We start from the raw sequence: 139,368 nt of genomic DNA, 5'->3' as shown, positions 1-139,368 counted from the left end.
GATACTAACTTTTTATAAATGATTCTCAAGATAGGGCTTCTCTGTGTAACAGCCCTGGCTGTCCTGGAACCCACTCTGTAGACCAGGATGGCCTCGAACTCACAGAGATTGACCTGCCTTTGCCTCGTAAGTGCTTGGATTAAAGGTATGCATCACCATTGCCTGGCTGACAGTAACTGTTTGTTCAGTTTACGGTTCTGGGAACTTGGTGACTCAAGGTCAAAGAGTCTTTCTGCTAATGAGAGTCTTCTGCAGTCTCAAGGCAGCACACGGTATAACGTGGTTAAAAAAGCAAACAAGCCACTTTCACAATTATCCACTGACTCAGTTCTTTAATACTCCATTCATCAGAGCGTGAGCCCTCAAAGGCCTTACCACTTCCCAAAGTATGCCTCTGCACTTCCCAAAGTACGCCTCTGACTATCGGCAGAACAATTTAGTTGATAACATTGCTAGTTCCCCAAGTCCTTTGCATCTTTAGATGTCAGTGTCCAGTGGTTCTGTCACAGATGCTTAGTCACCCTTCAGCAGTAACTTTTGAAATATGTGTGTGTGAAGAGTAGGCAACGTGAACACCTCCCTTGGGAATTTACCCCCTTTAGTTGAACCCAAGAACACTTTAAGGGTCCCAACATTTACTTACAGTCAAGAGTAAAGAAATAGGCTCATGGACGATGCTCATAGACTGGGAGGGGCCAATGGTTCCTCATGGACAGGGATCATGTCACACAGAAGAACTTTTTCATATCAGTCCCCTACATGTTCTACAAACCACTGGGGGGGGTGATCAGGATAGAGGTTTGAGTCCCATTTGCACATGTGGGAAACAAAGGCGAGCATAATGGTCTAAGGACACATAGAATTCCATTTTCCACTGCTCACTAGCCAGCCCTGGGCCTTTCCCCTCAGAACTATTTGACCTAATTGATCTGTTCCAGTTCTTCAGGGAATGACATCTGAAGAGCTAAACACTTGGCCAAGAAGTGGGAAAAGATGACATAATAATTTGACTCTGTCCTTTGTTCATCTCTTTATGACTCAGTTAAAGAAGTTCTAGTTAAGTTGAAAACAATCAGATGTTTACAGAGGGCTTATCCTGTCCTGAAAACTTTTCTAGGGGTTTGTATACAGTTGCAAAATCAATGGTGAGTACCATTATTATTCCTACTTTATGGGTGAGGGATCAGAGGTACAAGGGGGACTGACTGGCTTAAGAAGAGAACTTGTTCCTGAAGGTGCTTTGGAGAATCTTAACTAATGGTAACGTAGTTCTAAGCTCCAAGTACATGTAAGAAAATAAGGCATTCCTTTTCCAGAGCTACAAAACCCCAGGGGACAGGCACTGTACCTAGTTATTCCCATGCTTTCTAGAATGCATGAGTCACAAGCCATTTTCTAGATTGATTGATTGATTGGTTGATTGATTGATTGATTTACATAAGGGCTTACTATGTTTTCCTAATCAATCCAGAATTTACAGAGACCCATTTGCCTTTGTCTCCTGAGTATTGAGACTAAAGCTCTGGATAGCATGAAATTTGCTATGTAAACGAAATTGTCCTGGAACTCACAGAGATCCACCTGCTTCTGCCTCTAGAGTGCTGGGATCAAATCCTAGCTAGGATTCAAAACAACAGCATGAATTATTACCATTCTATTCAGCCTAAAATACCAAATTACCATGTTATAAAATATTTGTGTCACAGATTAACCTAAATTTGAATATATACTGATGGGAATTAATAACACAGCAATTGTCGTAACACATAAATGGTAACAAATAAAAAAGTTTCTACTGCAGAATAAGCATTCAATAGGTAATATTTAGAGAGTAATAACTGGTTTTATTAGATGGCTGTAATAAATTTATAAAATATATATAATCTTTTGTTCTTCATTCTTTTTAAAAGATTCCCTCCTTGTGATAAATTGAAGGTTAAAATTTATGTATTTCTGAATATCTGAAGTTCTGTAACATTTTTATAAGGTTCATTTACGTTTTTTAAAATTGTATCTGTATGGATGTTTTGTCTGAGAGCAAGAGATGATTGGGACACAGCAGTGCTACGTGCTCAATGCCACCAAACGCAAAGCAGGCTGCAGTCCTGCTGAATTGTACGATGGGTGTCACTTCTGCCTCCAAATAGCCTTAGATGAGCAGTTTAACTGGAAGAGGTGAAGACCCAACGTGCTCGCCTTCACCCGCAAGCTGGCTGATAGGAAAGAGACAGAGGCAGAGAATGTCCGGGTCTATTGTCTTCACACACCCAGGGCGAGGGAGGGGGTGGGGAACCTCACCCTGTCCCCTTCCTCTGAGTCCAGCTGTGTTCACATTCTAGATTCTTCTCTGTGGGTGAGAACTCAGATGGTATAGAACTCAAATTGTCAGGCTTCGGGCCAGCACTTTTATCCACTGAGACAACTTGCTGGCTCTGTGTCTACTGCATCAATTGGAATGGGATCAAGGAGAATTACACCAGGAAACAAGTCTCGAAGGCATTCTTTCATCCACCCTCCATAGCTAAGCTTTCCTTGAAGACTATCACCTCTTGTCCAAAAAGTGTTCTGAAGATCACAGCCTTCTATCAACAGATCTGAAATTTAACCTCTGCAGGAAACTTTCTTTTTAACACTTCCAAAAATCGGTTTTCTAATTCTCACTAGATTGTTATCCATTCCTGAAAATAAATCTGGCCAGGCATGGCAACATTCGATTTTAATTCCAGCACTCAGAAGGCAGAGACAGGGAGACCTCTCTGAGTTTGGGTTTGCACCTGACTTAGTTAGGGTTTCTACTGCTGTGATCCCTCACAGCATGACCAAAAGGCAAGTTGAAGAGGAAAGGGTTTTCTTGGCTCACACTTCCCCATTGCTGTTCATCAGTGAAGGAAGTCAGGACAGGAACTCAAACAGGGCAGGATCCTGGAGGCAGGGGCTGATGCAGAGGCCATGGAGGGGAGGGGCTTACTGGCTTGCTTCTCCTGGCTTGCTCAGCCTGACTTCTTAAGGATCCCAGAACCATCAGCCTAGGGATGGCACCACCCCACATGGCCCGGGCCCTCCCCCATTGATTACTAATTGAGAAAATGCCTCACAGCTGGATCTCACGGAGGCATTTCCTCACCTGAGGCTCCTTCCTCTCGGATGACTCTAGCTTGTGTCAAGTAGACACATGAAACCAGCCAGTCCACAAAGTAAGATCCAGGCAGTCCAGGGCTACAAAATGAGGCTTTGTCTCAAACAAACAAACAAACAAACAAACAACAAGATAACATAGATAAATAAATCTGAGAAATGAATATATATTACCTCAACAATAAAGAACTGTAATGTAGCCAGTGGAACTAATACTAAATTCAGGATTTTTTTTTTTCTATTTACTGCTGATAATGATTCTGGTTTCAATTACACACATGGACACGTATGCATAAATTTGGAAGTAAGTTCAAATTTACGTCTCATGCATGTGCATACACATAAAATCAATCTCTCTTCTACTAAACCTATCTCAGGACAGTCCCAGTAGAATAAGTTATCTTATCCAGCTCTCTCCTCTAAGGAACACATTTGATTCCCCTGTCCCTTGGAGTCACTATTTATCGCCTACTGCATATCAAATTATCGAGAACTTTGCACTTTAAAAGCATACAGTATTTATTATTGTTGCTCATAGGAGTTGGGAGTTGGCAATTCACAGAGGGCAGGCAGGACTCGACTGATGGCTGCTTGTCTTTGTCACACATCGCCTGCAGCCACCTCTAGGAGAGGCTGAAAGTTAGGACCTGAAAAAGTGTCAGGCTTCACTCATACTGGATTCAGATCATGTGGACACTGTCTTTTTACGTGGACTGGGTTCCTGGTGACACAGAAGCTGGGGTATAAAGGTCGCTGTCACAAAAGGAGGGTATGGATGTCGCTGTCATTGCTCTTTGAGAAGTCTCGGCCTCAAAAATTACATGCCACCATTTTACAGTACCCTGTTGGTTGAGGTCACCTAGCCCCAGACTCGAGGGCAAGGATGTCTGTCTTGGTGAGGGGTGTGTCTCTAATACTGTAGAAAGAACATACAGACATGCAGAATGGAATAAACGTGGGGGCCTTTGGAAGACAGAACTGGACTGGTGACCCACGTGGTGCCGATGTACATTTCCTGCAGCATGATGGATGGTGGGAGAAGAGACTTCATGTTTGCTTAGGGCTTTGGAAGTGGCAGCAAAAGCCATCCCAGCCAGAGAGCTCTGGCTGTCCTTGCAGCTTCTGGAGAAGTGACCAGAACAGAGCGAGTGTGGATGTGGACTGAGAGCAATGGTCTCCAAGCTACAGCACTTCCAAACTCGGTAAAACCTTGTAGAGAGAGAACAGGATATTGGAAGTGCCACAGCCCTGTGCGGCTCCCTTTGGCGCCGTTTGTTCGCAGGTAGCCTTTCCCTCTGGGTTGACATCTCCTGCCTACCCTGTTTCTACGGCAGTCTTGACTTTTTCTCCTTAGCAAGAGTCCTCTCTGTTGCTTGATCAGTTTCATTCTTTACTGCTAAGGTTAACCTTCCTGGAAATAATAGTCCCTCTCAGCCTTTCTGCACAGTCGCTCTTCCTGGTTTTATATCCTTCTTCTTTTTAAAATATCATTATGTTTGTGATGTAGATTTACACTAAAAGGAGCTTGTTTTTCAGTGATTATCTCGCACCGTTAAGGTTGGTTCTGAAGAGTATCTCAGCTGAGAAAACTAGAGGATGGGAACCACCTGTGTAGGAAGCTCTGTGAAATGCGGAAACCTCGTTAAGGAAGATCCTGGTAGCTTCCTCCTGTGGAATCAGGGTACTTGGCTCTGGCACATCTGATAACTATAATATGTCCCTAGCAACCACTGGGATAGTTGGGTGTTTGGGATTAGAGGTAGCCTCAGGGGCACACTGCCTATCAAGCCTGCTCCATTCTTGATGGAAAACTCTGAGAGCAGTTTGAAGGGACTTAGACGACACCTTAGGCTCTTCCCACCCGTGTCTGCAATGAAGAACGGTCCAGCCCGGAGAACATCCTCCCTTCTTCTGCGGTATATGCTGGAACCTCCTGGAGATGGTGTCTTGAGAAGTCTCCTGTCCGCCTGCGGGGACAATCTGGAGTAAATCTGGCCAACAGTCTCCATCCCCTTTCCTGTTCAGAGAAACCCACAGGTTAGATTTCAAACGTGCCAGCTCCATGAGGAGAAGTGAAGAGGCCCGCCTGGAGCCATGTGTGGACGCATATGTGACAGAAACGCCCAGAGAGCCAATTTTCCAGGGCTGGCCCTTTAGGGAAGAGGAAGAGAAGCTTTTGTGGCCAGCTCACGGCCCCAGGGTGAGGCAGAAGGAACATAGAAACCCCTGAACAGGAACGCCAAGAGCGGTACCTTTGAACTTCAGGCCACCTTTCAGTTTTGTGGGACTGAGCAACAGCCGACTGAGAAAGAGTTTCGTATTTCCCTGAGTACAGCAATGCCACAGTGGGTTTAGGGAAGCTCGAAGGGGCAGTGGGCAAAGCTTCAGTCCTGCACCTACAGTTTGCACAGCTGCAAAGGGAGTTTTCTGTGCAGGCTCCAGCTCAAGAGCAGGCAGCGAGGCCTGACGTCTAAGTAAGAAGAGAGGTCCCACGCCCTCTCCCAGGGCTCACAGATCCCTCACCACCCCACCCCACTCTGGCTTTCCAGAGCCTTCTTTCTGCAAAGTGCCAGCATTTTGCCTGTGAAAGAGGAAACCATTGCCCTGAAGGATGGAGTCTAGCGTTTTGGGCCAGGATGATAGATAGCTACCTCGCTGCTGGGCTGATGTGGAGGGGGCTGAACAGACTGCGGTGGCTGGAGTTTTGGCACAAGATTTTTGTTTCCATCTTTGCTTTGAGCTAATGTAGGAAGTTTCTCTTTTTAAAGTAGGGATATACTTCAGATGTGTGAAGTCTGGATATTAAACTCGCTTAGCCTGGTGGCTTCCAACAAACTTGCTCTATCTGTGCCAACTTGTAGACCACCCAAAATGTCCAATTTCCAAAAAAAATCTACACCATGAAAAGATTATGTCCCAAGTATAGTTGTTGTAGGTTTGCACAGCGGGTGGATGGGAGTTTCCTGAGACAACAGGATTCTAGCTCAGCGGTGTGCACGGCCTTGGAGAGGACAGCTCTCACAGACTCTTAACCGTGATGTGAACAAACACTTGTCATGCTGGGCTCTTAGCTCCTGGTTCATAGCTTTCCTGTTATGGCTCTGCCTCTAATATTAGTTACTGTGTCTAATCTTAGACACTGATTTAATCTGCTAGACGCTCCATCTCCTCTCTTGTAAAATGGAAAGAGGTAACTGCCATTCCATCACGCTGCCATGACAGCGTGAAAGTTAATCATGCTAGACAAATGTTTGTAAAAGCTCAGGATGGATGGGTGAAGGTGCCCAGGGAAGTCCCAAGAAATGTGAAGACTTTAAAAACACTAGCTGTGGAGTATGGGCTAGTATGGGTGTTTTTAAACGCAGCCACCCTGTGGAGAAACAAAGCTCTGCCCAGGTATGTTGAAAGGGGCAAGGGAGAGACACTAAGGCGATACCACTTTTTATGACTTGTATCCCCCCTCTCACAGCCCCCCCCCCTGCAAAGACACAGTGTTCTCTGTGTAACAGTCCTGGCTGTCCTAGAACTGGCTTTGTAGACCAGGCTGGCCTTGAACTCATAGAGCCTGCCTCTGTCTCCCGAGTGCCTGGTGATGATTTGTATCTTTTGGGGCTCACAGACTGAGGAACGGAACAGTTCCTTGCCTCTGGTTCACTCTGGTTCCTCCCTGCAGCTCACTCTGTTCCCTGCTTCAGACCAGAAGCAACTCTTGATACTAGAAGTCAGGGATCTGGAAATGGGAAAAACTTGTAGATCGTGGCTAATTTGTGGCTGTGCTGCTATTTGTTGTACTCCAGCCCTGGCAACTATACCACATCATTACAACCTTTCCGAATCTAGACCCAGTTTTCTTACCCATCACTGGTCCGATGCTCTGTCTGCCCAGGATCTGGTCCATCACTTGGAAATTACAGACTTCTCCAGCACCGGGACAGGCTAGAAGGCGGTGATGCAAGCATACCCATGTGAGGTCAGGGTGTGGCTGAAGGCGCTGGATTCATGCTCCCACAATAAAATACGACAACCTCAGTGTCTTAAATACTAAAACAAGTGTTATGAGTAGTGTTCCTGCCAGCCTGGTCCCACAGCCACGTCAGCCCCAAATAACACACAGAGGCGCTGTATTAGATATAAAGATGTTGACCTGTTACTAGTGTTCCTTATTGGCTAGCTCTGCCTTAAATATTAACCCATTTCTATAGATCTAAGTGTTTCCACTTGGTCTTATCTTACCGGAGAGAGGGTCTGGACCTTCTTCTCAAATCCCTACATCTTGACTCCTCCTACATCTCCCAGAATCCTCCTTGTCTCCTAGTCCCGCCTATCTTGCTTTCCTATTGGCCAACAGGGCTTTATTCAAAACCAATAACAGAAACATATTTGCAGAATGACATTTCCCATCATCTCTTCTTTTCTGTCTAAAATAAAAAGAAGGGTTTTAACTATAACATAGTAAAATATATAACAAAACAGTTATCAAATAAGAACTATAGTTCACAATATTTAGTTCATTAACATTTAGCAAGATTTAAAGAAAATATTCCATCATCTTTCCAACTTTTTTTGAGTCTAACGTCGATATCCTAACTAAGGAAAACTATAACCATAACTATCTGTCTTCAACTCCCTCAAAAACCACAGAAGATTAATACATAAACTTTAGAAATGACAGAGACATCTCAATACCTGGACAGTCATCCAAAGTTCTTCTGTAATGTTCCCTCTTCAGCCTATAGGCCATAGTGTGTCTGGCAGACTTCTCAGCAAAGCAGGAATGTAACGAGTACGGTTTTTCCTCCCGCCGCCAGTCTTGTTCCACTGCTGCGTCAGCCCCAATTAACACACAGAGACTCTGTATTTGATATAATTTTGTTGGCCAGTTACTATTTTCTTATTGGCTAGCTCTGCCTTAATTATTAACCCATTTCTGCTGATCTATGTATTTCTCTTACCGGGGAGCCGGCCGGCATACTGCTTTCTCCAGACTCTCCATCTTGGCTCCTCCTTACTACTTCCTATTTCCTCCTTGTCTCCTAGTCCCTCCTATCTTCCTTTCCTATTGGCCAACAGTGCTTTATTCATTAACCAGGATGAGAAACATATATACATAATGACATCTCCCATCACAGGAAACTTTAAACTGTCTTCTTGTATTGGCAGTTTGTCAGTCACTTTCCTCTGTGTCCTGCAGACTGTCTGGCAGACTCTTCCATGAAGCAGGAATCCGATATCAGTGCCATGGACGTCACTGCTGAGGGGACACCAAGCTTGGTGCCGGAAATCCAAGGACATCAGTCAATTAGCAAGAATCCAACACAGGGTCGGTAATCCAGGCTGCAGAGCCAGAAATCACTCAGCCACAGCTCCGCTACCCACAAACTAACACAAAACTCCATCTGAAGACCTCTGTTTCACTTCAGAGCGTTGTCTGGAGTCGCAGGTGTACTCGGCAGCGGAAAGAGGTGTGCGTTTCGGTCAGAGCCTGGATTTGCCTCACAGGTCCACTGCAGGTGGGGTCTCGAGCAAAGGTTTCAGAGAGAAGTTTGTGGGATCGGTTCCTCCTATCGGTTCCTGGTGCGCTTGTGAGACGGGACGCAGGTGCGCTTGGGCTGGGACAGCCATGTGGCCGTGGACTGCCCATCCTCCGGAGCAGAAGGAGAGCCAAGCCAGCATGCTGCCTGACCTAGGCTTTTCGAAGCCCCGGGGACTTCACCTCCTGAGGCAGAGTAGAAGGGACGTTCAACCAATAGAAGCCATTGTGCCTCCCAACACCAATAATTATACCTCTCTTGATATTCAACAGTGGCTAAGAACTCCAGGAACCAAACGGCCGGAGCTAAGGTCACAGCTCCATGTTCCCAGGAAGCGGACCCTGTGTCAAGATTCAGAGACACAGACATGCTAAGGAGTGGCCCAGGCTTCAGCTACTATGGGAACTGGAGAAAAGGCACCGCAGGCTAAGGCGCTGTGAGAAACTAGGTTGCCCGCACGTCGGCTTCAGCAAAGCCAGCCACGCAAGGACCAGTAAGCTTTATTTTGATGGAACAATAATGCTGAGCCTTTGTCTCTGTGTGGATCCATGGATGAGTGTGGGGTGCCTAGGAAATAAGCACGGCCCTCTTCAGCCAAGATAGGTTTCAGAGAAGGGTTGTAATTGTGGTCTGTCTACACACTCACTGCAGCTGGACCCATGTGCGCTTCCTTTCAGAAAGGGGAATCCAAGCTGCTCGTTAAAACATTTCATAACTTACTATTTATATGACCTCAAAAAGCTACTCGGCCTCCTTATCTAAACTTTACAAAGTAGAAGACGGGAGTATTATATAGCAAGGTCTGTATTGAGTGTTTGTGACCATTAAATGGTCACTTGGTCCTAGGATGGTGGAAGGTGTTTGGGGAGGTTTCAGAATCTTTGGGACGTGGGTCACTTGGGAAGGGGTCTCCGTAGGTGATGTCCATTTCTGGTTCCAGCCTAGGCAGAGTCTGCTGCTCTGTAAACCACGAATGAGCCATGTTCTCAGCCCCTGCCACCCTAGAGCAAGAAGCTTCACTATGCCTCCCCACCATGATAGACGGCATCTTCAGGAGCCATCAACCAGAGACATCGTTCCTTACAGTGCATTGTTTACACTGAGTGTCCTGCCACAGCGGTGAGAATATAATGTGAAACAACCTGTAAACCATTTAGTGAGCAGCACCTGGCGCTGCTCAAAGCGGTAGCTTTTCTGTAACTCCCGTGGGCCCCACGAGAAGGCAATGGCACTGTGTGGGGATTGAGTGGGGTTATGGTGGAGAATTTACAGTAGAAATGAGACCTGGTCCGTACTCGGTTCCCCAGAGGCCCGGGTTTCAGGCCAACAGGCCTAACCCAAAAGGCTCTCCTTCAACACGTATTGGTTTTAAATATCACAGCAGGAAAGACGTAACGAGGTACTTTCTTGGTTTGTGTTTGTTTGTTGAGACGAGGTTTCTCTGTGGCTTTGGAGCCCATCCTGGAACTCACTCTGTAGACCAGGCTGGCCACAAACTCACAGAGATCCGCCTGCCTCTGCCTCCTGAGTGCTGGGACTAAAGGTGTGCGCCACCAATGTCTAGCCGAGGTTCTTTCTGTTACAAATTTGTCTAAGAGGTCCTTTTTAATGTAATTATATCATAGGAGGGGAAATATTGGATCTCATATAAGAGTGGTTTTGAACGCCCTGTCCTCTGGGTTCTCCAAGGTTCTGGGGACTTATCTGTACTCAGAAAAGGGCAAGGACCAAGTGTGGCCTCACCAGCAGGGAAGCCTCGGGTATTACACTTGGGATGGGCTATTCACTAGGAAAGAAATTATGGTTCATGAAGAAAACTAGGGTAGAGAATATGTAATTCACAGGAAATAAGGCAAAGATTACACAGATGACTCTGGGTGTGTGTTTATATGTGTGCAGGTATACATGTGTGTATGGGCAGGGTATACACATGTTTACATGCCAGCCTCGGGTATTCTTCTCCAGTGCTAGTCATCCAGGTTTTTGAGACAGTGTCTCTCATTGGCCTAAACACTCACCAATTGAGTTAGGCTGGCTGTCCGAAAGCCCCAGAAACCCACCTGTCTCCAAAGTGCTGGAATTACAAGTAAGCCGCCACCACAGTTTTGTTCTGTGTGGGTCCGGGGGGGTTAAACTCGGGCCCTCAAGCTTGCGCGCAGGCACTTTACCAACTGAGCTATTCCCCAGCCCCAGCAGAGATCGAATATTCCAATCTTCGTAGCTGAAGCTGCTCTGGTGACTAAATGGTTAATAGAATACTCCATCTGAAAGCCCAGGGTTTGTGGCCCCCGTCTTCCTCATAGCGCTGAGCAACTTCCTGTCTGTCTTCTCCTTAAAACAAAGATTGCAATGACGGTTTCCAGCTGTCTTGTCCTTGGAGATGGGGGTCCAGCGCTGCTCCAAACTAGTCTGTCATTCCCTGGACCTCATACTACGCGGTCACTCAAGTCACCCAGCTCCTCTAGCTTATTTCACCCTCAGAGCAGGCTGGGTGGAGATGTATTACACCTGGAAATTTCCTTGTTCCTCATCTACAAACCTTGTTGCACCCCTGTGTCTCTGCCCAACCCTCATCTTCCCTCCCCTTGCCCAATCAATCCTCTCTCACCCCTCCATTTCCACAGTTCCAGCTCCCTGCATGTTGTGGTTGAAACTGAGCTGTGGTTTCCAATTCCATTCCAAGCTCCGAAGGCATTTCTGAGAGCAGCTTCCCCGTTTTCAATTGACCGTGGCAATGGAAACCCCAAAGAATAAATCACTTTCATGAAGAATGAAACTCACCCAGACAGAGAAGTGGGAATTATCCCCCCCATTGCATAGGGTGGGGAGAGCTGCTCATGCCCAGTAGGCTGCTCCCCAAAGCCCACTGCGGAACAGCAGGGCCCCAGGGATCGGATGGAGGGACTGTGCGATGGATTCTGAGCTTCAAGGTCTCCAGGAAAGGGAGGAGAAAGGGCCCCCATATTCCCGGAAACAGCGTGAAACCCAGGCCAAAGGGGCCCCTCTTGGCTTACATACTTGCAAGCTGTTCCTTCTGTCTGTGTACACTGAAGCCGTGTTGGAGCTGCCATACCCTCAGCTCAGCTCTGCTCGCATCTCTACCAAATGTGTACGTGCATTCAGTGTGCTTCAACTACCCAGTCCGGTGCATGTCGCTTCCTGATGCCCGTTTCTCCCCCCCCCCCTTTTATTCTTTTAGCAGATATGTTTTGTGTAGGGCCCTGCATGGACCCCCGAGGCAGCTTGAGCAAGCCTGGAGCTGTTGGCTGGAGCATCTTGCCCCGGAATTGCTATTGGTACTCTTCCTGTTTTGCTAACACACGTGCTGGGGAGGAGGGAAGCCTGCAAACCCTGTTGTTTTCCACTGTGCTGTGAGTCAGTGTGTAAGCCCACTCTTTCCCCTCAATTAAGGGCATTCGGCACTCCGACATTGCCGTTGAACAAATGACCTGCGGCCCTGTCTCTTATGAAATCTCTAGGCCTTCGTTCGTCTGATTAATGGAGCAGATCGTGGTGTGGGCGCTACCATTTTGTTGTTGGGTTTTTTTTTTAAAGATTTGTTTATGTATGTATGTATATGAATGCTCTATCTTCATGTAGGCCTTTAATGACAAAGGAATGCATCGGATCCCACTATAGATGGTTGTGAGCAACCATGTGGTTGCTGGGAATTGAACTCAGGACCTCTGCAAAAGCAACCAATGCTCTTAACCCTTGAGCCACCTCTCCGGCCCCTCATTCATCTTTATAAGGGTCTGAGTCAGGGAATCTGAATTCCCCAGATACCCTGAATGTCATCTTGGAGAGGAAGCTAACGCAGGTACCAAAGCATTGACTTTGGAAAGTGAAGCTTAGAGAAGTAAACTATTTACCTGCTTTAGCCATGTTCTGATGGAGATCCCGGTAGCCGCTTGGGCAACGGGAGACAGGGAAAGGATGACGTAAACCCATGCCATATCGTGGGTGGAACGGCTCTGCTGTACACATTTTAGGATGCGCGTCAAGCCCTGGAAAATGCAGAGGGCGCTGGAACATATTGAGTAGGGAAACCCGGGTGTGGGCTTCGACACCACCGCGCGCGCATGCGCGGTCTCTGCTGCTACAGGAAGAGAATGTTGTCTCAGGGAGAAGGAAGAGAGCCAGGCAGCAGCACCCCATCCTCCCTCTCTTCAGAGTTGACTCCTCCCTAGAGCCCTGACAACAGGGAAGGAGAAAACTCCACCCCACCCGGCCACACTGATGGACAAAAGGGGCCAACTGGTTCAGGAAGGATGAAGCAGGTCTGGGCTGAGAAAACCAGTTTCTTAAGAATTTGGTCCTGGTGACCTTCAGTTGTGTTTGCATGATGTTATGCCCTGAGTTACACAGCCACATGCAGCACAGGATGAAGACACCCAGGCCACCAGAGGCACCAGCCATTTCAGGCTATAGAAACCAAACGGAGAACCTGGGGGCAGAAACCAGTCCTCTGGCCGGCGAGGGGGCCCAGCTCACCACAGTCACTCGCGTTTGTCACACAAGCAAGGGCTCGTGCCTAAGTTTCTAGTACCTCTTCAGGCCCTGCCATGCTGGTTATATTTCCTGCCGGTCTGTGTTCTAAGGAAACCACCTATACCAGTTTTTCTTCTTGGTCAACGAATGTCCTTTTCTTATGCTTTACTGAGGACTGCATAATAAAACGAGGGGGACAGGAAATCTTCTTTTCAGGAAAATTCCCAAGCAATGCGTATCGTCCTACAGGAAGATGGAAACTGACTCCACCCCTCAACCCCCCTTAAACGGGCTGACACAGCACACCCCTGAAACAACCCGGTGAGGGGCGAGAATAGTAACTCCAAAGTGGATAGGCCAGGAAAACAACACTTCAATCAACTAGTTAAGGTTAACGTGGCGTAAGGTCGGTAGGTGGCGTGGATATCATTTACCCTGCATCGTGTCCATGTGGTTCCTCCTCAAATCCGTTATCTCCAGTCCAGCAATGAGACGGTACAGATCAAGATCAGAGAAGTCCGGACCAAGGGACACGGTACAAAATGACTGACCAGTACTTTCTGCTTAAGACATGGAAAGAGACGGGTTGACTAAGGAGAAACATCAGCTGCAAGCAACATGGTATCTTGAGTTAAATTTAGAAATGAAAATGGGTCATTGGTGGGAAAATTGGTGAAATCCAAGTAATAGGCGCAGTTAGGTAATAATGTTGTACCGATGATAGGGATGGGTGCTTTGTTTTTGATAATATTATCATAATTATATGCGTGTTATCTTAGAACAAACTTAATGGTGTCTTTGCAGCTGTGACAATTTTGGAGTTATTTTTTAAGGATTTCTGTGGAGCTCCTTTAATCTCTAGAAGCATCAGAGAGCCAGTGTTGGGGACGCTGGAGGCAGACACCATTGCTCAGTCACAGAACTGACACATCCAAGATGGCTGCAATCGTTACAGGCATCCCTCCCCATTCCCAGGCATCTCTCGGTGCCTTTCAGGCCTCTGGAACTTGGAGTAGCTTCTGCCACCTCCAGTGTTGCTACCCATCACCACAGTGGACTGCAGACATCTCCTGTTTCTACCCGCCGTAGGCTTCTGCATTCAGAACCTCCTTGTACATTGGCTGGAAGGACGCTGGATCCTGGCACCTGATTTTATCAGCTGTGCCAGAAAAGGAGGGTTTCCCCAAACATAGGGAGGTGCTTCCAATGCTGTGCGAGAAAGAAGGGTAAATGCACATAGTGGTGAGTGATGCAGCCTCTAACTGGGGCACTCAGACTGCACATCTCCAAGGAAAGAGACTGAAAATAGATTGGCTTTGTGAAGATAACTGGAATTTAAAAGCTCAGCAACAGCGTCTGGTCCTCGCTGCATGCAAACATGACATTGGAAAAATGCAGACCACGGCATGCAAACAGGCTTCCTTTTGTCTCCCATTGGCTGCAATCAGCTCTACAAGCTGTCAGGGTCAGAGGTCAGAGAGAACTCTTATAAGTTTTCTGGTCACATATGAAATGCACTTTTAGGGTTACTTAAGTAACCATGTGAGGTTAGCTTTAAAATGTCAAGCCTCAATTTCAAGTTTTCTTTCAAGCCCAAGGACCCCGGCCCCCAACCATCTCCGCCATACAGTTTGGACCTGAGGACAAGAAAGGCAAGTCTCCCCTTGTTACTCCCCCTTCCCAGATGGTCATGCTTCAGCTCCTTCAGGTCTGGTGGATGGAACTGGTAGATTGGGGGCAGAAAAGCCCCTGATTGGTGCTGGCACGGGCTTAGAAAACTGTGATGTCATTTTGCGGACACTCAAGGCTGACTATTGACAAGCTCTAACGGTTCTTCTGAAACCGCAGACATCTTCCACCCATAACTTACGTGTGGATGCATGGTCTCTTGGTAGGGCAAGTGCAACTCTTTTCTGACTGGCTGCTTTCTTTTTGCTCACTCTTTAGGAGTCTAGCAACTGCACTGGTTTTTCTGTGCACAGGCCTATGTCTATGCCTCTTTGGGTATCCTCTTACACAGGGTACCGTGATCACATGCTAACTTGTCCTCTAGATACACATCTTGTCCATAGGACACATTCATCAGAAGCCCTGGCTTCCTGTTCACTGTGCACCATCAATCAAGCATTAGATGATCTTGTTATCCTCAGATGAATAGGAAACACACAAGTTCTCTACGTGGTCCTTTCAAACCCCTGCCCCTAAGCTGGGAAACTGAAATAACATCTCCCATTCTGTCTGACCACAATGGAATGAAGCTAGCTGTCAACAGCAAGAGACACTACAGAAAATATACAAACATATGGAAGTTTTAAACTACATAATTGGGTCAAGGAGGAAATCAAGCAGGAAATTAAAAATTTCCTAGAACTGAATGAAAATGAAAACATAACATACCAAAATCAATGGGGCCCAATGAAGGCCCAAGAGGAGCAATTACAGTGCCAAGTGCCCAAGTCAAAAACTTAATTACACACCTGTACACCTTGGAAGAACAAGAACAATACAGTATATGGGAAGAGATGGTCAAAATCAGGGCTGAAGTTAATGAAACAGAAACAGAAAGACGAAGAAGCAATGAAATGAGCAGTTGGCTCTTTGACAAGATTGGCAGACCCTTAGCCAGACTAACCAAAGAAAGAGGCAGAAGACTTGAATCAAGAGATGGAAACTGAGGTTCAACAGATGCCAGTGTAACCCAGGAGACTGTAAAGATACAGTTCCAGCCAAGGCCTCTATTCTACTGAACTGGAAAATCTAAAATAAAGAATATATATATATATACACATATACATATATGTATACATACATATACACACATACACACACATATATACACACACATATGTATACATACATGTACATATATACACACATATAAACACACACACATATATATACACACATACATATACATATACACACACACATATATATACACACACACATATACATATATACACACAGAGACATATATACACTCACACATATATATACACACAGAGACATATATACACACACATACACACACACACACACACACACACACACACATATATATCATATGAAAGGTAAGCCAAGAAGGGATATAAACCCAAGCAGATCCAACACAAGGAACAAGTTGACAACAATAAAAAGTACTCAGTTAAAAAGGCCCAGGCAGGGCCTGAATGGGTTTACCCCAGAATTCTGGCAGAATTTAAACAATCACCGAAGCCAGTTTTCCACACTAGTCTATGAACGGGAACATTTCCAAATGCTGTGAAGCTAACATTACTGCAAGTCAAAGACACAACAAGACAGAAAATGACAGCCCTGCCTCCCTGCTGAATTAGGGTAACAAGTCCTTGAGCAGAGCACACCTTTGAGCTCTTCCTGCATGGTCCCCACATCCTTCCCTCTGCTCCTTGTCTTATCTAGTATCCCTGTCTCCTCTTGTAACCTGGCATGCCTCTGTAATTCTTAAAAATCACCAGCCAGCTGCATGCAGGACAGCATCTAGGACCTAGTCCAGGGGTATCTAGTAGTGTCTCACATACACGAGGTGTCCAATGAATGAGTGTTGCTGGATCTCTGTGGAAGAAAACCTCTTCCAGGTGAGTATGAGCTGCCCATGGAGCGCTCAGAGATCTTACCCAAGGCACATCCTTCAGCATGCCACAGTGGCCTCCATGCAGGGACGCAACTCTTCTGCAGAACAGAATCGCATTTTAATCACAGTAATTCCTAAACACCAGAGAAGAGTGTGACCCCTTCCTGATGGGAGATGTCATTCTGTAAATATGTTTCTCTTATTGGTTAATGAATAAAACACTGTTGGCCTAAAAGAAAGCAAGGTAGACGGGACTAGGAGACAAGGAGGATTCTAGGAAATGGAGTAGAGAGTGGTCAAGATTTAGGATGTGAGAGAAGAGGTCTGCACCCTCTCTCTGGTAAGATAAGACCATGTGGAAACACTTAGATTGAGAGAAATTAGTTAATAGCTAAGACAGAGCTAGCCAATAAGAAGCTCTAGCCTTTGGCTAATAACTTTACAACTAATAAGTCTCTGTGTGTTATTTGGGGGCTGATGAGGCTCTGGACGAGGCTGGCAGGGAAGTGTTTGTAACACATTCCCACTCCCAAATTAAGAGTTCTGACCTGATAAACAACATCACCTTCCACCACCTCCAGATGTGTGTATTTGGGCTCCAGGATCCTGAAGAACCAAAGGGCAAGGGCATCTAATTAATGCCACATGGTGAGGACTTGTATCTGGGTGTTTGAGGAGAGAGGGCCCCCTAATGGTTAGAACCTGTCACAGCCTCTTGTTAGGGAAGATACTGGTAGGGTTTTGAGCTGGGATGGGGGTGGGGTATAGGGGCTGGTAGAAACAAGATAAAAGGAATGAAAAGGTAGAAAAAACAAGAAAAACCTTCTGTTCCCATCTTGTTCCAGAATAGCTTGTCAAACAGACATCAGACATTCTTCTGCCATTTGCCTCCAGTATATGTTTACTAACTTCGTGGACACTTTTTGAGAAGTATTAGATTCATTGTGACAGAGCTGAAATTATTCAGTTATAGCCCTCCTATGGGGGAAGCCAATTCAGCTGATTTTTCATTCCCAGAGCTTCAATTTTCAATGCTGAACAAGACTTTGCCAAAAACATTTTTTATTTTATGCTTTCTTTGAGCCAGCACCAAATGGTAGACATTGTTTCTTCTTAATTGACTCCATCTGCAAGCCATACCATTCCAGAGCCTCTGGAAGGGAAGAGAGAACTTTCCAAACCCTCGATTCATTACTTGATTAATCAACGAGCTGAGTGTTCACATCTGGATCTCACTGGCTTTGCTCTAGCAAGCATACCTGCACACAAGAACGTGAGTGATTGCGTTACTCATCCCATGTCTTGTTCCAATACAGACATGAACTGTCTTTGTTTGGAACTGCAAGATTAGCAGGAAAATGGGTTGAGGAGCAGGCTCTGCATTTGGCCAGGCTGGCAATCCTAGCTGCAAAGAGCTTATGGCCCAAGCAAAGCCACAGCCAACAGTCTGGGTGAGCCAAGGACATCTGGCTCTTCCACAAAGAGCAGGCACTGACCCAGCAAGGGGGAAGAGAAACCCCTCTAACGAATGCAGATGTTCCCGAGCTCCTGCCTTGTGTGCTGCATGTGTTACCATGGTTCTGAGCACTTGGCTTAGACCGGGGTGAAGCACAACTCTGAGTTGCATCTAGGTCAACCCTGGATGAAGATTCTTAGTCTTCCTTCTCCCCAAAATGCTAGGAAGGGTCAGCTTATGAATGAGGGACACGGGAGGGAGGCACTTTTGGAAAGAGAATGGAGAAGTGTTCTTTAGCATTAAGGTAACAGCCCTGGCAGGAATAGCTATTTAAGGAGACATTTGTGCCCCTCCCTTTAGACAACACATCCCAACAACTGGACATTTATCCAGGAAACTCATGCTGGCATTCCCCCAGGAGCATCCCTCCCAGAGATTTCTTATGGTTCTCATCCCGACTATCAGACCAATTGCAGAGTGGTACCATAAACCATGGGAGTGTGTGACAATGCTGGTTGGTAGCTTTTGTCTTCTGTTTAAGCCTATAGCTCATGTCAGGACATAGAAGATGGGCTGGTGGTGTCACTGGGTCTCCTTGTTTCCCTTCCCACATGGCCACATTGAATACCTCTCTGTCCCTCTCCCTCTCCCTCTCTCTCTCTCTCTCTCTCTCTCTCTCTCTCTCTCTCTCTCTCTCACACACACACACACACACACACACACGCACTGTGTCTTTAGTTGGCCTATCGAGGGCAGGTGGCACAGCACCATTTGCTAGGATTGCCAGGACCCAGGCTCTAACGCTAAGAGCTATAGTAACATTACTTTTAATGGTCGGTGATAAAAGGCAGAACTGGAACTAAGACATAAATGGTTGTCTCTCTGCCCAAATGTGCCCTGCTGCAGCTTTGTCTGTAGACTGGGGAAGTGTTTCCAATAGAGCAGTTAAAACTGGGCTGGGAGGGAAGTGACCCTCTGAGGAACAGAGGGAAGATGAGACCAAACGCATTTTCCATAAAGAGTATACCAGAAGCTAGCTAACAAGCGCTGGGCATACTTCAACCTCACTTCACCTTATGATTTTGTCCCCTGGATGTTTTTATGTTAATAGAAGGTGTAATGTTTTCCTTAAACAAATACAGACCAGAAATGACTTGGCTGTTGGGTTTTGTTTTTAAGGTATCCTTTAATGAAGAATGTTCGTGTGTGCCATTCACCAGTTTCAAACACACCTAGGCATTTCCACCCTGCATTCTGTTTTCAGAACATGCTTTTGTTCATAGACCTAGCCATGAGTCTTCTTTGGGTGACTGCTCGCCCAGAGTCCCTCAGTCTCTGCAGTCCTGACCTCCAGGCCTGCACCCTGAGGATTCTTTGTCTGGGCAGGCGTTTGCTGGATGTTGGGCAGTGGCTGCTACCGATGGAATGTAAAAATCACCCTCCTGTGCAAGAATTGTCAAACCTCCCCCTCTTCCTGTAACATCGACTCAGAAACAGCTTTTCTAAAGAGAGCCGGCCCCTCACTTGGGCTCACAGGTAGTAAAACGTGGAGTAGGCGTGGCACCATCTTCCCTTCCTTCATTTTACATCTGCCCTTTATCTTAAAACTGGGTGGGACGGATTCCTGCTTAACTCTGCACGTAGGTATGCTGGCCACTCAAACAGTGTCCAAATGCCAGCCATGCTTTCCCTATCTCTCACCCCTTTAAGGCTGATGGCACTTAAAGAGAGCCCAGGATACACATTTTTAGACAAGGTCTCAATATGTAGTCCTGGCTGACCTTGAACTCATAGAGAGCAAATGCTGGAGGGCCATACAATCAGCATTTTACAATGCCCATTTCCAGACTCACAAGAAGTTGCCTCAAAGTCTCAGCTGCTGCCTTAAAGGTGCAGCCCTGCATTCCAGGAACAGCAGGCCTCTGCTGACAGAACGTTCCGTGACAGCAACAATTGTCTCACAGGAACCAGATAGTCCCTCAAGCAGTAAGGATGTCCTGGAATCTGCTTGCAGAGCCGGTACTGAGATAACGTTCAACCACACCACCTTCAAGATGGGCGTCACCCAGCCCCTTTACCCGTTCTTCCCAGTGTGGCCACGCTGACCAAATCTTCCTCTGCCTCATCTGTTCACTGCTTGGTTTTGTTTCTGCTTGTTTTATTGTTGCTTGACTGGTCGTTGTTCTATGGCAAGCTGACCTCAAAACTGCAGTGACCCTCCTGCCTCTGCCTCTCAAGTGCTGGAACTGTAGAGCTACCACAGCCAGCTCTATTTACCTCTTTAGTCCATGTACGTGGATGAGTGGCTCAGCTTTGCCTGTTGGGACTCCCAGACTAGGGACTTTTGTCCTGTAACTGGTGATACTCTGATCTCTGAAACATGGGCTCCAGCTTTAAGAAAACCATGGAACATGAAAACGTGACAGGCACCCATTTGAAAAACCAGTGTCTTGGTGCCCCAAGGATTGCAATACCTACACAGTATTTTAGCAGGCCCTACACGTCCACCTAATAGCCATTCCTTCATCCTTCTCTACATCTACAGTGGGCAGATCAGTGACCTCAGGAGAGATCACGGGAGCCCCCTCTGCTGGTGGTTGGTGGGAGGCTGGGAAGGGTGTTGCCTGGTTTAGACAGTAAGACATAAAAGCCAGTAAAGTGGGGAGAAACACTCTTTATGATAAGATAAACAGTATGAATATGTTTATTCTGCTACCACTTTGGCAAAGCTGAGGGACACAAGAGCTCTGGCCTTGATAATAATGTGGGTTGCAGAGCCCACTTTGGAAGGCTAACATCCAGAAGGTTCACTAACTGACATAATTCAATACACCTCTATTGCCCAAGCCTAGGACTGGCAACCTACATAGTCTAAGGGGCAAAATTCAAGAGCTGAAAATTTCTTTCTTCCTTTCCCCCCCCCCCTTTCTTTTTTTGATTTTTCCTGACAGGGTTTCTCTGTGGTTTTGGAGCCTGTCCTAGAATTAGCTCTGTAGACCAGGCTGGCCTCGAACTCACAGAGATCCGCCTGCCTCTGCCTCCCGAGTGCTGGGATTAAAGGCGTGCGGCACCAACGCTTCTTTGTTTTAAGAAAGAGGGGCAAAAGGGAAACAAAGGCAGAGACCGTGTGGGGTCCACAAACCTAAAATCTTTACTGTTACTCTTGGAAGAAAACGTTTGCCTGCCTTGATGGAAATCACCCGTGGCTACACTGTATTCTGCAACTCAAGACATTTTTAATATAGCACTGAAAGCTATATTCGTTTTAGTCACAGAAACTAATGTTGGCCATAGTCCAAGTAGACAATTCGAAAATAATATTTGTCATTATTTCAATTTATTATAAAAGGATGCCAAATTGAGACCATCAAAAAATGTTTTTTTCAACTTTTTAACATGACTTTCTATCCCTCGGAGCTTCAAATAATATTTCTTCCCTTTCTAGATCAGAATGACGAAGCTTCTTGATGAATACTATCCCCAAAGGAGGTCAGAGTGCCCTGCCATCTGAGCAAGGCATTTCTTGCATGAGGAGGCCAACCCCAGCAGACCCCACAGAGGACAGGGGTGACACAGACACGTCACATGAACAAACTCACTCACGGACGTAATAAATGACATCTTCTGTGGAGACAGAACTGGCACTTCCTGCTGACTCACCCAGAGTGACACTTCCATGGAAGCCACCAAACCCTCCCCCTTCAACTCCAAGCTCCAAATTAATGCTTCTGGTTCCCATCGGGCCCAAGTGCTCAGCACAGCCTAGGTGAAGGGCTTAATTCTTAACAGAAAGGTATGTATTGAGAACACCAGGTCCAGAAAGAAAAGGTCCAATGGGCGAAAGCCCAGGAGTGCTGTGCAAGTCAGAGCCCTTGCCAGCTGCACCAGACGGTGACTGAGCCCTGTGCAGTTAAGGCGGCCTTCCTTGGTTCAATCAGCCTCCCTTCATCATTGTAGTCCAGATCTTACACTGTACCTAGTAAGTGCTCAATAAAAGCAAGGAAAGGCAGAGGTGCGGAGGGGCAGGGAGAGAGGGAGAGACATGGGAAAGAGAGGGAAAGGAGGGAGAGAAAGAGGCTGAGAGGGAGAGGGAGAGGGGAGGGAGGGAGAGGGGAGGGAGGGAGAGGGGAGGAGGGAGAGGGAAGGGAGGGAGAGGGGAGGGAGGGAGAGGGGAGGGAGGGAGAGGGGAGGAGGGAGAGGGAGGGGAAGAGGGAAAGGGGAGGAGAGGGAAGGAGAGGGAGAGAGAGAGGGAGATCACGTTTATACCCAGTACTGGTTGTGTTTCAGTGCTGGGTTGGTTTGTCGGCAGAGCTTGGCCATGTCTGGATGCAGGTTCACCCACGCCTCCCAGGGAGCACACTTCTCTACAGGCTCAGCCCCGGGAGAGGCCTCCTGATCATACTGTGGGGGCAGGAACAGACTGGTGTCGGGGCTGCTGGAGTTTCTCATCAGGGGAGTCACCTTGACTGTGGGAATGGCTCCAGTCCTTTCTGTCCTGCAGCTGGGAGGTGGGGATTTGAACTTGGTCTTGGGCTGGAGAACAGAGTTGGCCTTTTCCTTCTTTTGTCTCAGCAGCCAGACACACAGGGCCACAGCAGTCACCATCAGGAGGAGGAACACAGCAGCCAAGGGGGTAACCACCGTCAGAGGGTAACTGCTGTCTCTGGGCCCCAAGGCTCCCCCAGAAATGGCTTTGGTGGCAGCATATGGCCAAATGACCCTGGTGGGGGAGACTTTGCCACCCTTGAGCTGTCCCCAGGAATCTGTCCCCTGCCATTTGCTCTGCGTCAGAGTCCCTGGAGTTTCTGTCCGTGTTATAATGGAAGCCCTAGGTTTTTTCTGAGAGGAAGCCGAGGCCATGAGGTGCTCTCCAGTGATGAGTAAAGGCACTTCAGGCATAAATGTCTGTAAAGGTAAGGGGTCTGGGGGCACTATGGTAAAGGCCAGATACCCCGTTGCGGGCTGCACATGGTCCGCACGGAGCATGAAGGTGAAGGAGTCATTCAGTGTCCCGGCGCCCGTTAGGTTAGCACGAGGCTCAAGCACCAGCTGACCTCGGTCGACGTCTCTCTGGGTGAACCGAGTGGCTTCTCCCATCACAGGGCTGTCAGCGGCTCTTCGTACAAGTCGCCCATGGGTGGGGGGTTGTATCACTTCAAATGTGGGGTCACTGTGCGTCCTGTCAGCTAGCTCAGTCGCATCTAGGTCCTCCCTCTGCAGCCGATGAGGCACTCTGTTGGCCACTTTCAGGTTCTGTGTAACCCGCAGTAAAGGCTGCACTCTGATGCCCAGGGTCTGTTCTGTCAAGTTGCTCTCTGCTGTAAACAGTGAGAACTGCACCTGATCGTCCCAGGCTGTGAGGTTGGTCATGTGGTAAGAGAGTCTTCCCGCATCCAAATCCTCCTGTGCAAAGCTGGTGACCACCTGGTTTTCAATCAGCAGGCAGCCACTTCGGAGGGGCTGTGTTACCTTGTAGATGATCTGGAGGCTCTTCCCATTGGTTGCTGCAGACAGGTGAGCGTTGGTGATGGGGACAGTGGTCTGGCCTTGTGGGAGAAGGAGGTCTGTGAGGTTCACCAGGGTGATGGAGATGGGGATGACGTCCAGGTGGAAGAGCTTGCAGAGAGGGCGATGTCCACCATCAGTCACACTAAAATAGAACACTCCAGAGGACGGGCTTCCATCTTGTATGAACCACACCTGAGCGTCATTGATGTCAGCTTGTGTAAAACGGTGAGCAGCAGTGTCTAGGTCGTGAGCCATTGCTAAAAAGCCATTGTTGGGATGACGGATGATCATGTACTGTATTTCATTCGGAGGAGTGTCCAGATCATCTACTCTTAGGATTTCAGGGCCCACAGGCAACCTGCTGCCCTGGAGAACCGTCAAACAAAGCCCCTTGGTCTTTAATTCTGGAGGCTGATCATTCACGGGGGTGATGGTAATGTTGAATATCTCTTCCAGAAAGTCAGCCTCTGGCTTGCTGGCAGAGTTGCTCTTTAGGTTTGGCCAAACAGCGAAAGTGAAATTATCAGCCAATGATTCAGAGTCATCATGAAGATACGTGACTTCAAGTGCATTAACTATATGCTGGGAGAAGTAGGGTTTTCCTATGGTGATGTTTCTTTCTCCAACCATAATGGTTCCGTGTTTGGGAAGAGCTGTAACCTGGAACCAGATTTCATGGGAAGAACGCTGTGGTTGGGGCAGCTGAAGTAAGAGGTTGGAAGCATCTAGCTTAGCTCGGTCAATGAGAACTTTATCTCCCTCCTTGACAGAGGCTCCTATTGAAACAGAGAACCAAGACACATTTAATCAGACATTGCAGATGAAGGTCCTAAAGCTCTCTCCCAAGTACACCTCTCGGTCCATTATTCTAAACACACAGACTGCTCAGGTACCTGAATTAGCACATGAAGAATAAAACTTAAGCATAAGCATAAAAAAAAACTTAAGCATTAACACATCTCTATGGAAGCCAAACAGAGGTCCCTCAAAAAAACTGAAAATAGGACTACAATATGACCCAGCTACACACGCTTGGATGCACACTCCAAGAGCTCTTAGTCAACATTCCACAGAGATATCTGCCCAGCAATACTTCCTGCTGCATTATTCACGGCAGGCAGACTGTAAGATCAGACTAGATGCCCATTAACAGACCAATGGTAAGGAAAATATGGTACATATATACGGCGGAATCCTACACTGCCATAAGGAAAAAGGGAATTATGACATTTTGAGAAAAATGAATGTGATTGGAGATGAGTTTGCTAAGTTAAATAAGTGAAACTAAGAAGGACAAATGTCACATGTTTTCTCTTACTCTAAGAACCCAGGGGTGTGTGTGTGTGTGTGTGTGTGCGCGCGTGTGTGTGTGTGCGTGTGTGTGAGTGTGTGTGTGTGTGTGTGTGTGTGTGCGCGTGTGTGTGTGCGTGTGTGTGAGTGTGTGTGTGTGTGTGTGCGTGTGTGTGTGAGCGCGTGTGTGTGTGCGTGTGTGTGTGCGCGCGTGTGTGTGTGTGTGTGTTTGGAGGTCACAGCAGTACAAGAGGGATCACCTGAAGGGAGATGGGAAGTGGAGATGGGAAGCGGGGAGGATAGCATGCGTGTGGCAGGACACAGAGGGGGAAGGAAGGGAAATGGCGGGCGCAGAGGAAGGGCACGGGGAGGAAGCAGGGAGAAGATTGGGAAGAGAATGCAAACATTTCAGGCAAGCAAGTGTCACAACCCGTACACTCACTTTTAAGATGTTCATCTCCTAACTTACCTTGCCTGAATTTCTCCTGGTATGGAGGTAGGCACTATCTTTTAACAAATCTTCTCCATTCATCATTTTTATTTTCATCAACAGTTTTCAGTCATGGCCGTGCTAAACCTCCCAATTGGAGGTATAGAGACTTTTAACAGCCAAACTCATTCCTCACCTGTAGGCTCGAGACAGGAAATAACTGAGGGCATCCAGAGTGAGTGCCACTGGCTGTGACTTGAAGAGGATGATACTGTGGCACTGGCACAAAGTTTATTTTTCTCTCTTCTACAGTGGCAAAACACTGGCTGCCCATAGCTTTGGTGGTGTGAGAGCCAAAGTTACATTTTAAGTTTTAATTACTGTGCCTTAGAGAACCATGAAACAAAGATGCCTTTACAGACAGTTCCTGAAGTGCTGGAGGCTGCTGTTTATGGGAGATCAAAAAGCCACACGTTTTCACTCCCCTAAGCGAGTTGTTTTACTCATATGCTAGAGATGTGCTTGATCACATGTGGGTGGGAAGTTCTCAGGCAGGAAATACGTCCGAATGTATGCTTGCCCCAATCGGACCTGATGGGAAATGCAATGAATTGTGGGGGTTTCCTTCTTAAACCCTTGCAAAACAGGCCCATTTCCCAAGGACCAGGGTAGGGACCTGGCCAAAGCCTATCCACCTGGCCAGTATTTAATTAAAGCTTGTTTCAGATTTGGCTTTAAATTGTGGTGGTGGTCTTATTCTCCACCGGTGGGATTAACGGTGGCAGTACCTGTATTTGCAAGCAGCTGGCTTTGTCGGCCTGACTCGTTGGTTTCATATGAAATGGTAATCTGGAAATCCTCTGGTCCCAGTGCAGCAGGAGGGGAGGATGCCGTGAACGTGAAGGAGTCTTCTGAAGCCCACCCAGTGCCCTCTAGGTCCACATGCTGGTATAGTATCCGCCCTTCACTGACCTGGACAGACGGAAGGACAGTTAGCTCCCAGCTTCCGGAATACAAGCATCATCATCATCACACATTCTAACTGGAGGAGACATGCTCTTTTTAGTGCTTCCTATATTCATGCCCAGATTATCCCATGTATTTGTGTAAAAGAAAAACAAAATGAAAAACATGGTGACTGTTACGAGTAGGTTTTTCCGGCAGCCGGTCCCACAGCCATACCTGCCCCAAATAACACACCAAGACTCTGTATTAGATATAATGCTGTTGGCCAGGTACTTGTTTCTTACCAGCTAGCTCTGTCTTAATTATTAACCCATTTCTATTAATCTAAGTATTTCCATGTGGTCTCATCTTACTGGGGAGTGGGGCCAGCGTCTGGTCTCCCCAGTCTCTCCATGATGACTCCTCCCTATTACTTCCTCAAATCCTCCTTGTCTCCTAGTCCCGCCTATCTTGCTTTCCTATTGGCCAACAGTGCTTTATTCATTAACCAATAAGAGAAACATATTTACAGAATGACAGCTCCCATCAGGTGACTTGTTTTTTCACAGCTGGGAGATTCTAATTCAAACCTGATATACTTGACCCCCCTTGTTTGACAGACAGTGCCAATCATATCACAACTCTTGTTTTGTGGAAGGCCCTGCCTGATTCCAGCCCAACAGACTATTTGTGATCAAACCCTAGACATTGAACAATCTCATATATAAATACTTCAGTAAGTACTCATACAACGTCACTTTCAAAAGTTTTACTGCCACTATCGGCATTATACCTCAGAATCAAAATTAAATAATCCCCTGGGGGCTGGAGAGATGGCTTGGTGGTTAAGAGCACTGACTGTTCTTCCAGAGGACCTGGGTTCAATTCCCAGCACCCACATGGCAGCTCACAACTGTCTGTAACCCCTGCTGCAGTGGATCAGAAACCCTCACTTAGACATACACGTAGACAAAACACAGAAGTACATAAAATAAGGGGAAAAAACCCAATTCACATTAGCAAATATGCAGCCAGTGTCCAAATTTCTCTAACAATTTTGTAAAAAAAAAAAAATCAAAAATAAAGACAAACAAAACCCCACACATACACATAGTTATATAAGTCAAGATCCTCAGGTGTCCATCCCTCACGAAGGTGTCTTTTTATCTGTAAGTCCGTGTGTGTGTGTGTGTGTGTGTGTGTGTGTGTGTGTGTGTGTGTGTGTGTGTGTGTGCGCGTGCGCGCGCATTGGGAGAAGGCCCAGAAAGAGAGACTGAAGTCAGGATTCCATGGGAATAGTAAGGCAAACCTGTGGGAGCAAGATGCATTCACAGCCTACGATTTTGTCACCAAAACCAAAATAGCCTTAGGAACCACTCTGGGTACCCGTGGATTTCCATGGTGTGGAGTACATACGGATAAACCACGGAGCACCTGTACTCTGGGATTGAGGGGAGGAGGAAGGTGGGTTTTACTCCCTACCCATTTAGATTTGTACAGCTATTTTTTGTTCTACAGAAGGAGTCATCACAGTGTCATCAGAGAGCCAGCGGTGTGGATTCCCAACCAATAACTGAAGCAGGAAAGCAGAAACGGAAAGTGAAGAAGCCCAAAACCCACGGAGAGATGATTGGATGATGAACGTGAACAGCATCCCCAACCTCAGGACAAAGTGGTCATCAGGCAGGAGATCCCTTGGTGTCCCTGCCCAGAGTGCAGTGTCTGAATCCATGCCCAGGATGCACAACCTGAATCCCTATCCAGGATATACAGTCTAAATGTGACCAAAACAAAAACAATTGGGTAAAACATCAGATTATAATTGAAATGAGGAACACTCTGTGGAGAACTGCCCTATACTCTTAAAAGCAAAGTTAGGCTGGCAAAATGGCCGGTGTGGTTAAGGCACTTTGTCCCCAAGCCTGATGAGCTGAGTTCCATCCCCAGAGCCCATGGGTGGAATGAGAGAACCAACTCCCACAAGCTGTCCTCTGACGTCCGCACGAACTTCTTGTCCATTGCGCGTGTGAGCACTGGGGTACACACACCCTTACAAACACACAGAATAAATGTCATAAATGATTTTAATGACAGGGTCTTAGAAGACACTGTGTTGATAAGTAAGGAATGGTTCCAATTAAAGGATATTAAAGACACATGACGACTCAATGCTATGTTTTATAGTGTGCATAATTTCCCCTTTCCAATTTAGGACATTTATTGAAACAATTTGGGAAAGTGTAATATGACATGCAAATTGCGCACTGACATTGTAACAAGTGTCAATTGTATAAATTTGGAAACTGTGCTGTGATTACATAAGAAACTTGCCTGAATTTTAGACGTGAGAAGACGTGTGTGAAAAGAGTAATTCTCGTTAAATGCTAACATTTTGGGAATGTGGAGGAATCGAACATGTGAACTCTTTATACTTTTTGTAATTATTCATAACTTATTTCAAAACACAAAGTTAAATATATTAAGTTATTCTCATTGTTTTTTTCTGCTTTAGGAAGGAAGCAACATTTCCTTTTGTGATGACCAACCCAGGCAGGATGAAGGAACCAACCTATAAAAGCCGTGTTCACTGAAGACAGAGATGCTGATATGCTGGTCCATCCCCACCCTCCCAATTCCCATCTCCTTCTTCCCGTGACTCCCAACTTAGTCCTTTCTGAGACTCATAACTGTAATCCAGTGTCACCTGTGAATGGGTGCATATACTTCCGAATCTTTCAAAAAATGTTTTTATTCATTTTCTGACAATTTCACACATGCATATAATGTATTTTGATCATATCCCCCCCCCCTCCATTATCATCTTTCCTCCATTCCCAGGAAACTAGTTCTCCTTCCCAACAATTCTCCCTCCCTCCTGCTTTGAGGGGTGTATGTGTGTGTGTGAGAGAGAGAGAGCCAGAGAGAGAGAGAGAAAGAGAGAGAGAGAGAGAGGCCTACTGAATTTAAGGCTGTTTGCATGAGCATGGGTTAAGGGTTGCTTACAGGGAACATGGGCAACTTACCACTAGCTACACCACTGAAGAAAACGACTCCTTCCTCTAACATGATTCCAAGTCTTAAAACTCTTCATAGGTAGCTTGGATTTGAAGGAAGGCAGTAAAGCATACTTTGATTTCTGTGATCAAATTTCTGTCTCATATCCTGGATTTCTAAACAACCTCAAAGAGAGTTGGCTCTCAGAAGGCCAGAGGACCTACTGGGATTTCTGTGGTGGGCCACAGCTTACAGCTGAAAAAGTTAGAAAGATGAACATCTGGATGAACATCTGGAGAACTCCATCCTTCCCCAAACTTAGGGTGTGGTAGTTAATCTCAATTGCAATTTGATGGACTTTAGAATCACCATGGAGGTAAGTCTCTGGGAATGTCTGACAGGAATTTTCTACTTTAGGTTAACTGAAGTAGAAGATCCACCGCAATACACCATTTTCTGAGCTGGGTTACAGAAAAAGAAGTGTTCTAGGCACCAGTATTCATTTCTCTCTGCTTCCTGACTCTACACCATGGCTTCCTCTTCAGATGGACTGCCTCCCCAGAATCCCTAAGTCCAAACAAACCTTCCTTTATTGGGATCTGTTTTGGGTGAAAGGCCACACTCATTTCTTATGCTGGATTACAGCATGATATTAAACAATCAGGGAGTTCCAGTCTGTGTTTCACAAGGTAAATATTTTCTAGAACACATTTGGAGGTTCATGTCCAGTTTCTTTATAATTATTTGTTCAAAACATGCGTTGAATGAGCAAATAATCCACTTTGAAATAGCTTTATAACATTTAATTGTCAAGTATATTTGCTTATAACCTTGCATAGATAGAAACAAGGAAACTCGGGATATTTCTTATGAATGTATGCATTTAACAACACAGAAAATATCTAGCTTTTGTTAGAGTTCTACAGACTGCAGGCACTCCACACTGCTCTTTGTGTAATTCATTTAGCTTCAGTTTGTTTCAGGAGGCTTTTTATGTCCATTTGACAGATGGGGAAAAGAAAAATTGAGGCTCAGAAGATGCAAATAGCAGTGAGTGTGGGGGGAGCCTGGCTTTGTACCGACTTCTATGCAACCCCAGCATCCATGGTGTTCCATGGTCTAAGGCTGAACTCACAGTGTGGACCCCTGAGATTATAGGCTACAATGGAATCCCTAAGGTATGTCCTGAAACTCCAGGAGCCCAGGACTGGGGAGAGCCAATTGAAAAGTATGATCCAAACAAACAAATCTCACTGCACAATGTGGCCCAGCCAAGGCCATCAGTGTTAGCCAGAACTTATCTTGACTGGCAGTGATCCTGTGGAATAGCTCATCCTACAGCTTGTGTGTGTCATACATTATGAATTAAAGAAAGGCAGTGCCAGGGCTTGGAGACAGCCCAGTGGGTAAAAGTGCTTGTTCAGCATGTGAGCCTGAGCTCAGACCCCTAGCACCCACATAAAAAGCTGGGAATGGCAACAGGCATTTCTAACCCCAGTGTTGTAAGGGCAGAGGCATGCAGATCCCAGATACTGGCTCGTTAGTTCAGATCACTGCTGAGCCCAGTGAGAAGTCCTGCCTCGAAGGGTAAGATGGTGAGCTAACTTGCACCTCTGTCATCCACACACATCTGCATTGGCATGTGCATATACCGTGAACATGTGTGCACACATTCATACACTGCACACAACAGCAGAGGGGCAGGATCCCAGTTCTATGCTGGCGCCACTTTTTTATCATGTGGAAACTCGTTAGACACTAGGAGATGATGGACGGGACAGGAGGGTGCTGGCTCCCTGTTGTTGTTTTCTCTTTTGGTCAGTTCCTGACTGGAGACCCCAAGGAGACCAGCTAACACATGCTTTCATAAACGTGAAGCCAGAGAGCTGAGGGTCAGGGTTAGTACCTGTGGATGGATCTGGGAATGGAGAAGGATCGTGAATGTGCCAGGCTTGGTGGAGTCAACCATTGCATGGACATTGGTTTATTTTTTCCCCTAAGGATGTAATGTCTTCCTTGTCTCCTCCAGCTTGCCTGGCTACAAGCATTCCTTTGCCTGGGGTCACAATACTCCAACTTCTTCCTCTGTGGTTGCCCATTCCTCACCAGTCTATGTATGTAAATCTCCTTCTGCCCCCCCCCCTTAAAAAGATCCATGTGACTGTATTTAAGGCCATTTCCCCATCCTATGCCTATTAACTGCACCTGTGAAGTCTGCCACGAAAGGGAACATTCATTCACAAGTTCCAGGGACTAGTGGGACCTGTGGTTCTAAGGGTCACCTCTACCTGTATATAACTAACTCAAGATGGCCAGTGCTACCTTCAGCCGGCATACAATCCTGTAGCACCTGCCCAAGGGAGATACCACCACAGTAGCTGAGACAGCCATCCCATCTCAATTATCAGTCAAGGAAAAGCCTGCCGACAGCCAGGTGTTATGGAGGCATGTTCTCCATCAAGCTTCCCTCTTTTTAGACGTTAGTTTCTTCGTTTGTGTGTAGTCCACAGAGACTAACCAGCAAAGCACACTCCGTGAAGACCCGGCAACCGAGTACAAGGAGAGGGAATGAGCCACCCTCATTGGGAGTGAACTCTGTCTGCCTTTCCGTAGAAGGAGCCAGCCACTCTAAGGGAACACTTTCAACTCCTCAAAGCCATTGGGCCAAGCTTACAGTCAACTGTAAGTTTGAACGATGAACCGTTGACTAAGTGACAATCAACACCACATATGCAAAAGCACTCTCCACATAACTCAGAGAAGTATAATGCAAAACAAAGTTGCTGAAAGAAAACTTCTGACGGAAAATGATAATGACAAGTGAGACTAGTTGCCACTGAAGGATTGAGTCCAAGGGTGGGCGAGGCAGGAGCATGGACGATAGGAATACTGCTCCCTCCCTCCTCAGCAGACCCAAAGACAAAAGCCCAATGGAACATTAAGCTGATTTCATTCTCCAATAAGTCATAATAAATTAATTCCCAGCTTTTGGGAGATGTGTCTATAATTCTCTAAAATACATAATAATGAAAGCAGTTAAGTCCGGATTTTGGGAGAAGGAGTAATTGGACAAAATTAATAGCCCAGAACGGCTGTGTAATTTTCTAAATGTGGTCCAGGAAAACTGTTATCTATGCTGCCGAGGCAACACAGCCAGGGACGGATGGCAGCCTGCCCACAACAGCACAATGGCTGAGACACAACCACTGGGTTTGTGGAAAAGGAACGAGGCTGGCTGTCACAAACCTCAAAGCCAGGACGCTTTGCTGCTTTAACGACTCTAAATTATCTCTACAAGCAGTGGAATGAAAATCACTCAATTAGCCGTGAGCTCGACTTGGAAGGCATCATCGTGTTTTGTGGAATTCGAAGCTTACTTTGTTCATGGGTTCTTGGAAAGGGACAGCATCATCTCCAAATCTGTAAGAGAGCTTTTGTGCAGTTTGAGTCTGATGGTTGCCTTCTCTGTGGATGTCTATGTTTAAATACGTGCGGACATGTGATTTTCAGCAAAAGTTTCTGTGGGTGAGTTTTACCCACTTAGGATTTGATGTTGAGAAACAAGGCGGCCACTTGCTTATCTTGGTAGACTGACATGACATTGGATGCAAAAATGAGTGAGCTTATTCCAGGCTAAGAAAACAATGTTGGGTAATGACATCATAAATATTTCCTTGAGATTATTTGCCAAAGTATATTAAGCATAATGCAGTCAAGATTTTTCATAAGTTCCTTCTTCCCATCCATGAGCACTGATTAAAAATGGTTATTTCTGTTTATCCACCACAAGCAAAGAAACTATGTGTTTTAGGTGCAAGCGATGAAGTCCTTTAACCCCCCCATGCCCATAGAAGGTCAAAGAGCCAAGGACCGATCAATTCCTTCAGTTAAAGGGTTAGAGAGCACTCAGCCATCAAGGGCCTACAATGTCCCCGTGGGACGTATGGCATGTCACTGGGTAGAACTTGAGTAGAAAAGCTGGTCTAGGAAGTTTAGTAGTAATTAGCCATTTGGTAAGTTACACGGGGCTGAAGTGCTCTGAACTTTTATATAATTGAAGTTAATTCTCAAGTGCTATCTTTGTGTGTGTATTTTGTTTTTTTGTTTGTTTGTTTGTTTGTTTTTTTGTAACCCACCACACTGAAACCCGGAAGAGGCCTGATGAAGCACATACGTGCTAATCAGGATCTTCGTGGAGGGTTTTGGAGGACAGCTCCCCACTCCATGGAACACAGGGCGTGAGGCGATAGTTGCTGTTTATACTGAGCAGATCCCAGTCCAAGAGAAATGCTCTGGTCCTCTCCTCCACCTCCACAGCCCATCGTTGCCACCTACTTCCCAAATGTTCCAACGCTGCTGGGTGGTGAAACTGTGTGAGGCAGTAGAAGATGTCTGGGAACCGACCGGGTACCATTTGATAGAGGTGGTAAACTTCAGGCTGTGCCAAAGCTCGTCCACCAGTGCTTGTGGAAAGGAAGCTGTGTGTGTGCAAGAGGCAAAGCAGGAAGGTGAATTTCTTTCATTTCTCAAGTCACAAGAAAAAAATGTTCATGTCTTAACGTACAGACTGACCAGGATTGGAATGTTTTTACTTTTGTTTAGTGTGTGTGGTGTATGGTGTGTGCAGTCGCGCGTGTGTGTGTGTGTGTGTGTGTGTGTGTGTTGCATGCACATGCGTGTGCACATGCTCTAAGCCATGCTTGTGCCTGCAGGATCAGAGCAGGATGACCCATTACTGCCTCACACTCTCCACATCATTGCCTCCAGACAGGTCTCTCACTGAACCAAAGCTTGCCATTTGCCTAGGCTTGCTGACAGTGAACTACCAGGGGTCGCTGTCTCTATCCTTGCAATGCCGGGGTTACAGAGGCATGCAGCCTTACCCAGCCTTTAATGTGGGTGCTGAGGATTTGAACTCAGGCCCTGATGCTTGCACAGAAAGTGTTCTGACCCCTGAGCCATCCGCCTAACCCCAAAATGCATTCAGATTAGTGACCATTTACTGTATGAATGGGCGACGCTTCTCCCTGCCGTGATATAAATTTAGCATTTTATTGTTTTCTGGTCTTGCTTTTATAAATGCATGAATGTGTGTGTGTGTGTGTGTGTGTGTGTGTGTGTGTGTGTTTCAGAAAACAAGATGCACATTGAAACATCAAAACAGCCTGTGACCCCAAAAGAATCAGAGTTCAGGTTTTGTTTTTTATCCTTCCACGGTTTTCTCTGTCTTCTCCCTCCTTTAGAAACCACATCACTGACTTCCGTTTTGATGGCTGGGGTGGAAAAGAGCCACAGGGTCTTCAAGTAGCAAGCACAGGTGGCCAGCCCTGCAAACCCAGGCTGCAGTAGCTCTCTGCTGCCCTCTCCTCTCGCCCTGGCTGTCAGGGGAGAGCCCACGGAGACCCCCAACCCCACACCCTCTGTTCCTCCAGCCTGTGCTCTGACCGAGGGTGGGAAATCCAGTCCCTGCATGAAATGCATTTGGGAACCCCAGGGACTTTAAGGAAACAGTAAGTGGGTCACAGGTGAAGCAAATGTCGCTCTCCTCTGATGACCTCATTTTCATTCATTAAATGAATGTAGCGCATTGGGGCAAATACCAGCCAATTCCAGTGTAGCAGAAAATTGCCTCCCCCTGGGAAGCTGTCCTTTCAAATATGAGGAGTATAAAGGGACTTTTCACACATCCAAGAACAGAAAGCCTTAGCCACCACCTAATTATCGTTTGCAGTCCTTAGGAGTCACCACCCCCACCCATCCTGAATGCCAGCTGGACTTTCTCAGGCATCTTGATGCCAGTTTGCAGCCTTCCTCAGTGTGGTCCATCCAGCTAGTCCCCTTCAGTAACTGCTCTATGGTGATCACCTCCCTAGGGGACAACTAATGTAGCCTGTGTGACTGACCCCCCTGACCCTCACATCCCACCCGGGCCATGCAGGTAGGTCACACGACCCCCTCTACGTCATCACATGACCTCCTGGAACAAGCACCTCCTGCTCTAAAGTCACCCACTCACCCCCTCCCATCCCCATCCCCCTTGGAAAAGGTGCTTGAACAACACTGGATGCAATAGAGTTCTCTCTCTCTCTCTGTCTGTCTGTCTGTGCTTCCTGACTTTGCATGTGTATGGTCTTTGGGTGTGCCGGGTACCCCTAGGATGTGTAAGCAATACAATATTTCTAGCTTGTTTGTCTCCTGATCATTGGAAGAATGCTTTCCATCTCAATGAACCTCAATTAAGTGTGGGGAATATGCTATGGATTTTACATCTGTTACTGTCTTATCCACACCTGGGAGAAAGCCATGGCTAATTTGACAGGAGCCTGGCCTATAATCCAGAGTCCTGGCTCAAGTCCTGGCTCTGCTACCAATAGGCTGTGTGTGTACACAAGAGCTGTAGGTCTGAGCCTTCAGGCAGAGAGGAACGATACAACAGAAGGCTAAGAATAGCGCTTCATACATGAAGTACGTGAATATGGTTTCAACAATCATTGCTATGACTCTTCCCATTCTAAACACAATGAAACATAGGTTTAACAGCTACATGGTTTGCATTGAGTCACAAGGGCAACCTAGATCTCCGGGTTTCATGCCCAGGAGCTTCTGCACAGTCACAAGTGGTCACCAGTAGGGATCTGAGACTTAAATTATAAATGATACTCATACCACACAACAAGGACATCAGCTAACTATTGCGTGGAAAGTTTACAAACAATAAACATATCTGAGGTAATGTTTTAAGTAGAAAGAAACTATTACATCAGGAATGTACCTTGTGTGCAAAGTCAGACGCAGACTTTGTATAAAACCTTACAGACAATAAAACCATGTCTTCTTTGTCCTTTGAGTCTAAGTATTCAACCAGACCTCTGGAATGGCAGGTGCACGTTCAGCCAAGGACAGGGCCATGGGAAGGAAGAGCAAACACTGCCAGTGTTCCATTTGGTGCAACCCAACTCTTTCTGTGCCCCTGCCCTGCGGAAGGGCACAGGTTTCTCCAGGCTGTAGCCTGCCCTTACTTCCCAAGGACGCAACATCCTCAGACACCCTTGTCCAGCACTGAGCCCCTGTACCATACTTCTCACGTTCTGGCTCACACTGGATGCCATGGTTTTCTGGCTGTCACCTACCTGTTCACAAAGTCAGGAAGAGTCAGGAAGGGCAGGGAGATCAATGAAATCTGAAAGTAACTGGATTTTAGTCAATCGAGACATTGCTTGCCCAGGACCTTTTATTTGGCCTGATGTGTTAATTTCTTATTTACAATTGTGTTCTATTTTAAAGGTGGTTCATTTTTAGAGAAAAATGTGCTCGGGCTTCCGGTATCATATACAGTTCTTGGTTTGCATGTTAATGAGCCACGGACGTTAGAACATTGTTTCAAATATCCAGGGCCTCCTGTCTGTATTTATCCTGCCCACTGACAGCAGGCTTCCTCACTGCCTGAAATGTGAATACAAATGACACTCCAGGGCACAAGCCTCAGAGTCATTCTGTGTTCAACCATCCTGTTGCCCTTTGCTGGCATCAGCATGGTTGCTAGAACGAGCGGGGCAGCGAGCGGGACCGTTCCGTTAGCTAGAGCCTGAAACACAGAGGTCGTGGAAAGCAGACCACAGCCAACTCCCAGCAGCATGCCCTACGGCGCAAGTGGGCAGCACACCTCCGTTATCATAACCACTGCGGCTTGCGGGGCTCTTGTCGTTGTGGCAAAGGCTACTTAATTCCAGCTACTAGATTCACCGGCTCTCATTTAGGTCACTGATCTTAATGTAAAATCCCACTTATTTGCAGTGAAAAGCTGTTGGAAATAATACTTAAAACGGCCACAGTCATTTTTCACAACACCTGGGGCTGGAGCCCATATATTCTTGCAGTAATGATATCATCTTGTTAGTACTCAGAAGGCAAACTGGCCCTAGGAGTGTTGTGGTGCTTCTGGGCACAACTTAATTTCCCTACACAATGGAGTTTCCATTCTAAGTTTCTGTTCTGTGCCCTGGAGAAGTCTGCAAGCCACAGACACCATGCTCCTTCTTTCAGGGCCACACTGGAAGCTTACACAAGCCTCACGGTCCGCTCCCTCTAGCGCACATAGACACAGCCAAGTCTAATCTCGTCACAACATCCAGAGAGAGCTCAAAGGTTAAGAACTCTTGCTATTTCCTCTAAAGATGATTTGAGATTTTAAAAATTCACTAGTTATACAAAGCCACAGCCAAACAAATCATCAGACACAGTATTTCAGGGCAGAAGGACCATGATGAATGACAAACCAAAGGGACGCCTAAAGGGTTATATCTGGGAATCTCACTTTTAGAAAATGAAATAACACATAAGCAAACATGTCTGGTACACCCAATTCCTGTCTGAGAGCAGAAAAATATTTTAGTGCTTATTCATTTCAGAAAGAAGATATGTAAACCATGGGTCCGGTAACAGAGTCCTGGTTAAGTTTAAAACACCCTGAATACAAATTACATACACAGGCAATAATAATATATTAAATAAAGTATAGTGTCATATTAAATATATATACATATATATATACACACACACACACACACACACACATACATACTTTGGATTTCATCTTAAAGGACTCTCAAAAAAAGATCTATTTATTTATTTTATCCATGTTTTTCATGATAGGGTTTCACTGTGTGCCCATGGCTGTCTTGAAACTCATGAAACTCCCTCTCGACCAGGCTGGCTTTGAACTTAGAGATCCACCTGCCTCTGCCTCCCAAGTGCTGGGATTAAAGGTGTGTGCCACCACTGCCCAGCTATTTGGCTATTTATTTCTCTCTGTATCTGTGTGTGTGGTGTGTGTGGTGTGGTGTGTGTGGTGTGGTGTGTGGTGTGTGTGTGTGTGTGTGGTGTGTGTTGTGTGGGGTGGTGTGGTTTGTGTAGTGTGTGTGTGTGGTGTGGTGTGTGGTGTGTTTGTGTGGTGTGTGTGTATGTGTGGTGTGTGTGTGTGTGTGTGTGTGGTGTGTGTGTGTGTGTGGTGTGTGTGGTGTGTTTGTGTGGTGTGTGTGTGTGGTATGTGTGGTGTGGTGTGTGTGGTGTGGTGTGTAGTGTGTGTGTGTGGTGTGTGTGGTGTGGTGTGTGGTGTGTGTGTGTGGTGTGTGTGTGTGTGTGTGGTGTGTGTGTGTGTGTGGTGTGGTGTGTGTGGTGGTGTGGTGTGTGGTGTGTGTGTGTGTGGTGGTGTGTGTGTGGGGTGGTGTGGTGTGTGTGGTGTGTGTGTGTGGTGTGGTGTGTGTGGTGTGTGTGTGTGTGTGTGTGTGTGGTGTGTGTGTGTGTGGTGTGTGGTGTGTGTGTGTGTGTGTGTGTGTGTGTGTGTGGTGTGTGTGGGTGTGTGTGTGGTGTGTGTGTGTGTGTGGTGTGTGTGTGTGTGTGGTGTGTGTTATGTGGGGTAGTGTGGTTTGTGTAGTGTGTGTGTGGTATGTGTGGTGTGGTGTGTGTGTGTGGTGTGGTGTGTGTGTGTGTGTGTGTGTGTGGTGTGTGTGTTGGTGGTGTGTGTGGGGTGTGTGTGGTGGGTGTGGTTTGTGTAGTGTGTGTGTGTGGTGTGTTTGTGTGGTGTGGTGTGTGGTGTGGTGTGTGTGGTGTGTGTGTGGTGTGTGTGTGTGTGTGTGTGTGTGTGTGTGTGTGTGTGTGTGTGTGTGTGTGTGTGTGTGTGTAGTGTATACGAAGTACAGGTACATGCAGAACCCGAAAGAGGAGGTTGGCTCTCTCGGAGCTGGAGTACAGATGTTGTAAACCAGCTGACCGTGAGAACTGCACTTGGGTCCTCTGCAAGGGCAGTGCTTGCCCTGAACTGCTGAGCTGCCTCCCAGCCCCAAGTCCTTTTTTCCATTCATTACTTTCGGAGTTTAAATTAGCATGGTGTTTTCTGACAACTGTGTTTCGTGTTATGTTCCCTACAAAGAACCCTGTCTAAGAACAGAATGAGGATTGTCTGAGCCCATGGCCTATGTCTGGTTGGTTTAGCAGGATGAAAGCAAACGATAGGTGCTCGCTGCTCAACCCACTCCCTGTTTACCCCGCAGCTCATCCATACGTCACGGTGTGGATGGCCGGACTCACCATATGCTGAGTAAAAACAGAAACCACCTCTGTACTGTTGTCCGAGTTCATCTTCAGCAGCCTCCCAAGTCGAGGGGCACTGACTACTGTAAAGGTTATTGTTCTGTTTCCTGCCCTGTCATCGTTGGTCACAGCTCTCAGGGCATGAGATGACAGTGACTTCGTGGAACCTAAGAGTCAAAGATACAGGTAAGTACAAAGCTCACAGAGGCAGCCAGCTCCTCAAATGACCTCTCCGGACCTCTTCCAGACTCCAGAAAGGGAGTGCCAGCCATTATCCAAAACTAGGCGATGCGGGGCTGGTGATCACTGGGATAGCTTCTCGTGGACCTGGTTTACTCATGAACCTCAGGAAAAACCAGCTCCTCAGAGCTCCTCCAGCCATGGCCTTGCATCTCTTTGATTCCCTAGATAAAAGAGTCCGTGCCAAGGCCTCTGTGGCTAAACCCTCGGTGGTAAAGAAAGATCTGACTGTGTGGTGCTGGGAAGCCAAGGGGCTGTGGTTCCCAGGAGGGTGCGGATTGCCTCCTAAAGGAGCACAAGGGACCTCCCAGGCCTGTATCAAAGGCCACGTGAATGTCAGGGCTTTGGATGCTGAAGGACCATCCTCGTGGGATGGGAAGTCTGAATGTTCAACGCCATCTTCTGGACCAGACTCCTCCCTCATCTCTCCTAACCCTTTCAAAAGGTTAGCACGAGTCCTCCGCAGAGTCAGAGTAGGTACTTTGTAAATCACTTTTGAGTTTTATCCAATAATATTAGTAAATAGTAACCATTTATTATAACACATTACTATAGAATAATAAAATAATTATCCAATAATAACTAAGCCTCATTCTAAATGGCATCTATTTTTGCTTTCCTTCCTTAGCCTTTGTAGTCTTGAATAGGAAAGGCCACCATAGTTGATATTTAAACCACATTAGGCATTTGATAATTCCTAGGAGAAGACAGCTCTGGGTCTGGAAAACTTCCAATTTTGCAAATGTGGAAGTTCCATTCAGAACACCCGAGCCTCTGAAATGAACACTAGGCTCTTGGGGGTGGGGGTGGGGTGGGAGCCCATGGAATCCAGCCTCAGAGAGAGGACCTTTCTCACACAGTTCTGCCTCGAGTTCAGGACCCGTGTGCTGCTCAGAAGTTCCCACACATCCTTCTCATTGGTGGCTGCAGTCACTTTCTGGCTTCTAGAGCGCGGTACGGGTTAGAGGTCACACCAGGCAGGCCGAGAGGCATGTTTCTGTGCCCTCCATCAACGCTATAATGCGTAACCGGGGCACTGGCACCTGCCAACTCTCCTGTTACAGCTGTCGTGTGTCTCCTGACCACCTCCACACCCAGCCTTTCCCGTCCTCGGCTCTTCTTTGGAACACCCTGCCCCATGCCTTTGTTGTTCTTCTTCACGGTGACCCTGCCTTTCAACTCACTTCTTCCTTCACTTCCCAGGTTATTTAGGGGACAGGAGTAAAAAGGGGCCTCTGTGCCCTTTTTTCCATCCAAAGGGTATGGAATCCGTTGTCAGGTGGCTTCGCCTAAGTCAGACAGGGAGTTAAGCCTGAGTGCACACACCCGATGATAAGATACGGAAAGCCTGGGGCCGTGAAGGTGGCTCATTGGAGCAGAGTGCTTGCTGCCAAGCTTGAGGACCGAAATTTAATCCCTAGAACCGCATGGTGTAAGGAGAGGATGACCTCTGATAGCCTACCACATGCACTCTGCACTCTTTTACATACATACACACATGCACACGCGTGCACACACACACAAACACACACGCACATACACATATACACAGGCGCACGGGCGCACGCACACGCACAAACACACACGCACACACACACACACACAGGCGCACGCACACACAAACACACAGGCGCACGGGCGCACGCACACGCACACACACACACACACACACTCACGCGCACACACGTAATTTAAAATGTTTTTTAGAAAGAAACTACAGTATGTCTACACAGTGAGATGGTAAACCCTTCAGCACACACCATGAATCCCTTCTCCTTTCTTGTGGTTCCCACCATGAGGGACAGATGGGTTACTGGTCTCATTTCTTCTCCTTCATGACCAAAGAGGCTGAGGTGCAGACTTAGGAGAACGGTCCTTTGGAGGTGAGCTGCTTGATTCTGCATCTACAGAAGCTGGCCTTCTGTAGGTTAATCCTCCAACACTCCTCGAAAAAATTTAGATAAACAAAAAAATCTACAGCCCAAGGCCACAGTGTATTCCAACATGCCACCACTAAAGCTAAACAAACAAAATCTATGGTAGAATTCAATGTGAAAAACTCTTACAAAACCTCTTCTTGAAGAATAAATCACAGAGAAGGCAGCAGAATACACGTCAGTTAAATACATATGAATACCTCCCAAATGTGTGTGTGTGTGTATATACACACACACGTCAGTTAAATACATATGAATACCTCCCATATATGTGTGTGTGTGTATACATATATAATATATATATATATATACACACACGTCAGTTAAATACATATGAATACTTCCCATATATATATGTGTGTGTGCATATACATACATATGCATATATATATTGTGTGTCTATACATATATACACTCATGTTATACCCACATATCTATATATGTATTCAAAATATATGCAATAAGACAAACTGAAACATTAAAATAAAATATAGTAAAAATACTTTAATTTTACTTAGGTCACAGAAAATATTACATTTAGAGTTAAAAACTAATGTTCAAATTTGACAAAGCATAGAAACTACAGTCAGTCTTAAAACAGTCACATTCTATGTACTCTAATAATTATTTTGGCTTGCCATGCAAATTTTTTTCAGTATCAAGCTAGGGTTGAGCATACACAGGAGCCAACACAGGACTTCTGAGGTCTGATGCAGAGGAGTTCAAATGGTTTGGTACAGATTTGTTGTTGTCACTAACTTATGCCAGGTTACAACACTTCCTGAGCCAAAAAAGATTAAAACGTGCAACCCTGCCACATAATTACGGCTATTAACTTGCTGTGTGTGTCACTATATCAATCATGCTTAGGAAACTAAATAAACATTATTCTGATGTCCCTTCCTCAGAGAACTGGCATTCTACAAGGGACATCCTGGGACGCTGGCCTACGTGTAAAGGAGAAGGGCTGCTTGTTACAAGCTCTAGATTCGGGATCAGAATCGCTACGCTGCCTGGAGGGCTTAAGATGTGTCACTTAGCTATGTGACACAGAAACCTCCCGAGCTTGTGTCATTTACCTTTTAATGGCTCTTCAAAAGTTGTGTTTTATATACTATTTCACTTAAATTTTTCATAGTAACCCAACGTGGTAATTGAAAACAGAAGTAGCAGTAGCTGAATGTCCAGCCTATAATAGGAATAGATTTTTTTACTCCTGCAATAGCTCTAAAATAAATCATGCTTGCACAAAAACAACAGACTTTCCCCTGGGACTTTAGAATATGGATGTCTGAACATGTGGTTCTGCAATAGCTGATGCAGGACATCTTACATCATATCCGGAGATGCAGTGTGCCTCTTCGCCCTCTGAGGGCATGGCACAGCATGATGAGGGGGGACTCTCCAGGAAGATGCAGAGCGTGGCGCCACACGCAGCTGCTGGGACAAAGAGCCCTCAGGGGCCGCTGAAGAAAGGCTAGGTGGGTCCCTGGAGAGGGGACAAGGTGACAAATCGTGTTCGTGCTAGGTCACTCTGATATACAGCGGGGGCCCCTGATACTTGGGAAAGGGGACCCGTGAGGTCCATAGAACTCGAGCACATGTGATACCGCAGTTAGGAGACTCCAACAAACATCACTGCCACTCCAGAGGAAGGGATGTGAAGATTGGCCTTCCTCCCTCCTGGCCAAGAGCTGGGACAGGAAACAGGGCAGGGTGGAGACAGTGGCCACAGAGAACCAACTGAGCTAACAGTGGAGCCAGCATCTGAGTCCCAGCCCTGAGCTCTTGAAACACAGGGGCTGGGTCATATTAGAAGGAAGATTTGCTGGAAAAAGGAACAGTTACCAGGACTGTGGACAACAATGTGCATAAAGCTATAAAGACTCTAAGTTTTACACGAATTTGGCCACTTAATGTATGCTTTCCGGCACACTGTTTCAGTAAAACATCCAGCAGAAACTCGGAAGTGTGGAAGACAGCGTTCCTGACTTTCCACTAATACAACTGTCATCAATTATTAAACCAGACTATGCCAAGCTAGATGAAAGGTATTTAATCTTCTGAAGCAGCCACAATTACCCTAGTTTTGGAATTTTAAAAATAGATCACCATGTCTTTCCGATTACCGAAATGTAGCTGGTTATTGGTTTTGTTGTTGTTTTTAAACACTAAATGACTTCCTAATTGCCTTGGGGAGAAAATGGTAGAAGTTTCATACTTACTCGGAGAGAAAATTTACAGAGCATGGAAAAACATGAAGCTCTAGTAGAAGCTCATAGGTGACCCCAGCCCTTGCTGGGATTGGAAAGGTTTCTTTCCACAGACTTAAAAGCTGAGGACAACTTAGAACTTAAAAATGAACATTTAAGGGCTGGGGATGTAGCTCAGTGGTCGAGGGCTGCTCTATCTTCAATCAACCCTCAGCATTAATTACCATCGTCACAATCAAAATTAGCAAAACATCCCAGCAGTGACTGTAAAGTAATGGCAAGCGAGTATCATTTTCCTTGAAGCCTGTTGGGGAAGCAGGAGGGCTTGCTAAGCCATTGCTGCCAGTTGGCATTTCCTCTTTCAGTCACCCACCAACCTCCCAAGAACAGACTACCTGGCTCATAAGCACTGAAATACTGGTACAGTGTCTAGCCCTGTGGATCCCAAGTGAGTTCCACTTTAAAAGAACTAAGCCTTTAAAAGAGAAGACGAGGCCAGGCGGCAGGCGGTGGTGGCCCACGCCTTTAATGCCAGCACTCTGGAGGCAGAGGTAGGTGGATCTCTGTGAGTTCGAGGCCAGGGCATCTGATGTCTTGGTCTGACCTCTGCAGGCACAGGCTGCGTAGTCATATGTAGAGGCAAAACGCTCAAACACATAAATCAAAATAAATCTAAAAAAATTTAATTTTTTTTTTTAAGGAGCCAGGCCCATTCCAGAGACGCTGATTTAACTTGTATAAAGAGAGAGGCAGGCAGTGCTATTTTTAGGGTTGCTGGTTAGTTGAACCATAATTAATAAATTAATCAGTGCCTTTTCCATCTATGTTTGACTGTTAATGTCTGTCCTTTAAATCGGTTACAAGGTGCACGACTGCTCTGGGCCTTTCCTTTTCCGCAACATGCAGGCCATGCTGAGATGTCATTGTCTCCACTTCAGTGCTTTTTTGGAAATAACAAATTCCCGCTCTTTAAAATTTATTTATTTATTTATTTATTTATTTATTTATTTATTTATTTATTTATTGCTCTTGCCATTGGGTAAACCTTTCCTCATTTCTAAGAGTGTTAGCCAGAGCAGCCCACAGCTCCTTCTGTATCAGTCTGGCTCAGATTGCTGGCAAACAGCCACGCTAAGCCAGCACTAAGGGAAGACCCTGGCAAGCCCCAGGTGCTACAGACGATTTCCTATTCACAACACAAGCAGTTTGAAGAAAGTAGGAGGAGGCAGCTGTGGCTCAGCTGGCAGAGCACAGTAAAGTGGGCAAGGCAGTGCAAGCCTGCCATCCGACAGTCGGGAAGCAGAGGCGGGAAGATAGGAGTTCAAGGCCAGCCTGGGCTACAGGAGCTGTAGCTCCAAATGCATAAACAGCAGAGGTCTGGGGTCCGTAAGGACTCTAGGAGAGACGGGGGCGGGGGAGTACATGGGGGGTGAAGACAGCCCCTCCCAGAGTCCTCCCACTCCTCTTCAGTCCTTTCTTCCCCAGGGAAGAGGCAAGGGGAAACAAAGTTTGCAGAGTGGCACCCTTGCTGCTGTCAAACTTCTGAGAATTCTGTGGGGGTGGGGGCCTAATAAAGTAGCTAGAGTCATTTCACAGCAAAGGACATCACTTTAGGCCACACAGGTGGATTTTCTGAACAGATAGGAAAAGGCTGAGCCCCTCCCCCAAACACTCCCCAAGACTCTTACCTGGGAAGATGCTCAATCCTCTGTTGACTTCTAAGCTAATGATCAGAGCTCGGGCGGTGATGCTAAAGGTTTGCCAAGGCGCAAAATTCAAACCGTCGGTAACCTGAAAATTAAAGCCTCCCGACACTGCTCCTTCAAAAGAAGAACATACACTCTGGTCAATTTGATTATTCTGAAAGAACCATCTTTCCCTCAACTTATCTCCTCACACCGTCACCTGCAAGTAGCCACGGCAATCTCGTAATGTGTTAATTAGCCTCTGAGCTCACCGCATCACATGCACCCACAACAGACAGCCACACACACACACACACACACACACACACGCACGCACACACATTCATGTGCAAGCCCTGAAAACATATACATACACACACGCACACACACAGACATGCATACACACACAGACATACACACGTGCACACACATTCATGAAACAATGAAAAAGAGGCCATGAATTTGGAAAAAGTTGGGAAGAGCATATGGGAGGTTTGGGAGGAGGGAAAGGGAAGGGGGTATTGTATAATAATAATAATATCAAAAGATCAGGGAAATTAACAAACATCCACCTCCAGTTAACCATATTCTGAGTGGAGAGAGAGGGAAGGGAGAGGCCTGGCTTCAGTTTCCTTCAGGGTCTGCATGGAGATCACACTCCCACACTCTGTCAGAGGCTAGTCATACAGCAAAGTAGAAAATTAACTCGTGGAATCATTGAAATGGAGACCCGGCCAGCATCGACCCAGGCAATCCCCCAGGGTGCTTTACCACTCTGACTCACAAAGCAGAAGCAAGACCTCTATTCAGGGAGACCGTGGCCACTGAAAATGTCCATGATGCACTGTCTGAAAAGCCCATGGCCCTTACAGAAGGCACTGGGTAGGCGTGTGTCTCTGTTGCCCAGGGGGAAATAAGGAAATAAGGCAAGGAGTGAAGGGTGTGTGGTCAGACTGCGATGATGTCAGACCGCGATGATGTACGAGGTACGGGTACTCCCTTAGTAACACAGATTGACTAGCACAGGTTGATACTGGACATCTTTTAAGTCTTAGCTAAGCAAAGCTCATCTGGAAGCCCCAAATCCTCACTAGAATGTTTACAGGTGGTGTTTTTTGTTTATTTGTTGTTGCTGCTGTTGTTTTTAAACCAAATTGTTCACAGGTCACCATTAAAGAGACAGGGACTGGGAAAAAAAAAAGGCACTGCGCGTACCTAACTCCCAACAGGGCTCACGATCAACTGTTCCGCATTTGCTTGCTTTCCTAGAATTAGCTTTTCAAAGTTGTATTTAATGAAACACAAAATTAAAGAGCGAATGCCTTCTACCACTAGGAATCCTGGAAGCGCCTTATGATCCGAGGGACAAAATAGGGACAGAACCAGGGGACTATATCAAAACCAATGCAGAGTGTTACACAGAGTAGGGCCTGACAGGAAGCAGGCCAAAGAACGACAGGAAGGAAGCAGACACAGGGCAATCTGAGGCTACTCTGGCAGAGCTCTGAGCATCCCCAAGGGTACTTTCAGGAGAGCAAATGACCGAGAGCCCCTGGCTGAGACATCTTCGCTGTATCAAACCACTTAAGTTGTTGTGTGGACTGGAGAATTAGATTAGAGCAGAGCACTCTGCAAATGTAAGATGCTAAGTGAAATTAATTAAACCATCCCTTTGTTTGGGGCTGGTGATGGACAGATGGACAGATGGACAGATGGTTTCTGCAACAGAGGCATCTGCAGCTGGGCTCCAGTCGCTCTGAGAATTAGCTTGTCTCAATGTCCATTTAGGAAATATAATGAATTAGCCCTCATGTAATCCTGGCCTCTACCTCCCTTTCCTCCTCCTCCTCCTCCTTCTTTTTAAATCTATCTTCTCTCTCTACTAAAAGCAAACATTGACCTGGTAGCTGACAAGTCAATCAACACAGAGAGCTTGCTGTTGCTTCCATCCTTCACTGACAATGGTAACCCCTGTCCTCTAACCCGCATGCCCTTCAGTGGAGAAACACCAGCTTCAGGGACAGGCCAAGCTGAGTGGTTCTGAGCTGTAGGTTTTTTCATCTCAAAAATGGGGTCATGACTCCGCATGGCTCGGAGGACTAGGAGTACTTACGAAACCAGTGTGACTTGTGAGACAGTGTGTTGAGTGTGACTGCACCTCCCCTACTGCCAGACAAGAGGAAGAGATGTAGGACAGTGCTGGAAAGAACCCAAGCCCCAGGCCCAGGCTCCAGGCCCTGACCAGACATGAGAGCATCCTCATGCTAAACCGTGTCCAGATTCTTTGGGCAGCCTGTGTGTTAAGTGCCCAGATCATCAGAGCAGCATTACCTGTGAATTCAGAAGGTGTCTTATCTTCCTCGTTTCTATTGTATTCTTAGATAAACAGTTTAAACTAACTGGGGAAAGGACTTTGAGATTTAAACGTTCATGTTCTGCACTCCTGGGTCATGAGTGCCTCCTTCCAGCTGCTGTCCACCCTGGTCCACTGACAAGGGCACACATATAACAAAGCCAGGCCAGCCTGGCAGAGTTCCAGGGCCACCTTTCCAGCAAATGTTGCCGTTATTGATTCAACGATGACTAACAGGAAGCAGAAAGGGCCTCCAACCAACATCAGGATCTCATAAACACAGTGACATTCATTCATTCATGAATACAATCCTGGTACAAAACTGCTTTGCCCACTAATGTACCCTCAGCATCTGGAATGTGATTACCTGATACATAGTTCGTGTTCAAAATTATTTCATTTGTCCAAAAAGTCTTATTTATGAAGCACCTACTATGTTCTAGTTACTGTTTGAAGGGCTAGGATACAAGGGACTCTGCCCTTTCTTAGAATGCTTGCAGTGTCAGGGGTAGGGAGATTAAAAAGCAGAGGTCCAACTCAACCTCACCAGTCTCACAGCCAGGGCAAGAGCAGAGAGTCACAGAGCGATTCTACCCCAGTGAGGGGAGGAATGGGCGCTCACGGCAGGTACCTGGCATTACACGTCCTCCTGAGCAAGCCTCGAGGGAGGCGCGGGCAGGCTCTGATGGTTGTATTAGCTTTCCTCAACATGTTCTTTAAACATGCACAGAGCTTGGGAAGTGTCTACATCCCGGGGTTTTCCATCAGCAATTCCTAGGCGTGACAGCCGCTGCTCAAAACACATGCACCTGACCCTGCTCTCTGTGGCTTACCAGAGTGCACGAACACGAGCTGGCCCTCATCAATTTGCGCCTGAGTGAAGTTCTGGATGCTTCTGCCAGGGATGGACTTGAGAGCCAGGTGCCCGTTGCTAGGAGGAGTGGCCCGGTAGACCAGGTCCCGTGGGGAAGAGTCCTCGTCTTCTGCACACAGGCCATCTCTGGTCATCTCAGTGACCGAATTTGCCCACACCTTGAACAGAAGAGAACCAATTCCAGTCCACCTACACAGCCACAGCCCTGGGCACTTTGTGAAAAGATGGAAAAATTAAACCTCTCCACCGGAGTTTTTAAAGAACAGAGTTGCTTTTGCCTGCATGTATATATATGTAAATATATATGTGTGTGTGTGTGTGTGTGTGTGTGTGTGTGTGTGTGTGCAACGTACATGCCTGGTGTCAACGATTTGGGTTAACAGGATTCACTAACTATTCACTCAACATTAATTACTCGACAGTGCATATGAACCAATGTAAATATCTCACTATAAAGCCAACGGTTCCAAAGAACCTTGCATGGTGAACATTTGCTAAATGCACCACATGGAATCTCAGATAATGTAACATCTACTTTGTTAGGCTGGGTTGAGAATACGGTAGCTAATGGTGTCACCAGCTTTTAAACAGTTGAGGAGGAAAAACACACTTTACACATTTGTTACCCTTTGTTCTTCCTGTCTTACGTGAAAACAAGGGCCTGGCTTCTTTCTTCTTGTGCTGTTTGCTGTACTGATGGTTCACATCTGTACCCATAGCTGAGAAACACAGCTGCTTTCCTCTTACTGTTAAAATCGATGTGCACTGCCTGAACATCATCTCACTGCCTCTCCTCAGCCACCTCTGCTGCACCCTGTGTGTGTGCACGTGCCATGCAAGCTTGAGGACCCAGCCTCGATCCCCAGAGTCCACATTAAAAACACCCTGCCCTGGTGATACATTTGTAATCCCAGCGCTAGGGGAGTGAAGATGGTCAGATCCCTGGAACTCTCCGGATAGGTAGCCCAGGCTAATCCGTGAGCCCCAGGTCCCAGTGAGAGACTTTGCCAAAAATAAACAAAGTGCATGGCCCTGAGATTTTCCTCTGGCCTCCACAGGCATGCACACATACACACGTGTGTAGCTGCGTACACATGAATATACATATGCAGCAGCATGCTTAAACATCTTAACGCAACAGCTCACCAAATTTACTGTTCATCTACCATGCACCAGCAAACATTTCGAACACCTGTACTGTATCAGCGAATGAAACAAAGGAGCCATGTCCTTGCGGAGCCTGCACTTCAGCAGAGGTCACAGAAGGACATAGAAGAGAGGCTACAGACGCAGTAGGAAATGAACAGTATGGTGAGTTACAAAGTCAGCACACCATGAAAAAGAAAACACGGTAAGGGGGTTCCGGGATGTGGGACGTTCAAGCGGGGATGTTGGGGGAAGGCAGGATGGATGGAAGAGAAGAAGCCATACACATATGTGCATGTCCAGGAATGGGAAAAGAAGATGGCGCTTGGGACGCTGGAGCTGGCTCAGGGTAGTGGGAGCGGCGAAGCAGGTCATTGCAGCAGGAAGAAAATAAACACGATAGAAAAGAAGTCCCAAAACATAAGAGATGGTCAAATTATGCACTGTCAAAAACGACAGCTTGTCCTTGAGTCTTGGCCTGACAAACAAAACATCCAACCTGTCGTGATGCTCTGTAGAGTCAGGGAGACCAGAACCCCAGAAAGAACGATGCAGGATGGGAAACGGTCCGGTCTGGGAGTCTGCTGAAGGTGTCAGACTGGGAAGGAAGGTGGGCAACTGATGGCACGTTTGGGGCCTTGCCTGTGAGAGGGAGACATCCCCCACCACGGAGAGGCGGACAGCCTCATGAGGAGTGGACAGGGGCATCAGGAGTTCTCTGCTGAGTCTAAAACGATTTGGACACGGAGCCTCATCAGATGGAATCTGAATGTAAGTTTCTAGACTCGGGGAGTCACATGAGGGGGTGATCTGGATAGGAATGGCCCCCACAACCTCATGCTTAGTTACAGGGAGTGGAACCCTTTGGTATGACTAGGATTAGGAGGTATGGACTTGGTTGGGGAACTTTAAGGTTTCAAAAGCCATGTCGGGCCCAATCTCTCTCTGCGTGTCTCTCTGTCTCTGTCTGTCTGTCCTTCTGTCTCCCTGAACAACTCCCATGCCTGAGGATCAGGATGTGACCACTGCACAATAAATAAAAGACCCAGAGACTGACAATGAGGTTCAAATTTCAAGCTGAAGGTCAGAAAGGCAAAGTAGCCGGCCGGGCCACTAGCTCTTACCATTACCCCAGGCTGAATGGGCTGACCCTGCTGCCTCTCCTCAGCATGGCTGGAGAATCCCGAGACTGACTGTCCTCCCATCCCCAATGTGGCTGGAGAATGGATGGATCTATCCTCAATGTGAGTGCCTGATACCAAGACCTTGCTCCTGTTGGAGTTAAAGGCGTATGGTCCCAGGTGCCGAGAGCATCTTTGTGTGAGCTATTTCTCTCTAGGACTGGATCAATCTTGTGTAGATGTGCGTAGCCTTGGAATCACAGAGATCCATCTACCTCTTAATCGTGAGTCCTAAGATTAAAGGTGTGTGCCACCACCTAGCTACTGGCTGCTGGAATTAAAGGTATGTGCCTGGCTTCTATGGCCCATGACTGACTTTGCTTTCTGAATCCTTGGGCAAGCTTTAATAAATCATAAATAATACCGCACCCTCAACTACTTCTCCAGTAGGATGCCTGCCTGCTGCCGTGGCCCCTCCCGTGAAGATAACGGAAGAAGCCTCTGACACTGTAAGCCAGCCCCCGACTGAATGCTTTCTCTTCACAGCAATGGGACAGCGAATTCAGCAGTAAGCCCATTTCCACACGCCTGTATTCATTTCTTACAGAGCCCGGAAACGCTGTGTGTGCACTCATGGGCATTCTTGACTCTCACACCAGCTCTGCGGTGGCCGCCATGCTTTTTAGCAGAGTATCTAAAACTTCACTCCTAAGCCATAAGTCAATATGCTGCCTGCTCAAAAGGAGATATTTTCCTCAGCAAAAGAGGTACTCTCTCGGTCACAGGTCATCCAATGGTCACCAAAACACACTTGGGACAGGAGTTCAGAAGGCATGTAGGGTTTTTATGTTTTCATAATTTAAATATATACGCTGGCATGTTTAACAAAATGCCATGCCCGATCATTCCAGGTTCGGGTTTCACATTTCTAAATCATTCCATGTGGCTTCTTTCTGTGTCTTCAGGAATGAAGACTGATTTGGGAATGTGCTACCATTTCTCTTGCTATGACATGTAGACACTCACTCTTCTTTCGATCAGGAGCACAGAAGAACCACAGAAGCTCGTTTTCCACGGCAACTCCTCTGCGGTAAACAGCGCTCCCCGAACACCATCACCCCAGACAAACGGGAACCCTGTCACTTGCAAACATAAGCACCCTCGGGCCTCCATGTCTATTCACATCCGATTCCGTTCAGTTAGCAGCCCCATGGCTTCTGGGGCAGCGAGGCTCAGTGCCCAGCGTTGGGTCAACCTAACTTCAAATGGCTGGGAGAGGACAGCAATGGCCTCAGGCCTGAATTCAGATTTGAAAGGGATCCACGGTTCAAACAATAAGTATCTGAAGACAACAACCCGACTCCTGGGGCGGCCCCACCCAAATTCACCTTTGCTTGTGAGAGGAACTGACCGAACTATGGGCAGAGATGCCATCCCTGCAACAGTGAAAGACCCCGCCCACACACGCACGCACGCACGCACACATGCACACACGCACGCACACACGCACGCATGCATGCACACACGCACGCACGCACACACACGCACACACACGCACACACAAACATACGCATGCACACACACACGCACGCGCACACACACATACGCACACACACACGCACGCTCCCACACACGTGCGCACACGCTCCCACACGCACGCACACACACGCATGCACACGCACGCACACAGGCGTGCGCACACACGCACGCGCACATGTGCACAGGCGTGTGCACACTCACCCACACGCACGCGCATACACGCACTCACGCGCCCACACACACGCATGCGCACACGCACATTCACACACGCACACAGGCGTGCGCACACTCACCCACATGCACTCACGCGCCCACACACACGCATGCGCACATGCACATTTACACACACGCACACAGGCGTGCGCACACTCACCCACACGCACGCGCACACACACGCACACACATGCACACGCACACCCTTGTTCCAGGTCTCTGGGATCTGTGTGAACGTTCTGAACTTGCTGCCCTTCTGTGTGGTTCTTAGGACTGCCGCTGACCTTGTGACCTTTACTCTTCCACTTACCTGGCTGTAAAGCTCCTTCTCGTGATGAGTACTTGCCAAAAACAAACAGAGCCTGGGTGTAGCTCAGAGGGAGAAATCGTGGCTACCACACACGGGCCCAAGTTCAGTCCCTAGCACCGTTCAAAGTCAAGCCAAGCCAAACAGAAAAGTAACTAAATGGTTCTATTTTAGGGGAAAAAAACAAGGCAAAGCATTGTTGTATGGAAAGTTGGAAAATGGGGACATGAAGCCCCCTTGTGGCCAGCATTTTGTGTGGCCGGTTTAAAAGAAATCACTCGTTATATTTAAAAACACTCTTAATGGATTTCAGAATACAAAGGAGTTGGTTACTCAGGATGGCCTAACTGTGAGTCCGGTTTGTCAAAACACAAAGACCCCACCCATGCAACAAATGGCCTTCGTGATACCCCTGAAAGGCCCGTGGTTTAAGGCTGTGTCTCCTTACTCAAGGAGAAATGCATCCCGTGAAATGCTGACCTAGAGGAGGCAATGCCTGGACTTGGGCTATTAACTCCCACCCTGAGTCCAGGATGCCATGGGCTCTGTTTCCTGCCACGCCCACAGTCTTCTCCAAAGAAGACTCGGCGTGGACATTCTTGCTATCTACAGGCCCTGATGAGAGCTAGGAGATAAGACCGCAGAAGACCACCTGAAGGCTTTAATAAAATGCAGGTTGGAGTTCAGAGATGACATAAAATCTGGGCCAGGGAGATGGCTCTTAAGGTAGAGGCACCTGCTGCCAACCCTGAGGACCTAAAGTGTGGTCCCTGGGGCCCACTTCCTCCCTCTCTCCTTCTCTCTCTCCCTCTCTCTCCGTCCCTCCCTCTCTCTCCCTCTCTCCCTCTCTCCCTCCCCCTCTCCCTCCCTTCCTCTCTCTCCCTCCCTCTCTCTTTCCCTCTCTCTCTCCCTCTCTCCCTCCCTCCCTCTCTCTTTCCCTCTCTCCCTCTCTCCCTCCCTCTCCTTATCCGAATCTTCAACTGTACTACAGATCCCTCATCTTTACTAAAAATGATACCCTGCAGAGCTGTTGAAGACTTAAGTGCTGAGTCCAGTACCAGACACCGATTCTTGAGACTTATTAGCCACACTGTGGCTGGGAAGTGGCCAATACCAGGCAGTTGCTCTGAGATACAGAGAAGAAATGTCACTGTCAGAAATGATGCCCTAAACTTGGGAAGAACTACTCACATATCTGCTCCTGGAAAATGCACTCTTGTAGCTGGAGTTTTAATTTGTGCATCGGCTTTCCATACCCACTTCCCCAAGTGCTGACAGACCCGATAGTTCTTCAATATTATCGGCAAATGATTCGGGGAACTCCCTGCAATATGAACAAACACAGCCTCTCCATGCTAATCTGCCATTGCTACTAGACAGTCTAGTAGGAAAGACAGAAATATTTTGAAAACAAAAATAATTTGGGGCAGGAAATAGTAGCAAATCTTAGATTCTATGAACTGCCAAACAGGCTTTCTAAGTTAATAAGGCCAATCCTGAACGTTCATGGCTCCTTTTCTAGTTGAAATTAGATTGAGATTAATAGTAGATATTATTATTGTGCTGTAAAAGTTCAACACACAAAACTACACTTTTTAAAAACATTTTAGTCAACTTTTTATTCACTATGTGTGAGTGTGCATGTGTGAGTGTGTGTGTGAGAGAGTGTGTGTGCATGTGTGTGGGTGTGAGTGTGTGTGAGTGTGTGCGTGCATGTGGGGGGTGTTTGTGTGTGTTTATGTGTGTGTATGTGTGTGTGAGTATGAGTGTGTGTGCATGTGTGCGTGTTGTGCATGTGTGTGAGTGTGTGCGTGTATGTGTGTGTGCACGTGTGTGTGCGCATGTGTGTGTGTGTTAGACACGGGTATTTTGGTACTGCATACTGATGCACCCCTCCTTTTCCCCTGGGGGTCTGGGATTTGGGATCTTACCAGGCAGAAGGTGCATGCCTACCTGACCTGTCCCAGAAAATATCTTGGCCACTTTGCATCCCTGGGCCAGTTGACTGTGTCCCTCCCGTGTGACTCCACTGGAAAAACACTGGGAGAGCTGGCCTAGTTTCCCGACTCCACCCGCGAGCTGCTTCCCTTTGCTGACTTTGCTTCATTTGCTTCCCTGAACTAAATCTTAGCCACAGCACTCCAAGTCCTGCATGCCTCTGCCAATGGCCTAGGGCCGGCCTCCTGGCAGAGCTCTTCCCTCTACCATGTCAGTGTCTCTGAGCAGCATCGTCCTGCGGGGTGGAGAGAGCATCCAAACAAAGACCCTTGCTTTCACTGTGTTTCAATGTTCCCAGCAGCGCCTCGACTGTGAAAACAGCACCAGTCACAGAAGGTACCGCGACACAGTGCACATTCGATAAATGTAAACTTTAACAGCAGCGTTTGAACCACCATTGACAGCTACAGTGTCTCTCAGTAGCTAATGTGCAAGCAACCCCTGTGGGAGCTGGTACAGAGCAGGCTGTGTGGGGGAGAGAGGCAAATGTAACTGAAAACCAGAGGGTTAGACGCTTGGCCAGCCAGGACATAGCAGTCAAGGAGCACGGGGCAAAGAATGCGAAGAAAATTCACACTAACAGGACAGGTCCCAAAGGCACAGGTACCTTCCTCATGAGATGCAGAGGCTGAAGAACTCAAGCTCTAAGATAACTGAAGCACTAAAGGTCATATTCCTAGGTCCCATTGCCTCGCACAAATAATAACAAATACTGAAACGCCAGCCGTTTTTTTAAAATAATGTGAGACCTGCTACCTAGACTCCCTCTGTTGGGCCCCTAGGCTGCCTACACAGAGGATGCTTCATAAATAAGTCAAGTTTTACTGCTTCCTACTTGGCGTTTATTCCTTTCTTCCTGTTCCCCCTTGTCACCTATCTGGCCACCACCGTCAACAAAGGTCCTCTGCTGCTGGCCAACGGCCAGTCATAAATGGTGATGTGCGGTGCTGTCCCGTGGCATGACACTTGCTACTTAGAAAATATGAAAAATAAGACTTGGCTGGCACGAGCAAAACCCTGAAACCCCAACGCCATTTGGACACCAAACAATACCACCCTTTAAGTTAAAAATAATTGATGTAAAATCTCTCCTCAAAAGAAGCCCACCGAAGAAAGCATGCGGGGATTGTTAGAGTGAAGTCAATTAACTGACAGCCAACCCCAATGAGGAGCCTCATTTCCCCACGTTTATGTTTCCTAACTGAAAAAGGGAGAGAGTTTTACACTATTTTTTAAATGACAGAATGTATCAAAAATGTACATAGTAATACACACCCAAGCATGTATGCATACATAAGTAGTATGTATACTGATGAATACATAATCCATAAATACACCTTTTTGTTTTTACTTGACATTTACAAATTGATTGTGTATTTCCTTCCTCCACTGAGTCCAGTTTGTGTTGTTCAGCAAATCTAGGGGCTGAGGCCTGCCCTAGGGTGTGGTCAGCCTATCAGGGAGCACGCCAGTAAAAGAAACTGACTCTCTTCTCCCTAAGCTATCAAATGTCAACAGCGCTAAGGCTGATCACGGGATTACAAGTCTACGTTGGGATTTTGTTTGGCCAGATCTTTCAAAAGTCTTGTGCGAGCTGTCACAACTGCTGAGAGCTCTATGTGCACCTGTCCTGTCGCGTCCGGAAAGCACCGTTTCCTTCAGTTATCAGTCTTTCCATCCCCTCTTCCCAAAGACCCGGGAGTCTTGAGGGGAGGGCGCGTGGTGGTTTGAGTGAAAGTGGCCCCTACAGGCTCACGGAGGAGTGAGTGGCCCCTACAGGCTCACGGAGGAGTGAGTGGCCCCTACAGGCTCATGGAGGAGTGAGTGGCCTTGTTGCAGGAAGGGCTGGCTGTGAGGTTTCAGAAGCTCAAGCCAGGCCAGTGTCTTATTCTCGCTTCCTGCTGCCTGTGGATCCAGATGTGGAGCTCTCAGCTCCTCTGCAGCACCGTGTCTGCCTGCACGCTGCCAAGCTCCCCGCCATGAAGCTCTGGTCCTCACAGCTTTAGGTTTCTGTGGTGGTTTGAATGAACATGGCCCCCATCGGGAGTGGCACTATTAGGAGGTGTGGCCTCGTGGGAGTGGGTGTGGCCTTGTGGCAGTAGGCGTGGCCTTTTGCTGGAGTAGACATGGCCTTGCGGGAGAGGGTGTGGCCTTGCTGGAGTAGGCGTGGCCTTGCGGGAGAGGGTGTGGCCTTGCTGGAGTAGGCGTGGCCTTGCGGGAGTGGGTGTGGCCTTGCGGGAGTGGGTGTGGCCTTGCTGGGGTAGGCGTGGCCTTGTTGGAGTGGGTGTGGCCTCGTTTGAGTAGGTGTGGCCTTTCTGGAGTGGGTGTGACCTTGCTGGGGTAGGTGTGGCCTCGTTGGAGTAGGCGTGGCCTTTGCGGGAGTAGGCGTGGCCTTGCGGGAGTGGGCGTGGCCTCGTTGGAAGCAGTGTGACACCCTGGGCTTGGGCTTTGATGGTTCAGAAGCTCAGCCTAGGCCCAGTGCTCCACTCTTCCCTTCTGCTGCCTGAGGGTCCGGGTGAGAGCTCCCCGCCCCCTCCAGCATGACTCCTGCCTGTGCTCCGCCATGCTTCTTGCCATGGTGGTAATGGACTAAACCTCTGCACTGTAAGCCAGCCCCAATTAAAGGTTTTCCTTTACTAGAGTTGCCACGGTCATGGTGTCTCTTCACGACAATAGAAACCTTAACTAGGACAGGATGTGACATGAAAGCCTGATCTGGGCATGAGTGCTCCAGTTGTCTGCACATGGATTATGGCGGTCTCTCTTAAGACCATTCTTACATGTGCATTGTACAAGTAAGCAGACATAAGGCCTAATCAGAGCCATAGACCACAGTCTGCAACACCCTGATATTAAGAGTGTGTTCACCAGGTCAGTATTAACTTTCCCACCTCACACAGCCAACAGTGGAGTCATGACTCTTACCCAGATACACCTACTCCAAAACTTACTCTTAATCAGCATGCTACCAGCATAGGGGGAACAGTACATGTGTAGACACTTCCCTAGCCCACCACAAAAGACAGCAAGGACTCTGGGGACGGCCCCGGCTCAGGAAATGCAGAAATCGAGGCGAGCAAGATGGCTCAGCAGGTAAAGGCACTGTCACCAAACCTGACAACTTGAGCTAAAACCCATATTTGTAGAAACCAGCTGTCACAAGTTATCCTCTGACCTCCACAAACCTGCCATACGCTCTCTCTCTCTCTCTCTCTCTCTCTCTCTCTCACACACACACACACACACACACACACACAGAGAGAGAGACACACACACACACACGTGTGTGCATGCATAGAGCAAATAAATAAATGTAAAAAAATTAAAAGGAAACAGAAATTATCATCTTCCAACAGTATCCAAAAAGATATTGATAAGTAAAAGCTTTGAAACATGTTAACATACAAGCATGGCCATATATATGTCTTGTTATTTTATAATAGCAATGATATAAATCTGAGCCAATTTGCCTGTCTTGGGGTTCTTGTGTAGATTAAAAGCACACAGCACTTACCTGGAGGATTCTATTGGCTGTTATTACCGGAGCCTTGTCATTTACAGACTCAACAGTCACAAAAAGAGTCTGAGGCAGACTCTGCTTCCCAAGCTCTGAGCTGTTTGCCAAGATGGAGAGACTGTCCATTAACTCCTCCCTGCCGTTATGAACGTAGTGAATCAACCCCTGCTCCACCTGAAACCAAAGCAACAAAAGTACTCAGTTCCAAACCATGATGACTGCTAAAAGCAAGTCTGAGAGTAAGAATCTCCCTAAAGCACAGAAGCATGCCTTCATCCCATGGAGTCTGAGTGAGTACCAGAGTGGGGACTCTGATGGATGACGTCACACTTCCTCCTGAAAGTAAGTGAAATACCTCTGCACCCTACGATGGGCGTAAAGGGCGGCAGAGCAATGCAATGCGGTGTGTGAACAAGAATGCTGGATTGGTAGCAGAAGACTTGAGTCTAAATGCCGCTTCTAACAGTAACAGGTGCTGGGTGTGCATAAGCCAGCCTTCCTACCAATGGGCACCGCAGTAACGTTCAAGTTCTACTTGCTTATTTAAAGTAACTACGGTTGAAGGCTTTGACTGTTTTATTTGACAATTCACACTGTTAGATTTAGGCTCTGCTGGGTTTCATTTCTCTTCCTTGGAAACATATGGATCAGGAAAACTATTAAGTTCCCTTAAACACATGTTCTGAGCTAAGGGGGCACTATTTCCTTGATTGTTCTCTGTGTCTGGGGTTATGTGTGATGGGGAGTCTTACCCATCAGCTTGAGACAATCTAGATTCACTTGGAAAGAGGGTCTCCATTAGGGACTGTCTCCATTGGGTTGGTCTGTCTCTGGGGGGCTTGTCTCACATTCACTGATACAGGAAGGCCCGGCCAACTGGCTACGATAGGCTATCACCTGGAGTTGTAAGCAGAAACAAACCCTTCTCTCTAAATCACTTTTTGTGGGGTATTTTATCACAGAAACAGAAATGTAACTAGGACAATGTCCTACCTCCTCACCGAGCCCTCACTTTCATAATCATATACATCTCCTGTAGACAGACTATTGCAGAGTACATTACAATCAAGTCACTCTGCCACAGAAGATTTCTTTCACAGTAATAAAGCAAATGTAACATTTACTTTTGTCCCTGTTAGATTCCATCTTTTTAATTTCAGTTCTGAAATTGTCACTGGATAGTGTAGTTATTCCTCTTTGATTTATAGCAACCAAAAATCTGATTAGATTCCTTTCCCTTCTTTTAGACTGGACTACTAGAAACATCGAAGACTACAATTCAGCGATCAAGGGCATGTTCAAGCTAGATGTGAATTTAGCTTCAATGAGCCTGCAACCAAAACACAATGGCAAGAACTTCCGACGCCCCAAAGAATTCTGAACAAGTCTCTGGAGCTGTGTTTGTTTTGATAAAATTTAGCCAAAAAAATTGAGTAGTTCAGCTTTGCCCATCCCTGTGTTGCACTTCCTTTGAGAAGTCTTTGATCTTACAGGGGTGTTTCTGACAGGGGTGAAAAGTTCAGTCCCCTCAAGGGAAAATCATGGCTGCTCATACACAGGTGCTATGTGGGTAGAAGATCCCAGATAACAGGCACAGCCCCAGATTCTTAGAATATGCTGTGTTAAGCTACTCGGGAACGAACAATGAGGGGATTGATCCCAGTACTGGGGAACTCAGAGGAGAAAGCGCTTTAGGGATGCTGACAATGCTCAAGGACACTTTTCCTGAAGAAAGACATCACCCCCCATTACACACCCGCTAACGAGTAATTTGTCCCAAAATTGCACACTATTTTTAAAACCATTTGACTAAAAGCTGACAAAGGTTGTCTATTCCTACCTTTTGAAAGCCAGAAAAATATCTGCTGATCAGATGAAGGCCCCCGCCTTTCCTAGCTCCTTTTTCTGGTTTATTTATTTCTCCTATAGTACTAATAGTCTATAATTTAACACATTTCTTGTCTCTCTGCCTCCCTTGTACCCCCACCTGGGGAGAAAACTGCACAAGGACAGGGTTACTGCCTAATTAAATCACCACTTTGTCCCCATCACCTAACACAAGACACAAACTTCTTATTGAACAAGTGAAGCCAGGGTCTCTCCACTAAGACACTCAAGGCTATAGACATACAGGATTAGTGTTATTTTAAGTGAAAATGACAATAACTCAAAATCTAGAGCCCACAGGGGTTACATATAAAGAGACAGTGTAAGGAATCTCCTGACAAACAGGGACACGTGACCTTGTCATATGTTGACGAACAGGCTGATGATAGCACATGTCCCAGGGAACAAGCATGTCTCCACACACAGATTTCAACCAGCAATCCTCTTATGAACATGGTCAGTCACTGACTTGCCCGAGGCAGGGCCCAGAGCACATGAGGTAAGTGTGTTTGATTCAACTTACCCCACAGCAGACGGTTGCTACTGGCGGGTTTTCTGGCCTTTGAGATGGAAGCCCTGATTGACAGGCCCTTACATGCTGTGAATGAAGAGTCCTCTTCCCTGGGTCAGAGGGAGAAGCTGCTCTCCTGCCCTCTGCATCCTGTTTCTTTCTGTTTCCCAGTGATGCCTGGGTAAGTCTGGCCTCCTTGACAGTTGATGAAGACTACACCCCCGATGGGCAGAGATGGGAACCTTCCACATGTAGCCCCAAGCAGCTTCCGCCCCGCCTTGGCCCGTGCAGGCCCTCAGCTGCCCCTCAGGCCTCCACACTCTTGGCTACTCTGACTTGCATTTGCCTCTTTCAGGCTCCTAAATGGTTACTGCCTGCTCTTTATCAACGCCCCCAAGTCTAAATTGAACATTGTCCCTTTGCAAAGGGCCTCTCTGCTCTCCAGTTAGAATTGCTTATGCCGTGTCTACATTCCCACAACACTACTGTGAAAACACAACATGCCAGAGAAGGAGAGCATTCAAATATAAGACGAAGCCCCTGGCCCCTCCGCAGGCAAGGAGAATGTTTCAGCTACCACGGTAACACACGGTAGCTAAAACAGAGCATGCCTTTAGGAAGTGGATTTAAATCCATTAAGAATCCCATAACTTGCATTTTCAAATTTTTATTTCCTTTTATGTTTGGGTGCTTGGATGTTTTGCCTGTATTCATATCTGAGCACCACTTGCATGCCTGACAGCCGTACCAGATCCCTTACAACTAGGTTTACAGGTGGTTGTGAGCCTCCATGTGGATGCTGGGAACCGAACCTGGGTCCTCTACAAAAGCAGTCTTTGAACTGCTGAGCCAACTCTTCAGGCCCCAACTTAAAGGCAAAATGAAGTAGCATACATGTGTTTTTAGCTGGAGAGGAAAAGCCAGGCAAATGCCATGGGAAGTTGTATGTGTCCAATCTAGAGAGTCTGAATTGCTAGGGCTTTATGAGAGAGATTTGCAGACTCATTTTCAAAATTAAAAAAAAAAATTGGTAGAAATCATTAATTTATTCCTGTAAGAAATCAAAGTCTAACAATAATGCCAAAGCAAAGAAACCAGGGTGATGTGTGCAGGTGAGACAGCTGGACTCTCTCACGGAGGTGGACATTAGTAAGGGTGACACAGTCAATTCATGGCTACAGTCAAAAGTCAGGAGAGCCAGGATCTAAGGGAAGCTTCCAAATTCACATTAGTGAAAAGAGATGTTGAAATATTTTTAAACTACAAAGCTCCATCTCAGGAAGTAGTAAACACGCATCACTGAAAATGTTTAGGCAATGTTAACACCATCCCTACAGGGTTGCTACAGACAGACAGGCTTCTAACACCTTGTGGGGAACAGGACTCCAAGGCCCCACCACCCTAAAGCCTGTGAGTCTAAATGATAACGAGTCAATTCCAACCCACGCCCCTCTAGAACGACAAACTCAAATATATTAACTGAGATTTATTACCTGTTTCCTGGAAAATTTTCTTAACTTCACTCCTGGAAAACTGGAACTTTCAACAGAACCGTGCTTTGGTGGCTCAAGGAGAACAAATTCACAGTCAAGACTCTCAAAATACTTGCTTGGAATTCTGAGGTGGTCCGGCATAAGTGCTTTGGAGCCCCCTTCCTGAACTGTGAAATTCTGAACCTCCAGCGGTATCCACTTAGGGATGATATCCAAATGTATTTCTACTCTCCTTACAAAGTGGGAGTCCTTGACCACATCTAAGGTGAACTGATCCTTTTGCTGGCCGGGAGCCGTCGGTACATAAACGACATTGCCATCATCAATATCCTGCTGTGTGAAGCTCAGAGGGGACTTCCCGTCTGTACCCACGCCGCCGTCTTCCGCCGTGGACTTTTGGAGATATCCGTGCATCGGTGCAGTCCTGACTGTGAACGCTGTCTCTGACGAGAGATCGTCTTCATTCCCAGCCTTGTGTCCACAAGCACAACACAAGAAGAGAAGCACATGGCCGTAAGAGTCAAAGTCACTGATGAACCACATGATTCCTCTTAATTGGACAAGTGGCCTAAGTTGTCATTAGGGTGGTTACACAGCTTAAGGCTGGGTCTGACCTGGGGCCCATGCCAACATCTGGAATATCAGTCCTGATCACAGTAAATGAATAAATAAATGGTCAACAGCACTTGGGTAGCTATGAAGTATTTGCACAGAGCAGTAAGATCCACGAATATTCTAAAAATGAAGGTAAAAGAATCAAATGTCATAAGGAGAGGCTTGGAGGCGTGCCTAGCATCTAGCATGTGCAAGGCCATGGATTTGATCCCCGGCACTATGGTGGAGGATTATAGAGGGAACGAATCAAAGGCGGGTTAAGGAAGAGTAGCTGGTCACTAAACTGCACAACTGTAGAGGAAAGCAATTTTCCCATTTAGCTCTACTGTCACAAGCTCAGCATTTCCTATGCATTTTCATTTTATCGATTCAGCAAAGTCTATTTAGAAACAGTATTTGCAACTGATTATAGTCACAAGACGGAACATGCCCCCTTGTGGTGAAACATGTTAATTGACTCTCCAAGCTTGAAAACAAGCGTTTGCCAAGCTGATTCTATGTCACAGGCATCTCTGATATTGCTGGTTACTCTTGGGCAGCTTGCCTGCAGTCCTAACGGCAGAGTCCCAACAGCGTGTGTGTCTGGCAAACTGTTAAAAAGTACAGTTTGCCCTTCCTACAACCTATGGGAGAGTCCATAGGACTGTCTGTGCTTGCTAAAAGTTTCAAGGTAGGCGTCTGAGGGAAGTCTGAGCTTCTGCTCTCATCCGGGTACCGCTCCACTGGCCTAGACCAGTTTTATTCCTCAATTTCAGGAAACTAAACAAGGCGGCCACATCCAGAAATAAAGAAAGAGACTGTGCAATGGTGTCCTAAGCTGTTTGGGAAATCCTTTCTGTCTGTTAAACTACAACTTCCCTTCATCACAGATTAACCCCTATCAAAGGAGATGTTACTAGTGCTGCTGTTAGCAACAAATAAAAACACAAGGCTCTGAATTTATCACAATAGATATGTCCCTCCCTTAGTCCTACTTCATACTACACTAAGCATGGGCACACACATGACTGTGTATGTAAATACAGCCTTAATGTAAGGCTAAACATTGTGCAGATTTTATTTCCAAGTGTGGAAAGACCGGCAGAATCAAACTGCAAACATTCTAACTTTTCATCTCAGTGGCACACAAATACGTATAAAAATGTGTGCACACACATACTTTAGAGCCACTCCCAGTACCCGCCCCCCCCCACACACAGAGACAGAGACAGAGAGGGCATTCTCAACGCAAACAAATGGTTACCCCTTTACTAGTCTAAGCCAATTAGAATGCCCAGTGCTTTGGATGCCTACCTGGAGGTTTCCACTTCTCAGTTTTACTGGTTTCCCTTCTTCAACTGCAATGCTCCTGCTCTGCAGAATCGGAGTGCGCTGTTGATGACTCTCCAAGGACACTTGGACACAAACGCTCACATCTAAGTAGGTATCTTTAACTTTCACTGTCAGGTTAAACATATCAAAGTTCCCATCGCCATTGTGCCTATAAACCACAAATCCCCGCTTCAGGTCATGCTGGGAAAATGAGTGAAACGCAGAATTGTTGACCAGGATTCTGCCATGTGTGGGGGGTTGCAAGATGTGGAATTCAAACTCATGGTCTGTTCTGACATCTTGGTTTGTGGTGACGCTCAGGTTGGCTGTTGTGAAGCAGCTGTCCCTCCCTCTGGGCACAAGCAGCCCTGTGTTGTTGACTATGTGGACATAGGCCTCTGACACACTGACCTCGAAAAGGGATGATGTGTGATGCACACCATCTGTCACAAACAGCAGGAATCGGGCAGAGTCTGGACCATGATGTCTGAAGAGCACATGCCCTTCCTGTAAGTCCTCTTGCCTGAACTGGTAGAGCTTCTGAGACGGGTCACCGGCTTTCACCAAATCTCCGTTTGGTATGCCACGCCGAGTGTAGAGCAACTGCCCATCGTCAAAATCTAAGTCGGGGTCGTGGTAACAGAGGTCTGTGAGAGTCAGCAAGCGCTGGCTGCCCCGCACAACATGAAAGACCCTATCTACCACTTGCACGGGCTTCTCATCATTCTTCAACTCGACAGAGATGCTGACCTTGATTTCTGTAGACATGTGCCCAGAGTCAAGACTTCTGGCCCCTCCTTGTTGACCCTGATCTGTGGCAGAGGCCAAAACAACGAATTCGTCACACTGGGTCTCGGAGTCATCGTGGGCATACATCAGCCTTCCACTCACTATGTCTTCATCTGTGAATGCACTGATGCTACCGTCGCCTCCCAGAGAGGCAGAAGAGCTGACTAACTTCAGTTCCCCGTGCTGAGGACTCTTGGTGACTTCATATTGGAAGACATGATTGTCCAATGTTTGAACAAATAATTCTGATTTCGTAATTAACGTCCACCCTCCTTCTTTTACAAACAACCCAGTGTTGGTTAAAATAATATGTGTCTTATCTGCTTTAAGGATTACCCTGAAAGTGTAATCTTTTGATTCTATGTGTTTTACAATAATTGAAAAACTAAAAGTATCCTGCGAGTCTTCCCGGGGTGCCCCCCGAGGCTCATAGCTTACCATAGAGTCTGTAATGTTTTTTTGACTGAAAATTGAACTTGTTTGGAGAACTTCATTGCCGAGCACCAAGTTTCCTTTCTTAGGTGGGCTCAGTAACTTGAAACACAGTTCCCACTCGGCTACTTCCACATTCTCTGTTGCAGCCTGCAGATGGCCAGAATCCAGCACTTTCTTGTTCACATTGCTGATCTCTATAGGGATATTTTTCAGAAGTGTCAATTTCAGCGGCCGAATGGTGACAGGGAACAGGAGCTCTTTGCTTTCTCTTCCTTCTACCATAACTTTAAATTTAAAGTGATCCGTAACATTTTCTTGCTGTGGTTCTTTGAAGGAACTATAGTATCGGATCCGGCCCCGGTCGATGGAACGTTGAGAAAAGGTACTAGCTTGTTTCCACTCCCCAGTGGATGCCCGATGCTGGATTTGGCCAAGCTGAGGTGGCCGAGTGATGTCATAGCGAGTGTCCATCTCATGTTGTTCACCGTTCACCTTCACTGACAAGTCAGTCCGCGTGATCAGAACTGTACCACCCTGTTGTACCGCCACGCCAGTGCTACCTGCCACCTCAAAGTCCCAAGGAACAGCCATGACCCGTAACACCACAGGGTTGCTAACCAGCTCACCGTCAGTTGCTCTCAGAACAATCCGAGCGTTTCGATTACCCCTGTGCACATAGAAAATGTTGCCATGCTGTAAATCCACCTGTGTAAAAGCATTGATGGCTTGCCCAGGGTCTCTGGCATTCTCTAAAAACCCAGCGTCTGCGTTGAAATTGCTAAGAACCAAAAGTCCGAGATGCTGAGAATCGGTGTCGGGGTCTGACACCTGTACCACACTGGGGGTCAGCTGTTTCTTACAGTTCTCGAAGAGAAGCAAGTGTCCTTCTGGGAGCTTCAGGTATGGGGGGTCATTCACTGGAATGACAATAATGTTAAAAACATGCAGAGTGGGATCCTGCAACTGGGGTGGTATTGCCCTCCTGCTGCTAGAAAAAACCGCAAATGTGAAAGAATCCGTAGGCTCTTCCGAGCCATCGTGGATATACCACACTTTCCCAAGCCTCAGATCTAACACAGTAAAGGTGCTCTCCATTTCTTGTGCAGGCTGAACTTCTATTTGAAGGGAACCATGAGTAGGCATTTGCTGTATTTTAAACAGTATCTGGGAGTAGTCAGTACCCAGTCCCGTGGAGTCCACAAGCACTCTTAAGTGCCTTTGTCCCAGGGAGGCCCGTCCACCTTCTTGGACTTGCAGCTTATTCAGAACCAAAACCCTGCCGCTTTGATTTTGCAGAAGGGAACTGGCACTGGGGACTGCGGCGGGAAGGGACGGCTCTGGCTGGGGCAGGTCTCCCACCGCCGCAGAAGGACCTGCGTGGTGGCTCTCAGTTGTGCACCCAGCAGCTATGTCTTTGGAGACAAGTGCGTCCCTTAACGCTCTCTTTTCCACGTTTGCTTCCAAGGCTCTCAGGCACCCTTTCAGAGACATGCCCCGAACAGATTTCCCAGGCACAGACACAAGCTCTAACCCCCCGCACTGTTCCCCACATCCGGCGGTTCAGGCCTCCCACGAACAGGGGGCCTTCGGATACAAACACGTGGCTTTGCAGAGGCAGCGTGGCTCTCACCCCTTGCTCATCCACCACGAGGTCCAGATGCCTCCTCGTGACTCTGAGTTGAACAACGTGCCATTTGTTGTCGCTAACCAAGCGGAACGATGAAAGCTGAGTTTTCGTTTCTCCCCTTCCTACATGAGCCTTCAGTAGACCCTCATGTATTTCCAAGGCAACAAAATCTCTTCCTCTACCTGACTGAAATGAAAGCAAGGCTTGTTGGGTTCCAGTCTGCACAGCAAACCTCAGTGTCCCTTCACCCTGAACTCTCCATTCTGGAAAGGCAACATAGGATCTAGAGCTGAAAAAGCTAATAGCTTCATTCTTCCCAGCAAAAAACTCATCGTTACATCCCAGTGACACCTCATAAACCTTCTTGAAACCGGGGTAAGACCTGAGGGATGTCAGGACCTCCCTCTGGTTAAACAGCACACCCTCTATGCATCCTCGGAAGTTGGGGGTCTTTCCGTCCAGGTAAGGGACACTGAGTTCCCCACGACCTCCCACATAGATCCCATGGTGAAAAGTGAAGTTACGAATACCCCCATCCAGTTGGCTAGCTGTCCCATAATGCTTGTCAACAACCAAGAAAACCTTATCCTTGCCATAGTTCAGTTCCACAGAGTGCCAAAGCAAATTGTCCACACGAAGTCTTTGCTCAGAAAGGAGGAGCTGCTCACCCGTACCCACATTTAATTTCACCTAGGAGAGACAAGAGCCATAATTAATGAACCTCATAGTGTGTTATTGGGGGATAGAGGTGCTATGGTTTGACCCTACTAAAACTCATGGTGCAGCCTAAATAAATCCTGAACCCAGCAGGGCTGAGAGGTGCCGAGGCCTCAAAGAACTGATTGGGAAGTTAATGCAATGCTCTTCAGGAGAGTGAGCTTGCCTAAGTAAGGAGATGGATTGGTGACATGGGGTGCTAAAAAGCAGGTTTGCCCCTTGCTTCTTCCCATCCACCTTGATGCCTTCACCGGAAGCCAAGTAGACGCTACCATCATCCTCTTACACACCCAGAAACGAATCTACTGTGTATCTCCTTTATAAAGTAACCTAAATTACCCAGCTTCTGGTATGCTATTATTGTGAAGGAAAGGGAGGGAGGTTTGTTCCCTTTTTCTGTTGCTAGTAACTGAATGCTTATATATTTTAAAAATAATAATACCTGTATCATCCCTGACAGGAGTTCTATTAGGCAATAGTCAATTTTTCCAGCTGCAAGAAACAGTAAGCCTTGTGACTTGCTTGTTTGAAATCTCAACTGAAGCGACAGTCCAGAGGAAACTTCTGTGATGCTGAGCCCCACGTAGCTCTCTCCATAAAAGGATGCTTTGGGAAAGAGAAATACAGGTCAGTAAACTGACCCTGCTGAAGAAAGCCGCTTGCCAAAGACCAGTCCCATTGTCTCGGAGGCCCACCAACCCAGCATGAATATACTGAGACACAGCATTGTCTTCCCTAACTCGGGACAGCTCGGAGGAGGGGTCCCCTTCGCTAGAACCCTCCAAAGGAGCAGCCTTGGCTTTCACCAACCCTAAAGAGCAACTTGATTCTTTACCTACTCAAGTCTGCTCTCTTGCCTTGTGCAGGGTTCGATTCCAAGCTCCCCCTCATACAACTCTTGCACGTTAAGTTCCATCTCAGATTTAGCTTCCCAGGGAACCTAACTGGCACTGGAAGTAGCCTTAAAAAGTGGACTCTGGAAGGGACTCGATGCTGAACCTCCCTCAGCTGAAATGAAAACTAGGATGAGTGTCGCCATCGCTTGATAGGACCCAGGGAACCCTGGCAGTGATGTGAAAGTTTATTGGCGCCGGCTGTTAGTGGCGCACGCCTTTAATCCCAGCACTCAGGAGACAGAGGCAGGCAGATCTCTGTGAGTTCGTGTCCAGCCTGGTCTACAGAGTGAGTTCCAGGACAGCCTCCAAAGCTACAGAGAAGCCCTGTCTCAAAAACTCAAAAAGTTTCATTGGTTATGGGCTGGGATGGCACAGCAGTGCATACTGGTCCAGCTGTGAAACGTAAGCAATAGAAAGCAAAGGGTAAATATAACTATGAGGACGATGAAACTGGGCACCGATTGACAAGCCTGAGGCTTTACAGACAGGCAAGCTGATCGAGGTTAAGTGTCAATCATGACCTTTGTCCTCATGTCTCACAGGGGGAGTTAAGATTCACACCAAGGGACCAATCATCAGAGTAGCCAAAGCTCAAAAGGCCTCAAGTAAACAGCCTTGCTCCAACAAGGCAAAGGCTCTGGAAATGCGCTCTGATGCCATCAGGCAGCCTGAGTCTTAGATGGCCTTGAGCCCTCTGAGTCGCAGACGTGGGTTATTCTCGTATCAAGGCCAGCAGCTCGGGGTTTGCAGAACCCTCTCTCCACAAGATACCAGGGACTTTGAAGACAGAACCCATTGCTCCTGCCAGCAGCGAGACCCAAAAGCAAAGGGCAAGTCACAGCCCATCTACTGAGGGGTGGGGGTGGGGTGGGCTGGGAATAGTTAATGCAGACTCAGAGGGGGTGTCCATTTGGTTACCTTGGATGCCTCCTGGCAATGCATGGATGACGGTGGTCACCAAGGCATGCCGGCAAAGGCTCAGAGGAGTAAGTTGTGGCATCAGGTGGACACTGAAGCAAGAAGTGTCTGTCAGTTGGAGTACGAATCTACAGTGACTCAGTGGGTAAAGGAAAATCACCACTCAGCTATGGCTCCCTGGCTTCACATGACAGAGTTAACCCATGCGATGTGAGCGCAGCCCATGGCAGACTCTGCGGCAGGCACTTTGATGGAGGACTCCGGTTGGTATGGATGCTACTGGAAAACAGTCCCCAGCATCTTCAGAACCCTCGGGCCTAGTTGAGACTGTCCCGTAGCCTCCCTTCCCCTTCCCCTTCCCCTTCCCCTTCCCCTTCCCCTTCCCCTTCTCCTTCCCCTTCCCTTACCCAGAAGTCAATCCAAAAACACATGCTCTCTCAGCTTCTCTGCCCTATCTTTAACTGGGACCCACTGAAATGACAATCAGTTTCCTAAGGCGAAGACCGTATCTTTTGTATCTTTCTCTCTGGTACCTGGCACAGTCCCTAGCACACAGGGAATAGGATAAATTCTGTTGTTACCTTTTTGATGGGCTACACAGACCCATCCTTCCATTGAATTGCCTAGGAATTGCTGTAGGAAACCACACCAGCTAGCCCAGAAGACGAGCCAATGACTGATTAAGACAGAGGTCGCCGTGAACATTCATGATCTGGAGCGGCTGCCAGGTCAAGCTACAAATGTGCCGGCTGACACCACACCCTCTGTTGCTTCTCTCACTTGTTTAAACCCCCATGGGAGAAACCACTCAGATTCCTCACATCGCAGCTTCCTGGCTACGGAATCTGACTTGAAATGCATGTATTTATTTAACTGAACCACACTGGGTTAATAGACCCTTCGTTTTATAGTTGAGTAAAATTGGATCCCGCTTAGGAATTTAGGAAAAGGCCATGGTTGGTTAGAGCCAGGGCGAAAGGCAACAGTTCAGGTGTTTTTCTGATTTTATTTGTGTGTTTTTTTATTACCAAAACTTTAAGTTTACACAGAGATGAATATGGCCTCTGCAGAGTTCTCCAGATACCATAAGCATTATATCTGTTAGAATGGTCACAAAGGGAGGGAGAGGACAGCTTTCTGGAAACTCAAAGTCCCTCACCCTCGGAGGGTGGGGGGTCCCTCCGTATGTCTCCAGGGACTCTATCACCTGGAGTTTACTATCACCTCTTCCAGAGAAGAGCTGACCCACTTCGAGTGCGCAAGATGGCCACACAGATGTGCCCAGTACTCATCTCTTCCACAAGGAGGAGCCAAATCGAGAGCTGAGTAGCCTCAAAAGCAAGGGAACCTCTGCAAGGTCTCTCCCTGACAGTCAACCCTTAAAAGACTGTAAGACCTGGGACGACAGTATAGAAAGAAATAGAAGCATCCCAGCTTGTGCCACTAGGCTTTCCAGCCAGGGGAGGGAGATTCTGCTTGGTGGGGAAAATGGAAAACTCCATGATGGCCACTGCTGGCAGTCTTAGCTCCTGGCACATTTTCTAGCCATCACGGGTTTGCAAACTGGTTAGGGCAGCAAACTAGAGCCTACACAGCAGCTTTGCTTTTAAAAGGGAATTCTCATCTTCTCCTCCCGAACTTCCATGATGTAGGCTCTCGTGGCTTGGTCCCAACTTAAGAGGGAGCTGCTGTCTAATAGTGCTGGAGGAGTGTAAGCCCTTTTCACCGCCATCACCAGACACCACAGTTCCACCAAACTGGAGGCAAGGACTGCACACTCACAGACCCAACTAGACCCAGCAGAGCAGCTGTAACCCTAGCATCTAAGACTTCTCCAGCCCAGCATTACAGGGTCAGACATCTCACAGGTGATAGAATCATGGGGAGTTCGCCTTCCAGAACTGACGGGGCACAGTCCACTAGAAACAAGCAGTGTGAAACCATATGCATATGTGGACTCCGGCCAATACCAGGCCTGACGGTGCTTAACCACCCAAATCGTCTCAACCAGTAGATCAACCCTGTGCTGAGTTTGATGTTTTCTACTCTCCCTTTGCGGCCTGAAGACAGTGTCCAAAGCACTTCTGCAACCCGCACCCCCCCCCCCATAGTCCACAAGCATTGTAGTTCCCGCTACTACAGTGGGTTGCAAGTGAAGCCTTTGAAAAGAAACTCTATCTCCAAAAATATTCACATTACAATTCATAACAGTAGCAAAATCACAGTTATGAAGTGACAACAAAGTAGTTTTATGGTTGGGGTCAGCACAACCTGAGGGACTGTACTAACAGGCCAGTCACACATCAGTGAGGTTGAGAACCACTGGTCTACTAACATCACCCGCCCCTTCCCGCCCTCTCACCCACAGGTGTTGGAGTGGTTAACAGTGGACGCCCACACGCGCTCCGTGTACAACACACCTGCTGGAGCCACAAAAACGTTCCCACATGCACATGACCACCAGTCTGTCTGTGTCTGTGTTTCTCTCTCTCTCTCTCTCTCTCTCTCTCTCTCTCTCTCTCTCTCTCTCTCTGTCTGTCTCCCAAACTTCTCTCTCTCTCCTGATTTCTCAACACAAGCTCTCCTGTATAACCCCGGCTGTCCTGGAATTAGTTCTATACATGGGGCTGGCCTCAAATTCAGAGATCCACCTGCCTCTGCCTCCTGTATGAATGCCTAGCTCAACAGTGGGTCTCTTTAATTCTGCCATACTATGAGTTGTACATGTAACATTTATTAAAGTCAGATAAGCAACGAACACTACACTGCTATGCCCTAGAACTAAAGTCAATACCACATACCAGTGTAGGAACAATCTAGATAGAAAAAGAATATGGCAATATGATGTATCCAAAAAAATACATAATTCTCTAGCACTGGATTCTAAAGGAAATAACATTAATGAAATACCTGATAAAGAATTCATTTAAAATGATGATAAAGGAAGCCGAATAAAAATCAAGAAAATACAGATGATAAGTAAAGAAGACCAGAAAAACAATAGATCACATGAGTGAGAAATTCAGCAAAAAAAGAATGTTATATGTTCACACAGGACAGTTTTATTCAGTGCTAAAGAACAAAACTGTGCTGTTTTTAGGGGAATGGATGGAATGGAGGTCCCCATGTTAGGCAAAATGAGCCAGACTCAGAATAAAACATATGTTACATGATTACATGACATGATTACATAGATTACATAGATTACATGACATGAAAGTGGATACAAAATTGTTTGAGAGGAGGAGGGCACCATGGGCTGGAGGGGATGGATAACTGGGGAAGAAAGAATATGAGAAAAATACACAATACACATGTATGAAAATTTCAAGTAAAGCCTAACCTTTTGTAAAATGAATATATATTAGAAAGAGACAAAAACATTAGAAAATATAAAATATAAAAAAAATCAGCAATGAAATGGAAATCTTGAAAAGGAATCAAACAGGAATTTTGGAAACGAAAAGCTCAACAAGTCATTTAAGAACTACAGTCAAAAGCCTCAACAACAACTAGATCAAATAGAATCAGAACTTGAAGACAAGTCTTCCCAAATCTCTATCCGATAAGGAAGGAGACTAAGTAGGAGGAAAGGGAGAAGGAGAAAGAGGGATGTTAAAGAGTGTCTTCAAGAACTTTGGGGCATCATTAAATGCACAAATATTGCATCTCAGGAGTACCTAGAGGAAAACCTGCCTCGTCTCAGGGAAGGCCTGGATGTCCAAACAAAGGAGTCAAATGACCCAAATAGATGTGTCCAGAAAAGACGCTCACACCAACACGTTATAGTCAAACTGCCAATGTCATAAAACAAAGAATGATAAACCCTGAAATAAGAAAGAAGCTCTGAGTCATATTTAAGGGAATGTTCATTAGACTGACAGGACATTTATTTTTACTGGAGTCTCACTATGTCTCCTAGGCAAGCCTTGAGTTCAAATCCCTGCCTCAATCTCCTAAGGGCTCAGATTACAGGCATGTACCACCATGTCTAGCTGCCAAAAAGCAGACTTCTAAGATGACCAAACAGAGGAAGAAGAGAATCAACTTCAAGTGCTGTCCTACACCTGCACACACACACACACCATGGCAGCTTACACCACACACATGCACACATACACATGCACACATACACACACACACACGCATGCACGCGCACACACACACACACACACACACACGCATGCACATGCACACCATGGCAGATCTCACCACACACACATGCACACATACACCATGGCAGTTTACACCACACACATGCACGCATGCACACACACACACATGCACACACATGCACACACACAGAGAGAGAAATACAACAATTTTTTAAAATTTAAAGACCACAAACAGTTGTAAATATATATACACCAGTGTAGATACACAAAATTCCATAAAACAATTATTAACAGAGCTAAAGGAAAAGACAGGATCTAATACAAAATAAAAAAGAGAATAATGCACTCCCATCAACGGATAGATCATCCAAATAGAAAATCAACAAACATAATTGCATTATACTCTAGATCAAATGGCATTAGTAGGCATGCCATGAGATATGATAAAATATTTCTTACATTCTAAAAGACTGGAAGTTTTGTTGGACCTCACAGCCAGAGTTACTAACACACCTTGAGGTCACTTAAGACTCAAGACTGTAACAAGCCTGTTTGTTTAAAACGCCTCCAAGAGAACAATGAAATAACCAACCTTCCTTGCCTTGTATGCCCATGTAACCAGCTTTTAAAACCAAAGCTAAAGTACAACTGTAATTTTAAATTATGTACTCTGCAATACCCCTGACCCAGAGTAATGCAAGTGTGTTATGATAATCCTTTGCTGGAAATAGCAGATATAGGCTTATAAAATGGGCATCCACCATAAATGTTAAATGCAACGTTTGGACATTATATGAGGAATAGTAATGTTTGTTATTGGTCAGGTAGGGTCAATTGGTATCAATGACCTAATCCCTTGTAGAACTCTGTTAAAGATTTCTATGAATTATTCCTTAGTCCTTCCCTATGTGATGTTTTTTTGTACTACTCAATAAACACAGAGTAAAGCCCTTTTTTGGGGCACTAGGGCACACAGTTAGGCAAGGACACATTTGGGCACACACACACAGGTGTGCATGCATATGCACACAGACACATAGGGACCGACAGACATCCACAGGGGGAGGACGGTGCAGGGACCATTCGGGGATGCATGGTTTCAGACTCAGGCAGCAGACAGTCAGAATGGAAGACATTGGGAGAGATAAGCAGAGAATTCAAATCTGGGCTCACTCTTGGTTAAATGACACCAAAGGAAAATGTTCTGATTTTTTTCCTAAACGTGACACTGATGCATTACCGGAGAGTTTGAGCTTACTAATTAATGTGTTCAAACCAAGCACAAGCAGGCACTTTCAGAACATTTCACCAACACCAATAATACATACCTGCCATCCTTAAGTACATAGAACTCCCTTAAATATAGCATATATTAGATTCAACCTAGATCTCAACAAACCCAAGTCAAAATCATACCAGTATCTTTTCAGACAGAAAGGGAAATACAACCATAAATTAACAACAACCAACTGCAGAAGCTGTGCAAATTCATTGAGGCTTAACATACCATGGGTCATTGAAGAAATCAAAGAGAAATTCAAAAAGGTGTAAGTAGAAACTTGTGGAACACAGCAAAAGCAGAGAAAGTGTGTTTCACAACAAATGAAGGATTTTCAACATGCAGCCTGATAATAAATCTCAAGGACCTAGAAGCAAATCAAACCCCAAGTTAGTCAAAGGAGAGAAATAACAAAGATCAGGGGAAATTAAACAAGATAGAGCCTAAAAAAGATACAAGATCAGTGAGGCAAAGTTTTTTTTTTTAAAGATAAACAAAAGGAATAAAATAAAACACCTAGAAATAAATTTAGCCACGGAAGTGAAAGGAAAATTAAGAAGATATCAAAGACACACACAAAAGAGAAAGACATTTCATGTTCATGAACTGGAATAATTCATATTATTAAAATGTTCATATACTATCTTAAGTGATTTGCAAATTCAATTTAGTTTCTATCAACATACCAGTGATACTCCTCACAGAGCTAGAAAATGTAACGTGTATAGTTTTTCCACCCGCAGCCCAGTCTTGTCCCGCTGCCGCGCCAGCCCCAAATAACACACAGAGACTCTGTATTTGATACAATGCTGTTGGCCCGGTTACTAGTTTCTTATCGGCTAGCTCTGTCTTAATTATTAACCCATTTCTGCTGATCTATGTATTTCTCTTACCGGGAGCCGGCGGCATACTGCTTTCTCCATACTCTCCATCTTGACTCCTCCTTCCTACTTCCTATTTCCTCCTTGTCTCCTAGTCCCTCCTATCTTCCTTTCCTATTGGCCAACAGTGCTTTATTATTAACCAGTATGAGAAACATATACAGAATGACATCTCCCATCATCTCCTCTTTTCTGTCTAAATAAAAAGGGTTTTAACCTTATCATAGCAAAATATATCACACAACAGTTATCAAGTAAGAATCACAGTTAACAATATTTAGTCCATTAACATTTAGCAAGATTTGAAGAAAATATTCCATAATCTATTTTATCTTTGTGTGTCTAAAGTCTAAGTAACTTATCTTTAATCCTAACTAATGAACTATAACCATAACTATCTGTCTTCAACTCCATCAAAGACCACAGAAGGATAGTATATAAACTCTAGAAATGACAGAGACAACTCACTGCCTGGTCACCCAAAGTTCTTTTGTAATCTTCCATCTTCAGCCCATAGGTGATCGGAGCAGACACTTCTCAAAAGGAGAAATACAAATGGCCAATAGATGTATGAGAAATGTTTGACTAGCGAAACTCACTAGTGACTAGTGAAAATTCAATTCAAAACTATGACTCGACTTATTAGAATATTATCAGAACAGGAACAAATGCTGTTAAGTATATGCAGAAGGAAAGAGACATTTGTACACTGTTAAGAAATGTAAATTAGGACAATCAATATGGAGATTCCTAAAAACAGTTACTAGATCTACCATAGGAGCAGCCTTCCCATTCGACGAAATATCCAAGGGATGGAAGGAAACCAAGGGATGAGTCATGCACATGTCCATGTCCATGTTTGCTACAGAAACATGTCCATGTTTGCTACAGAACTATTCACAGCAGCTAAGAAAAATCAGCAGCAGACAAATGCATAAATGACATTAGATAAATTGTGGATAACGATAATGCTACATAGATGTTAGACAGATAATGTCTACATATATAATGCATTATTATTGGGCCATAAAATTAATTACAGCAAGATGGGTGGAACCAGGGAACATTAGGTGAGTGAAATATGTTCGTCTTGCCTGTGGAAATCTTGTCTTTTTCCTTTTCTTTTTTCTTTTCTTTTCTTTTTTTTCCATTCCTTAATGTAGGAAGGTGTTAACTAGGAGCTGCGAGGAAGGAGGGTAAATCGAGGCTGTAATTGATCAGTACACACTGTTTGTGTGTGTACTGATTAAAAAAAATATTCAAAAAGTCAGTCAATGTCAATAAATATAGTAATAAGTAAACTCAGCGCCAGGATACAGCGCTAAAGTCATTAAGATGAAGCAAGCAGTCACAAACTCCCAGCCAGCTGAGTTTATTCTCCTGAATGCCCCCCACATCCCAGTTTCTGACAGGCTGCATTGTTAAGTGTTCAAAGCCAGGAAATGTCTTCTAAATCATAAGATCTACCGCTGAGATGACTAAATAACATTCATAAACAATATCCTTACATTTTCCCACATTTCACCTCTCTGGCACATATTTGTAATATTTATAATGGCCAGCAATTTCTCCCATGAGACGATTTTCAGTATCGCATTTGCCTTACTTGGCTCTAACTCGTTCTCCCAAACTCTTCCTAATATTTTTATTAAATTTCGGTTTTTGTGTTTGTTCTGGTTTGGACTCGAGTTTGACCTACTCTTTGCTGAGTGTTTAGCACGAGATGGGAGCTGGTCTGGGTGAGCTGGAGGCAAGGGGAGGAGGAAGCAGACCAACCCTTTCTCCCAGGTCCACCAAGGAGCCCAGGGATGTTCTTTGGTACTGAAGATCCAAAGGTAAGCACAAGAGGCCGGTGCTGTTTCCCTGTCGGTTGCTGTGATTAAAATACCCGGAGGAAAGCAATGTGTAGACACATTCCATCCTGGCGGGACTCGGGGCAGCAGGCCGGGACAGTGTGGTGGCAGGAACGAAGGGGAAGCTAGCTGGCCATCTACACTCAGAATGCAGAGTGAAAGTGAGGCCAGGCCAGCACGCCAGGCCTGCCCCAAGTGACACTTGCTCCAGGGGGGGGGAGGCTCCGGCCAAAGCTTCCCCGCTTTCCCAACTGCACCGCCAGCTGGGGACCAAGAGTCTGAACACAGAAACAGTGCCCGTGTCTAATCATCAGACCAGGATCGCTCAGCCGCTAAGGAGCATGCAGGGGTTTCTCACTCAGCCGCTAAGGGGCGTGCAGGGGTTTCTCACTCAGCCGCTAAGGGGCGTGCAGGGGTTTCTCACTCAGTCACTAAGGGGAGTGCAGGGGTTTCTCACTCAGTTACGGGCATGCAGGGGTTTCTCACTCAGTTACGGGCATGCAGGGGTTTCTCACTCAGTCACTAAGGGGCATGCAGGGGTTTTTCACTCAGTCACTAAGGGGCATGCAGGGGTTTCTCACTCAGTCACTAAGGGGCATGCAGGGGTTTCTCACTCAGCCGCTAAGGGGCGTGCAGGGGTTTCTCACTCAGGCACTAAGGGGCGTGCAGGGGTTTCTCACTCAGCCGCTAAGGGGCATGCAGGGGTTTCTCACTCAGACACTAAGGGGCATGCAGGGGTTTCTCACTCAGTCACTAAGGGGCGTGCAGGGGTTTCTCACTCAGTCACTAAGGGGCATGCAGGGGTTTCTCACTCAGTTACGGGCATGCAGGGGTTTCCCGGCAAGGCTTGGGGGGGGGTGCAGCAGGAGGAATGGTGGGAGAAAACGGGGAGAATTGATGGCACAAGGAACTGAGGGTCCTGTGTGGCTAAGTGCAGCATGAAGAAGGGGATGGGTACAGCCGAGGCCGCACCGCAACTTGAACAAAGAGGAGAGGGCGGCCTTCTCCACGCGGAGGGCCTTCTCCCAGCATAGAAAGTGCCTTTGCGACTGGCTGCTCCTTCCATGGCCTTTATGAAGCATCGCTGATTGTTATCCGGCCCCAGTAACATGCCACCCCAAGTAGAAGGTTAAGATTTGGAGATCAAAACCTTGTTAGTCAAACCGCCACCTAATTCTCAATGCACAGAACGATGCCCCGCACACGCTAGACTACTTAATAAATACCTGCCTTGGAAATCAGGCCTCTGTCAAGAGTGGGTCAGAAAGGAATCAGTTAGGGAAACAACACAATCAGACCGTAACTCAGGAGATGACAGCTCTGAGACACGGGCTCAGAAAGAGAAGAGAAGTGAGTGAGCTCCTGAGATTGGGGGGGGGGGGGGGATGCTAGAAGGCAGTCCTGACCAACTTCCAGATTTGGGGTTTGGTTGCAACTTCCTGGGGTGGAATCTGGAATGAGAAGATGCTGTGCTCTGAGTTGTGTAGATGCACATACAAGTTTGGGGAGCAAATGAATGGCTTACCAGCTAGGCAAGCAGAAGGTCCCTTGCTGGTGGGCCTGTTAAGAAGGAACTGTGAACAATGGGAAGCATTAAAGTCTTCGGTTACAGAGACAGATGCCTGCATTTTACAGAAAAGGGTCTGGTGTCTCTGTGGATGAGAATATAAATTAAAGAAGTATTCAGAAGAATACTTTAGGTCTATTTGCCATCACTGAAAATTAGAATTGCTTTTCTATAACTTTAGTATCTGGGTTAGTGTCCTATCCTGTCCTTCATCATACCACTGTGCTTACAAATGAGTTCCAGGAGCATCATGGGTGTAGAAATTTGTCTTTAAAATTGAAATTGGAAAGAAATAAAAGCCAAAACCAAAAACAAAATCTCTCCAGCATCACACAAAATCCTAAGATGAAGTTCTAAGAAGAGAAAGGGCATCACACGCTTCCTGTGTGATTTAAGCTCAGGAATCAGCTGGAAAGTCAGATTGTGCCCTATAGATCTTCAACAATCTCTAGTGCTTTAATATGCGGCGGACGTTGTACGCATCAAGTTGAAGTGGGCTGTTTATTCAAGAGGCAGCTAACTTTACCCAGATCTTCTGAAGAAAGAAAGGAAACTTACAAGCAAGAAATAACTTAGCAGAGACACCCTAAATACCCTACACAACCTCCCTGCAGACTAACACAGAACTCTGCTCCATTAAATTTAAATCCAAGTAGGAAATCAATGAACTAAAATCTGCTCTGTGGCTGCGGAAGGTCTGTGGGACGCTCGCTCTGTGAGCTGTGAAGGGGAACTCTGGCCCCAAGCCCTGTGCTAAATGTGCTGTGGAAATAGCTGGAGGAAGACAGAGAGCAGAGCGCAGTAGGTTCAGACACACCAAAACATCTTCAGTTTCCAGGTTGGTCTAGCTAGGTCTAGCCTTTTACAGCCCTTTGGCTCTCGGCAAACCATAGCCCACTAGGCTCTCAGCTCTCCAATTCACCCAACTATTAGCCTTGGTGCAATTGCTCTGGGCTAGGTCCTCGGGCTCCCAAGGCAAAACCAGCAGTTACTCCACCCTTACCTCCTCTCTGAAGGATTCCATGTCTGGCACTACTCTGAGAGCAGCTGTTCCTGTAGTCTCTGATGCAAACAGTCCCTGCTGAATAATCGAGTGGAGTAGTCCTGGGGCTCAGTCTACCCTGGTTTTAGCTTCCCTGTGCTGTACACAGCGACTCTGCCCAACCATTCATGATCGGCATACGGTATCTGTTTCCCAGCTTCCTCCTCAGATGTGCACGTCCACGCTGGACCCAAGCATCCTCCCTGGAATGACAGCTTTCCCCCTAAGATCTGCGGTGGGTAGCTCTTCCAGCCTCTCCCTCCTCTCCAAGGCACCTGCCTGCTCATGCCCTTGCCGGAATTCTGCTTCCCTTATCTATCTTTTGTGCACCATGGTCAGTCGGTAGGCTTTCCAACTGTGAGGGCCCAGCACTACACACCACGTGCCACCTGCTGTCACACCAGCCGCCAAGGGACTCTGAATCTGTGCACCAGTTTTGAGATACCAATCGTAAAAGGAGTGCCAGGATGTTTACCACAGAAATAGAAGAATATATGAGGACGACGCGTAAGGTTGTTGTCATCTAAACACCCAAACGACAACAGCAGAGCTTGGTTTGTTTGTTTCAGTGTTGATGAAACTCTGTCTCCACTGGCACGGCTGCCCACCACGTGTTGCACGGCCTTCCAAAGGCAAACAGGGAACTCTGGAGAGTGGGCTGGTGGTCCTCTCCTCTTGGCAGTCACTCACGCCACATGCAGGCTCTTCAAGTACATTATCTCACTGTCAGCAAACACATCCTCAAAAAAGAAAAAAGAAGTCCTGTGGCGGCTTGGTTTGGGTGTGGGCAGTATCCCAACAGTTAAGAGTTTGGAGCCTAGTCCCTACTATGATGAAAAGAGGTGACTGAAATGTTAAAAGGAGGTGACTAGTGGAAGATCATCCGGTCACTCAAGGCATCACTCCTTGGAGAGCCTGGGGTAGTTCTCAGGGAACCCTTGTTAGCTCTCTGGAGAGAAGTCCCACTCTGGACATTCGCTGGCTCCTCTCAGCCTTATGCAGGCTCCGGGCATAAAGCCAGCTGCCAGAATTCCCTCGCCGGAGCCAGCACAAAAGTCATGAGCTAAGGAAATCTCTTTTCTTTAAAAACAAATTCAGGGCTGGGCGGTGGTGACACACACCTTTAATCCCAGCACTCAAGACGCAGAGGCAGAGAGAGGGATCTCTGTGAGTTTGAGCCTGGTCTACAGATTGAGTTCCAGGACAGGCTCCAAAGGTACAGAGAAATCCTGTCTCAAACAAGCAAACAAACAAACAAAACAAAACAACAACAAATTCAACCTTGGGTATTTTCTCGGAGAAAAATAATGAATATAAGACATTTAAAAATTTCTTCCAAATAAGCCATGGGTAAAGATACATTATAAACAATGAAAAGAGCTGCAATGCAAACCAACAGGTCAATCTGGCTCTTTCCTTCTGGAACAAGTGCCCATTCAGCCTTGTTAGAATGCAAAAGAAATACCTGACAAGAAGGTGTTCAAAATTAGAAATACTGAAAACAAAATAAAAATAAACTACTGATAATCTGTATCGAATGCAATGTACATCCTAGTACCTTCAGACAGTGGCCAACAACAGCAGTATGACTCGAATAAAATACAAGGGGCATGTGCACTAAAAGTACTTTTTCTAGACATTGTGTCCCTCCAGACAAAGGTGGCTTCTGTAGTGATGACTTGCCAAGCTGACCTGTCCTTCACCCTGGACCCTTCAAGGAGCAGGAACAGAGCTCACCTTGGGCAACTCAATTGTTCAAGAAAATCCTCTGAATTATGCAAGGAGACAAGGGGGATGAATTCAATTACACATGTGGCAACTCAGGAAGACATTCTCAGGACTGGAGGGATGGCTCAGCAGCTACAAGCTTGAGCTAACCGTCCAGAAGACCTGAGTTCAATTCCAAGACTTCACATGGTGGCTCACAACTGTCTGTAACTCCAGGTCTAGGGTATCCAATTCCCAACACCACCAGGCACATATGTGGGAAACAGACATATGTTCAGGAAAAAACACCCATAGCCACACCCACGCACAACTGTAAAGGCTTGGCTCTGACTGGGGTGGAAAGGGAATGAAGAAAAGACAGACAGACCGACAGACAGATCATCTGACCCAGACGCTCAGCGTACTTATTGTATAGAGTTGGACAGAGAGACAGTTACTGTTACTACACACAGATAAACAAAGAGGCAGGGCTCGTGGTACCCAGCTGGATCAAGGAGACAGGAGACAGACGGTTCAGCTAATCTCAGGAGCAGTCTCTGAAGGCCAGACTGGGGGCTGAGGTGGAGCTGTGATGGACATTTTCTACACATGCTGTCACACCCACACATGGACCAGAGGAAGGCTTTGCCATGTCCCTCTTGGCCTCACCAAAGGGACAAGGGGAAGATTTTGTCATTCCTGTATGGATCTGAGGCTCTGGGGCCCTTGACATGGTGGAGCTCGGGACTGCCTCCTCTCCCTACAAGCAACCCAGCCACATAAAAGAACAATAATAAAATATTCTTCCAACCATCACCACGTAGATTTTGGCAAGATTTGGGCCTACAATATTTGTCATGCTGTCGGGATCGTGGATGAAGAACATACATGTTGGAGTGCCTGCTGTGGGATTCTTTATTTCAACAGCAAAGCCACAAGCCTAGCCCAAAGGAGCACACAGCCTACCATGTCCTGGCCACGCCCATTGCCCTGAAGAGGAATAATGACTAGGGAAGGCTGGGAATGAGTATTTACTGAGCATGCTCGGTCTAATAAGAGTTGTTTTAGTTAAGCCTCTCTGAAGATGTAATAACCATAGTAAATCTACATTGGCAAAACCAAATCTCGAAGTAAGCGTGCGGAGTAACTGGAAACGGAAGACAGCCCTTGGGCTTGAAGCCTAACTGACTGCTAAGCCCGGAGCTTCTGGTTGCCCCCACACCATTTCTGGCTCCCTGTGTGATACCATCCCCTCTGTCAAAGGCCATTCACTGCCCCTTGGAGCCCTCCCTTCAGTCAGACAACAGTTCCAGGGCTAGCGTCTTTTGCCACACCCACCCTTATGACCAGAACGGAAGGAGGCGAGGACCTAAGAAATAAGGAGGAAGATGAAGGGATAGAACTTTCCAAGCAGCCTCCTCATCACTTGGAAAGGCAGGGTGAGGAGCCCTCCGGGACCTAGACGGCCCCTGGACCGTTACCCTGAAAATGAATTTAAGTCTTCAGAATCGTATAGAAAATACTACAGGCATGCAACTCCTGTGATTTGGAAGTCCTGCAAGTCTTTTGTTGACTTAAGGGCGGGAAGGCCCAGGGACCGGGGCCCAGTTGTGTAAAGGTTTAAAGAAGCACGTGCCTAGTAATCTGGAAAGTAGGCTAAGCGCCAAGGAAAAAGAAATCACTTTACGCATTTGGGCTCAGAAAAGGTAAGGGACGAGGGGGCCAAAGAATATCCTAGATGAACTGGAGTCCCCGAGTCACACGAGACCAAATAGCTCCCTGGCCGAACTAAAAAGGACCTGCCTGGCGCCCGCGAGTCGGCCATTCTGCTGGTCAGATGGCCGACCTTAAACTTGGAAGTGGCCGGCCGCGGGGCGGCCCTGCGTCCTCCCTCCCCCGCCCCCAGCTCGGGGACCCGGAGCCTGAGCGCGACGGGGGTCGGGAGGGCCGCCCGCCCCGCCGCCTCCCGGCCGGCTCTCCAGCCCGACCGCCCACCCCTGCGCGGCGCGGCTTGGCCCGGCCCTCCGGGCGGGGAAGGGAAGTTGGGGCGCGTACCTCCGAGCGCCCCGCGCGGCCCGAGGAGCTCCAGGCAGGCGGCCAGCAGCACGAGGCGACGGACCCCCGGCCGCCCCATCCCGCCAGGCCGCCCCGGGCCGCGCCCAGCTCTACCTGCACCGGCCGCTGCCCGCCGTGCGCCCCGGAGCCTGGCGAGGGGCGGCGTCCCCGGCCTCGCGGCCCGACGGGGCGGGCACTCCTGCTACCTGCAGCTGAGGCGCGGGTTCAGCGCGCGTCGGCCGCCCCGGTGCAATCAGAGGGGGCTAGGGTGCGGGCTCCAACGCCACGCAGGCGACAGAGGGGACACGGAGTCGGTGCCCCCGACCCTGCTTGCAGATCTGGAGCTCGGTGTGCCTGACTGGAGAGAGAGCCCTGGGCAACAGGCTGGTATGGGGGTGGGGGGAGAGGGGTAGGGCAGGGCTTAAGCTGGACCAGTTCCTCTGATCACTGCACAACTCAGAAGGACAAGGGGCTCGTTTTTCTCGGCCTTGCCCTAAAGCCGCCCATCTGTGCGGATGTTTGCATGCGTTGGATGAGCCAGAGTGGCAGGAGGGAAGGTAGCCTAACTGTTTCTTTGCAAATATGAGAGTTGGCCTTGTTTTTTTTTTTAAGCCTGGTCCCTAAGTTAAATCTGAGTTTTTGGAGCAACTACCCGATAGAACAATTAAGGTCTGAGATTTGACGTACTGTCCTATCAGTTACTACCTTGAGAGCCATGATTATAAGTCACAGAGAGGAGGAGCTCCCGCGAGATGGTTTGACCTGAGGATTTCTGGGCTCTCCAGAACCAGCTTCCCTGGGGGTTGTCCAGATGCCAGTTCTCAGGCTGCCAAGATGGTCAATGTTAGTCCTGCTTTGTTCCTAATAAAACCAACGATGACTTCATTTCCCTTTCGTTCCCCTTTTTAGTTCTGTAATAAGATGCTTTTTAATCATAGAATCACATTTTGACCTTTTCCGCAGCAGAGAATCTGTGAGGCCACTGTCCCACTTCTAAGAAAATGTGTTTTGTCTACCCAGCGGCCTTCCACGACCCTGGGAGGCTCGCCTTCCTTTAGGAGAACGGCGTTCTACTGTCCCACCTAGTGTGGGAAACAGGAGTTGGCACACACTTCTAAGGCCAGCCCTCTTCACGTGATGGGCTGGGGCGGGTGGTGTTGGTGACTGGAGCAAAGCCAATGGTTTCTAATCTGAAGATTCCCTTTGAGCGCCTGGAAGAAGAGGGCCTGCAGCTCTCCAGGGGGAAGGAAGAGAAACCATGGATAGCTTTGGCCTCGGGCTTTTCAAATACGCTAGCGCATGAAAAGAAGGCAGGGCATAGAAAAGGGCCGTGGCTCCTGACATGGGATTGGGATCTCCCTTCATCCCTGAAGCCAGCTGCACCTTAATCCTTTCCGGGTTGCTTTTGCATAACCCATTGAAGTCCGAATCTATCTGGAGTTAGGTTCCACACTCCTAACCTAAAGCAGCCTGTCAGCTTACATTGATAACTGTGGTGTGTGTTCTCTGTATGTCAGTCACGGTGGCAACATCTGACAAAAACAGCTTAAAGGAGGGAAGGCTGATTTGGCTCATGACTTCTGGGGATTCGGTCCGTGGTCAGTTGGATCTGCTGATTTTAGGCCTGAGGTAAAGCAGAAACACGATGGTGGATGGGCAAGGTGGAGAGAGCTCTTCCCCTCCTGGCAGCCAGGGAGCAGAACGCACAAGGTAAGTCTGGAGATAAAACATTCCTTCAAAGACACTCCCACTGACCTATATCCTCAACCAGGCCCACAGTCTAAGAGCCCATTCAGCCATGCACGAATCACTGGTTTGTCCCTTATGATCCAATGTCAACAACTCAACCAGCTGGGGGCCAAGCCTGCAACAGGAGTCCTTTGGGGGACTGGAGTGGGTATCAGGGGAATGCTTGATATAAAACCATGACAGCAAGGCATGTATTTGCAAGCCCCTGAGACAAGCAGCAGACATCTAACTGGCTTCCTGGGCAGGTGGGATTCTACCCGTGGCCCCTCTGTACTCATCCAGATCCGGGTCCTTTGTGTCCTCTCTCCCCCACAAATGTGCACTTTATCAGTGTTATCTGACTAAGCAAGACATAGTAATCGACACAATAAGCAGCCAATCGGGGGTCCAGCCAGAAAGAATTAGAATTTCTAGTTCCTGTGGGAACCTGCTGCCTTTAACCACCGTTTAGGGCAGAGGGTAAACAAAACACAAACCAGACCTTTGTTTCTTCCTTCTTAAGGTCACATCAAAGCTCTGGCCCTCACAACTTCAGCTTTCTGTGGTGGTGTGAATGAAAATGGTCCCCATAGGAGTTCATCTACCTCAGTACCCAGCTGTGCCAATTTTAGGCATATACCCAAAGGCTGTGCAAGGTATATGCAAGGATGTTTGCTCAACTATGTTCATAGCAGCATTATTTGATAGTCAGAACATGGAAACAACCTAAATGCCCCTCAACTGAAGAATGGATAAGGAATATGTGGTTCATTCACACAATGGAGTACTACTCAGCTGTAAAAAACCAATGACATCTGGAAATTTGCAGGCAAATGGATAGAACTAGGGAAAAAAAATTCATTCTGAGTTAGGTATCCCAGACACAGAAAGACAAACATGGTATGTACTCACTCATAAATGGTTATTAGGAGTAAAGTATAGGGTAACCTATCTATAATCCACAGCCCCAGGGAGACCAGATAACAAGGAGGGCCCAAAGAGGGATGCATGGATTTCCCTGGGAAGCGGAAGTAGAAAAGTCTCCTGGGTAAACTGGGAGCGAGGTTGGAGGGATGGAGGGATGGGAAATTTGAGGGAGCAGACTGGGCAGGCTGAGTGCAGGAGACAAGTTGGAGGCAGGATGGAGGGGAAGATGTATTGATTAGGGGTGCATTTCAGAGCTAGGGAGAAAGCTTGTGCCTGGGAAACGCCCCGGAACCCATAAGGATGACCCCAACTAAGATTCCCAGCAATAGTAGAGAGAGTGCCTGAACTGGCCATCTACCGTAAGCAGATTGGTGCCTTCCCTCATGCCTTCAGAGATTCTCTATCCAGTAACTGAGGCAGAGATCCATAGACAAGCACTGCACTGAGGAGGGATTGTACCAGCCAGGGAGTGAGTCACGATGCGGGAACCCACAGAGGCAGCTGACCCAAGCTCATGGGAACTCATAGACAGTGGCGTAGCTTGGTCTCTTAGTAAGGCTTCGAACGGGGAGAGCAGGACCTCTCCCTGGCACTTAGCTGGCTTTTGGTAACAGAGTCCCCATGCTGGATGACCTGGCCCTGCCTCGATGTAAGAGGAGGAGCTGGATCCTGTCTCAACATGTTGAGTCAGGCTCTGTGCAAGCCCATGGGAGGTCCCCTTTCTGAACAGAGATGGAGGAGGGGTGGGTGGGGAGGTGGGTAGATGGGAAAAATGGGGGGGGGGAGACCAGAGGAGAGCAGGAAGGGGAAACTGGTCGGTAGGTAAAACAAATGAAAAAAATGTTATTTAAATAACAGAAAATATAAAAATAATACAACATATAAACATCTAAAATGTATATAGACATATAAAAATAAACATAAAAATAAAGTGCCCCCCCCATAGGGAGTGGCACTATTAGGAGTGTGGCCTTGTTGGAATGGGTGTGACCTTGCTGGAGTGGGTGTGACCTTGCTGGAGTAGGCGTGGCCTTTGCGGGAGTGGGTGTGGCCTTGCGGGAGTGGGTGTGGCCTTTCTGGGGTAGGCGTGGCCTTGCAGGAGTGGGCGTGGCCTTGCTGGAGTGGGTGTGACCTTGCTGGGGTAGGCGTGGCCTTTTGCGGGAGTGGGTGTGGCCTTTGCTGGAGTGGGTGTGGCCTTGCGGGAGTGGGCGTGGCCTCGTTGGAGGCAGTGTGACACCCTGGGCTTGGGCTTTGATGGTTCAGAAGCTCAGCCTAGGCCCAGTGCTCCACTCTTCCCTCCTGCTGCCTGAGGGTCCGGGTGAGAGCTCCCCGCCCCCTCCAGCATGACTCCTGCCTGTGCTCCACCATGCTTCTTGCCATGGTGGTAATGGACTAAACCTCTGCACTGTAAGCCAGCGCCAATTAAAGGTTTTCCTCTACTAGAGTTGCCACGGTCATGGTGTCTCTTCACGGCCATAGACCCCTAACTAAGGCACTTTCTAGATGTTGCATTCAGACTGTAAGTCAATATTAGCCCCCGCTGGCTCTGTGACCAAAGCTCTGGGGGTATACTTTATCACCAAGTCTAGCACAGCTCAGAGATCAGTCAGCTCAGGCTCTGTAAGCTGACATGAGTCAGTCTAAACACACAAACAAGCTCCCAAAGAGACCTTAACAGTCACCAATGTCTTCCAGAAGGGGCATTAAGAACATGGTTTGCTATCTGGAAAGGCCTACTACAAATGCAAGCTGGGATACTAGTAACTGGCATTGGTGTAGGACTTTGGGGAAGTCACTTACAAGCCCTATTTGTCTCTGTGTATAAACTGAAGATCTTATAAGGCTTATAATGTGGCTCTGCAGACTCATGTTTAAGTATTGAACATCATGGTTAAGAGCTCACCAGACACTATTACACCCGGGAGCCCAACCTGGGTCCTAGGGGCCCTCTGCCAGCCTCCAAAGCATCCTTGATCTTATCTTTAGGATAGAGAGCTATTTTATTTTCCTTCTATAGGCTCAGCACATGTACAACTGAAGTCTAATCCTGCTACCACGTTAGTGGCCTGCAGCATTCTCCAACTACCGGCAAGTACTGATTTTCTTGATGCTGAACAACTGTGAACGAGGGTGGGGAGCTATAGCGCCGGTCCCTGGAGTACGCATGGCAAGTCAGCACACCAGCTTGTTTCCTCCCCTAAAAGACGAAAGGAACTGATTAAATAAATTCCCTTCAGGCTCAACACTCTACGAGCTTAATTAGTTATCACTGGCCCTGGGACCACTGTGCCATTTAAATGAAGCCCTTTTAATTAGCACATAGGGAAACATGGAACCCTTGAATTTCTTTACACAAGCTAAGGAAGTGATTGCTAATAAACTCAGAGCTTTTAATTTAGAAAAAAATATGGTTAAAGTGTCAAGGAGAGAGGATAGGATTATCTCCCTTGTTCCTCTTTTTAAAAGGACTTCTAATCCATCGTTTGCATCATTTCAAGATGGAGCGTGGTCTCCAGCCAATTTAGATGGCTCTAAAATAAGGAGAGATTAAAATGTTCACAGTTTTTATGAGAAAGCCATTGTTTATGGTGTCTTTAAGTCTGTTTAATCACGGTGTCTACTCAAGAAATCAACCCACATAGAGGTCACATTCCTTTACATAGTCATCCCAGTTGGCAACAGCTGCAAGCTACATGACAGCTCTTACCAGCTTCACAGGGAATATTTCAAGACAGTTGCTTCAAGTAGAAAAAGGAAATCTTTTCCAAATAGAAAAATACCAGTGTCTGGCTCTCCCTTACCAGTGGGACAATAAACCCTTTATGGGACAGATGATCCTAGCAGCTAATGATGCTGAGGGATATTTGCTGGTAGAGAAGGGAGCATGGAAAATCAGAAGCAAGCCAAAGACATCAGTCTGTTGTGCAGCAACCTAAGTCCATGCACCTCCCTCCTCCAAGACAAAGGGTCTTGGAAGCCCTCTTTAAATGATAGTCTCTGCAAGGAATGACTGCGGGAACTTCCTGACTGTGTTGTTATGTATCCTGGGCAGGCTATTTTAATTCACCCTGGATAGAGTGAATAAAGAGATTGTACCCATAAGAGATTGCATCCAAGATCACTTTAGTGACCATTGAGTTGATCAAGGTAAATTTAAGGAGAATGGATGATGCAGCAATTGCACACACACACACACACACACACACACACACACACAAACTTCATCCATAGGGCGACGATGCTCGACAGCTTCCTCACTGGGGTCCCACTGAATGCTTCCCCTCTCACAGTGGTTTATAAAATTTTATAGGACCTTCAAGAGGGACATTGTTTCTTGAAATACCTTCCTCCCCAAACACACATCCCTGAAGAGAGAAGCTATAGAACAAGGCTATATTACCATTATTTAGGAAAATGGTTTTTTGGGTGTGTTTGTGTGTGTGTGCTCTTCAAACTCTGATGATATAAGTGCTGAGAGATTCATCAAAGCAATGTGCTTAACCTTCAAGAATCAGTTTTTCCATCTGAAACATGGTGATGTCATGAGGTCAAGTGAGGTCATCCAATGGTAAGCTGGACGTGTGTTGTCTTAGTTAGGGAACTATTGCTATGATGACATACCATGACCAAAGCAACTTGGGGAAGAAAGGGTTTATTTTGCTCAAGGTTTCCTAAAACAGTCTGATTGAGGATGTCATTCTGTAAATACGATTCTCATATTGGTTAATGAATAAAGCACTGTTGGCTAATAGGAAAGCAAGATAGGAAGGAGTAGGAGACAAGGAGGATTCTGGGAGATGTAGTAGGAGATTCAAGATGTAGGACACGAGAGAAGAGGTCCAGACCCTCTCTCCAGTAAGATAAGACCACGTGGAAACACTTAGATTGATAGAAATGGGTTAATATTTAAGACAGAGCTAGCCAATAAGAAACACTATTAACCGTCCAACAGCTTTATATCTAATACAGCATCTTCTTGTGTTATTTGGGGCTGGTGCGGCTGTGGGACCAGGCTGGCGGGAAAACTTCTCTTAACAACAGTCCATCATCAAAAGCAGTCAGGGCAGGAACCTGGAGGCAGGAGCTGATGCAGAGGCCATGGAGGGTGCTTATTAGCTGGCTCCCCGTGACTCGCTCAGCTTTGCTTATTACAGAACCCAGGACCACAAGCCCAGGTGTGGCCCTACCCATAATGGGCTAGGCCCTCCCCCATTGATCACTTATTAAGAAATGCCTTACAGCTGGGTCTTACAGAGGCATTTTCTCAATTGAGTCTCTCTTCCTTCTCTCTGATGACTTTACTTTGTGCCAAACTGGCATAAAACTAACCAGTACACATAACACAAACAGCGTTTTGACAGTTAATTGTTGTAGTGGTTTGTAAGAAAATGGTACAGTAGGGAAAGGAGGTGAGGCCCTGTTGGAGTAGGCATGACCTTGTTGAAGGAAGTGTGTCACTGTGGGGCTGGGCTTTGAGGTCTCATATACACTCAAGCTATGCTCGGTTCACTTCCTGTTGCCTGCAGATCAAGATTTAAAACCCTCAGCCAGCTCTCTAGCACCGTATGCCTGCATGCTTCCTGTCAAGACAATAATAACCTCTGAAACTGTCAGCCAGCCCCAATGAAATGTTTTCCTTTGTAAGAGTTGCCGTGGACATGATGGCTCTTCACAGCAATAGAAACCCTAACTGTTAGGAACTAGCAGCCAGCTGACCCCCACTCCCCGACGATGGGCGGGACCCTCATGGCCATGTCATCACTACATCAGCCTTACCTGGCTGCCAGAGGACTCAGTTATGCATGCGCAAGCCCCCTTTTAAAGCGAGCCAAGCGCACCTCTCTCTTGCTCTCTCTCTGCCCCCCCCCCCCGTTCTCTCTCTCTCCCCTGCTTTCGGTTGGCCACCAGCTACCCCCCTCTTCCTCTCCCTTCTCTCAATAAACTCCACGTGGGCGCTGAGTCTCGTGTTTGTGTTTTATAGGCATTAATTGCATCAAAAGAACAACACTAACTACGACTCTTTGTTGTTCCTTTAAGCGAGACAAGCAGCTTTTCTGTAAATAGTACTCCTCAGAGACTGCAGAGAGAGCTCGGTCCATGTTGGGCTTCCTTCTGTTGCCACCATAAAACACCCTGGCCGAAAGCAACTGAAGGGAGGGGAGGGTTTGGGGGTTTTTGTTTGTTTGTTTATTTGTTGGCTTTTTCGACTTACAGGCTACAGTCCTGTCAATGAAGATGTCAGGACAGCAACTCGAGGCAGAATCATGAAGGCGGGCCTGCTTGCTAGTCCATGCAACATTACCTCAGTCTCACCAAGGAAGGACCGCAAAAACATGGAATGTAGTGCCTGATGGTTCGCTCTTGGGCTCACGCTTTGCTAGCCTTCTTATGCCGTGTAGAACCACCTGCCCAGGGCACAGCACCAGCCACGATGCACTGGGACCTTTTACATCCCTCCACAGACAAGCCCACAGGCCCGCCTGATCTAGGCAATCCTCAGTGGAGGCTTTCCTCTCTGGCTCTAGACCGTGTCAAATTGATATTTAAAGCTAATTAGGACAGTGGCGAAGTGATTGCTCATAGCCTTAGCACCTGAGTTTAATCCCCAGGAGTCATATAAACATTCTAGGCATGCTGGGCATCCCACCCACGAGCAGGCAGAAACAGGAGGACCCCATGCTGGTCGGTCAGTAGGACCTAATTAGTGAGCTCCAGGCTGATGAGAGAGAGCCCATCTCAAAGTGTGGATGGCATTCCTAAAGATGGCCCTCAGGTTGTCCCCCAGCCTCCACATATATTTTCATACCTGTGTGAATTTTCATACATGGCCCCCACATATATGTATCCATGTACACGTACATGAGCACGTGTACAAACATACAGATCTATAAAAAGTAAAGGTTATACTCCTTTAAGACATTCAAATACCAAGAGGAAAGGGAATATGCAAGTATGTGAAGTGAATAGGAATTTGCTTGTTTCAAAATATTATTCCAACACTGAGTTTGCTTGTGTGGAGCAGAGCTGCATCGGAAGCCAAGTCCTAGCCAGGCACCTCTCCCCAGTTTACATTAGCCACATGGAAACTGTTTCTCCCAGTCTCCGGGACACTCTTGACTGCTCTGTGGAGAGGGTTCCCCAGGAAGAGCCGAGCCCTCTTTAGACACCAACAGGAGAAACAGTGTTTCCACTGGCACACCGGCAGGGGCCGATTCTCTCTGATGGAGACTGAGACATGCACAGACAGGCTTAGCCCGTCATCGAGCAGCAAGGCCCTTGCACCCTTCCTCAGGGTCAGCTTTTAGGATGCTCCACCGCGCCTTTGATGGTGGAGATGGTGCCCTCTTCCCTGTCCTTCCCAGACATCCTTTTCCCCTTCGCCATCTTCTCTTTTGATGAAGAGCAATCTGTTTGCCCCCCACCCTTCTGCTCTGGCTTTGTTCATTGGCTCACAAGGGAAAGAACACAGATAGAACCCCTGCAGTTTTTGTAACCTAAAAAGCATAGACCTTGATGGGAACGAGATGGGGTTCAGATGCAAAAACAGCTACCTGTTACTGAAAGGCGGCTCACAGAGAAAAAATTAAAATACCTCAAATTACTATTTCAGCCCCTTCTGGATACAGGACAATCTTTTTTTATATGAGGTTTATCTTATTTTTATTTGTGTGTGTATGTGTAACTGGAGTTTCTTGTCCCGCCAGGTCCCACTGCTGATTCGGCCCTAATTAAACACATAGAGACTTATATTAATTTATATCTGTTGGCCAATGGCTAGGGCTTCTTATTGGCTAGCTCTGTCTTAATTATTAACCCTTTTCTATTAATCTATGTATTTCCACATGGTCTTGGCTTACCAGACAATGCCCAGACCTGTTCCTCCTTAGGCAGCTACATGACATCTCTTCAAGGCCTCTCTCTGCCCACCTTTCCCAGAATTCTCCTAGTCCTGCCTGTCTTCTTGCTGCTATTGGCTAAACAGTGTTTTATTCATCAACCAATAAGAGAAACATATATACAGAAAGACATCATCCCCCATTGTGTGTGTGTGTGTGTGTGTGTGTGTGTGTGTGAGAGAGAGAGAGAGAGAGAGAGAGACATGTGTCCAAGTGCCCTCAAAGGTCAGAAGAGAGTATCAGATCCCCTGGAGCTACAGACAAAGGAGGTTTACGACCCGTCCAGCATAAGTGCTGGGAATGAAGCTTAGGTCCTCTGCAAGGGCAGCAAATGTTTTTCACTGTTCTTAACCAACTACAGGGCAATATTTTAGTTAAGAATAGCTAGTCTCCTTTTCCACTACTTTTAAAACCCAGAGTTCAAAATCAATGATTTGTCATTTAGAAGCACAGTGAACTGTGGTTTCAGCTTTTACCCAGGAGACAGGGTCGTGGGCTTGAAATTTCCCCAGAAAAAATGGCATGAAGTTACAGAGGAAGAGATCAGGTGGCAATGGGCAAAGGGGAGAGCATGTCAGACAGACAGACACACAGACACACAGATAGGCAGACAGGGTGGGGAGCTGATGGTGTGTTATACACCGAGGAATTTTACTTCAGAAGCCTTCATGTCTCACCTGATTATTACTTCTTGACTTGCTTCCCACTGAAGGAATGCAGAAACTGTTGCTATCCTATGGCTTTCCCAAGGCTTCAGTCCACGAAATGAGATGGTCCCCGTGGTCCCTGCCAGGCCTGACATCCCACGATGCCTTGAATCACCGGGCCATTGTGCCTAAACTTTTACAGAGCCCTGGCAGTAGCACAGAGCACGTAAAGATGACTCTTGTCATAACCTGTTTATACCGCCTCGGAGTTGAGACTCTTTGTGATGAGAGCCCAGAGAGCCAGTCTGAATGGTGGGCTGTTCCCCACAACCCACCGGTGAGATCTGTGTGCCAATCCCACACCGAAGTTCTGTGCCGAGTCCCAAAGTTCCAGCGTAGCGTATGACCATTAAATATTTGAACTTCTCAGTAACGGGAAAACCAGACGTTGCCCCCTCCACCCTCCCCGGCTGAATAGGCTGCGGTTCAGACACAATGCCAACAGGCACCAAGCCTCATTCTGCTGACCGCGCATCTTAACACAAAGCTGCCTTCTGGTTAAGGAAACCTAAGAAGCCACAAGAGACTATTTTGGGCTCTCTCTCAGAAATACAAAATAGATTTGAAATTGTTGAGCTCTATATTCCAAAGAGCCATTTTCCCGTTTTGCCTTCCCCTTCTACAACCCACACATATGACTAAGTCCTACTTTCTCCCTGCAGCTGGGTAAGACGAGATGAGTACCAGAGAGGACACTCCTCAGCCATGCCCCACCCCCGCCTCTGCTGGCCCAGCTCCAGCCCCAGCTGCTGGAGCTTTCAGTGAGACAGAGAGCTCTGCAGGCTTTTCCTCCGCCCCCCTGCTTATGATCCGTGTGTCTCTGGTGCCACCAGCAGGAAGTAGACACAGCCAAGCAGTGTCCCTTCCCCTGAGGTGGCCCTGCTGCTGACTGACCACGGAGGTGAGGACCAGAGAGAGTCAGGAGACAGCAAGGTGAGTCAGATGCTTGCAGAAGGCCAGTGTCTATTAGGAACGCTCAGCAACGCAAACCGGCTTCATGAGAGATGCAAGAGGAATGCTGTGGAGCGGTCCTTTTCTACAGCTTAGAGCCGCACGTGGTCAGGCAAAGATAGATAAAGACAGACTCGGACCAAACAAACAAACAAAAGCCCTCTGAATGCTTGACAGTGTGTTTAAAACTATACGTAGGCTTGGGAGAGAGGAAAGAAAAATATATACAGTCTTAGATTAAAAGCATAGATACTAATAAAGTCCTTAGAAAGGGAAGTAAAGCACTATAAAGGAAAGAAACCACAGAAAGATAGAAAATGCAGAGTCTGGATGCTGTATGTTGTTGTCTTTACATTGTTTGGATGCCCATGAGCAAATGATAACTGCTCAAAGACATTTGACTATGAAATCTGCTAGACTAAACCAAACTCTCTATTTTAAAGATACCTTGACTTCAAAATTTAAGTCAAAAGATACGTTACTTTGGGGGAGAAGTTATACTTTTGTGGATTCATTCCAGGTTAAGAAAAATTAGGTTTGATGGAGGAAGACCTCCCCTGAAAACTCTCTGATGGGAGCCGATGGCCCAGATGATCCAACATCTCAGAGTGCCTCTGTTGCTGTTTCCTCTGAGTTCTACACAAACAACAGCCTCAAGATGACTGACTTAGGTGACCCAGCCTCACAGAATACTCCAGTCCGCACTTGACCATAACCAACCCTAAATTTTCTCAGGGTCCCCCAAAGATTACCAGTGCCCCCAACCAACAGGAAGTAGTCTAGAAAATTATACTCACATGCCCCAAAAATGGATTATAAATGTTTTTCTTTGTTTACAGGGTTTGGTTACAAATTGCTCTTGGCCATATTTTCAAAAAGGCTAAGCAAAAGGGGATAGGATATAGAAATGATAGAATAAAGGGATAGATTATTGAATCTACTCAAGGTATTTTACATTGGTATGGATTTTATTTTATTGACACCAATGTAAAGTTATTTCTGTTATCCTGTATGCATATTTCTACTCTTGTTTAGTGTATTATGTTTACGTAGCTCTTTTAAGATGTGATATATAATTAAGAAAATCCGATGAATAGTCATCTATAACAGCAAACTTATAGTCTTGTTAGGTTTTCAAGGTCATACAGAGATGTGTCTCAGATAGATAGGCCATGTTCAAACACTTCAAAGACCTACAGAATATGGCATTTAAAGTTTTAAGAACTTAGACTTCCAGGTCCACTCATGTGGCCACAAATAGCAGATTTTCTTTGCTCCAATGGCCAAATGGTATTCTGTCCAGTATACGTAGCACACTTTAGTATATCTGCCTGTCAATGGTCACGTATACCCATGCCCTGCCTATTGTGATCAGTGAAACCTCTCTTGACCTTGAAGCCATCTCTAGATTTCTATAACATCTAATAAAGAAGAAATGCCATGTAAAACAGGCATTGTACTCTATTGTTTTGGGGAACACTAATGTGAAAAACAGTCTGTACATATTCACTACATTGCAGAACTGTTTCCTCTGGGACCAAAACATTTCTTCTGGGAGGGAAGAAAGAAGCTCAAGGGACTCATGAGATTCATGGCAAATGTACTAGATTCATTCAGGTCTCGGTGTGCTTTCTAAGCTTTTTTAAGAGTAAATAATTTCTGGGAGAAAGGCGTTTTCTCTAGGACACAACTGCCTGGAGTTAGACGATGCACTCCACCAGTGTGGCTGGTTTGAGTTGGCACCCATGCTGGGCTTTTGGGAAGGGAGGGGGATGATATTGCCAGAGAGTCTCATAAACTCACTGGATCATCAAACTAGACTAGGGTGGAATGATTTGTTTGATCTGTGTCTTAGTTAGGGCTTTATTGCTGTGAAAGACAACATGACCATGGCAAGTCTTATAACGAAGGACATTTAATTGGGGCTGGCTTACAGTTTCAGAGGTTTATAGTCCATTATCGTCATGGTAGGAAGCGTGGTGGTGTGCAGGCAGACATGGGTTTTGCACAGGTATAGTTTGGTGCATTTCATTCATGATGTTTTAGAGCTATTTATAAATTAACAAATTACAGTCATCTGTAATATGAAATGGCAATCGTCTCTTTTTTAAATTAATTAATTTATTTACTTTTCATCTGGACCACAGCCTCCGCTCCTTCCTCTCACTCCCCTCCCCCACCTCTCCTCCGTAATTGCCCCCAGGTGGGCAATGGTCTCTCGAATGATAAAGCTGATTGATTTTTTAAGGGGCAATCCAGATATCGTCAGCTTGAGGTCAGTGTATGAGAGCTTTCCCGTCACAGTTTGGGAGGGAGAAGCAGAGTTTGTGGGTTCTCGTAAGCAGCAGCATGGGTCATGGACTTGGGGCCTCTGCTAACGGATAGGTTCAAGGCCTTTACGAGTCTGATTTTCTGGAAGTTCAGAGCCTGGCAGACAAGCCCTTCCTTCCTCCTTTCCTCCTTCCCTCCCTCCCTCCTTTCCTTTTCTTTTCTTTTCTTTTTTTTTTTTTTTTGTTGTTTTTGTTTGTTGTTTTTTGTTTATTGTTTGCTTTTTGACACAGGCAGGGTTTCTCTGTGTAGCTTTGGAGCCTGTCCTGGAACTCCCTCTGTAGACCAGGCTGGCCTGAACTCACAGAGATCCGCCTGCCTCTGCCTCCCAAGAGCTGGGATTAAAGGCGTGCACCGCCACCGCCCGGCCAGGCTAGCACTTTCTGGGGGTGGTGCTGTGTCCGCAGGTTGCTGGGTTTCAACTGTGCTGTTTCTCTTCCATCACCTTCCATCGCTCCATTCCTCTCCTCATCCAAGAGAAAGCTGGCAGAGCTGTGGGCACCAGGAAACGTAGTCTGTCCCCCAGGCATCTGTCTGTCTGTGTAAACAGGTGAGACAGAGTAGCAGTTGGGATACAGTGATGGGCACTCGCCAGTGTCAGGACGCAGGCTTTGCTTACTGTACATTTCCCGTGGTGACCTCACACGACCGGACTGGCCGCCTGCTGAAACTAACAACACACTCAAGTCTAGTTTCTATGCTGTCTCTGTAGGTGGCTTGGACACGGGTGCTGGGAAGTGTTTCTTATATTTCAGAGTGGACCTTTGCTTATTCTCCCCATAGTGATCAGATGTAGCGTTTTACTGGAATATGGTGGCAGTTGGAGGGCAGTTTGAAAATTTATTTCTGTTCAAATAGAAAAACATTTGGGGCAACGGTATGTGCTCCCTCACGGATACTAAATAAACACGAGTAGGCAGGTCCTTTGTCCCCGAGGCTCCGTGTTCAAGGTAACTGCTTTTTTTAATCTTGGCCATAAATTTTTGTTTCCCTTTTGTTTGTTTGTTTTTCTTTTTAAAGTTAGTATCAGTTCTGCCTCTCTACTGGGACACATTGAAATTGCTCATAATAGTATATCTGTTGCTTTTTAAACTTAAGATGTTTGGCCTAGTATTTTAAAATAGCAAGTATGAAGTTATTTTTAGGGAATTTAACAAGGTTACATGCCTGACAGAAATAAATGTGTGGTAAATCGGTGCAAGTACTGGCATTTCCAAAGGACTAACATATTCCTCGTTTTAATAATTGAATCTCCTGCTTTAGTCCCCAAGACCTTGTCTGCACACTATGCCAGGTTCAAAATAAATAGTTATTTTTAAAGAGGAAGTCTATATATTGACTTTGTTTTTAATCAGTCATCTATTGCACAATCAAATTAGAGTTCTTTGGTTTAAAAACAGCACACGGGGCCTCCAGAAAACCATTATGATTTCATTATGATTTATTTAACTTTGTGGGTGGTGTCTTTTCTTTTTTCTTTTTTTTTTCCCCCTTTGGTTTTTCAAGACAAGGTTTCTCTGTATTGCTTTGGAGGCTGTTCCTGGAATTTTCTGGAACTCACAGAGATCCAACTGCCTCTGCACCAGCAACACCCAGCTGTTGGTGGTATGTTCATGCAAATAAGCAAGGTGGGCTCTCTGTTGGGTAGGAATTCTGCACCCTCTTTTAACCCTCTCTGTACTGTGTGTATACTGTACTGTGTGTGTATACTGTACTGTGTATACTGCACTGTGTGTATACTGTACTGTGTGTATACTGTACTGTGTGTGTATGCTGTACTGTGTGTATACTGTACTGTGTGTGTACTGCACTGTGTGTATACTGTACTGTGTGTATACTGTACTGTGTGTATACTGTACTGTGTGTATACTGTACTGTGTGTGTATACTGTACTGTGTGTATACTGCACTGTGTGTGTATACTGTACTGTGTGTGTACTGTACTGTGTGTATACTGTACTGTGTGTGTATACTGTACTGTGTGTATGCTGTACTGTGTGTGTATACTGTACTGTGTGTATACTGTACTGTGTGTATACTGTACTGTGTGTGTATACTGTACTGTGTGTGTATACTGTACTGTGTGTATACTGTACTGTGTGTGTATACTGTACTGTGTGTATACTGTACTGTGTGTGTATACTGTACTGTGTGTGTATACTGTACTGTGTGTATACTGCACTGTGTGTGTATACTGTACTGTGTGTGTACTGTACTGTGTGTATACTGTACTGTGTGTATACTGTACTGAGTGTATACTGTACTGTGTGTGTATACTGTACTGTGTGTATACTGTACTGTGTGTATACTGTACTGTGTGTGTATACTGTACTGTGTGTATACTGTACTGTGTGTATACTGTACTGTGTGTATACTGTACTGTGTGTATACTGTACTGTGTGTATACTGTACTGTGTGTGTACTGTACTGTGTGTGTATGCTGTACTGTGTGTGTACTGTACTGTGTGTTTACTGTACTGTGTGTATACTGTACAGTGTGTATACTGTACTGTGTGTATACTGTACTGTGTGTGTATACTGTACTGTGTGTATGCTGTACTGTGTGTATACTGTACTGTGTGTGTACTGTACTGTGTGTATGCTGTACTGTGTGTGTATACTGTACTGTGTGTATACTGTGTGTATACTGTACTGTGTGTATACTGTACTGTGTGTATACTGTACTGTGTGTGTACTGTACTGTGTGTGTACTGTACTGTGTGTATACTGTGTGTATGCTGTACTGTGTGTATACTGTACTGTGTGTGTACTGTACTGTGTGTATACTGTACTGTGTGTATACTGTACTGTGTGTGTACTGTTCTGTGTGTATACTGTACTGTGTGTATGCTGTACTGTGTGTATACTGTACTGTGTGTGTATACTGTACTGTGTGTATACTGTACTGTGTGTATACTGTACTGTGTGTATACTGTACTGTGTGTATACTGTACTGTGTGTGTATACTGTACTGTGTGTATACTGTACTGTGTGTGTACTGTACTGTGTGTATACTGTACTGTGTGTATACTGTGTGTATGCTGTACTGTGTGTATACTGTACTGTGTGTGTACTGTACTGTGTGTATACTGTACTGTGTGTATACTGTACTGTGTGTGTACTGTTCTGTGTGTGTACTGTACTGTGTGTGTACTGTACTGTGTGTATACTGTACTGTGTGTATACTGTACTGTGTGTGTACTGTTCTGTGTGTATACTGTACTGTGTGTGTACAGTACTGTGTGTATACTGTACTGTGTGTGTACTGTACTGTGTGTGTACTGTACTGTGTGTATACTGTACTGTGTGTATGCTGTACTGTGTGTATGCTGTACTGTGTGTATACTGTACTGTGTGTATACTGTACTGTGTGTATACTGTACTGTGTGTGTATACTGTACTGTGTGTATACTGTACTGTGTGTGTACTGTACTGTGTGTGTATACTGTACTGTGTGTATACTGTACTGTGTGTGTATACTGTACTGTGTGTATACTGTACTGTGTGTATACTGTACTGTGTGTGTATACTGTACTGTGTGTGTATACTGTACTGTGTGTATACTGCACTGTGTGTGTATACTGTACTGTTTGTATACTGTACTGTGTGTGTATACTGTACTGTGTGTATACTGTACTGTGTGTATACTGTACTGTGTGTATACTGTACTGTGTATACTGTACTGTGTGTATACTGTACTGTGTGTATACTGTACTGTGTGTGTATACTGTACTGTGTGTATACTGCACTGTGTGTGTATACTGTACTGTTTGTATACTGTACTGTGTGTGTATACTGTACTGTGTGTATACTGTACTGTGTGTATACTGTACTGTGTATACTGTACTGTGTGTATACTGTACTGTGTGTATACTGTACTGTGTGTGTACTGTACTGTGTGTATACTGCACTGTGTGTATACTGTACTGTGTGTGTATACTGTACTGTGTGTGTATACTGTACTGTGTGTATACTGTACTGTGTGTATACTGTACTGTGTGTATACTGTACTGTGTGTATACTGTACTGTGTGTATACTGTACTGTGTGTATACTGTACTGTGTGTATACTGTACTGTGTGTATGCTGTACTGTGTGTATACTGTACTGTGTGTATACTGTACTGTGTGTGTATACTGTACTGTGTGTATACTGTACTGTGTGTGTATACTGTACTGTGTGTGTATACTGTACTGTGTGTATACTGTACTGTGTGTATACTGTACTGTGTATACTGTACTGTGTGTATACTGTACTGTGTGTATGCTGTACTGTGTGTATGCTGTACTGTGTGTGTACTGTACTGTGTGTATACTGTACTGTGTGTATACTGCACTGTGTGTATACTGTACTGTGTGTGTACTGTACTGTGTGTATACTGTACTGTATGTATACTGTAATGTGTGTATACTGTACTGTGTGTATACTGTACTGTGTGTATGCTGTACTGTGTGTATACTGTACTGTGTGTATACTGTAATGTGTGTATACTGTACTGTGTGTATACTGTACTGTGTGTATGCTGTACTGTGTGTATACTGTACTGTGTGTATACTGTACTGTGTGTATGCTGTACTGTGTGTATACTGTACTGTGTGTATACTGTACTGTGTGTATGCTGTACTGTGTGTATACTGTACTGTGTGTATACTGTACTGTGTGTATGCTGTACTGTGTGTATACTGTACTGTGTGTGTACTGTACTGTGTGTATACTGTACTGTGTGTATACTGTACTGTGTGTGTATACTGTACTGTGTGTATACTGTACTGTGTGTGTACTGTACTGTGTGTATACTGTACTGTGTGTATGCTGTACTGTGTGTATACTGTACTGTGTGTATACTGTACTGTGTGTGTATACTGTACTGTGTGTATACTGTACTGTGTGTGTATACTGTACTGTGTGTGTATACTGTACTGTGTGTATACTGTACTGTGTGTATACTGTACTGTGTGTGTACTGTACTGTGTGTGTACTGTACTGTGTGTATACTGTGTGTGTATACTGTACTGTGTGTGTATACTGTACTGTACTGTGTGTATGCTGTACTGTGTGTATACTGTACTGTGTGTATACTGTACTGTGTATACTGTACTGTGTGTATACTGTACTGTGTGTACACTGTACTGTGTGTGTACTGTACTGTGTGTATACTGTACTGTGTGTATACTGTACTGTGTGTATACTGTACTGTGTGTATGCTGTACTGTGTGTATGCTGTACTGTGTGTATACTGTACTGTGTGTATACTGTACTGTGTGTATGCTGTACTGTGTGTATACTGTACTGTGTGTATACTGTACTGTGTGTATACTGTACTGTGTGTATACTGTACTGTGTGTATGCTGTACTGTGTGTGTATACTGTACTGTGTGTATACTGTACTGTGTGTGTATACTGTACTGTGTGTGTACTGTACTGTGTGTGTATACTGTACTGTGTGTATACTGCACTGTGTGTATACTGTACTGTGTGTATACTGTACTGTGTGTATACTGTACTGTGTGTGTATACTGTACTGTGTGTATACTGTACTGTGTGTATGCTGTACTGTGTGTATACTGTACTGTGTGTATACTGTACTGTGTGTATACTGTACTGTGTGTATACTGTACTGTGTGTACACTGTACTGTGTGTATACTGTACTGTGTGTATACTGTACTGTGTGTGTACTGTACTGTGTGTATACTGTACTGTGTATACTGTACTGTGTGTATGCTGTACTGTGTGTATGCTGTACTGTGTGTATACTGTACTGTGTGTGTATACTGTACTGTGTGTACACTGTACTGTGTGTGTACTGTACTGTGTGTGTATACTGTACTGTGTGTACACTGTACTGTGTGTATACTGTACTGTGTGTATACTGTACTGTGTGTACACTGTACTGTGTGTGTACTGTACTGTGTGTGTACTGTACTGTGTGTATACTGCACTGTGTGTATACTGTACTGAGTGTATACTGTACTGTGTGTATACTGTACTGTGTGTATACTGTACTGTGTGTGTATACTGTACTGTGTGTATACTGTACTGTGTGTACACTGTACTGTGTGTATACTGTACTGTGTGTATACTGTACTGTGTGTGTACTGTACTGTGTGTATACTGCACTGTGTGTATACTGTACTGAGTGTATACTGTACTGTGTGTATACTGTACTGTGTGTATACTGTACTGTGTGTGTATACTGTACTGTGTGTATACTGTACTGTGTGTATACTGTACTGTGTGTATACTGTACTGTGTGTTTACTGTACTGTGTGTATACTGTACAGTGTGTATACTGTACTGTGTGTATACTGTACTGTGTGTATACTGTACTGTGTGTATGCTGTACTGTGTGTATACTGTACTGTGTGTATACTGCACTGTGTGTATACTGTACTGTGTGTATACTGTTATGTGTGTGTATACTGTACTGTGTGTATACTGTACTGTGTGTATACTGTACTGTGTGTGTATACTGTACTGTGTGTATACTGCACTGTGTGTGTATACTGTACTGTTTGTATACTGTACTGTGTGTGTATACTGTACTGTGTGTATACTGTACTGTGTGTATACTGTACTGTGTGTATACTGTACTGTGTATACTGTACTGTGTGTATACTGTACTGTGTGTATACTGTACTGTGTGTGTATACTGTACTGTGTGTATACTGCACTGTGTGTGTATACTGTACTGTGTGTATACTGCACTGTGTGTGTATACTGTACTGTTTGTATACTGTACTGTGTGTGTATACTGTACTGTGTGTATACTGTACTGTGTGTATACTGTACTGTGTGTATACTGTACTGTGTATACTGTACTGTGTGTATACTGTACTGTGTGTATACTGTACTGTGTGTGTATACTGTACTGTGTGTATACTGCACTGTGTGTGTATACTGTACTGTTTGTATACTGTACTGTGTGTGTATACTGTACTGTGTGTATACTGTACTGTGTGTATACTGTACTGTGTATACTGTACTGTGTGTATACTGTACTGTGTGTATACTGTACTGTGTGTGTACTGTACTGTGTGTATACTGCACTGTGTGTATACTGTACTGTGTGTGTATACTGTACTGTGTGTGTATACTGTACTGTGTGTATACTGTACTGTGTGTATACTGCACTGTGTGTATACTGTACTGTGTGTATACTGTACTGTGTGTGTACTGTACTGTGTGTATACTGTACTGTGTGTGTATACTGTACTGTGTGTATACTGTACTGTGTGTACACTGTACTGTGTGTATACTGTACTGTGTGTATACTGTACTGTGTGTATACTGTACTGTGTGTATACTGTACTGTGTGTATACTGTACTGTGTGTATACTGTACTGTGTGTATACTGTACTGTGTGTATGCTGTACTGTGTGTATACTGTACTGTGTGTATACTGTACTGTGTGTGTATACTGTACTGTGTGTATACTGTACTGTGTGTGTATACTGTACTGTGTGTGTATACTGTACTGTGTGTATACTGTACTGTGTGTATACTGTACTGTGTATACTGTACTGTGTGTATACTGTACTGTGTGTATGCTGTACTGTGTGTATACTGTACTGTGTGTGTACTGTACTGTGTGTATACTGTACTGTGTGTATACTGCACTGTGTGTATACTGTACTGTGTGTGTACTGTACTGTGTGTATACTGTACTGTATGTATACTGTAATGTGTGTATACTGTACTGTGTGTATACTGTACTGTGTGTATGCTGTACTGTGTGTATACTGTACTGTGTGTATACTGTAATGTGTGTATACTGTACTGTGTGTATACTGTACTGTGTGTATGCTGTACTGTGTGTATACTGTACTGTGTGTATACTGTACTGTGTGTATGCTGTACTGTGTGTATACTGTACTGTGTGTATACTGTACTGTGTGTATGCTGTACTGTGTGTATACTGTACTGTGTGTATACTGTACTGTGTGTGTACTGTACTGTGTGTATACTGTACTGTATGTATACTGTACTGTGTGTATACTGTACTGTGTGTATGCTGTACTGTGTGTATACTGTACTGTGTGTATACTGTACTGTGTGTATGCTGTACTGTGTGTATACTGCACTGTGTGTATACTGTACTGTGTGTGTATACTGTACTGTGTGTATGCTGTACTGTGTGTATACTGTACTGTGTGTATACTGTACTGTGTGTGTATACTGTACTGTGTGTATACTGTACTGTGTGTGTATACTGTACTGTGTGTGTATACTGTACTGTGTGTATACTGTACTGTGTGTATACTGTACTGTGTGTGACTGTACTGTGTGTGTACTGTACTGTGTGTATACTGTGTGTGTATACTGTACTGTGTGTGTATACTGTACTGTACTGTGTGTATGCTGTACTGTGTGTATACTGTACTGTGTGTATACTGTACTGTGTATACTGTACTGTGTGTATACTGTACTGTGTGTACACTGTACTGTGTGTGTACTGTACTGTGTGTATACTGTACTGTGTGTATACTGTACTGTGTGTATACTGTACTGTGTGTATACTGTACTGTGTGTATGCTGTACTGTGTGTATACTGTACTGTGTGTATACTGTACTGTGTGTATGCTGTACTGTGTGTATACTGTACTGTGTGTATACTGTACTGTGTGTATACTGTACTGTGTGTATACTGTACTGTGTGTATGCTGTACTGTGTGTGTATACTGTACTGTGTGTATACTGTACTGTGTGTGTATACTGTACTGTGTGTGTACTGTACTGTGTGTGTATACTGTACTGTGTGTATACTGCACTGTGTGTATACTGTACTGTGTGTATACTGTACTGTGTGTATACTGTACTGTGTGTGTATACTGTACTGTGTGTATACTGTACTGTGTGTATGCTGTACTGTGTGTATACTGTACTGTGTGTATACTGTACTGTGTGTATACTGTACTGTGTGTATACTGTACTGTGTGTACACTGTACTGTGTGTATACTGTACTGTGTGTATACTGTACTGTGTGTGTACTGTACTGTGTGTATACTGTACTGTGTATACTGTACTGTGTGTATGCTGTACTGTGTGTATACTGTACTGTGTGTATACTGTACTGTGTGTGTATACTGTACTGTGTGTGTATACTGTACTGTGTGTACACTGTACTGTGTGTGTACTGTACTGTGTGTGTATACTGTACTGTGTGTACACTGTACTGTGTGTATACTGTACTGTGTGTATACTGTACTGTGTGTACACTGTACTGTGTGTGTACTGTACTGTGTGTGTACTGTACTGTGTGTATACTGCACTGTGTGTATACTGTACTGAGTGTATACTGTACTGTGTGTATACTGTACTGTGTGTATACTGTACTGTGTGTGTATACTGTACTGTGTGTATACTGTACTGTGTGTACACTGTACTGTGTGTATACTGTACTGTGTGTATACTGTACTGTGTGTGTACTGTACTGTGTGTTATACTGCACTGTGTGTATACTGTACTGAGTGTATACTGTACTGTGTGTATACTGTACTGTGTGTATACTGTACTGTGTGTGTATACTGTACTGTGTGTATACTGTACTGTGTGTATACTGTACTGTGTGTATACTGTACTGTGTGTTTACTGTACTGTGTGTATACTGTACAGTGTGTATACTGTACTGTGTGTATACTGTACTGTGTGTATACTGTACTGTGTGTATGCTGTACTGTGTGTATACTGTACTGTGTGTATACTGCACTGTGTGTATACTGTACTGTGTGTATACTGTTATGTGTGTGTATACTGTACTGTGTGTATACTGTACTGTGTGTATACTGTACTGTGTGTGTATACTGTACTGTGTGTGTATACTGTACTGTGTGTATACTGTACTGTGTGTACACTGTACTGTGTGTGTACTGTACTGTGTGTGTACTGTACTGTGTGTATACTGTACTGTGTGTATACTGTACTGTGTGTGTATACTGTACTGTGTGTATACTGTACTGTGTGTGTATACTGCACTGTGTGTATACTGTACTGTGTATACTGTACTGTGTGTGTATACTGTACTGTGTGTATACTGTACTGTGTGTATACTGTACTGTGTGTATACTGTACTGTGTGTGTACTGTACTGTGTGTATACTGTGTGTGTATACTGTACTGTGTGTATACTGTACTGTGTGTATACTGTACTGTGTGTGTATACTGTACTGTGTGTATACTGTACTGTGTGTGTGTATGCTGTACTGTGTGTATACTGTACTGTGTGTATACTGTACTGTGTGTATACTGTACTGTGTGTATACTGCACTGTGTGTATACTGTACTGTGTGTGTACTGTACTGTGTGTATACTGTACTGTGTGTATACTGTACTGTGTGTATACTGTACTGTGTGTATACTGTACTGTGTGTGTATACTGTACTGTGTGTATACTGTACTGTGTGTATACTGTACTGTGTGTATACTGTACTGTGTGTATGCTGTACTGTGTGTATACTGTACTGTGTGTATACTGTACTGTGTGTGTACTGCACTGTGTGTATACTGTACTGTGTGTATACTGTACTGTGTGTATGCTGTACTGTGTGTATACTGTACTGTGTGTATACTGTACTGTGTGTGTATACTGTACTGTGTGTATACTGTACTGTGTGTGTATACTGTACTGTGTGTGTATACTGTACTGTGTGTATACTGTACTGTGTGTATACTGTACTGTGTGTATACTGTACTGTGTGTGTACTGTACTGTGTGTATACTGTACTGTGTGTATGCTGTACTGTGTATACTGTACTGTGTGTATACTGTACTGTGTGTATACTGTACTGTGTGTATACTGTACTGTGTGTGTATACTGTACTGTGTGTATACTGTACTGTGTGTGTATACTGTACTGTGTGTGTATACTGTACTGTGTGTATACTGTACTGTGTGTATACTGTACTGTGTGTATACTGTACTGTGTGTATACTGTACTGTGTGTGTACTGTACTGTGTGTGTACTGTACTGTGTGTATACTGTACTGTGTGTATACTGTACTGTGTGTATACTGTACTGTGTGTATACTGTACTGTGTGTATACTGTACTGTGTATACTGTACTGTGTGTATACTGTACTGTGTGTATACTGTACTGTGTGTATACTGTACTGTGTGTGTATACTGTACTGTGTGTATACTGTACTGTGTGTGTATACTGTACTGTGTGTGTATACTGTACTGTGTGTATACTGTACTGTGTGTATACTGTACTGTGTGTATACTGTACTGTGTGTATACTGTACTGTGTGTATACTGTACTGTGTGTATGCTGTACTGTGTGTATACTGTACTGTGTGTATACTGTACTGTGTGTATACTGTACTGTGTGTATACTGTACTGTGTGTGTATACTGTACTGTGTGTATACTGTACTGTGTGTGTATACTGTACTGTGTGTGTATACTGTACTGTGTGTATACTGTACTGTGTGTATACTGTACTGTGTGTATACTGTACTGTGTGTATACTGTACTGTGTGTGTACTGTACTGTGTGTATACTGTACTGTGTGTATACTGTACTGTGTGTATACTGTACTGTGTGTATACTGTACTGTGTGTATACTGTACTGTGTGTATACTGTACTGTGTGTATACTGTACTGTGTATACTGTACTGTGTGTATACTGTACTGTGTGTATACTGTACTGTGTGTATACTGTACTGTGTGTGTATACTGTACTGTGTGTATACTGTACTGTGTGTGTATACTGTACTGTGTGTGTATACTGTACTGTGTGTATACTGTACTGTGTGTATACTGTACTGTGTGTATACTGTACTGTGTGTATACTGTACTGTGTGTATACTGTACTGTGTGTATGCTGTACTGTGTGTATACTGTACTGTGTGTATACTGTACTGTGTGTGTACTGCACTGTGTGTATACTGTACTGTGTGTATACTGTACTGTGTGTATGCTGTACTGTGTGTATACTGTACTGTGTGTATACTGTACTGTGTGTGTATACTGTACTGTGTGTATACTGTACTGTGTGTGTATACTGTACTGTGTGTGTATACTGTACTGTGTGTATACTGTACTGTGTGTATACTGTACTGTGTATACTGTACTGTGTGTATACTGTACTGTGTGTATGCTGTACTGTGTGTATACTGTACTGTGTGTGTACTGTACTGTGTGTATACTGTACTGTGTGTATACTGTACTGTGTGTACACTGTACTGTGTGTGTACTGTACTGTGTGTATACTGTACTGTGTGTATACTGTACTGTGTGTATACTGTACTGTGTGTATACTGTACTGTGTGTATGCTGTACTGTGTGTATACTGTACTGTGTGTATACTGTACTGTGTGTATGCTGTACTGTGTGTATACTGTACTGTGTGTATACTGTACTGTGTGTATACTGTACTGTGTGTATACTGTACTGTGTGTATACTGTACTGTGTGTATGCTGTACTGTGTGTATACTGTACTGTGTGTATACTGTGTGTGTATACTGTACTGTGTGTGTATACTGTACTGTACTGTGTGTATGCTGTACTGTGTGTATACTGTACTGTGTGTGTATACTGTACTGTGTGTGTATACTGTACTGTGTGTATACTGTACTGTGTATACTGTACTGTGTGTATACTGTACTGTGTGTACACTGTACTGTGTGTGTACTGTACTGTGTGTATACTGTACTGTGTGTATACTGTACTGTGTGTATACTGTACTGTGTGTATACTGTACTGTGTGTATGCTGTACTGTGTGTATACTGTACTGTGTGTATACTGTACTGTGTGTATGCTGTACTGTGTGTATACTGTACTGTGTGTATACTGTACTGTGTGTATACTGTACTGTGTGTATACTGTACTGTGTGTATGCTGTACTGTGTGTGTATACTGTACTGTGTGTATACTGTACTGTGTGTGTATACTGTACTGTGTGTGTACTGTACTGTGTGTGTATACTGTACTGTGTGTATACTGCACTGTGTGTATACTGTACTGTGTGTATACTGTACTGTGTGTATACTGTACTGTGTGTGTATACTGTACTGTGTGTATACTGTACTGTGTGTATGCTGTACTGTGTGTATACTGTACTGTGTGTATACTGTACTGTGTGTATACTGTACTGTGTGTATACTGTACTGTGTGTACACTGTACTGTGTGTATACTGTACTGTGTGTATACTGTACTGTGTGTGTACTGTACTGTGTGTATACTGTACTGTGTATACTGTACTGTGTGTATGCTGTACTGTGTGTATGCTGTACTGTGTGTATACTGTACTGTGTGTGTATACTGTACTGTGTGTATACTGTACTGTGTGTATGCTGTACTGTGTGTGTATACTGTACTGTGTGTATACTGTACTGTGTGTGTATACTGTACTGTGTGTGTACTGTACTGTGTGTGTATACTGTACTGTGTGTATACTGCACTGTGTGTATACTGTACTGTGTGTATACTGTACTGTGTGTATACTGTACTGTGTGTGTATACTGTACTGTGTGTATACTGTACTGTGTGTATGCTGTACTGTGTGTATACTGTACTGTGTGTATACTGTACTGTGTGTATACTGTACTGTGTGTATACTGTACTGTGTGTACACTGTACTGTGTGTATACTGTACTGTGTGTATACTGTACTGTGTGTGTACTGTACTGTGTGTATACTGTACTGTGTATACTGTACTGTGTGTATGCTGTACTGTGTGTATGCTGTACTGTGTGTATACTGTACTGTGTGTGTATACTGTACTGTGTGTACACTGTACTGTGTGTGTACTGTACTGTGTGTGTATACTGTACTGTGTGTACACTGTACTGTGTGTATACTGTACTGTGTGTATACTGTACTGTGTGTACACTGTACTGTGTGTGTACTGTACTGTGTGTGTACTGTACTGTGTGTATACTGCACTGTGTGTATACTGTACTGAGTGTATACTGTACTGTGTGTATACTGTACTGTGTGTATACTGTACTGTGTGTGTATACTGTACTGTGTGTATACTGTACTGTGTGTACACTGTACTGTGTGTATACTGTACTGTGTGTATACTGTACTGTGTGTGTACTGTACTGTGTGTATACTGCACTGTGTGTATACTGTACTGAGTGTATACTGTACTGTGTGTATACTGTACTGTGTGTATACTGTACTGTGTGTGTATACTGTACTGTGTGTATACTGTACTGTGTGTATACTGTACTGTGTGTATACTGTACTGTGTGTTTACTGTACTGTGTGTATACTGTACAGTGTGTATACTGTACTGTGTGTATGCTGTACTGTGTGTATACTGTACTGTGTGTATACTGCACTGTGTGTATACTGTACTGTGTGTATACTGTTATGTGTGTGTATACTGTACTGTGTGTATACTGTACTGTGTGTATACTGTACTGTGTGTGTATACTGTACTGTGTGTATACTGCACTGTGTGTGTATACTGTACTGTTTGTATACTGTACTGTGTGTGTATACTGTACTGTGTGTATACTGTACTGTGTGTATACTGTACTGTGTGTATACTGTACTGTGTATACTGTACTGTGTGTATACTGTACTGTGTGTATACTGTACTGTGTGTGTATACTGTACTGTGTGTATACTGCACTGTGTGTGTATACTGTACTGTGTGTATACTGCACTGTGTGTGTATACTGTACTGTTTGTATACTGTACTGTGTGTGTATACTGTACTGTGTGTATACTGTACTGTGTGTATACTGTACTGTGTGTATACTGTACTGTGTATACTGTACTGTGTGTATACTGTACTGTGTGTATACTGTACTGTGTGTGTATACTGTACTGTGTGTATACTGCACTGTGTGTGTATACTGTACTGTTTGTATACTGTACTGTGTGTGTATACTGTACTGTGTGTATACTGTACTGTGTGTATACTGTACTGTGTATACTGTACTGTGTGTATACTGTACTGTGTGTATACTGTACTGTGTGTGTACTGTACTGTGTGTATACTGCACTGTGTGTATACTGTACTGTGTGTGTATACTGTACTGTGTGTGTATACTGTACTGTGTGTATACTGTACTGTGTGTATACTGCACTGTGTGTATACTGTACTGTGTGTATACTGTACTGTGTGTGTACTGTACTGTGTGTATACTGTACTGTGTGTGTATACTGTACTGTGTGTATACTGTACTGTGTGTACACTGTACTGTGTGTATACTGTACTGTGTGTATACTGTACTGTGTGTATACTGTACTGTGTGTATACTGTACTGTGTGTATACTGTACTGTGTGTATACTGTACTGTGTGTATACTGTACTGTGTGTATGCTGTACTGTGTGTATACTGTACTGTGTGTATACTGTACTGTGTGTGTATACTGTACTGTGTGTATACTGTACTGTGTGTGTATACTGTACTGTGTGTGTATACTGTACTGTGTGTATACTGTACTGTGTGTATACTGTACTGTGTATACTGTACTGTGTGTATACTGTACTGTGTGTATGCTGTACTGTGTGTATACTGTACTGTGTGTGTACTGTACTGTGTGTATACTGTACTGTGTGTATACTGCACTGTGTGTATACTGTACTGTGTGTGTACTGTACTGTGTGTATACTGTACTGTATGTATACTGTAATGTGTGTATACTGTACTGTGTGTATACTGTACTGTGTGTATGCTGTACTGTGTGTATACTGTACTGTGTGTATACTGTAATGTGTGTATACTGTACTGTGTGTATACTGTACTGTGTGTATGCTGTACTGTGTGTATACTGTACTGTGTGTATACTGTACTGTGTGTATGCTGTACTGTGTGTATACTGTACTGTGTGTATACTGTACTGTGTGTATGCTGTACTGTGTGTATACTGTACTGTGTGTATACTGTACTGTGTGTATGCTGTACTGTGTGTATACTGTACTGTGTGTGTACTGTACTGTGTGTATACTGTACTGTGTGTATACTGTACTGTGTGTGTATACTGTACTGTGTGTATACTGTACTGTGTGTGTACTGTACTGTGTGTATACTGTACTGTGTGTATGCTGTACTGTGTGTATACTGTACTGTGTGTATACTGTACTGTGTGTGTATACTGTACTGTGTGTATACTGTACTGTGTGTGTATACTGTACTGTGTGTGTATACTGTACTGTGTGTATACTGTACTGTGTGTATACTGTACTGTGTGTGTACTGTACTGTGTGTGTACTGTACTGTGTGTATACTGTGTGTGTATACTGTACTGTGTGTGTATACTGTACTGTACTGTGTGTATGCTGTACTGTGTGTATACTGTACTGTGTGTATACTGTACTGTGTATACTGTACTGTGTGTATACTGTACTGTGTGTACACTGTACTGTGTGTGTACTGTACTGTGTGTATACTGTACTGTGTGTATACTGTACTGTGTGTATACTGTACTGTGTGTATACTGTACTGTGTGTATGCTGTACTGTGTGTATACTGTACTGTGTGTATGCTGTACTGTGTGTATACTGTACTGTGTGTATACTGTACTGTGTGTATACTGTACTGTGTGTATACTGTACTGTGTGTATGCTGTACTGTGTGTGTATACTGTACTGTGTGTATACTGTACTGTGTGTGTATACTGTACTGTGTGTGTACTGTACTGTGTGTGTATACTGTACTGTGTGTATACTGCACTGTGTGTATACTGTACTGTGTGTATACTGTACTGTGTGTATACTGTACTGTGTGTGTATACTGTACTGTGTGTATACTGTACTGTGTGTATGCTGTACTGTGTGTATACTGTACTGTGTGTATACTGTACTGTGTGTATACTGTACTGTGTGTATACTGTACTGTGTGTACACTGTACTGTGTGTATACTGTACTGTGTGTATACTGTACTGTGTGTGTACTGTACTGTGTGTATACTGTACTGTGTATACTGTACTGTGTGTATGCTGTACTGTGTGTATACTGTACTGTGTGTATACTGTACTGTGTGTGTATACTGTACTGTGTGTGTATACTGTACTGTGTGTACACTGTACTGTGTGTGTACTGTACTGTGTGTGTATACTGTACTGTGTGTACACTGTACTGTGTGTATACTGTACTGTGTGTATACTGTACTGTGTGTACACTGTACTGTGTGTGTACTGTACTGTGTGTGTACTGTACTGTGTGTATACTGCACTGTGTGTATACTGTACTGAGTGTATACTGTACTGTGTGTATACTGTACTGTGTGTATACTGTACTGTGTGTGTATACTGTACTGTGTGTATACTGTACTGTGTGTACACTGTACTGTGTGTATACTGTACTGTGTGTATACTGTACTGTGTGTGTACTGTACTGTGTGTATACTGCACTGTGTGTATACTGTACTGAGTGTATACTGTACTGTGTGTATACTGTACTGTGTGTATACTGTACTGTGTGTGTATACTGTACTGTGTGTATACTGTACTGTGTGTATACTGTACTGTGTGTATACTGTACTGTGTGTTTACTGTACTGTGTGTATACTGTACAGTGTGTATACTGTACTGTGTGTATACTGTACTGTGTGTATACTGTACTGTGTGTATGCTGTACTGTGTGTATACTGTACTGTGTGTATACTGCACTGTGTGTATACTGTACTGTGTGTATACTGTTATGTGTGTGTATGCTGTACTGTGTGTATACTGTACTGTGTGTATACTGTACTGTGTGTGTATACTGTACTGTGTGTGTATACTGTACTGTGTGTATACTGTACTGTGTGTACACTGTACTGTGTGTGTACTGTACTGTGTGTGTACTGTACTGTGTGTATACTGTACTGTGTGTATACTGTACTGTGTGTGTATACTGTACTGTGTGTATACTGTACTGTGTGTGTATACTGCACTGTGTGTATACTGTACTGTGTATACTGTACTGTGTGTGTATACTGTACTGTGTGTATACTGTACTGTGTGTATACTGTACTGTGTGTATACTGTACTGTGTGTGTACTGTACTGTGTGTATACTGTGTGTGTATACTGTACTGTGTGTATACTGTACTGTGTGTATACTGTACTGTGTGTGTATACTGTACTGTGTGTATACTGTACTGTGTGTGTGTATGCTGTACTGTGTGTATACTGTACTGTGTGTATACTGTACTGTGTGTATACTGTACTGTGTGTATACTGCACTGTGTGTATACTGTACTGTGTGTGTACTGTACTGTGTGTATACTGTACTGTGTGTATACTGTACTGTGTGTATACTGTACTGTGTGTATACTGTACTGTGTGTGTATACTGTACTGTGTGTATACTGTACTGTGTGTATACTGTACTGTGTGTATACTGTACTGTGTGTATGCTGTACTGTGTGTATACTGTACTGTGTGTATACTGTACTGTGTGTGTACTGCACTGTGTGTATACTGTACTGTGTGTATACTGTACTGTGTGTATGCTGTACTGTGTGTATACTGTACTGTGTGTATACTGTACTGTGTGTGTATACTGTACTGTGTGTATACTGTACTGTGTGTGTATACTGTACTGTGTGTGTATACTGTACTGTGTGTATACTGTACTGTGTGTATACTGTACTGTGTATACTGTACTGTGTGTATACTGTACTGTGTGTATGCTGTACTGTGTGTATACTGTACTGTGTGTATACTGTACTGTGTGTGTACTGCACTGTGTGTATACTGTACTGTGTGTATACTGTACTGTGTGTATGCTGTACTGTGTGTATACTGTACTGTGTGTATACTGTACTGTGTGTGTATACTGTACTGTGTGTATACTGTACTGTGTGTGTATACTGTACTGTGTGTGTATACTGTACTGTGTGTATACTGTACTGTGTGTATACTGTACTGTGTATACTGTACTGTGTGTATACTGTACTGTGTGTATGCTGTACTGTGTGTATACTGTACTGTGTGTGTACTGTACTGTGTGTATACTGTACTGTGTGTATACTGTACTGTGTGTACACTGTACTGTGTGTGTACTGTACTGTGTGTATACTGTACTGTGTGTATACTGTACTGTGTGTATACTGTACTGTGTGTATACTGTACTGTGTGTATGCTGTACTGTGTGTATACTGTACTGTGTGTATACTGTGTGTGTATACTGTACTGTGTGTATACTGTACTGTACTGTGTGTATGCTGTACTGTGTGTATACTGTACTGTGTGTGTATACTGTACTGTGTGTGTATACTGTACTGTGTGTATACTGTACTGTGTATACTGTACTGTGTGTATACTGTACTGTGTGTACACTGTACTGTGTGTGTACTGTACTGTGTGTATACTGTACTGTGTGTATACTGTACTGTGTGTATACTGTACTGTGTGTATACTGTACTGTGTGTATGCTGTACTGTGTGTATACTGTACTGTGTGTATACTGTACTGTGTGTATGCTGTACTGTGTGTATACTGTACTGTGTGTATACTGTACTGTGTGTATACTGTACTGTGTGTATACTGTACTGTGTGTATGCTGTACTGTGTGTGTATACTGTACTGTGTGTATACTGTACTGTGTGTGTATACTGTACTGTGTGTGTACTGTACTGTGTGTGTATACTGTACTGTGTGTATACTGCACTGTGTGTATACTGTACTGTGTGTATACTGTACTGTGTGTATACTGTACTGTGTGTGTATACTGTACTGTGTGTATACTGTACTGTGTGTATGCTGTACTGTGTGTATACTGTACTGTGTGTATACTGTACTGTGTGTATACTGTACTGTGTGTATACTGTACTGTGTGTACACTGTACTGTGTGTATACTGTACTGTGTGTATACTGTACTGTGTGTGTACTGTACTGTGTGTATACTGTACTGTGTATACTGTACTGTGTGTATGCTGTACTGTGTGTATGCTGTACTGTGTGTATACTGTACTGTGTGTGTATACTGTACTGTGTGTACACTGTACTGTGTGTGTACTGTACTGTGTGTGTATACTGTACTGTGTGTACACTGTACTGTGTGTATACTGTACTGTGTGTATACTGTACTGTGTGTACACTGTACTGTGTGTGTACTGTACTGTGTGTGTACTGTACTGTGTGTATACTGCACTGTGTGTATACTGTACTGAGTGTATACTGTACTGTGTGTATACTGTACTGTGTGTATACTGTACTGTGTGTGTATACTGTACTGTGTGTATACTGTACTCTGTGTACACTGTACTGTGTGTATACTGTACTGTGTGTATACTGTACTGTGTGTGTACTGTACTGTGTGTATACTGCACTGTGTGTATACTGTACTGAGTGTATACTGTACTGTGTGTATACTGTACTGTGTGTATACTGTACTGTGTGTGTATACTGTACTGTGTGTATACTGTACTGTGTGTATACTGTACTGTGTGTATACTGTACTGTGTGTTTACTGTACTGTGTGTATACTGTACAGTGTGTATACTGTACTGTGTGTATACTGTACTGTGTGTATACTGTACTGTGTGTATGCTGTACTGTGTGTATACTGTACTGTGTGTATACTGCACTGTGTGTATACTGTACTGTGTGTATACTGTTATGTGTGTGTATACTGTACTGTGTGTATACTGTACTGTGTGTATACTGTACTGTGTGTGTATACTGTACTGTGTGTGTATACTGTACTGTGTGTATACTGTACTGTGTGTACACTGTACTGTGTGTGTACTGTACTGTGTGTATACTGTACTGTGTGTATACTGTACTGTGTGTATACTGTACTGTGTATATACTGTACTGTGTGTATACTGTACTGTGTGTATACTGTACTGTGTGTGTATACTGTACTGTGTGTATACTGTACTGTGTGTGTATACTGCACTGTGTGTATACTGTACTGTGTATACTGTACTGTGTGTGTATACTGTACTGTGTGTATACTGTACTGTGTGTATACTGTACTGTGTGTATACTGTACTGTGTGTGTACTGTACTGTGTGTATACTGTGTGTGTATACTGTACTGTGTGTATACTGTACTGTGTGTGTGTATGCTGTACTGTGTGTATACTGTACTGTGTGTATACTGTACTGTGTGTATACTGTACTGTGTGTATACTGCACTGTGTGTATACTGTACTGTGTGTGTACTGTACTGTGTGTATACTGTACTGTGTGTATACTGTACTGTGTGTATACTGTACTGTGTGTATACTGTACTGTGTGTGTATACTGTACTGTGTGTATACTGTACTGTGTGTATACTGTACTGTGTGTATACTGTACTGTGTGTATGCTGTACTGTGTGTATACTGTACTGTGTGTATACTGTACTGTGTGTGTACTGCACTGTGTGTATACTGTACTGTGTGTATGCTGTACTGTGTGTATACTGTACTGTGTGTATACTGTACTGTGTGTGTATACTGTACTGTGTATACTGTACTGTGTGTATACTGTACTGTGTGTACTGTACTGTATGTGTATACTGTACTGTGTGTATACTGTACTGTATGTATACTGTAATGTGTGTATACTGTACTGTGTGTATACTGTACTGTGTGTGTACTGTACTGTGTGTGTACTGTACTGTGTGTATACTGTACTGTGTGTATGCTGTACTGTGTGTATACTGTACTGTGTGTATACTGCACTGTGTGTATACTGTACTGTGTGTATACTGCACTGTGTGTATACTGTACTGTGTGTGTACTGTACTGTGTGTATACTGTACTGTGTGTGTACTGCACTATGTGTATACTGTACTGTGTGTATACTGTACTGTGTGTATACTGTACTGTGTGTATACTGTACTGTGTGTGTACTGTACTGTGTGTATACTGTGTGTGTATACTGTACTGTGTGTATACTGTACTGTGTGTGTGTATGCTGTACTGTGTGTATACTGTACTGTGTGTATACTGTACTGTGTGTATACTGTACTGTGTGTATACTGCACTGTGTGTATACTGTACTGTGTGTGTACTGTACTGTGTGTATACTGTACTGTGTGTATACTGTACTGTGTGTATACTGTACTGTGTGTATACTGTACTGTGTGTGTATACTGTACTGTGTGTATACTGTACTGTGTGTATACTGTACTGTGTGTATACTGTACTGTGTGTATGCTGTACTGTGTGTATACTGTACTGTGTGTATACTGTACTGTGTGTGTACTGTACTGTGTGTATACTGTACTGTGTGTATACTGTACTGTGTGTATACTGTACTGTGTGTGTACTGTACTGTGTGTGTACTGTACTGTGTGTATACTGTACTGTGTGTATGCTGTACTGTGTGTATACTGTACTGTGTGTATACTGCACTGTGTGTATACTGTACTGTGTGTATACTGCACTGTGTGTATACTGTACTATGTGTGTACTGTATTGTGTGTATACTGTACTGTGTGTGTACTGCACTGTGTGTATACTGTACTGTGTGTATACTGTACTGTGTGTATACTGTACTGTGTGTATGCTGTACTGTGTGTATACTGTACTGTGTGTATACTGTACTGTGTGTATGCTGTACTGTGTGTATACTGCACTGTGTGTATACTGTACTGTGTGTATACTGTACTGTGTGTATACTGTACTGTGTGTGTACTGCACTGTGTGTATACTGTACTGTGTGTATACTGCACTGTGTGTATACTGTACTGTGTGTATACTGTACTGTGTGTATACTGTACTGTGTATACTGTACTGTGTGTATACTGTACTGTGTGTGTACTGTACTGTGTGTATACTGTACTGTGTGTGTATACTGTACTGTGTGTATGCTGTACTGTGTGTATACTGTACTGTGTGTATACTGTACTGTGTGTATACTGCACTGTGTGTATACTGTACTGTGTGTGTACTGTACTGTGTGTATACTGTACTGTGTGTATACTGCACTGTGTGTATACTGTACTGTGTGTATACTGTACTGTGTGTATACTGTACTGTGTGTGTACTGTACTGTGTGTATACTGTACTGTGTGTATACTGTACTGTGTGTGTATACTGTACTGTGTGTATACTGTACTGTGTGTGTACTGTACTGTGTGTGTATACTGTACTGTGTGTGTATACTGTACTGTGTGTATGCTGTACTGTGTGTATACTGTACTGTGTGTATACTGTACTGTGTGTACTGTACTGTGTGTGTATACTGTACTGTGTGTATACTGTACTGTGTGTATACTGTACTGTGTGTATACTGTACTGTGTGTATACTGTACTGTGTGTATACTGTACTGTGTGTATACTGTACTGTGTGTGTACTGTACTGTGTGTATACTGTACTGTGTGTGTACTGTACTGTGTGTGTATACTGTACTGTGTGTATACTGTACTGTGTGTGTACTGTACTGTGTGTATACTGTACTGTGTGTGTACTGTACTGTGTGTATACTGTACTGTGTGTATACTGCACTGTGTGTATACTGCACTGTGTGTATGCTGTACTGTGTGTGTATACTGTACTGTGTGTATATTGCACTGTGTGTATACTGTACTGTGTGTATACTGCACTGTGTGTATACTGTACTGTGTGTATACTGCACTGTGTGTATACTGTACTGTGTGTATGCTGCACTGTGTGTATGCTGTACTGTGTGTATACTGTACTGTGTGTATACTGTACTGTGTGTGTACTGTACTGTGTGTATGCTGTACTGTGTGTGTATACTGCACTGTGTGTATACTGTACTGTGTATAGACAGTATGGTAAGTCCTCAGAGACTCTGAACTTAATACTTTTGTGTAACTGTGTTTTGAGTGAAGCCAGCAGTGTTAAACACGGGATAGGCAGTACTGGTTACCTGTTTCTCATTATTTTGGGTTTCTTTCTTCCTTCCTTCCTTCTTTCCTTTCTTCTTTTCTTTCTTTCTTTTCTTTTTTCCTGGCTGTTGTAACATAAATTTTTGAAACGGCATTGCTTTGAATAAATAGAAGAGTTGTTAATAATGCTTTTTTAAAATAAATAAATAAATAAATAAGTACTAAGGAATTAGCTGTTGAGATTTAGATTGCTACTACGCTCTCTTTTAGGGTTCTGTGGGGCCTATGAGCTTTATACTACAGACTCACTTGCTAGGCTCACACGACATTCTCTCAGGTCCCTATCGTAGGAACAATCCTGCACAGAGCCCTCTATGTATCTGAGACTTAGCTGGGAAGTAGCTGGACACTTGTGTCTTTTTAAAGCTGTTGTCCTATGACTCCGAGCTAAACAAGGATCTTGAGAAAAGAGATGTTTTAACCTTATATCAGTGGAATAACTGACACTTACTGGTTGTCTGTCAAGGGTAATTTCTCCTCCCCATACGTTAATTAGCAATTGGAGATATTTATTGTCGTGGTTGAGAGGTCTGTGATTTCTGGCTTCTGGTGGTCAGGTACATCGCTAAATACTCTGAAACATGAAAGACATGGTCTTCTTGGCAAATGTGATCTGGCCTGAGATACCAGAATATTAATCTTGCAAAAATCAAGAATTTCACCGCTGCAGCTGGGTTTCTGTGCAGTGTATGCTGTGCAGGCCTGCCCTCTAGTGGCCAGTAGGAATAATGCAGATGAATATGTAAATTTGTCTAGCTATCTTAATCCTCACTCTCTTGCCCTGCAAAACCTAATAAGTATGTCTTATCCTTTCTAGGTGCTTCTCGCCTTCACCATTTGAATTTGCAAAACCATGAAGCATATGCCTCCACTCTCAGTCATGATAGAACTTCAATCTTCCAGTTCCTTGCTGTCTGCCATATCAGTGCGGCTACCCGTACAGACAAAGCCAGCAGCTGTACATTACTCTGTACTCTCTTTAGGGTAGCAATGAGGTTAACCTTCCCGGGTTTTACTAGGTCAGCATGCCCCCTTTCTCGTGCGTGAATCTTCACGGTGTCGTAGTAAGCTGAAGTCCTTCCTGATCGGAGCAACGAAAGGCGTGTTCACAAGCAATTTCCTCTCCTTATTTTACAGTTTTAAAGTTCTTAGACAATATCTTGGACCCTTCTGCGTGGGCCTGTATAAAATGTCAAAAATAAAAAATTAGAAAGTACAAACACAAGGCTCATTCTGAGTGGCTCCCTGACTGATGCTGTGGGAAATGACTTGTCTTCCGGCCCCCCAGACTATTTCTGCGGGGTACCAAACCTAGTTAGAGCCACTCAGTCAGGCTCAGGGGAGGGAAGTGCAGGGCTTCCTGGTCTCCAAGGGTGCTAATTCTTCAGGGTAAGGGACCAGCAAATAACCACGCAAAGGACTCCATGACTCTGCTGCTATACTCCTGAGCTGCTGCAGTGGTTTAAACATCAATAAGCTCACAGGAAGTAACATCATTAGGAGGTGCGGCTTTGTTGGAGCAGGTATGGCCTTGCTGGCAGAAGTGTGTCACTGTGGGGGGGGCTTTGAGGTTTCCTAATCTCAGAATCCCACCCAGTGCCTCAGTCAACTTCCTGCCGCCTTGTGGTCAAGATGTAGCCAGCCATGCATGAGTCTGCACCCGGCCACGCTGCCCACCACGATGGTAATGGACTGAAACTCTGAAACTGTAAGCTGCCACCTCAATTAAATGTTTTCCTTTATAGGAGTTGCTGTGGTCATTGCGCCTCTGCGCAGCAATAGAAACCATAACTAAGGCAGCTCCCTAATCTTTCTCATCAATCACCACACTCTCACCACACTGGAGGATGTGCAGAGGCCTGGTGGAGGGTTTCCATCATCTTGAGAGTTCATGTTCAAAGTCGGCCTTGAGACATAATGGCTAATGTACTTCCACTCCACCAGTGAATGGCACTTCATAGCACATTCAGGCATTCGGAACCATTTAGGGGATTGTTGCACCTCCTAAAAACCACTTGTGTTGCAGAGAGAAGACCAGGGCATGGCAATGACAATCCTAGTTCAAATCACTTAGAAGTTTTCTCAAGTTTCCTCTCTCTTGTTAATGTCAGTTCCGCTGGAGACCATTTATTCCAAAGTAACCTGTCCTTCCCATGAGAACATTCAGGAGACCGTCCACCAAGCATGCTCTTACACAGGTTTGTCCAAGCTCCAGCCTCTAGGCAGCATGCATCCTGTGCACGGTTGCACACATGCTATGAACATGATCCAACATATCTGCAGATGACAACATTATATCGTGATGTCAAAAGGTTGGACATCCCTCTGATATCAGCGCTTGCGTCTAAGCTTCTTTCTCGGGACAGCAAGTAGCAAAAAAAAAAAAAAAATCTCAAGCACCCCAGAAATTAAAGGCCAGTATTGAAGAATTTGCAGAACCATCTTAGGAATAATATAGCTTAAGGGTATATTAAAGTGTAGTAGCTTGATAGTAAAGTACAGGCTTAGCATTCACAAGGCCATGGGGTTTCATCTCCAGCAACCAAAAATGAGGTTGATAGTGGTGGCGGTGGTGACCGACCAAATGAATAATGTCGATTATTTCAAAGTAATTCCTGTAGTTTCTAAGAAACAAGGCTTCTGGGGCTGGAAATGCAGCTCAGCACTTCAGAGCATGGCCTGTTCTTGTAGGGGAGCTGAGTTGGGTCCCCAGCACTTATGTTAGGGGGATCACAAACTTCAGATAGACCCCATGGTTCTGGCCTTTGCTGGCGCCCAAACACACGTGTGCATATACCCACACACAGACACATAATTGAAAACAGTCATTTAAAAAGAGACAGAATGGATTCTCTAAGAACGACCACGGGGTGCAGAAACAAGCTCTGCCACTTGGGGGCACCGTTAGGTTTTATGAAAAATCTACTTTAAAGTGTGGTCTTTGACCCAGTCCCATGTCCAGCAAGTGCTACGAAATAAAACTGGAGTCAGAGCTCACGCCCAAGGAAAGAAACAGAAATGGTAGTTTAGTCTCTGTATTCAAGCAGGGTTAGGCAAAACTCGGGTGACATGCTCTCAAGTCCTCGTGCACAAAGCTAGCTTTACCCAGCCAAATGAAATGAAAGGGAGTTGTGTTAAGTGCAGCTCTGTATATTTTGATAGAGGAGACAGTTGCTTAAGTTCAACATTCCAGAGTAAAAACAGAGTCGTAATGAGAAAAAAAATTGCACAACAGGAATCTCCTCGCTTAAAACTGGGACCTAAGCTGCTTGGGTTCTGTGGAGGAAGCTTTTTGCTTTATGTGGGCATTTGAGGCTCCCAGAAAAAAAAAAAAAAAAAAAAAAAAAAAAAAAAAAAAACTGGTATGTGACCTTAGCTTCTTGATCAAGCATTGTTTTTTTTCCAACAAAGACCCCATTTCATTTCACATCAGGGATCACAGAAAAAGTCAAGGGGACTTGAAATCCCCAAATATTTCAGCGGGATCCACAGAAGGAGGCTAGACAAGACTCCTGATTCACTAGTGTTTAGTGGAGCTAAACCTCCATCACTGGAGAATTGTAAATGACTCTATCAATGGGACCTGAGAGCCAGGGAGAGCACAAGAGAGCATCATTGGTCCAAACAGAATTTCCTTCCCTTGGCTTCAATCTACCTCAGCCTATCCAGTCTTTGGTACTGAGTACGTGCTCTGTGATTCCCTTCATACTGTTCCCCCTCCCCACAAAATGATCACTTCATATCTTTTTTTCCTTAATAGATTGTATTGTCCCAATTATTACACCTACAACTAGATGTCCTGTTCAACTTGAAGGCAAATGTTCTCGCTTTGTTATTTCCTGTCTTCCAGAGGGGGAAAATACCACATGATAAATGTTTTCAAATGTGCAGACTTACCTAAAGAGAAGTAAGAAAAGAAAACAAGAAAAATTCTGGCATCTCTGGGGTAATGGCTATGAGTCTCTTACACCACACACCACCCCTCCCCCCGAAGCTCGGCATTTGTGGGTGGCGAGAGCACTTGCTCCTTCCCTGGCATACTCTGGGAACTGGGGTCCGAGCCTGGCGATGGTTGCTTGGGGCCTTTTCTCATAATCAGGTATTTGCCTTTCTAGCTAGAGTTGCATCTGACCCCTCCTTAGGTTTGTAGGAGTTCCTTAACCATGAAAAGTACTAATCTTTGTGGAATTGAATGTTCAGAGGAGAGTAAGTATAGTATGAGATTGAAAGGAGCTAGCAATGCAGATGTAAGCAATAGAACTCTGCGTGGAGAGTAGGGGAAACTTTCTCAGCATACATGATAATAAAAACAATGGAGGTTGTGGGAGTGGGTTGGGGTTAGGGAATTATGCTTCGGGGCAGGTAACTTTGGAGTGTTGTGAAAACATCTGAGCAAAGTTGACCAGAAGCAATAATGACTGGAAGACTGGTCTTCTGGGAGGACCACGGGGGATGGATGGGAAGGGCTGGTCTTCTGGGAGGACCACGGGGGATGGATGGGAAGGGCTGGTCTTCTGGGAGGACCACGGGGGATGGATGGGAAGGGCTGGTCTTCTTTAAGGACCACAGAGGATGGATGGGAAGGGCGGGTCCTCTGGGAGGATCACGGGGGATGGATGGGAAGGGCTGGTCCTCTGGGAGGACCACAGAGGATGGATGGGAAGGGCGGGTCCTCTGGGAGGACCACGGGGGATGGATGGGAAGGGCGGGTCCTCTGGGAGGATCACGGGGGATGGATGGGAAGGGCTGGTCTTCTTTAAGGACCACAGAGGATGGATGGGAAGGGCAGGTCCTCTGGGAGGATCACGGGGGATGGATGGGAAGGGCTGGTCCTCTGGGAGGACCATGGGGGATGGGTGGGAAGGCATTGGTGCTCATGGGAGAGCCACAGGGGATGGAGCTTGGGCCTTGATAACCCGCAGTCTAACCGCACCGTACTTAGTGGCATTGCTGCCCCAGGCCCAAGCACTAACACTCTTCCTTCTGATTGTTGCAGATGCCCCTTCACTGACTTCGGCCACCACAGTTCCCACAAACACCTGCAAGGCCACATTCCCCTCTGTACCCAGCTAGCAAGTTAAAGACTCATTATCCACTGCTCTCTTTCCTGCTTCAGTAACCTTCACCTGCAGGCTGTGTGCAAACCCACCCAGCCCACCAACCCCCCCCCCATGCCTATCTTCTGCTCTTCCTCAGACTTCCCTCAAGGGCTTTATCCAACCCCTCTCCTTAAAGAGACACTAACCTCATTCCTCACGAGCCTCTTTTCCTGGATGGTTTTTTCTTATTTCCTCTTCTTTTATCGGCATCTGAAGTCCTGTATATCTTGTTTAAAAATGTGTATAGACTACCTTCTGCCTCTAGAAGCTCCTTGAGCCCCTGCCCTATGTGTGTATCTGTATCCTGGTAAGTATTACCAGCGTGTAGCCGGCAGTGTATAACCAGGCAAACGTGTTAAATCATTGAATCAGTACAGTCGAATAACCTACTGACAAGTGCCAAAGGCAGGATTACTAAACAGCAACAAAGCCACACAACAACCCGAGAAGCAGGAGGAGGAAGCCTTGACCCATGAACCAGCATTGGGCTCAGACGGAGCGGCACAGCTAAGGGGACAGCAAGTTCACCTGCTGACTACTCCTCCAGGCTCCGGGAAGCCACCAAGCAGCCTCAGCAGGGGCTCTAGTGAGGTTGACAGATGCAGAAGGAGGAATCTACATTATCAGGGGGCACAATTAGACCCTAGAATCACAGAATTACTTTTCAGCCTAACAATGGGCACCGCTACATGGGAGATGTCATCTCTCGGCTTCGTTTATCGGGGCTACAGGACACACTACTCTTTTAAAAATCACCGTGGTTCTAACGTCCCTCTTTAAAATAAGTCAGGAACCACAACACTCTCCAAACGCAAGTAGGACACTGCTTTACCTATTGGAACGTGTTAATAACTTACTAAACTAGACACTGGCAACATCAAATGCTCAATATACAGCCGCCAGCAGATCTGGGTCACCAACCACGGGCTGGGCACAGCTGTATCAATGATGCAGCAACTATCCTGCTTCACGCTGCTTTCCCTGAAGAGTGTCTGGTTGTCTGCCTGGAAATTTGACTATACATTGAAGGTGGCCATGTGTGTTGAATCATAAAATGTAGTCCCTGTCCTCTGTCCAAACCCACAAGATTATTTCACAGTACATCAGCCCACCATTGAGTGCCTGGAAAGCGTATTCCCTGAAAGAGAGATGTGCTGTGTGTGAACGGGGCCCTCCAACAGCAGCTGTCAGCCAAGCACCAGGGCTCCAGAACAAATAGCTGCTGAGCGGTTCTGCAGTCGGGAAGTAAATTGGAAACTCAGGGCAGTGGGAAATCAATGTCCAGTCCTCAGTGTGTCTAGCCGAGAGAAGACCTCCAAATGGCTGAGCTTCCGAGCTCAGCAGCGCTCTCGGGCAATGACCAGTAGCGTGAGAAAGTCAAGTCCCATAAGCAGACGAAAGAGTCTGTGAAGAGCTGAGACCTGGGCAGGAAAGAGAATGGACAGAAAGGAAACACGTGCATTTCAAATTGCCAAATAGGCCTTGATTCTGGAAGGAGAGTAGAGATAAGGAAAATCTGCAAAGGGCCACCGCCCTGCGGAAGACTGCCTGACAACCTAGTACTTCAACTCTGGAGAGCGGGGCCGGTGCCCTTTGCCCCAGTGAGATCCATCCTCTGTTGTTCTCCATGATGCCCCTGCCTGTCACCCCCCCCCCCCATTTCCCACCTTCCCTTCCTCCTCAACTGATTCTGTTCCTCATCTGTATTCAACTAAAGTTCACTTGTTCTGATAAATTCCTAGTTCCTCCTGCCTGTACTCCCCCTTTATAACACTGTTTTTATAATTTCTTCTTTGCCTTTGCCACTAAGGTCAAAGATCCATTAACACATAACCCTTCCTATACCAAAAGCTGAGCTGTTAGGAGAGGTCCAGAAACAAAGACAGAGTTTAAAGGGCACCTTAAAACACGGCCTGGGATACATATTTGATTTCTCAATGGGCTAAGTGAATGTCATCAGCAGAAGGTGCTGTCTTAGAAGCAGGGGCCAGTCTGTAGAACTTTGGGCCTTTTTGTTTTGTTTTGTTTTGATTACCTTTGCCATCAATCAGGGGCTTAATGTAAAGAGTAGCCAGAGTGGTTTCTCTTCAGAAGCTACTGTGGGATACCTCCCGTTGAAGGAACAGTTTTCCAAAACTTTTTCAAAACTCACTGGATAAACGTTGACTAAGAAATGCTCAAGGTATTGGCTGGAGTCATTGCCCAGTTCCCTTCACCTGGTGGAGGCTGGGCTAGAGGCCTGAGACAGCTTCACTTACATACCCCAACACCCTCCCTGTGTTCTCCCTTCTCACAATCATTCTTCTTATAGTGGCCTAGTGCTACGAGCACTGTCCCGCCAGCCTGGTCCCAGAGCCTCGTCAGTCCCAAAATAACACAGAGAGACTTTATTAGACATAAAGCTGTTGGCCAATGGCTAGAGCTTCTTATCAGCTAGCTTTGCCTTAAATATTAACCCATTTCTATCAATGTAAGTGTTTCCACGTGGTCTTATCTTACCAGACAGAGGGTCTGGACCTCTTCACTCATGCCCTACATCCTGACTCTTCTCTACTACATCTCCCAGAATCCTCCTTGTCTCCTAGGCCCACCTATGTTGCTTTCCTATTGGCCAACAATGCTTTATTCATTAACCAATGAATTCATTAACCAATATGAGAAACATATTTACAGAATGACATCTCCCATCATCTCCTCTTTTCTGTCTAAAACAAAAAGAAGGGCTTTACCTTATTCTGTAATGTGTTTCTCTTATTGGTTAATGAATAAACACTGTTGGCCTATAAAAAAGCAAGATAGGAGGGACTAGGAGACAAGGAGGATTCTGGGAGATGTAGGACATGAGAGAAGAGGTTCAGATCCCTCTCTCCGGTAAGAGAAGACCACGTGAAAACACTTAGATTGATAGAAATGGGTAATATTTAAGACAGAGCTAGCCAATAAGAAGCTCTAGCCATTGGCCAACTGTTTTATATTAATACTGTCTCTTCGTGTTATTAGGGGCTAACACGGCTCTGGGACCAGACTGGTGGGAAAGTGCCTATAACAAAATGGCGCCTACAACATGGGTATTAAGAACTTCTACTTAAAACTTGACAAAAGCTTAAAAAGGGATTTTAGAATCAAAAGAATAGAGACAAGCAAGGCTGCTTGGTAGCAGCATTTTTGTCAGTTCGGCTCTGTTTTGCTAGAGACAAGCAGAGATTTGTGTGGCTCCTTTAAGGAAGACTTCCTGACTCAGCATAAGCAGGAAAAAAAAAAAAAAAACTCTTTTAAGAAGCCCTGCTAACAATTCGGTGGTGTGTATGAAAGCTGGCAATGACTCCAAGCCGGCGGCATGCTGCTTGATGGCGGCATAGACCAAGGCTATGAACACAGCTCTCACTGCTGGTGATAAATGTACCCCCGCCATATTGGAAAGCAATGTTGTTGTTTAACAGATAAAATACTCGTGGCCAGAAAAAGATGAAGATTTACAGTAAAGGCAAATTAAGATAAAGAACAACCTCTAAAGGTTTACAGTGTGTTTAAAATATACATAGGCTTGAAAGAGAAAAAGAAACAGGATCAAGTGATTTAAAAAATAGGAATAAAAAGAGTAGCTGGGTGTGGTGGCACTCACCTTTAATTCCAGCACTCTGGAGGTAGAGGCAAGCAGATCTCTGTGATTTCAAAGTGAACCTGGTATACAGAGTGAATCCAGGACAGCCAAAACTTCACAGAGAAACCCTGTCTCAGAAAATGAAAAAAATAAAAGGCAATAAATAGAGTAATAAAAAAGCCACCTACAGATGGGAAGCACACAGAGAGTCTGGATACTGTGTGCTACTGTGCTGTCTTTGAATTTCTCAGTTGCTAAGGAAGGAACAGCTGCTAAAACACACTTGATTATCAGTGCTGCTGAATTAATCCAATTTATATATTTAAAAAATGCTTTGACATCCAAATTTAAGTCTAAGGACAGGTTACTGGGGAAAAGAATTTCTATTTTTGTTTCTACAGAAAATGAAAAGCTGTGGATTCCTTCTAGACTAACATGGTTTGATCAAGCCAGACCCCTGAAGCAGTGTCCCAGGTGAGCCAACATTCAAAACAGCTGGGACAAGGCAGCCTTGCAGACCACAGCCAGGATTTCTCTATCTTCTTAGGATCCCCATGATAGCGCCCCCTACCAGCAGGAAGCAGTTTGAAATCCAAATTCCCAAATATTGTCTATAAATGTTTGTTTTTATTTAAATGGGGTTGGTTATGAATGGTTAGTGATCACAATCTCTTTTTAAAAGGAAAAAAGGTGAATAGGATATAGAAATGAATACCTTGTTTTGGAATGGATTTTCATTTATTGATACAAATTTAAGGTTGATTTTGTGACAAGCATATTTCTCCTCTTGTTTATGTATTGTGTTTATATATCTCATTTAAAATGCAATGTTTAATTAAGTACAGATTGTACATAGTTACCTATGATAGTCAAAGATTATAGTTAGGTTGGTTATATATTCTAGATATATAGAGATATATTTAAAATGCATAGGCATTCTTCAAACCTTTCTAAGACCTACAGAATATGGCATTTAAAATGGTTTAGGGTTTAGGGTTAGGGATACATAACTGCTCCTGACAATACCACCTGTGTCAGAAAGGAAGATGGACATCGAAGAAATTCATTATAGAGTTTGCTTTCAATATGGAAAGACTAGCCATTTGGACAAGGTACTGCTCTTGTCTGGACTGTTTGACTTTATGCTGTATAAACTGGACATGCAGGACCCACAGGAAAGTGACTGCTGATTCAAGATGGACAATGCTATAGGGTTCCTACTTCATGGAAGAGTCTGCCAGACAGACTGCAGGACACAGAGAAAAGTGACTGACAAACTGCCAACACAGGTGGACAGTTTAAAGTTTCCTGCTTTGCTGAGGAGTCTGCCAGACACACTATGGCCTATGGGCTGAAGATGGAAGATTACAGAAGAACTTTGGATGACTGTCCAGGTATCGAGATGTCTCTGTCATTTCTAGAGTTTATCCTTCTGTGGTCTTTGAAGGAGTTGAAGACAGATAGTTATGGTTATAGTTTTCCTTAGTTAGGATTAAAGATAAGTTACATATAGCTGTGGAGCTGGTGAAAGTCACTCGGAGACATTGCCACTGCCCATCAGCCTTTCCAGGGTTCTGGAAGGAAATCCATGGGTAAGACTCGCCTCCCTGTGTCCCAGCATCCCGCGCCGAGTCTGTCCCTGCTTCTAATCTGAGCAGCAGAGCTGAGCTAAAACAATACAAAGAATCTCATACCACCTCAGACATCAAAGTGTTTCCTGGGGAAAAATACCAGTACTGTCTGTTGGGCTTTCCCGGCTGCTGAACGCTTCGGGGATGGTTTCTTTCATTCCCCCCCCCCTCTGGTTCATACCCTTGGAATGGACCAACGGCAATATTTTTCTTTGCCTGCGATTCAATGCTGATTCACTTCTTTGCTATTTCGTACTATTTTCCTTGTGATGTATTTATTCTCTTTGTCTGAAGCTTATCTACCCTCTCCTATAACGTCCTGAGGTTTCGGTTTTCTTTACCAGAGTATATATTGGCTACAAAATGGCACAATTATCGCATAATGCTGGAAATATCGATTGTGCAAATGACTCTTTGGGCTCTGTGAAAATGTGACTCACTCTGACAAGTTATTTAGCCAGGAACCAGGCTCCAGTGTCTCCTCTCGTCATTCCTTTGGCCTCCTCACACACAGTAAAGAGGAGCCACTGGGGTATTGCCTTGGGTGATGGTGTGTCCAAGCATCTCCATGAGAATGAATGGAAACACTACAAATAATAAGAGGCCCTAATTGAGCTATTCCAGACACAGACAGAAATCTCCCTGGGCAGAGCAGGGTTCAATGATGCATAATTATTTGTACATTCTGAGGTACTCTGCCATCTGGCGTGATCAGAACTCTAGTAGAAGTTAGGCTGTAAACTCTGAGAAACGTTTTCATATTTATGTACTTAAGGGCTTTTAAAGCAATGGAAATGAAAATCTACACTGAAAGACCTGGAAGTTAAAGAATGTAGGACTTGAAGCCATCTGCTCCAATTCATACAAGGATGAAATTTCTCTTTCCAGGAGTCGAGCATTTATGTCAGAGTTGGAACTGTATCCTTTTTCTTCCCAACAGAAAGTGTTCATGTCCTAATGAATGTCATGACTAAAGAATGAAAAAATTTCTCTTTGTCTCAGAACCAACTGGTGACATAACTTTGTGGTCCCTCTTTAATGTTATGCTACTTCATAAGATGTGTGTGTGTGTGTGTTTACACTATAGCTATACAAGCCCACAGTGTGTCTACTGAAGCCCACAGTGTGTCTACTGAAGCCCACAGTGTGTCTACTGAAGCCCACAGTGTGTCTACAGAAGCCCACAGTGTGTCTACAGAAGCCCACAGTGTGTCTACTGAAGCCCACAGTGTGTCTACAGAAGCCCACAGTGTGTCTACAGAAGCCCACAGTGTGTCTACTGAAGCCCACAGTGTGTCTACAGAAGCCCACAGTGTGTCTACTGAAGCCCACAGTGTGTCTACTGAAGCCCACAGTGTGTCTACAGAAGCCCACAGTGTGTCTACTGAAGCCCACAGTGTGTCTACTGAAGCCCACAGTGTGTCTACTGAAGCCCACAGTGTGTCTACTGAAGCCCACAGTGTGTCTACACAAGCCTATCCTCCAGTTACCTGACGCTGCTACACTAATCTATTGAATCCTTCTAATAGATCCAATTCTTGTCAATGTACTTCTGGCTTGAGAATTTACATTTCAGTCTCTTCCTATTTCTGCTTCATTACTGATATCCACTGCTTAGTGAGAGGTTCTTCTCACACATTCATAGCTGCTTAGACACAGTTTCCTTTAGTTCTTTGGAAATATTTATAATCCAAGCATTACAATAATAACGCGAAAGTCTAGGCTTCCTTGGGGACAACTTCGGGAGGTTGCTTTTTGTTGACATTTGAGAACTTTAAACAGCATTCTGTGATCCAACCAATGCTTGGAAATCAGATTGCTTCTTGCGCAGGGATGGGTTATTGTTGCTTCAGTTTGCCGGGACTGCCTGAGATGGTTCTGTTAAGTGTGTGTTCTTCATCATTGAAGCCTCCACTCGATCAATGTTATGGTCAGCAAATGACTGGGTAGATATTTTGTTAAATCAGACACCGTCTGGCATCCGAATAGCCATGTCAGCCTGACTGACACCCGTAGGTTCTCATGACAGTCTGCAAGTGGCAGCCATCACTCACATCAACCTGACTGTGATGATATTTGATCTAATGTTGCTAAAACTCTCAGAGTTTCAGAAGAAGCCGGGGATGTGAATTCTGAGTACAAAATTCTTCAAGGGTTCAACGCGAACAGTTAACAGTGGAGAAACAAGAGCCGGGCGACTGAACGAACAGAATCTGCAGTGGAAACTGCTTACGCTATGTATGGGCTGGGTGGTGTGGAAGTGGGGCAATGCAGGGCATTTTATAAGGCTGAACTAGGAGCGTGTGTGGGAAACCCCTCTTGAGTTAGAGAACGGAGTGACAAGAACGCCCTGGGGAAAGGCTAACCTAATGAAGGAGGAATGAAAGGGGATAGAAAGGGACTGCTGTAACAAACGGCAGTCACAGGGACTTAGGGAAGGAAAGCTATGCTCATCTGTGCACCACATGCATGTAAGGCCCACTGAGGCCAGCAGAGGGCGGCAGATCTTCTGGGACTTGGTAGGACGAAACGCTGGGGCCATTGAAAGGGCTGGCAGTGCTCATAATCACAGAGTCATCTCTCCAGTCCCTGAGGTATAATTTTAAAACAGGAATCCAGTGAAATGTAGAGGTATTGACTGTAGATGGAAAAAAGCATCCTAAGGGCCCAAGTCATTCTGAAAGTTTAAAATAAAAGCCAGGCAAGGAAAAATAAGGAGGGCATGACTACTGACCAGCTTTGCTGCTGTGCCTGAGCCCAGGCACCTGTGTGGAAACCGTGCTCTACCCACACAGATGCTCCAAAATAACGAGCTAATGACGACTGATGAATCATGGGGTTGCGGTAAGAGAGAGGGTTATCATAATAAGACTACAAGGACAGCCTCCTTTTAGATTATGTACAGTCCCGGGATCTTAGTTGAATCCTTACAGTTCAGAAAGACCAAGCAGACTGGGAAGGGTGGAGATCCCTTTTTTAAACATGTCCTCCACCATGTCCTTCCATCTGCCAGGGTCCTCATATCCACAGCTTCCAAAACTGAGCCTTCACCTCCGACCATCTAAAGAACACGGTCCCAATCTTTATCCACATCCTCTCCACCAATGCATCTCCTCTTCCCAAATCAAATTGCACCTGATTTTTCTCTTGTTCTTGGACTTTCTGGCTCTAGATCATGGGATGAGCCTCCAGATGCAGTTTGATGTTTTCCTCTCCTTCCTCTACCTTCTAGAAATCACTCTCTATATAAAATTCCAACCTCAGTGTACATCCTAGGGATGACTTTTAAGTGACTCAAAAAAAGACATTTCACTTTTAATTCACCAATGGGTAACTATGCTCATAAATTTTCTTTGTAAGTTACCCTTGAAGGCTGACAGATGCCCTTGTGTTTATGTTGGGGTATCTTTCAATGCAAAAGCATGTGAGTGCCATTGGTGATTTGGAGCCTAATTGTAGACCAATCAAGGAGATACTTTGAGACACACAGCACCTATAGGTAACTTTAAGACCCAACACTTAAATCTGCACCCAGTAGGTTTTACATTCTGTGGAGACAAGAATATGACATTTCCAAACACAATGGGACAAATCTAAATTGAGGTTCCACATCTAGATGGGTTGTTTTATTCATTAGAGGAAAATATAGACTACCCTTCTCTTTAGTGTGGCTCAGTTTGAACAGCAGATGATGAATGTGATAAAGGCTCAGCAGAGTCAAAATTGGCTACACTAGCTACAGCCTTTGATTGATGACCTACCACGAACCAAAATAGAGAAGATGTATTCAGAATGTGTTCATGAGCTTTAGAACTGAATTTAAATGGAAAAACTTAAAATAAAAACCCAGATCATCCTAGAGGTTTTTTGTTGTTCTCATATAAAGAAATTGACGTGCAGAGAAACCACATACATACTCAATATACATTATACTCAAAGAAGAAGAAATGGTCAAATTATTCAAATGTACATCATTTCTCTCCACATGCATTTCTTTTCCTATATTTTTCCGTCGGCTTTTTTTTTTTGTCTCCTGAATTTTTAAAAAATAATCTATCAATCTACTCTGTTATATTTCATTGTTGAGCACATGTGTTGTGTAGAGGACACAATGTCAGACCTGGGAAGACAGAGAAAGACTCGTATGAAGTTCTGACCCTGCAGGAACTTAAGGTTTAATAGGAGAGTGGGTCAATGAAAAGGATTTTATTTTCAAATCAAATCCACTCTACATAGAGTTTAATTAATGATACAAACATACAAGCATTCAGAAAGTACAGGAAAAGCTAGGAGAGGTCTGAAACATCCTTTAGGCTCCCCAGGTTCTCCTTCAACACTGGACATGTACTTTATCTAGAACACATCAAGTAGTGTAGAAGTTACATCATGTCTCTCATTTACACCCGAAAGAATGACATACCTCACCAGACATTCTCCAAGCAACTATGTTTCAAAAGACCACAGATCTGCTATGTTCCTGAAGCAAACTAAAGACCTCTTGTTAAGAACAATCCACAGAAAGGCTGCCTGCCTGGAAAACGTTATTATTTATTTTCTAGAGGTTCAGTTCCTGTAATAACAAAGAATTCAACTGTCTTCTTTTCTTTCCCTGTGAACATTCTCATAATGGAGAGAAAACGTGAGCCATAGGTCAACCGCTTCAGTTTCTTCCTCCTAGGTGGATGAGACGTTCACACAAACACCTACAAGACCAGACAGAAAGTGAAGGTAGACAATAGTTGACACACAACTCAGGGGACAGAAGACTGAAAAAGAATTCTACTGCTGTAATACTTTGTGCTTTTTAAGTTATGGTGGCTTCCATCTATGACCAACATATACAGGAAAGTCCCAGAGTTCAGTCTTGTTATTAGAAGATCTGAACCAACCAGATGGCATATGACAACCCAACACATTTGAGCATAGGACACCAGAGTAGATGGTTACAAGGCTGAGAGGCCATGGGCATGATTCCTTACACACATCTCCTCTCCTCTCCTCCCCTCCCCTCCCTTCTCCTCCCCTCCCTTCTCCTCCCCTCCCTTCTCCTCCCCTCCCCTCCCTTCTCCTCCCCTCCCTTCTCCTCTCCTCTCCTCCCCTCCCCTCCCCTAACATACTCTACCCTCCCTCACCCTACCCTCTTCGGGAAAGAGTCTGAGCAGGTATTATACTGCATGGATGTGACATGGTCAAGTCTGCTAGGAAACACCCAGAAACTGGGCCACGGACACTCCAGTTCCAGCAGAGGAGAATGAGAAGGGACAAAAAGCGAGACAGGAAGAAATTCCGGAAGCCTGTGCCTCCGTGTTTACCCTGGGTTTGGGTTTGCTTTTGAATACTGAAAACTTCACACTACTCTGAAAAAAATTCTATACCCTTCAAGGACCAAGAAAGTCCAAGGATGGAGAAAGCGTACTGGAGAAGGCGTGTGAAGTCTAGGTCCCCTCTGTCACAGGTTTGTGAGCTGACTAGAGCAACTTTGTCTTTTCACCTAAGTTTTCCTCAGATATAAAATAAATATGACTTTGTTGCTTATCTCCTACAGTGAATGTTCAGAAGTTGATTGATTTTTGAGACAGCATTTCTCTGTGTACTCCTTAGCTGTCCTGGCACTCACTCTGTAGACCAGGATGGCCTCAAACTCACAGAAATCTGCCTGCCTTTGCCTCCCCAGTGCTGGGATTAAAGGCGTATGCCACAATGCCTGGCTTTGAAGATTATTTTTTTAAAATTAACCATTTTTAAAGTAAATACTAACAAAAGAATTTCAGGGGCTAAAAGTTGCCACTGGCAGTCTGAGATGGCCACTTACTAACTATAAAGTATTTCTGAGCAAAACTGGAAAATGTCTAATTCCCAATATTTTCTTTTATAAAAAGACTAATGAAATTTATTAAATTTTTTTCTCATTTTCCTTACTTGTAATGTGTATATAATGACACTGAGAGATAGATGGTTGTAAGAAAAAAAAATAAATGATTGCAAAATACCAGTAAACAATAAGCCCATTCCATCCTCCACTCAACTTTCTTAGAAATCTAGTATGGAAATGATCATATTTTAACATCAAGCGATTTCTAAAAATAGAGATCATGAAAAGCTTAAATTGTTTTAATGGGAGAAGGCAGTGAGCCATGAAATTGCAAACAATGTTCTCAGGAAGCTTTCAGTTGTCTGTTAGACTCAATCAAGGCTGTGCCTAAGTGGAAGGATCAGATGTTAGACAAAGAAACAGCACTCGCCTCTCAGTTTTATTGGTGGTCAGAACCTTCACGCAGAGAGACTGAACAAAGCCCAGAATTTTCTGTGTGGTCACTAATCTTGCAGAGAGGCTGTTGACACAATGACTCCAAGTTGCTGTTTGCAAATGTCTCGCTTTTTAAAAGTCAACCTGGCAAACTGAATTATAATCTACTTAAGGAATGTCTGCTAACACTGGGCTAGATTTAGAGAAGGAGAAGCCACAGTACAACTCCAAACCACCTTCAATGGGCTCAAGAGATTTTTTTTTAATTTCCTTGACCAGACTGTCTGAAGCATGTGAGTGACCGAGGACTTCTCATCCACTCTGGGGAAAATATGGCAGAGAAGTTTAGCTTTTGTTGTTGCTACAAAGCCCTGTGTCCCAAGAGCTTGGGATAATACAGGAGACCTGCATTAGTGTTGGGGTCACTGTGAAAATGGACCACAAACGGCATGTCTTAAACTAAAACCATCGCTTTCTCATAACTGTGAATGCTAGAGGTTCAAGATCAAGGTGTGGGCAGGGCCAGTGTCTACCGAGAGCAACTCTCCGCGATATTTAGATGGTCTCCTTTTACTGGATCCTCACACAGTCTTTCTTTTGTGTACACATCCCTGCTGTCTTAGCCTGATCCCATACTTCCTTTTTTAAATGAGGGCCCATCCCAAGGATTTATTCTAACGTAATCATTTCTTTAAAGTCTACAAAACCCCACACTCTGAGTTCCTGGATATTAGGGCTTTCCTCTTGTTTTAAGGGACTTATGATTTAGACATCAACAAGGGCTGGCCTAAAGACTTAGGAAATAGGGTCATACCTACCTTCTTAAAACATTAGGTGGCTTATGGGTACAGGTAAAAGAGGACTGTCCCAAAGGTCAAGCTCAGAGCCAGGAGCATGTTTCCAGGTGCACTGCCAAGTCAGTCCTAGAAGCAGAACTCTTCCCGAGCTTTCAGGATACCTAGGAGATCCCAGGACAAAATCCGGACTCCACCGGGTTTGGAATGCATGTCTCCTCATCGACAGTCCTCGAACCTCACCCAGGAGCTATCAATGCAGTCAGCAGAAGTTAAGATGGGAGCCTGGATGTTCTCTCCTGTGTGGGTCGGAGCAGCCTACACGGTGATGCCTGTACTGTCGGAGTGTGGGCCAGCAGTTCCTATCAGAATAACAGAACGACTACAGTGCCGAGCATCTTCCGGCGCATCTTTCT

At 45.2% G+C, this 139,368-nt stretch overlaps 1 protein-coding gene across 1 annotated transcript; it reads right to left on the bottom strand.

The window, feature by feature from the left end:
- Window positions 1–22,465: 22,465 nt before the first annotated feature.
- LOC127221139 (chondroitin sulfate proteoglycan 4-like) lies at window positions 22,466–79,013 on the bottom strand. Its single transcript, XM_051183057.1, is given in 12 exon segments — window positions 22,466–24,489; window positions 26,222–26,405; window positions 39,459–39,628; window positions 45,540–45,671; window positions 48,723–48,921; window positions 58,602–58,778; window positions 62,496–62,966; window positions 64,404–67,178; window positions 67,180–67,962; window positions 68,432–68,595; window positions 69,804–69,895; window positions 78,904–79,013. Coding segments are annotated over 12 exon segments (7,281 nt in total).
- Window positions 79,014–139,368: the final 60,355 nt, after the last annotated feature.

Source organism: Phodopus roborovskii, unplaced genomic scaffold, assembly GCF_943737965.1.
Source record: "Phodopus roborovskii unplaced genomic scaffold, PHOROB, whole genome shotgun sequence".
NCBI classification, from domain to species: Eukaryota; Metazoa; Chordata; class Mammalia; order Rodentia; family Cricetidae; genus Phodopus; species Phodopus roborovskii.
The sequence above is the reverse complement of the archived record's forward strand: the minus strand, read 5'-3'. Positions and strand labels throughout refer to the sequence as shown.